The sequence below is a fragment of the Podarcis filfolensis genome (genome assembly GCF_964270895.1).
Source record: "Podarcis filfolensis genome assembly, chromosome: 11".
NCBI lineage: Eukaryota > Metazoa > Chordata > Lepidosauria > Squamata > Lacertidae > Podarcis > Podarcis filfolensis.
Window position 1 is genome coordinate 42,836,108 of NC_139613.1, and position 135,001 is coordinate 42,971,108.

General features: G+C 42.2%; 3 protein-coding genes and 2 long non-coding RNA genes across 15 annotated transcripts in view; 1 reads left to right on the forward strand and 4 right to left on the reverse strand.

Annotated features, from left to right (window-relative positions):
• Positions 1–2,405: 2,405 nt before the first annotated feature.
• Positions 2,406–53,108, reverse strand: TRIM36 (tripartite motif containing 36). Of its 8 annotated transcripts, none has more exons than XM_083576794.1 (11): positions 52,967–53,108; positions 36,467–36,704; positions 25,824–26,167; positions 18,263–18,409; positions 16,185–16,280; positions 13,627–13,880; positions 12,597–12,721; positions 11,705–11,998; positions 9,185–9,482; positions 7,993–8,085; positions 2,406–4,575 (listed from the first exon to the last, which is right to left on the reverse strand). In XM_083576794.1, exons 1-11 carry the CDS (start codon positions 53,027–53,029, stop codon positions 4,209–4,211), a joined length of 2,319 nt encoding a protein of 772 aa, XP_083432920.1. In that variant the 5' UTR covers positions 53,030–53,108; the 3' UTR covers positions 2,406–4,208. The 8 variants fall into 8 exon arrangements, with proteins under 8 accessions (XP_083432920.1, XP_083432921.1, XP_083432923.1 ...); XM_083576795.1 differs by having other exon boundaries at positions 25,824–26,149; positions 52,967–53,085; XM_083576797.1 differs by lacking the exon at positions 52,967–53,108 and adding an exon at positions 39,447–39,743 and having other exon boundaries at positions 25,824–26,149.
• Positions 53,109–53,633: 525 nt separating this feature from the next.
• Positions 53,634–77,238, forward strand: LOC310745060. The gene is made up of 6 exons (XR_014539878.1): positions 53,634–53,722; positions 55,251–55,420; positions 59,898–60,075; positions 60,667–60,817; positions 66,559–66,791; positions 76,918–77,238. It is a non-coding gene; the product is annotated as an uncharacterized lncRNA (long non-coding RNA).
• On the reverse strand, positions 72,965–102,014 carry PGGT1B (protein geranylgeranyltransferase type I subunit beta). 2 transcript variants are annotated; one of them, XM_083577077.1, is made up of 10 exons: positions 101,818–102,014; positions 96,110–96,228; positions 91,710–91,777; positions 88,678–88,829; positions 86,983–87,115; positions 80,771–80,816; positions 79,881–80,065; positions 79,540–79,648; positions 77,657–77,716; positions 72,965–73,637 (listed from the first exon to the last, which is right to left on the reverse strand). In XM_083577077.1, exons 1-9 carry the CDS (start codon positions 101,949–101,951, stop codon positions 77,691–77,693), a joined length of 972 nt encoding a protein of 323 aa, XP_083433203.1. In that variant the 5' UTR covers positions 101,952–102,014; the 3' UTR covers positions 72,965–73,637; positions 77,657–77,690. The 2 variants fall into 2 exon arrangements, with proteins under 2 accessions (XP_083433203.1, XP_083433202.1); XM_083577076.1 differs by lacking the exon at positions 77,657–77,716.
• Positions 102,015–105,932: 3,918 nt separating this feature from the next.
• CCDC112 (coiled-coil domain containing 112) lies at positions 105,933–121,128 on the reverse strand. Of its 3 annotated transcripts, XM_083576948.1 has the most exons (11): positions 120,475–121,128; positions 120,152–120,265; positions 118,681–118,751; positions 117,694–117,815; positions 115,450–115,539; positions 114,686–114,761; positions 113,387–113,771; positions 109,361–109,780; positions 107,132–107,230; positions 106,400–106,518; positions 105,933–106,325 (listed from the first exon to the last, which is right to left on the reverse strand). In XM_083576948.1, the coding sequence occupies exons 1-11, from the start codon at positions 120,523–120,525 to the stop codon at positions 106,295–106,297; spliced, it is 1,578 nt and encodes a 525-aa protein (XP_083433074.1). In that variant the 5' UTR covers positions 120,526–121,128; the 3' UTR covers positions 105,933–106,294. The 3 variants fall into 3 exon arrangements, with proteins under 3 accessions (XP_083433074.1, XP_083433075.1, XP_083433076.1); XM_083576949.1 differs by lacking the exon at positions 120,152–120,265 and having other exon boundaries at positions 120,475–121,126; XM_083576950.1 differs by lacking the exon at positions 120,475–121,128 and having other exon boundaries at positions 120,136–120,465.
• Positions 121,129–130,517: 9,389 nt separating this feature from the next.
• Positions 130,518–135,001, reverse strand: part of LOC310745138 — a 4,837-nt gene continuing 353 nt past the window's right edge. The window contains exons 2-3 of the long non-coding RNA XR_014539975.1: positions 132,577–132,681; positions 130,518–131,104 (exon numbers count right to left, since the gene is read on the reverse strand). This is a non-coding gene — a long non-coding RNA (uncharacterized lncRNA). The remainder of the gene's footprint in view (positions 131,105–132,576; positions 132,682–135,001) is intronic.

Consider the following 135,001-nt stretch of genomic DNA (forward strand, 5'->3'; position numbering starts at 1 on the left):
GTGCCTCGGTAGTCGAATGTTTCAGAAGTCGAACGGTCTTCCAGAACGGGTTACGTTCGACAACGGAGGTTCCACTGTACACACACAAAAAGTAAAGCCAAGAACACCTGGAACCAACCCCCACCCCACCCCCCACAAGGTGGAGGTCTGCCTACCTGGCTTTGGGAAGGTGCAAGGGCTCTGGCAATGTTCCAGAGCCCTCCCACCACCTTCCCAAATCCCATGAAGCACTTGCCCAGCTTTGGGAAATATGCAGGTTCTAGAACCCTGCCAGAGCCCTCAAGCATTATTCCCAATGTGCTGCCAGAGCTCTCATGCCTTCCCAAAGCCAAGTAAGTCCGCTTCCGCAGCTTTGCACAGGTTGGGAAAATAGATAAATGGGAGTGTCTGTTTCCTCTGCTATAATAAATAAGACATGTAGCTCTTCAGCATATAAGAAGCCAATTGACTGGAGACAAATTCTGCATTGCCCCAATATGGAAAAGGAAAAACCCTTCAATTGTAACAAGTTAGTTAAGAAAAAAATATGGGCGAAAGCTTTAATGACAAAACTAGCATATCTATGAAAACTAGCATATCTACAAAAAGCTATAATAATAATAATAATAATAATAATAATAATAATAATAATAATAATAATAAAATAAATAAATTTATTATTTATACCCCACCCATCTGGCTGGGTTTCAGGAAACAATCAGTTTGGATAATTTATTGAGATGGGCTTTCTTCATCCAATACTGTACTCAAATCACTTGACAGGACATCACTATTAGCTTTCCCCAACTCTATATGTTCCCACTGTTAATTGTTCATCTTTGTGGAATTTTTATGTTGATCAAATAAAAGGATTTTTTATATATATAAAAAACCCAGCTTCTCAAAATTTAGCCCTTTTAAGAACATTACCAGCACCAATTCAGAACATCCATTGTCTTGAAAACCAACTCTTAATAGGACAAGGGGAAATGTGTAATCATCTTTTGCAAATTATTTAAGATAGTGTCAGAACCGGGACTAGCAAACAAAAGCTTTTATGCACTGAGAGCAAAATAAAACTGCATATTAGAATCTTTAAGACAAGCCAGGGGGATTATCTGAGCAAATGGAGAAGGGAAGGGGGTTGAGAGTTCTGGGACAGGGCATGTCTAACCAAACGGGCTAGCTAAACAAACAAATCCTTTCATAAATAGTTGGACGGGTTTGATGTACTGTTTGGAGTTGGCAGTGTGCACAGAGAAGGCCTTATTGCAGGGCCATGGATCTAGAAATAGTCTCCAGCTCAAGTCAAGCCCAAACTTGTAAAGAACAACTCTTTTATGGGTCCAATCAGTAGGTTTGGGGCTGGCAGGCCAACAATGAGGAAGAAATAAGCTTTCCCCCTGCCCCACAAGACTGGGACGCTATGAATAGCAAATTCTCATGTCCAGGAATTGGAGTTCCTAATAATATTTTGGGGGAAGTTGCATTCCACCTGAATGAAAGGGGTGCAGTCTAGGAGTACCAGATTGCTACTGGCACTGAAATCTCTAGGAGTACTTATGCCCAGCTTAGGCTGGTTTGTCAGCTACAGCTGTGCGGTAGCCTGACCTTATTTGCCCATGCTCTCAGTACATCCCACCTGGACTACCGTAACAGATTCTGCATCAGACTGCCCTTGAAGATAGTCTAGAGGCCACAGCAAGTGCAGACTGCAACTGCTGGGTTGGTAAGTAGCAGGAACCTGTCGAGATCTTGCACCACTGACCCTGAAGGTGCTGCATTGGCTGCCAGTGAGCCCAGCTCAGAAGCCATAAACCACTTAGGACCCAAGGATCCAAAAGAGCAGTTCCCAAAATGTGAACTTGGGCCCTATAATCAGCAAGGGAGGTCATCTTGGTGGTGACACTACAGGCTGCTGCTCAGCTAGCACTGACTCATTACAGGGATTTATCAGTGGTAGTTCTCCATTTGTGGAATGTCCTCATTGGCTATATGCACCTCTCTCTCTCATTATTAATGTTCAGGAGGAACTTGCTAAATTGTCTTGTTTACTCAAGCATTTGAGAGCTACATTTGATACTGTTCCAGGTAACCCTGAAATTATGAGCTGTGAGAGTATGTGATTGTCCTTAATTGTTTTTTGTTGTTTTAAATATTTTACTTGTTTATTTCTACACATTTAAAAAACAAGTATGAATCACAATTAATGTTGCACAATCAGTGCAAAATAATAAGCAAGTTTGAAATGTGTTTTGGAAATTTGTCTTGAGCTAATTAAATCAGTTGCTTTGCTTCGTTTTCATACCATTCACATTTTGAAAATGCAGCCAGAAAGCAATATGATACCAGCTTTCCCCAGACCTAAAATCCAGTTGTCAACTGTTATTAGGGAGTTGCCATTATCATAGTAATAACAAAGAGTGTTTAATAAGGACATTTTTATTTGACATACTTTATTTTTAAAAAATCTTGAGAAAGTTACATTTCCACTTCACAATATTTTCAAACAAGGCCTTACGGTTTGCATTAAAGCTTCAAATATTATTATTTTCTGAAAATTGTCTACATGATGTACACTTGTATAGAGCTTTGCAGATCACACAGTAGTCCCTAACAGGTTTGTTAGTTATAGCAGCTATATATGAATGATCCACACAAGGTTTCACTTAGTCTGAATGTAAAGTGCTCTTTCTTTTCAGTAGAAACTGGATGGGTCCCCCCCCCCTTTTCTAAAAAAAGACCAAACAAACCATGACACAACATTCCTGGGTGGTTTAAAACTTTTCAATTTTAGTTTAAAGCAAGAAGCTCTGCATAGACAGGTAAGTATCTTTGCCCCTGGTCCCTTCAACTGAAGTGTAAGCATCACATTTATATTGAATAGGTCCCAAACGATCCACTAATTCTCAGTACTGATTGAAACAGTATGGTGCATAAAAGTAGCAGAAATGTCCAAATCCACTTGTTGATTAAATTATGATGGGGGGGGGGTTCTTTTTAAAAAGCAGAATATCACTTCACTGTACAATAAATAAGTTATGGCTTTGTCAGCATCTCATAAATAAACACAAGCTAAAAGTAACGCTTTGGGCTACAGTTTTATGATCCCGAATGATCAGCAGCTGCCAAACCTTGGGGAACCTGTTGCAGTATTTTTAAACAGTACTTAGCAAAACATATTACACAAATTTAATTCCACCAAAAGAAAACGATGATCCGAAGTGCAGTGCTTCACTAACCTCTGCTTAAGAGCGACATTTGCCACAAGCTAAGCAGACTATATGGAGCTTCAGTCAGTTTTGTATGGATTGCTTTCTAACTAACACATCTAATTGACAAGGGCACCCTAAGGCAAAAGTGTTCCAAACTTAATGGTCAGTACACTTTATTCTACAACACACTAAAAACCATTTTTAAAAATGAAGTTACAGTATAAACTACGCAAACAAAAAATGTTCACTTTTTCTTTTTTTTAAAAAAAATCTATAATATTACCATTTGGGCCTGCTTTTTAAATCTCTCTATATGCAGTTTTCAACAGCAAGGTCTGATGTTTCAAGAGAAATTATTTAAATATACTGAAGTACAGTATGTAGGAAATAACCAACAACACTGAAAACACACATAAGAACCTTGCTATTGATCACTGATAGACAGACAGGTTTGTAAAAGTCAATTGCGTGAGTCACAATAAATCCATCTTGGCTACAATCATTGTGATTCACATCTATCTCCCAATTTCTATTGCAGTGTGGATTCACAATGTACTCTGCTCCCATGCAAATATAGTAACCAGGACACCTAACCACTCGCAATGTAGTGAAATAAACTCCTTTTCAAGCAAGGAGCATACATAATGCATAACCATAAGAAATGCACTGTTACACAGGGCCCATTTCCATTTTAAAATGGAATGTGAATGCCAGCAAGCATCAGCTAAGTAAAAATTTAAAACCAGATAGCCACCAGACTTCCAGCTTATGAAAGGCAATGAGACTGCGAATCCATTTGATTTCTGAAGGCTCCAAAGGCATGCCAAAAGGCAGGTCAAGGGGTGACTCCAGAAAGCTCTTTCTGGACAAAAGAAATCTGGTAGAGATGGAAAAATTTCTGTGACACTTAAAAAACGAAACGAAAACAGAAAGACTCAAAAGCAGGGTTGCAGCAAAAGCACTTAGGAGATATGATGTAATTAAGACATAATGCTAAAGATGGATCCTTGGGCATCACATGTCCTCATCTTCGTATTTCAAATATTTTGCTGCAATCGTTTCTTCCAGATGAATTCCTGCACTCCCCATCAATGCAAAAGCTGGATACATTTTACCAGAGCAGTCTACCTGACGCTCATAAAGACATTTCATCCTGTCTGCGTCATAGAATCCAACTTTGCCTTTGTCATAGTCAAGGCAGATTCCAATGCATGATGGCATGGGAAGAATTCTGTTCATAGAATCTTTGGAAGCAGCTGGAGCAGGAGAAACCTTAGGAATAAAGAATTTCTTCATGCCTAAGGTTACCAGTGTGAAAGGCTGCAAGGACTCGACAAAGATGTCTTCACTCCCACTGTCATGACCACTGTCTTGTTCATATCTGGAAGAAGAACACAACATTGATTGATGTACACTAAACATACTGGAATATCTCCTAAAATCTTCAAAGTTTTCTCACAGTCCAGTACAGTAAATTTCACACAATAAAACACAGACCCTTAAAACATGGTGCATGAAGCCAGATTCTCTGCCATGCATTCCCATAATATGCTAGAGGGCAGGGAGAAGGTGTGCCGAGAATCTACATAGCATCAACACTAGGAAGATGTGTGCAGATTTAAATGAGAACTGCGTGCATGATCATGTGAGTTAACCACATTTTTTCACATTGGAAAAATGGCCCTCCTCCGTGATCCTGCCAGTATGGCTTGCAACCACAGCAAGGTCCTTGGAGCAGGATCCTGGCTTGTGTCCTTGGAGATACATTACATCCATCTCAAGTGATACCACATTCTTAAATTGATCTGTACTGCCGAAGGCCAAGACTCAAGGCAAGCAGCAATTACAATGCATATAGGAAATCCTGCCCCCCCATCTTGTTTGATGTGCCTTCCACAGGATGGAAGAAGTCAAAATGTGTTTGAAGAATGAAAATCTAGGTAAGTCGACTGTGAAGCAAGCTCAGGAAATTTGGACGAGAGTCACTTGTCTCTCAGTTTCAAAAGCTGTTGTAAGACTAAAATGCTGCTTTGATTTCCTCTGAGGAAGGCCAAGTACAAATGTAAACAGTTGAGAAAATAGTATACAAGGTCAAAGTTTGAGGCATTGCATAAAGTAGCAACTTTGGTACTTCTGAGATCAAGAGGACTATGCTGCTATGCTACAGGGTAACTTCCATCAGCAATGTTCAGCAAAAGAAACAAATCAAAGAGGATTCTAACCTTCTGAAACAGTTAAAGCACCGTATTTTTCGTCCCATAGGACGCTCCGTCCCATAGGACGCACCTAAGTTTTTTTTTGGGGGGGGGGAATAAAGGAAAAAAATTGTCCTTTATTTCCCCCCAAAAACCAGGTCGGGGAACAGCGGTATGGTGGCGCTCCGCCTCCCCGCTGTCCCCCGAGCTTGTGGGGCTGGCCGATGTCTGCCCAGCGCGAGGGGCGCTCTGCTTCAGGGCGCCCTGCGTGCCGGGTGGCAGGCTGCTATCCGCAGCCTAGGGAGCCCTGCGGGAACTCCCGCGGGCTCCCCAGGCTTGCTGATAGCTTCCTGAAGCCTGGAGAGCGAGAGGGGTCTGTGCGCACCAACCCCTCTCGCTCCCCAAGCTTCAGCGAAAGCCTGTATTCGCCCCATAGGACGCACACAGATTTCCCCTTCATTTTTGGAGGGGAAAAAGTGCATCCTATAGGGCGAAAAATACGGTAATTCCTCTTCTGAAAACAGTATTTCAGTGACAGTGTAAACCAGCACAATTCTCATGTTTGAGGAAGTGAAACCAAACAGGCTCTGGCAATGTGAATACATGGTACAGTTCATGACAACTACAGGTTGTTGTTTCTTTCTATTTTATAGACAGCATGTACCTGGTCACCATCGTCGCCTGAACTATTTCCTCTGTGCAAAGAAACTTTCTTGGATTAAAATTTGCAGTGTCATTTACCATTTTGTTCTATGCCAAACGTTATAAATATTAAACACCTTTCCTTTGTAATTCTGCTGGACTTACCATATGCAGGCCTCCAGTGATAAGTTCTCCTCTGCAAAAAAATCACTATGAACTAGGTCAGCCCTAACATGGCTTCCAGATAATTGAGCAAAAATGAGAGTAATTATCTGGATTCAAGAACCTTACAGCTAGAAGCTACTGCTGTCTGTGAACTGAGGTGGACCAAATAACAAAGGAATCCCCAGCAGGTAAAGTAGGATCCTATTCCTGGCAAGCAGGAAACCCTAATGCTAGAATCTACACTCTTAGAAGTGAGCCATTGGATATTGGCTACCAGAAAACATGTACTTTAACTGCCAAGAGCAGAAAGACCAGGTCTAAATTGGAAATTATAAGCGTCTGTGTGTCGTAACTAAACTTCTTCATATTTTTTCTCTCAAAATTTTCACTGATCCTCCCCTATCCAACGACTCCCAAAAGCTTTCCCCAAGGGTTATGGGCAGTGCTTTTTTTCTTTAAAAAAATGTTTAGGGGTACTCTCATTTTCCTACCCATACTGAAATACTGCCGTCAATGAGGCCAAACTTAAATTCACAAAATGTTTAGGGGTATGCGTCCCCCTGCGTCCCCCCCATAAAAAAGCACTGGCTATGGGACACTCTAGAATGGTATAGACTAGAGCAGGCTTCCTCAAACTCAGCCCTCCAGATGTTTAGAGGCTACAATTCCCATCATCCCTGACCACTGGTCCTGCTGGCTAGGGATCATGGGAGTTGTCGGCCAAAAACATCTGGAGGGCCGAGTTGGAGGAAGCCTGGACTAGAGGGCTGCAATTGGCAAGGGGGGTTAGCACAAAGGATTAGCCTTGGTTGGCCCCAGCAGAAGCCACCATTGGATACAACTCTTTGTTTCTTAAGGCAGATGATGATGATGATGATGATGATGATGATGATGATGATGATGGATTTATTCTGTGCAGGTTATTACCCACATACTGGTTACAGAGTTTCCATCTATATCCCTGCGGTCAAATTTTCCCAAGCTCACACTTGCTGATGTAACACCTCCCACACTCACGAAATCTCTTTGGCCTCCAGTTCTTTTCCCAAACAGGCTTCCATTTTTAAGTGTGCAACAGGAGAAAACACTGCAGTTGAGTGTAGCGGTAATGGTAGTAATTACTAGCAGCAGCATTTGAGAGCTAGAAAGTATTAATACTCCATTTCACCTTCCAATTCTCTCTTGCAAAATCCCATGCACCCATGTTCGCCTTACAGAATCATATAGAGAGAGAGTTGGAACCTTCTTCTAACATACACCCCCACCCTCAGTTGAGTCAGGATTTGGAGGAGGAAATCATTTTGAGACTCTCAAAAAGAAGAAGAAAGCACTCTGCAAATAATAGTAATTCCTTGTTTCAGGTTTAGGGCAGGAGGTTGAAGGAAAATTGTCTGAGGGATGGAAAGATGGCAGTATAATAGAGATCGGCAAACCCTTCAAATTCCTGCTTTGGGTAGTTCATTGTAAGTTTGTGTTTACTGTGATGTGTTCTAGTGTATGATTAAAAAAAAAATGGAAGAACCAAGGCTATGAAGGAAGATATTTAAAGTCAGCAAAAAATGCAGGTATACAGAGGTTGCGCCTAAGGCATGAATCAACCCTGGGAATCAAGCAACAGGTGGGAAGTCAAAATAGCCCCCATCTACACATGCTGAAGAGACCAGTCTTTGCATCTTTGCTTTACATAGGATGTAAAGTAGCTGGGCAGATGTATATATCTACTAGCAACAATCTGGACTGTACTTCTGAGAAATGTGCAATTTCAAACTGCATTAATTTTTAAAAAAATTATCCACCTTTTTTCCATTCTTCCCCCCTCCTCCTCTTTCTGGCCCTTTTCTTCATGTTGTAAGATTTTTCTCTCCCCGACAGTGTCACGCAACTGTAATCTTAAAAAAAAAATTAAAACGGCACTTGTCAGTACTATTGAAGAGGGAAAACAAGGATTATGAACAAAGCAACTGATTCAGGACAAATATGGGCAGCCAGCGTTAGCAAAATACCCATCACAGCAGCCGCATTGGAATCATCATCCAGTGAAGGATTAGTTTCCCCAGATGCTGAACATGAAAAGAAGCTAATAGAAGTTGAAAAGGCAGCTTAGATCCTGTCCTCCTCATTTCCACCCCTCCTGCTAGAAGCAGGAGGTCAAAGGAGACTGACCTGAAGGGTCTGAGCTGAGTTAGAAGAGTAGCCGTGAATGCATTGCTGTCTGCATGCATGAACATATTATTTCTGCTCAATTTAAGCAATGTATACAATGCCGTAAAAAGGAGGCTTTCTTGCCTGCTAGTGTGAGCTGCTGCAGTGCTGAGCAATGATCTGTAACAGTTTGCTTTTGAATCACTCTATCGCACTTCTGAGCTGAATGCTTTTTTATTGCTGCTGCTGCACTGAATAGAAATTTGGCTTGTACAAGCACGCAAGTCAAAACGAAACCAGCAATCTGTCCTTTTATGCCCATGTGCTTCTTGGAAATGCAGATATAGATATTTGATACACAAGTGCGAGCACCAACTCTGATACACAAGTACTAGCATCAAATCTGTGTTCATCTTCCCTACACAAGTTGTAGGAGATGTACCTTACAGTGACCAATATTCACAAGGGGGGAAAGGCAGGGAAAAAATGTCGACATATGCATGAGTAAGCAATCAAAAGCATGTCGCTTTTTTAGAGACCCATTCCAATTGAAATCACTTGAAACAAAATCTCTAAAAAGAAACGATCACTCTCTAATAGTGAAATCTTGGAAATGGAACCAGAAAGATGGCTGCCGAGAAGCAAGTGGGGTGTATCAACATGCTTGGGGGAATCCCAAGTTTTATTTAAAACTTGAGAATTTAAAACCAGGAGAAAGAGGCAGACCGCCTTCCCCGTGCGAAGGCAGCTGAGGCAGCAATCCAGCTGTTACTTCAACCAATATGGCTTTTATCTTATATAACCTTTGCATTAGCCGTTACGAAAGAGACGAAAAGTATTACTTACCTTGGGCTTGTTAGATCACGAGAATTTTGGAACCATTCTTGGATCTTAGCATCAGATGCAACTCCTACTTTCACCAAATATGAATAGGGCTCCACGCGGAGAGCCCAGAAATGCTTCCCTTTCACAATACCGGTGTCTCCAACAACATAGTCTAATGTAGTGTAGCAACCGGCTTGGATACGTTCAGCTCCCAGAAGCAAAGGAAATCCAGCCCTGCTTTCCACAGCATTTCTCCTGGCATTCAGCATGAGGTGTTCGCTATTGTAGCCACACTTGTCATCGAAAAGGAAACTAAAAACTGAAAAATATGCATCCTAGATCAGCATCTAATGATTGAGATATTCCTAGTTGTTGTTTTTTTAAATCGCTTTTTTACTCTATCAGCAGACTGGACTAGGAATCTCAGACGTAATTACTAGAACACATTAGTGGCACCATGACTCCTACTAAAGTGCAAGGAATTCACTTCACCTCCCAAGGTTTTGTTAAGTTTTAATAAGCATGATGCAAAGGATGCCCTTCTCTTTTAAGACACCATAATTATGCTCATTTCCTTTTGTGGGCCAAATGGTACTTAGCTTCTCCATATTGTAATTTTGAAATTGCCAACAACTGGGGCACTACATTGTCCCTTCTTCCCTTAAATATCTGATATTTTAAGAAACTGTGATTGCTACGAAGTTCCAATATTTTAAACAGTTTTGCTTGCTATGGTTTACAATCTCCTCCTTGGTTCTTCAGCAAGAAGGGAAAGGGCAGTATGAGCTCTCAGGTGCTGAAGACCATCAGCACTAACTTAATTTTATATTCACAATTAATGTAGCCTTCTACTAATAAATAATCTCTGTTTACAACGCTGCGGCTCTTCCTCTCATTCAGAGAACCATTCCCTTGATTCCATAACCCAGTCCTCGCATTATGGATCAACTTTCGGCAGAGTGAATTTTTCAGTCATCTGTTTCTTCATCCCTTGTGCATTCTATGCTCTTTAAATTAAATATAATTAGTTTTGTTTCTCCCTAAAAAATTATTCAGCTGGCATCAAAGGATGTTTTCTTTCTTCCAGATTCAAATGATTCAATCTGGTAATATTTCTTTACACTTGGCACTACATATCTCCTTCCAGGAAGTACCTATAGAGAAACATCTGTAGGCACCATTCAAATTCAACTATATGAAGACCAACTGAGACAAATTTTCAACACTCATGGTTTAGATCTTGTTCTACTACATACAGCAAAGGAATGCAGAATTGGTACACACACTGACCAAATAGAATGTGTTATTTTAGGCATAAACACATTATCTGAATATGTTTCCAATGTTTTCCGTTGTGTAGGGACAGCTGCATTTGTTATTAGTTACTCCCAACCCAAAACTGAATCCAAACAAGATTGGCTAGCAGACCACAAGACTTATGTGGGATGGGTAACCAGCATGGTAAGGTGGTGCTGCGAAGCCACCCTCCCCACAGCAGTATTGCTGTCACTTACCTGAAGGGACAGTGGCCATGTCAGGGCACACTGGTGATAGTGCTGGAATGGTTCTGCCAGTGCCAACCTCACCACCCACCTGCCCCCAGCCCCTCACATCCAGAAGCCTCGAGTGCTTCAGGACTAGCTGTTGCACCTGGAAGCTCAGATGTTACTAGCAGCCAAGGGCATCACTTCCACTGCAGCTACGCATATTAAGAAAACTGCAGCCTATTCTTTCTGATGAGGCCCTGGTGTTCATCAGTCATTACCCTGAGACATGGTGACTGGGCTGACCTTGGAAACTATTCAGAAGTCTTGGTGTAGGGGAATGAAACTGTCCACCTTTTAACAAAGCTGAGTCATCAGGGGCACATTGTACTAATGCTTTTGTGATCAAAAGAGACCTCGCTTTTATTAATAGAGCTCTAAATGGCTACCGTAACTTCTCCTTTGTATTTCATTTGTTCCACTATGAATACTTGTCTTTTGGTCCTTCCTCTGTCTCCTTCAATAGCCATTGCACCTGGTCATATTTACGTAGCTTTATTAAACAATTAAGTATCTGTATTTGCTTGTTTTCATGTCCCTTGCCCCTCTGGTATTGTTTATCAGGTTGTATCTCTGCAAAGAGGTACTGTATTTTTAGTGTTTGTAAATGTTAAGTGGTTTATAAAACGGAAACTAAGACTGCCCCCTCCTAAGATCCACCAAGTGTGTCATTCTAACAATACAAATCACTGCATCAAGTTTAAATAGGATATGGAAACACTTCTTGCAGTTGCCCCCATTTATGGAGTTCACCTTAAAAGCTTGCCAAACCTGTGCGCATTTCAGAAATATTGCTAGAGCTACATGTTTGGGCTAAATATTGGGGCTCATGGTTAAAGCAGGCAGAGTGGGGAACTTAAAATATTAATTTAATGGAATTTTATTATAACTTGCTGGTGGATATACTTCTGTGTGAGTGTTCATATATGTATGCACAGCAAGACCTCAACCTTCCACAGCCACCAGTTTGGGAGTTGCAAAAATACGTGAATTGTACCTGGAGCTGGAGGTGTGTGCAAGATAACCTCCCTGCTCCAAGGACTACAGATAGATCCTTTATATCCTCTGACTCTGAAGGCATAGCTGCTGTTAGTGTCAAGATCAGAGATGATCTCACTCTTGCCGAAGACTTCAGTCTCTTGCCAGGCTGGGTTAGCATCTTCTCTGTTCAGTTTACGGTATTCAAGAATGTAAGTATCAGCTGAACCTGCTTTCTGTGGATGATCCCAACAGATCAAAGCTTTGTTATACATTTTGCTTTGTTCCTCATTGATTTCTGGTATATCAACACCTGAATTAAACATACAAGAATAATTTTTTAGATTTGCAAACAAGCTTTTAACTTCACTAAATTAAAACAAAGACTTCTCCAAGTTGATAGCTGCTGGGGTGGGAGGGAATTCTACAGAATCCGTGCTGGATCTTATTCATCCTTGGTTGTCACTCACTCAACAGCAGTGCTGCTCATACCGTCTACCAATCCCCTGGTAACAATACATTAAACTCCAGGGAAATCACTGGCTGCTCCTGCTAACACCTTTCCTGGACTCATTCCCAATCTAAATATGCTCTGGGACCAACTAGGTTACAAGAAAAAGCAACTCCGGCATGTGCATAACAGACAGCACACACAGCTGTGTCAAATGCTGACTTGACTTTGCCACACTATGATTACTTCTTCAATACAAAGGATCTGTTCTGTCTCCCCCAAAATGCCCAATAGTAGCATGGCCTATTAGGGTATTTTCTAGTACTAAGAAATTCCCATAGTTGTTACAGGTATACAACTGACTTTTCAAGAACTTTGAAAACTCAACTGAGAGCAAATTGTGTTTGGAAAGACTATGTGGGGGGCGGGGGGATTAAGCAGAGCTTCCTTTCAAACTTACCACTCGAAAGGAAAGACATGTCCCCAAGAGCCTCCTGTGGCTTTGCTATGTCAAGAACAAAATCTTCAAAAGAAGCTTGAGCTGCAGGTCTGAAGCTCTTCAAAGATTCAGTTGCTTTTTGAATTCTGTATGTGGAAAAGTTTTACTAGCTAGATATATACATATGCATTCTTTCTTAACAAGTTAGCCAGTGGCCCTCAAACTTTTCTCTCTGGGCCACACTTTCAGAATAAAAATTTGCTTGCGCCACACCAATTTTTTTACTGATAAGAAATGCATTGGAAAACAAAAAGAAACAACTTCTAGCAGTGCTTGATTTGTAACATAGAATACAACTACTTTGTAAAATGCTTGTAAGACATTCAGAAAGCCTAAAACAATGCAGCTACATAAGAACATGAAATTCACAAAATATAATATTGATTTTCATTTATTGTCCTTAAATCTGCCCAACACACTTGCTATCTTCTACTGCCACACCAGTGTGGCTGGTGCACCACACTCTTTGAGTACGACTGCTTTAGCCTCTTATAAGTGAGAGAAAGAAAAGATCTTGCAAATGAACAATACCTTCCAGAGACCCATACTAAAATAAATATATGATCCTTTAGTTTTTGCTAATGTCTCAGAATGAATAAAACGAGTCACTTGCCAAAGTATTCTTCTTCTTTGACTTTCCTATGTAACAGTGGAATTGAAATCCCCAGTAGTTTATTATATATTGATTATTCAATTAATCAGAAACTTTATGATGCATAGTTGACATAAGGTAGTTTGAAAGAAAGTGGGGACACGATCTACTAGGATGTTCTCCTCTGCAAAGAAATTACAAGTGTATTGGAGCTACTTGAGACCCATGATCTCGAAACATATCACCTAGATCCAAAATACAGAAAGTGGGCAGAAAATAATTTTACTTCCACATGAGGGAAGTTGCCCCACATGCAGATCTCTATACTCAAATTATGGTGAAGAACAAGGCATGTTTTGAAGGACATCATCTACACATTTTAGAATATAAATGGCATACCTTTCATGAAGCTGTTTCGCTGTTTGAACAAAACAAGACTGGTCTGTTTCTTTAAGAACTTCTTGGGCATACCCTACAAGGCCATTATTTTCTAGAAGTCCCTGATACTCTTCTATCTGAGAATGCAATTTCTCCAGTCTTAGGTTTTTGGAAGCTTCAATAGCCCTGAGTGCAGTTGCTCGCCTCTCTTCCAAAACATCGAACAACTTATCGAAGCTGTGAGATGCTTCTTCCTTAGCTCTTTCGCCATTATGCTGAAAAACAGGAACATATTTTTCAATAACTACCAGAACAATTTCCAAAGGTAGCTAGGTCAGTCTGTTGCAGCAAAAACAAGAGTCCATACCTGCTAACATTTCAAGGATCTGAAGAGCCGTAATAAAATTTGTAGTCTGCCAGAAGACTTGTTCTTGCTTTTAGCAAAACAATGACATTGAAAATCTAAGCTTTTGGAGCAAAGTACACTTACATACTGTATTTTCAAAGTTAGAAAGAACCACTTCCAAGCTAGGTTAATTAACACTTCACTAAACACACAGCTGTCCTGGCCTGAATATAAGAGCTGTTATTGACAAGTCAGATGTTGCAAAATGTGTGAAGAGCTGCTCTCATTTTCAGGTGACAGTGAGGCTCACCTGAAGTTAGTTGAGTGAAAATACATCTAATTATAAATTTCTAACAAAAACTAAAAGAAAACTCCTAAATTTACTATTTTGTTTTATCAAGAGATAGGTGTGGGACTTTAAAAAATAGCAGTATTTATAATGCAAGCCTTTAAAATTACTTTCATTGTCCTTTTGGCTACAATAAAGTTAAAATAATAACTTGGATACAGTGGTACCTTGGTTCACCAACTTAATCCATTCCAGGAGTCCATTTGACTCCCGAAACCATTCAAAAGCCAAGGCGTGGCTCCAATTGGCTGCAAGAGCTTCCTGCACTCAATCGGAAGTTGCGGAAGCCGCGTCGGACGTTCAGCTTCCAAAAAACATTCGCAAACTGGAACACTTACTTTCGGGTTTGCGGCGTTCAGGAGCCAATTTGTTCAGGAGCCAAGCCATTTGAAAACCAAGTTACCACTGTACTTATTTCAAAACTATTTCAATAACAGTTGGTTTTTGGAGGGTTTTCAAATATGCAAGTATCTGACCTCATTGAAAGTATTGGTTCTGACCTAAATGGAAAATTACATTATAATTAAAGGTAAAGGGACCCCTGAACGTTAGGTCCAGTCGCGGACGACTCTGGGGTTACGGCGCTCATCTCGCTTTACTGGCCGAGGGAGCCGGCATACAGCTTCCGGGTCATGTGGCCAGCATGGTGAACCAGAGCAACGCACGGAAACGTTATTTACCTTCCCGCCAGAGCGGTACCTATTTATCTATTTGCACTTTGACGTGCTTTCGAACTGCTAGGTTGGCAGGAGCAGGGACCGAGCAACGGGAGCTCACCCTGTTGCGGGGATTTGAACCGCCGACCTTCTGATTGGCAAGTCCTAGACTCTGTAGTTTAACCCACAGCGCCACCCTGAGGTCCGTTCTTAACCTGAAGCACTACTTTAGCTAATGGGACTTCCTGCTGCCGCCGCGTCGTCGAAGCACAATTTCTGTTCTCATCCTGAAGCAAAGTTCTTAACTTGAAGCACTATTTCTGGGTTAGCGGAGTCTGTAACCTGAAGCGTATGTAACCTGAAGCGTATGTAACCTGAGGTAGCACTGTACTGGTTTCCTCTAACCCATGTTACGATTTTGTATTGCTTTCTGAACACTTTGCATGCAATACCACATTGTGGCATATCCTTCATCACAGTCAACGTTTTTTAAAAAAATCTGCATTATAAATACCAGCCTACTGTGGTACATCTTTTCACCCCAATTCCTAGAATGAAGATAAATACTCTCTACCCACCTACTAACCGAATATGCCAGATTCTTATTCAGCTTACATAATTTGTTTATTATGTTCTTTAGAAACACATTTATAGGCAACTCTGCCAAATAACTGGATGAATAACTGGATCTCTGTGACAAAACAGAACTGGGAAAGGGAAGTAAGTTTTGAAACAACCAACTAAAACCTGAGGAAGAAGGAGAGAGAATAGCTGATGGATTCATATTAGGTGCATTTACACCCCACTTGTCTTCCAAGGAGCTCAGGGTAGTGTAAATACATTGTAGTGTAAACTTAAGTTAGGCTGAAAGATAGCGACTGAGTTGCAGGTAATCCAGTGAGCTTTGTAGCTGAGTAGAGATCTGAACCCAAGTCTCATCACTCCTAGCACAACAGCTTAACAATTATACAATACCTATCTAGGAACCACTCCTCTTTTAAAGAAATTTGTATGCAAGTATTTTAAATATAAATGACTGATCTATGGCTAATATAGATGGGTTTTTGTTTTTTTTAAGGAAAGCTTATTTATTAAAAATCATTTATTTACTGCCCTGAAGAAAACACAACACCTAGCCAACATGCATAAATTAACATTAAAATGAGCACTGTTAAAAATGAACACACATCACAAGAGAGTTTAGCACATGCCAATAAATAATTCTTACCTCTGCCTCTTTCATTAAAAGACCAAGTTCTGTAATCTGGCTTTTCACCTGGCTCTCCTTACTAATGAGGTAGTTTATGTCTTTTGAAAGTTTCTCCTATTAAAAATATCAGCAATTCTGGTTAGGAAAAAAGTAAAAACATTGCATAGGAATTCTAAGGCTAAATGTTCTGCTGCTTTTTGAAGCAGAATCTCTGAAGCAAACGGGGAATTTGGGGGCTATTTTCAGGGGAATATCAGGACATTAAATCAATAAGTAAGCAAATCCCCTTCAACAGCCAACACTGTCGTGCAAAATACCATCCCATCCAAGCAAGTGTTTAGGTGCTACTACAGCTAATTGCCACTGTCTGTGAGATACAAACAATGTATAATTCAAGTAAGAGTATAGCTAAAGCATGATGGGAAAGGGTGTGTGGTAGAACTGATCATGATCCACATGTGCACTGCCCTGAAAGTCATTTCTGGAACTGCAATACAGGTGAAGAAAACCAGCTTTCATTAATGGAAACCAATGGCACTTCATTCTATCAGAACATCTGTATTAACTTCTAAACTGCTTCAGTGTGAAACAAGAGTAACTAAGAGGGTCTGAATAAAGGAGTATCAATCCACTCTTGTCATCAGAACATTGCTTTATTCAAAGTATGGTTCATACATAAAAACCCATCGTGACAAAAAGTCCCTACAGAATGAAGTGAACTCAATAATTAAAATGTCATTTGTTCCACAAACACAATCATAAAACATTTGTCTGTTTGAACAGCTGGTATGAGCCATGCTAGGAATGGTCAACAGGGTTAATCAAATTTAAACTTCCATGCTTCAAGAACATTAAACATTTTACGAGCAATAACCACTACCTCTGTTTTATGGGTTAAGGCTGGCAACATCCAATTAAAAATGTCTGATTGTAAAAAAAAAAAAATGTAATTTGGTTAGTTAAATAAAACCAAAAAATGTTTTACCTCTAAAGCTATCAAAATGGCATCACCATGGCTATTTTGAGAGCATGTGTTGGGCAGGCTGCAGCCAGGGCTGCCCCTAGGCCTTAAGGTTCCCCAGAGACCAGATCTGTTCTTCTGCAGCCCCATCTATCTATGCTATCACCCATTTCTACAAATCTCCTACAAGATACCAGGTGGCTAATGGCAGTGCTTCCTGCCATTGGAGGCAATGCCAGGTACTGGCTCTGGAAGGATATGCTGTGCAAGCGGACTGTGAAAGGGCCTTCTCAGCGAGACTCACCTGGCTCCACCTTTGCCATGTTTCATGCACCAGGCTAACACCTTTCTGTGTACCCAGGCCTTCAGATAATAATTAATGCTGCCTCCTATAGTGCTGCATGTATTTTAGTGGGGTGGATGGGACTTGGTTCTTATTAACATGTTGTGGATCACAGAATCACAGAACTCTAGAGTTGGAAGGGATCCTCAGGGTCATCTAAAGCATCCATGACAGATGGCCGCCCAACCTCTGCTTAAAAACATCTAAGGAAGGAGAGTCCGCCACCTCTCGTAAGAGACTGTTGCACTGTCAAACAGCTCTTAGTATCAGAAAGTTCTTTCTGGTGTTTAGTTGGAATCTCTTGTCTTGTAACCATGGGTTCGTGTCCTACCTTCCAGAGCAGGAGAAAACAAGCTTGCTCCATCTTCCATGTGAGAGCCCTTTAGATATCTGAAGATGGCTATCATATCTCCTCTCAAGTCTCCTCTTTTCCAGGCTAAATATACCCAACTCGCTCAACCGTTTCTCATAAGGTTTGGTTTCCAGACCCTTGATCATCCCGATGAGCATTTTATGTACTGTGTATTATCGGTGTTTAAAAATACTTCAGGTTTAAAATTGTTTTTGTGTGTTGCATTTTATTCTTGTCATGTTGCGTTAAGACTTTTTGTTATAAAAAGCAAGCTGATAAACAAAATAAACGAAAAGTGTGCCATTTCAACAGATGGCTCCTACATTTGCAAAAATGAGCCTGTATGCAAATAATCTGTGTATGTGTGTTAAAATACACCAGGAAAAAACTTCATGATGCTTTTGTTACCAAAGATGAAAAAATAGAGCATTCCCACTTACCTTGAGTGTTTTGTAGGCACTGCTCATGGTAGTCACTCTGTGGTTTGCATGTGAGCCACCCAATTTGCAAAGATGACAAACAGGTCTTCTGCATATTTCACAATACATGTTTACTCTTTCCATTTCATGTTCCGGACACATCAAAATCTGACAAGAATAAAATAATATAAAATGTCTTTCACGAACTGCCCAGCAACACGGGTTATTTATTATTCAGTATGTTATATATACTCTTCTGTGTATGACTGTGCTCAGATTTTAGACCATGCACACAGCATCAGGGAAATGTAACTTAAAAACAAGATTTTAAAATATAGTTAGTTTTTGATAAAAACTAATTAAAAAGCACAAAGTCAAGAATTTATATAGCTATCTTACCTCAGTTGATCCAACCGATTTCTTGCAAAAAGAACATTTCAGAAACATGATTTAAAAAGACTAAATCTAGTAGCCATCAAAAGTCGACAATATGGAGGGGAAGAGATACAAACATGTTTCAATCAAATGAAGCCAACCATATGTGATAAATATCTGAATGTCATAATTTCTGCCTAGAGAATGACCCACTGTAACAAACAGGAATTTTGAAGGATAGCAGCAAATTTAATTTTATTGAAATTCAACTATTTACTAGTTGAGAAAAAATAATAGGGGAATAAAACATACTTCCACTACTACTGTGTGTTCGTAACAGCCACATAGGTTTGGATTCTTTTATTTGTTCCTTGCAGAGAACATGGCTTTCCCACTTCATTTCTCCATCTGCAGCTCCCTGTGCCCACTGAAAATCCACTGGGCTTGGTTATGAATAGGATGCTATGTGCAGGAAGAGGGACTGACAAAATCAGACCCCACAGACCCACACATAAATGGACATTACTTACACTCAATGCATGAGAACTTTAGGATTAAAATCAATTTGCTGTTTCTACTTGTTTTTTTTTTCCTTAACCAGGAGCATTACAAAATGCATGAGAGAAATCTGGGTAAGAGATGGGCTTTGTGTTTACAAAAATGGGGAATCAGCTGCTCTTATCCCAGGATCCCAGGTATACCCGATACCTGCAAGAAGCTAGCTGAGATCAATCCAGACTGCAATCTCCACCTCCTGATCAAGTTTAAATGCATACATCAAGGCTTCAACATCCAGCATAATTTCTTATCCCTGCTTTGAGAAACGTCTGGCTGAATGAAAAGTTCTGTAGAACTCAAAAACCAAGCCTTAATTGCTCAAATAGATTTTGAAGTGTTTCCCTCTTGTGGACTCCAGAACTCTGTTTCAAAATCAGCTTCTTAAGGTATGTGTCAACAAGGCATGTTAGCTCTTTTCAGGAATAGGTGCAGATGACAAACTAGCATAAACTGGACAAAAGGACCCCTAGCCACAGCTGCAATCTGGACAACCAAATGCAAGGCCAGGTCTGTTAAGTCCCTGCCCACTACCTACAAACTGAAAACCCTTCCCCCCCCCCAAAGAAAGTGTTGCATCATTCAAGACAAACTGAATCCCTATTCCCTAATCAGTAGCACTTACGTCCTTATCTGGATTAAAGGTAAAGGTATAGGTCCAGTCGCGGACAACTCTGGGGTTGCAGTGCTCATCTTGCTTTAATAGCCGAGGGAGCCGGCGTACAGCCGCTTCTGGCAAACCAGAGCAGCGCATGGAAACGCCGTTGACCTTCCCACCAGAGCAGTACCTATTTATCTATTTACACTTTGACGTGCTTTCAAACTGCTAGGTTGGCAGGAGCAGGGACTGAGCAACAGGAGCTCACCCCGTCGCCGGGATTCGAACCGCCAACCTTCTGATCGGCAAGTCCTAGGCTCTGTGGTTTAACCCACAGCGCCACCAGTCTCCCTTTATCTGAATTAAGCCCCACTTTATTGGCCCTCATCTAGTAATGCCTCCAGGCATTGCTCTGAAGAAATGGTGTTGCTCACTTGTCAGGCTTCTGTCAACAGAGCAACAAAGAGAAGCAATCTTCAGAGATTTCCCCCCTGCTGAGGGAGATTCCCCAGCCCTTTGGAGCAGATTTGGGAGGTGGAGGGGCAAGGGAGAGGTGGAGATGCCAGAAGTTTCTCTGTTCTGTTGACCGAAGCCTTATCAGCTAACGCTGTCGAATACAATCCAAATAGTTTTTCCAGAATCTGATGTCAAGGGAAACAGAACTGCATTTTAATGGCAATGCACTCAAAATTCCAGTTGTTCACCATATATGCTAAGCAGCGTGGGGAACAAAACCAACCCCTGTAAGATACCATATGCCAGGTTTCCTCAAACTTGGCCCTCCAGATGTTTTTGGCCTACAACTCCCATGATCCCTAGCTAGCAGGACCTGTGGTCAGGGAAGATGGGAACTGTAGTCCCAAAACATCTGGAGGGCCGAGTTTGAGGAAGCCTGCCATATTGCCAACATTTTTCAAGCAGTGGGTTGGCCAACGAGTCTCAGTTCACTTTCAGGTGGGCCTCACTGCCACAGCCCACCAGCGCCTCCTCACTTGTCTGCCTCATCCCCTGGTCCTGTCATAGTCTTATGGATGAAGCCATGCCAGTGTTACAATTCCCTGCATGCTGAACAAATGTGGCAAGGAATCTGAAATTCAGAGCGAGGAAGGGAGGCATCCCCTGAGGGGAAAGGGCCAGAGGATGAGTGGAAGGAAAACAAGAGAAAGAGAAATAAAAGAGTGGATTTTAAATATATGTATAATGGAATAATAATAAAATAAAACTGGGTATAAGGCAGTTTCCATGTTCTTAACATTTGCCACACCCTGCCATAGGCCATAAGTCAAACAAGAGTCCTCAGCACCACTTTCTGAAATCAAGCCTTCAGAAAGAACTGGAATCACCCTAAAAAGCCATCCAAAAGGATTTGATGGCCAACTCTGCCAAACAATTTAAAAAGATATCACTGCTGATGGCATTGGTTGCTTATTAGTTAAAAGACTGTGAAGGAAAACTGGTGAACAAATGGAAGCATTAACTGCCCAAAAAAAAGTGTTTTAGAAGCAAGCCATCTGGCTGTGCAAAGGGATGGAAAATGTTGTTTCTTGCATTTGGTTTTCTTTAAAAAGTAAAGCAAAATTCAAGCTAGTTGTTTCACCTAATTACTTGTTTTGCACGTTACAAAGATTTGCTTTTTTCACCTTACTCAGTTACAGAGATTCATATGATTGTTTACAATTTTAAATAGCAGCTAATATAAGAGACGTTATAATTAGATTGGACTAAAAACCCACAGCAGCCTTGAATTTAACATTTTAAGGTTAATTCACTTGTGTGAATTACAAGATTACAAGCAATTACAGGATTCCATCTGCTTCTCTTTCTTCACAGAATAAAGGACAAATAACCATTTAAAACAGTTATCCTGCAGGTGCTGTGGATGGAAACTAGCTCAACAATACCACTATCTTGCCTGAAATACCTTAGGTAGCTTTCTTTTAAAAACAGTATTCCTATTAAAATTATAATTTTACAATGATGGGGCTGAATACAATGCTCTATTTGTGCAAATGAAAGGCACTCTCACTCGCACAAATGGATGTACCAATTTGCACACACACAAATGGATGTACCAATTTACACACACTCAAACACAAACTGTAACTCCTGCACTGCACCACATTCCATTCTGAAGAATTCCCCAACTCTCACAGAACTTTTCAGCTTTTCAGTGGATAGAAAAGCACCATTGCATTCACACCATGCCTTGCAATGGGTTTTTTGGGGACCCAAGCCTATATTTAGTCTAAAGAATATGTTTGGATTGGGAAAAGCAGAAAGCAAACACAAATAAATCAACTCTGAGTGATTTATAAGCTGGAAATTGGAAGGAAGTTGTTAACTATTCAGGGAATTAAAATCTGGAACACAGCCCCAATAAAGCTAAAAGCAAATAACCTCATTTGTTTTTCTAAGCTGAATAGGCTATACGTTTTGTACAGCCAATTTTAACCTCAGGCGTTACGGGACAGCCTCTTAGGGCAAGAATGATTCTCATTCTCATTCACAAAGCCATTTCCGACATTAAATTAGGTCCCAAGTAAAGATATCCATATACTGTGTGAAAGTAATACAGTGAAGGTGACAGGCAATGAAAACTTCAGAAGTGAAATAAATGATTAAGATCCAGCTATGCCCATGGGGTACAGCAATTATAGTGGAGGCACCAAATAGGATTGTAAATTCTCTTTTTTTCCTTGGCATTAAACGCTGTCACATTTAAAAATGTGAAAATGGGCGGACCTGTGTCAAATTAGTTTTAAACACTGCACATACACAGAGCATTCTCAACCACAGTGCTGGGAAAAAAAGTCAGCCAACCCAAACGAATGCTGAGCAGCAACTCAGAGGTACCGTATTTTTCGTCCCATAGGACGCACCTAGTTTTTTGGGGGGGAAATAAAGGGAAAAAATGTTTCCTTTATTTCCCCCCCAAAACCAGGTCGGGGAATCCAAAACAGGTCGGGGGACAGCGGTATGGCGGCGCTGCGCCTCCCCGCTGTCCCCCGAGCTTGTGGGGCTGCCCGATGTCTGCTCGAAGCGTGGGGCGCTCTGCTTCAGCGCTCCCCGCGCTCTGTGCAGCAGGCTGCGGATGTCTGCCCGAAGCGCGGGGTGCTCTGCTTCAGCGCGCCCCGCGCTCCGGGAAGCAGACTACTATCCGCAGCCTAGGGAGCCCTTCGGGAACTCCCGCGGGCTCCCCAGGCTTGCTGATAGCTTCCTGAAGCCTGGAGAGCGAGAGGGGTGGGTACGCACCGACCCCTCTCGCTCTCCAAGCTTCAGCGAAAGCCTGCATTCGCCCCATAGGACGCACACACATTTCCCCTTCATTTTTGGAGGGGAAAAGTGCATCCTATAGGGCGAAAAATACGGTAGTTTTGCTTTCCCTGTCATGTACCACTTAGCTTGATTACTTGAGCCTTGGGGCTAGTTACCAACTGACTTTGCAAATGAGGTGAGGAAGTCAGAGACCATAAGCCAGATACTAAAAACACCATGCAACAGAAGCAAATCCTGATAACTTTAAAGGTAAAGGTAAAGGGGGCCCTGACCATTAGGTCCAGTCGTGACCGACTCTGGGGTTGTGGCGCTCATCTCACTTTATTGGCCGAGAGAGCCGGCATACAGCTTTCGGGTCATGACTAAGCCACTTCTGGCGAACCAGAGCAGCACACGGAAACGCCGTTTACCTTCCCGCTGGAGCGGTACCTATTTATCTACTTGCACTTTGACATGCTTTCGAACTGCTAGGTTGGCAGAATCAGGGGCTGAGCAACAGGAGCTCACCTCGTCGCGGGGATTCAAACCGCCGACCTTCCGATCGGCAAGTCCTAGGCTCAGTGGTTTAACCCACAGCACCACCCGCGTCCCAAGCGCCACCCGCGATAACCTTAAACATCAGATAATGCTGATTATACCAAATTGTTGCTTAAAACAAAAAGAGATTATGAAGAGCTCCCACTGAATCTCTCTAAACCGAGTGAATGGACAGGAGAGGCGTAGCGTGAGAGGGCTGGGGGGGGGGGCATGGCCACGGGCACACATTTTTGAGGGGGCACAATCAGGCACCCCCACAACTGGCACGGAGCCCTGGGAGCTGAGACGTGGTGGCAGGCAGGTTTGTCTAGTGGGCAGATGGATGGAGGCAGCAGTCTCCATTCACCTTCCACATAGGCTCCATGTGTGCCCCCACCCCAGCTGCCCAGTCCACCGGAGGAGGCATAACACTTGCCCTGCCCCGGGCATCGGCAACCCATGCTATGTCGCTGATCGGCAGTAAAGTGGCAGTAAAGTGGCAAATACAATACAATGTAAAAAAATGTGACGAATCTAGGGGCAAAACCATCTTAAATTTGCATATACACCCTTGGGGTTTGATCTGGCAGTAACTGAACAGCGGTAGTAACCTTGGGGTTGTGGTGAATAGCTCTATGAAGCTGTTGACCAAGTGTGTGGCAGCTGTGAAAAAGGTGATTTCCATACTAGGGATCATTAATAAAAGAACTGTGAATATCATACGTAAAGTAAAGCTGTGAATATCATAGGTAAAGTAAAAGTAAAGGGACCCCTGACCATTAGGTCCAGTCGTGTCCGACTCTGGGGTTGCGGCGCTCATCTCGCTTTACTGGCCGAGGGAGCCGGCGTACAGCTTCCGGGTCATGTGGCCAGCATGACTAAGCTGCTTCTGGCGAACCAGAGCAGCACACGGAAACGCCGTTTACCTTCCTGCCGGGGTGGTACCTATTTATCTACTTGCACTTTGACGTGCTTTCGAACTGCTAGGTTGGCAGGAGCAGGGAGCGAGCAACGGGAGCTCACCCCATCACGGGGATTCGAACCGCCGACCTTCTGATTGGCAAGCCCTAGGCTCTGTGGCTTAGACGACAGCGCCACCTGCATCCCTGCGAATATCATGTCATTATACATATAATGCATTATATACTACATTATATAATACATTATAATGCGAATTTCATGTCATTGTACAAATCTATGGTGAGCTCACACTTGGTATATGGAGTACAGTGTTGGTTGCCTCACCTCAAGGAGGTTACTGCAGAGCTGGAAAATGTTCAGAAAATGCAAAGGAAGAGTTGCAACATTTGGGGACTTTCAATATAGAGAAAATATGAAGAGACACCATAGAGCATTATAAAATTACCTATGGTGTGGAGAAAGTAGAGAAACACTTTTCTCCCTCTCTTATAATGCTAGAGCTTGTGGATATCCAATGAAGAGGAATGTTGGAAGACTCAAGAAAGACAAAATAAAGCACTTCTTCACACAGTCCATAAACTATGGAATTTGCTCCCATAAGTAGTAGTGGTTGCCACCAACTTGGAAGACTTAAAGCAGAGGTGGGGAACGTGTCGCTCTTCAAACTTCCGTTCCCATCAGCCCCAATGAGCATGGTGAAAGGTCAGAGATGATTACAGGAGTTGCAACCCAACAACATCTGGTTGTGCCATAGGTTCCCCAACCTGTCTTAAAGAGTGTCAACGTGGCTCTGGCCCACTTGATTACCTCGGGGGGAATATGGCTCTTAATACAGAAAAAAAAGTTTGCCCGATCCTCATTTATAAGGTTAAAAAAACCTGTAAAATACTTAAAATTACAGAGTTACCATCACCACCCCAAAATATCCCACTCAGCATAAACTATGCTATGCTAGATGTGCAATAATAATAACAACAATAACAATACGTGGAACTCATTCTACCAACGTAAGTAATAACTACAACGAATTTAAACTTTTAGTAGATTCTTAATATCTGAAGACAGTTATGCGGAATAATTCAACAGTAACAATGGTGTACTATTTTCAAAATAAAATGTTCAGCACTATGCTCAACATCCAATTTCTGTTTGGAAATTATATTACACAGTTCTCTCTAAAATGCAGCTCATCAACAGTCATAGCAACAGAATCAGAAGACAAAATTCAGGAATTTAAAATCAAGAATACTTAAGTAATTGTTATGCAGCAACAGCTAGCATACAAATTGTATGTGCACAAAGGCAAGCCAGTTCTATTACACATTAAACAAACTCACTTACTTTAGGCCTGAAGTTCGTAGTTGGTCCCACATATTCATGTTGCGCTTTTACAGTTCCCCAGGGATGATGTATTTTGAAGCATTCGTTGCAATAACTTGCACTACAATCCATGCAGCTCTTTGTGGATTCTTGCGGTGGAGGTTTACAGAGATCACACATAATGGCTGTAGCTGCCCTTGCTGCCTGCCTATATCGTTCTACAATAGTTTCCAAAGTGAAGTTGCGAAATAGGCCATTGATGCCACGCTCTCCCAGGTCTATGTCATGCCGGCATCCAGGACAAGGGAAGGTAGTTGTCTTAGGAGTCAAGGAATTGCGTTTCCAACCTGTGCAGATGGCAGGACCTGATTTAGTTGCAATGTTGATAAGGAAAATGATTTGGCAGGTGAATAAACGATAAGCTACTAGATCTTTATTTAGAAATTTCCTTTAATGCATATGCCATGTGGCTGCCATACTTAGTAATGTTTGTAAATAAATTGCACAACTTTGCAAAAGAAAGATAATATGGAAGCTAGAGCAAAATGTTTGATATTTCATCTTTTGACAATCCATGGACCAACTTGAAAAATGCTGGAGTTGTTTTTTTGTTCAGTAAGAACCTTACTGGAAGAGACATTATAATTCAAGGGAGAGAGGTCTGGGAATGGCAAGTCTCTGTTCAATTTTTGCTCAGCCTGAATTTCACTTAACATCCTCTGTAACTCACTGTCTCCCACCATAATCCATTACTGTTTTGATGAGTTGATGAATATATTGCTATAGCACATGCTGAGTGCAAGACAGGGCAGGATGCAAATCTAAATTTAAAAAAAACCCAACTGTAAGAATATCCTGAATAGCAATATGAGGCTAGCTCCTCCAACATGCTCAGCAGGCTTAAGTTTAAATTCATTCCCAACTGCAAATCTTGGCTGAAGCATAATAAAAACAATTGCAACTACAAAAGAGAAAAGGAACACTGGACACTTACCTTGAAGGTTCTTTCTAGTTATGTTGAACAGGCATCCAATATGCTGGCAGGGTTTAATTCCTCCTATCCTATTCTCCTATTCCTATCACCCTGGAAGGCAGGGAATACGTGACAAACATTTGGGCCAGCCATGTCACCCTAAGCTTCTCCACCAGTTCCATCTCATAGCAAAGTTTGAGACAGAAGTGCCGAGAAGAGTCCAGAACAAAAAAGAAACAAAACCACAATGTGAACCTAGAAAAAACAGGTGATGCAGAATCCTCGTTCACAGGAGAATACCCAATACAAGCTGGGGATTGAGGGACAATGACCACTGAGATTTGTAATGTTTAGTAAAGGCAGTAGGGACTTCCATGGGGCTGCCCAGCAGATTTCTAGGTAGGGGTCATTAGTGTAAAATGTCGCCAAAGAGTATGCTGTCCTGCTGAAGTGGACCATGATATGTTGAGGTTTTGGGAGGTGCTATGAATTTAATTAATTTTATAATGAATGATTTTAGAGTGTTGTCTGTGCTGTACTTTTGTACTGTTTTATTGTTGTTAGCCGCCCTGAGCCCGGCTTCGGCTGGGGAGGGCGGGATATAAACAAAATTTATTATTATTATTATTATTAAGGCAAAAAGATGCATGTTTTGCACCATCTGGTCAACCGCAGTACTAGATATTCTTTTCCCCAATGACCTTTAGTGGAAAGAGACAAAGAGCAGGTTTGATTGGCTGTTTTTGTTCAATAGAAGTTTGTAGGCCCCTCCTAATGCCTAGCTAGTGCCAGATTCTCTCCCTTAGGTGAGAGGGTTGCAGGCAAGTTCAGCTCTTGTTTCCTAAGGAAGGCAGAGTTAACCATCCGAAATAGTGGATCCATTCGAAAGATCTGAAAAATGTGCTTAATGCTGCTGCTTGCTTGCAGCAGCAAGAATACTCATCGCAAAGTATTGGAAGACGCAAGATCTACCCACTCTGGAAGAATGGCAAACGAAGTTGATAGACTTTATGGGATTGGCAGAAATGACTGGCAGAATCCGTGACCAGGGAGAAGAGTCAGCAGAAGAAGAATGGAAGAAATTTAAGGACTATTTACAAAAATATTGCAATATTAATGAATGTTGAATGATGCAGGATTGAAATTGGTTTCTAGCTGTAATGGTAATAAGATTATGAAAAAATGGTCCCTTTTTTCTTGGTATATAATCAAGAGTTTAAGATATAATAATATAAGAGGATGGATAGAAAATAAGGGGTTTAATTGTAATGCTGGGAGATAAGGATTTGCTGGATAAACAATTCGAACTGGAATACAAGAAGGGGAGGTATGAGGAGGTCAGTGAAAGATGTTATTGAAAAATAAGCTTTGAACTTTATTATTTTTTCTTTTTAATTTTGTCTTTTTGTTGTTTGTATAAAATGGAAAATGCTAATAAATATCTTATAAAAAGAAAAAAAAGAAAAATGTGCTTAATGTTCTTTGATCAAAAGAACTTCCAGATCTAAGAACTTGCAAGTGGTGGTAAACTGCCATTAGAAAAGGAGACCTTTGGGACAGCAGTCTTAATGGATCATCCTTCAAAGCTGCAAAGGGAGGTGCTGTGAGAGCCTTGACAATCATATGCAGGTACAAGTTGGAAATCTGTGCACCACCAGAGGGCAGGGGAGAGATGCCTCCTTCATGAAGCGTCATAGGTGTGGATGGGATCCTAAAGCTTTGGAACAGCTGGTATCTACTGGGGGGAGGCAGAAGGTTTAGAACCAACAGGACAGTTTTTTCACCTCTAATGACATCCCATTTTCTTTACTTGTCTGACAAACTAATACGCAAGGTCGTCAATCGCTGCCTATTTCATGCACTGAACAAAACATTTATCTATAAGGAAGATGAAGAAGGCTAAAGCCTGTAGTCCATAAATGGCCCTCAGAAGTTTCTGTGGCCCACTGAGGATCTGCTGGGAAAAGGCACGTTTGATACCTACTGTATCTATGAAAGAAAATCTCAGCTGGTGGCTCCACTGTGGCTGAAGTAGGCATCTTATCTTTCCTCCATCACTACTCTTAATTTACTTAATATATTTTTTGTAGCCCACGTTAATTGCTTGGCTGAGGGAGCTGTGGAAGAGGAAGGAAAGAGGAGGAGGAGGAGGAACAGAGCAAAAAGGAAAAAAACTATTCCTTTTGAAGAGAGGAACATGGAAGTAGGCTAGGCAAATGAGCAAGCCATGAGACGGTAATCAGAAAAGAGTAAAGATAATAGTTAAGTGCTGAAAGAGAAAGGAGCAGCAAGGAAAATGGGTCCTGGGTCAAGGCAGGGAACCAACTGAGGGATGAGCTTAGGGTTACATGGCTGGCCCAAATGCTTGTCATGTGTTCCCTGCCTTCCTAGCATTAATCCAGATTATTGGATGTCTCAGTCACCTCAACTGAAAATAGACTTTTATACATGAGTGAGAAATATTCATATGTCGCTTTCATGACTACGTTCTGGCTCGGCAATAATAATAGTGACTTGGAACAAACTGCAACAGAGCCCTCTTCAGTATTAAGCTCTTTACACATGTTCTCTATGCAAAGATAAAACCCTGACTTTTTCCAACACACATAACAAACATCTAAATTCTATAAGCAGATTTATATAAGTGTCACCAACTTTCACACATTTCAAACAATTTGTTTCCAAGATCAAGGCTTTCAAAGAATTTTGATGGGGAGGGGGAGGGACTAGGAGAATAGAAGAATATAAATTAATATTAAAATGAATGATGTATACTATGAAAATAAATCAGGAAGTTGTCAGACACCAAAAGCCCTGTGGAGTCCTATTTTTCATTCTCTATGCTTTCCCCATAGCACTTAAGTTCTATTTTTCTTTTTCCAAATATTTATAAAAATCTCAAGATATAAAAAAATAAATATAACACTATTTCACATTTAAAATAAATATCAACTCAGCATATATACAAATCCACTATCACAGTCAATAATCAATACAGTTTTGACAATGTATTCTTACCATATAGAGATGCTATTATATTTTTCAATATCCATATTATATCTATTTTTCATATATTCAATCAACAGGATCCATTCATTTTTAAAATAATTCCTCTTTTGTCTTCCATCATGCAGTCGAACCAACTCTGAGTTTATACATTTCTACCAGTTTCCAAAAATTAACTAGCCATTCTTTAATCATAAGGGCTCTATTTTCTTAAACCATGAAATTTGGGGTCTCGGAATGTCAAAACTTGGCAGGAAATATTTTTCAGATATAGAGCATTTCTGTATAAGAATCTTTCTCCAAAGCAAGCTGAGGTACTGAGAAGAGTGCAGATGCTTTGCAATTCTGCTTCTTCTGCATAGGAGCCATCTCTCAAAAATGAGGAGCCATTTCTCAAAAACAAGATACAACTTTATACAAAAATCATGTGATTCAACCAACTGAAAATGAAGGTGATATTACACTGGATTCAGGAGACACATCGTTGTCATCATAGGACTAAAGGTTGACTGCTGCTACCGTTTCTGGGATGCAAGAGTGAATTACGTTAGTCGTTGCTGTGTGCAGTGCAAACTGAGGATGTGCTAGAATTGTGAATTCGAGTGTTTATGTGTTTGATGCAAGTGCATTGATCCTGCAAGGAAGCTGCATTTAGATTCCATGGGGCTGGGAATTTGATGGGGTTGGTTTGTTTAATCGTTTAACTGATTTGGCGTATGGTGGTTGGGAAGTATGAGTTGATTTTTCTTTTGCCTAAATATCATTATTGGTCATTATATTCATTTTCAGATGCAATCTATCTGCTGATGTTTAGAAAATACTTTATTTAGCATTTACTATGTTTTACAATATGCACTTTTCTTTGTATTTTGCGGCTGATTTCTATGCTAAAGAAGACACTCCGTTTAGTTAATTGTGTCTTACATAATGTGTAAATTCTCTGGTATTTTTTGTGTTAAGTTTTTTATTTAAAATGTCTTAAATCTAGGTTCCAACCCGCTTGAACATTACTTTAAATAAAAGTGGTATATAAATTGTAAAAAATAAATAGTAAAAGTAAATAAAATTCAGGATTGGCTTCTGTGACTCTGCAGCAACCCTATATACAGGAAACATACTGTCACCCCTACGCATAGTAGTATCACAGCCACAAAGTGGCTACCTCCAAATTAGTTGGTTAAAGTATGCAGAGTAGAAGCCAATATAACTTTTTCCTAGTTCTAAAGCTATATTTTAAGAACATTAGGCTTTATCTTGAGGACTCCTTCATCCCTGACACAAAAAAGAGAAATCTGGATCCAACCCTATAACAGAGAATTGGCCGTATGAAATATTTTTTAGTAGAAAGTTACTCCTCAAAACAATATTTTCTATTAGCTGTAGGTACACTTCAGAACTCAAAACCCCCTTTATGTGAATTATCAAGGGTAAAGAGGTGAATGCAGCTCATCCAAGACCGCACTCCAAGGAAAGATGTCTACCCTTAGATTCATAGAAAAATATGCAATTATAGTGATGAGTGCATTATAATTTGATCAAGGAACCCTAAAGCATGCCTGTACATTAAACAAGTTTAATCTCAAAAGCCACATGCCCTGCAACAAGGCATACATGCAGTATGTTAATTGCAGACACTGAATAACTCAAGACCTTTAAAGTAAAAAAATAATAACAACATGCAACATGGAACTAAAAGCAGATGCCACAGCAGCAGTCATATGTTGGCTAGTACGGCAGGCAACTAATATCACTTATATTCAAACTATTGACTATTTAAAATGGCAATTAAGCAGGCAAAAAAACAGAATCCAATTTTAAAAAATAAATAACTGCGATGCAGTGGTCAAGTTTAAACAATGCAATCTGAAATGCTTAGCCAGTAGCATGCTTCTGAAGTGTTGACAGGTGTGAACCCTATAGTTCAGGCTAAAATATAGAGTTAGATAACACAGTTATGCGGTCTTTATATCAATTAATTAAAAATAAGGAGAAGCATGATAATGAAGGCATGCTTTTACATACATACTGGTGACCCCATGCTGATGATTCGTAAATATAAAAGATCTAAGATGTTCCATCCCTTTTCATGTAGTCTATTTATCTTTGCTTAGAGAAAACTTTTACATAGCATTTTACTCTGGTTCACACAGCTGCAAAAGAGCCTATTAAAAAAAAAATTGGGGAAAAGCACCAAAATTGGCAATCCTCCACTTTTAGTAGGGAAGCCACTGGCTACTTCCTTTGCTTCGTTATTTGCTTTTGAGAATATGATATGATTAATGTGGTAGAATTTAGTGTTAATATGCAGTGCTCATGTTATATCAGCCTTATGTGCCTTCAATCATATTTCATATCCAAAAACAGAAGCGTTTGTGACACCTTAAAGGCAAAGTGGGCTTTTATCCTCAAATCCTTATGCCATAACAAACGGGTACATTTTTCTTTAAGTATCACATGACTTTTGTTGCAGACCAGGACTAGTTGCAGACATGCCCTCCAGGTGCTTTGGACTACAACTCCCATCAGCCCCAGGCAGCATGGTCAATTGCGAGGACTATGCAAGTTGTAGTCCAAAACAAGGCTAAACATTTTTCATATCTGGTTGATGAGAGTTCAGAAACTTCAACTGGTTCAGAACACAGCAGCCCTATTTTTAACTTAGGCAAGCAGTGTCATATTGGGATCTTGGTACTTGAAAGACTGTTTTCATACGTATGGACCTGTCTAAAATTTATGAGTACTGCTACTGTGTTAGATATCCTCAGGTGCACCAACCTTCAAGGGGTTAAAGTAAGTAGCAACCAGGGAGGAAATTTCCAAATGTCATCCCTTCTTGTAGGCAGATTTGGCTGGCAACAAATATTTTATCATTAGGCAACAAGCTAAGACCTTTTTATTTTCCAAAGTTTCAGTGACTACTACTTTTATTGCCTTGCTCTGCTTTATATGATTTTAAATCACTTTTTACAGGGTTTTGTTTCGCCAATTTTATTATTGTTTTATAATTAATTTTGCTGTAAATTGCTTTGGAAATTTGATTAGAAAAGTACTATGTGCATATTTTAAACACAGGGAAGAAATATTGCAATAACTGTACTCTGCCCACTTTTTTCCTCCATGCAAATATAAATGCAGAATTTGACCAAAAAAAATTTTTTTTGCTGCAGATAGGTCCTTAATACCACCTACTGTAATCTTCTTCCCACATGCATGGCAAGGGTAGTATTAATAGCTGCAATTCATGCTCTTTTGCACATATGCAATGAGTTTCACGTAACAGAGCCTTTCTGTCCCCACAATAGGTTTGTGGGTGGGTGGGTGTTTTTCTCAAGAAAAAACATTCTCGCTGTTTAAAAGTATGATTTCCTACAGCAAAAGCCAGAAGAACTAGAAAAGGGATAACACATCTTTTAATTCAACTTACATTTTTTAATAAGCAATATCACCAGCATAATGAAGAATAGAGAGTAAATTTCCAGGGTGTGTTTTGAAACAAAACTATGTTTTAAGGTCAGCTGGATTCAAGTTCAAAAATGAATGCTTGCTCTCCTCAGATAAAATATTTCCCTTAAGGATACGCAGGTATTCAGTGACAGTTTAGGAATCAAACTTTGAGAAACCTTTATTTACATTATGGCAATGTTGTTTTCCTTGAAGGTTAATAAATTTTACTAATCGATCTAGCATTGGAACCCTTTTGCAGTTCCATTCATGTCACTCTGGAATGCATTCATCCTCACAAGATGCACTTTAAAAGGAGAAAATATACGTATCGGTAAGTCAAATATTTTGTAATCTGTATTTTCAAGCACAACATGGGATATCAGTGAAGTAGAAAGTACCGTATTTTTCTGTGTATAAGATGCCCCCATGTATAAGATGACGCCTGGGTTTTTTAACCCGAAATTAAGAAATTAAGTTGTTTAGCTGGGGGGGGGGCTCACTTCTGCCAATCGCTTGCCCGCCTGCCCGCCACTGCCAATCGCTTGCCACAGCCACTGCCGATCGCACACCTCGCTGCAGCCGCCAACTGTCTGCCCGCTCACCGCCACCAACAGCCCACTTGCCACAGCCAATCACCTGCCTGCCTCACCACAGCCCCCAATCGCCACAGCCACATCCAATCGCCAGCAGGCCTTTCCGCAGCCACCAATCACCCGCCCAATCGCCACTGCCTATCTCCTGCTTGCTGCTGCCATTCATCGCCCGTCCTCCCTCTGCATTCACTATCCGTGTATAAGACGACACCCAATTTTTGCCTAATTTTTTTTTTAGCAAAAAGCATCATCTTATACACGGAAAAATACGGTACTTCTGACAGTCTTTAATGGGAAGGGGAGACTGAAGAACAAGCAATTCTCTTGTTTGGAGAAAAAGTGTTTGCCTACAGATATGTAACAAAGGTGTCAGACGAGCCTCCCAGGGGGGAGAATTCCACAAACAAAAGAGCCACAGCAGAAAATGCCTGTTCTCCTGTTGCCACCCTCCAGACCTCTTGTGGAAAAGGTGGAGTTAGTGCAACAAACTCCCCCTGCACCCTCCCCAGATCTGCTTAGGAGGGCTGGGAGAAGCCCCAGTATAGCATGCTGGCGGAGGACATTGCACTGGGCAAGCAGAAATGCTTCCATGCTGATGGAATGATTTTCTTAGTGCTATGCTGAATTCCACCCTTTAAGTTGGCTTGTGTACACTAAAAATAGTTAAGATTAAGCAGAGTTTGTCCAACAAACAATAATACTATTTCCAGTTTAGCCAGCAATCTAAGTGTGACCTTGCCAATGGGGCTGCAATACTATACCATTTATCCAGCAGTAAACTCCATTAAATTCAATGGGACTTACTCCTCAGTAGAAAATACAGAGAATTGCATTGTGGTTATAGTTATTCCTAAAGGATATTCTTTTATTTGTATTGATTTTTTTAGATCATGCAATAAGAGCTACCAAGTTGCCCTCTTGAATCCAGTTGACCTTCATATCTGTTCCGCAAAGATGAGAGTAAATAGGTCCTCAACAATATTACCTTTATCCACCCACTAAGCTTGGACTTGACCACTGATGTCTAAGAGAAGTATAGGCAAACATATTTATTATAAGAGCCAAATACTAACTACTGCCATACAAAAGTGAAGCATTTCTACCTCTGCACCCAAGAGACCTCCTCTGTGAGGCTGTAAACAATGAACAGAAAATTGTTTTTAGAAGCTGGTTTACTATGGTATACTTAAAATAATGGGTCAGGTGCCCTTCTTCCCACTGCAGAACAGAAAAATGGATTAGGTTGTAACTGCATGCACACTTACTTGCGTGTAAGTTCCACTGTGTTTGAGGGGACTTACTTCTGAGTAAACAAGGACCAGATCAGGCTGCACAATTATTATGAGGCATTGGGGGGAAGAGAGCTTGATTTCATCTTATCATGTCTATTAATATCAAGTTGTCAATATCTTTAATTAAAAGATGAGGGTTTATTTTAATACAGTTCTTGTTTCTTTTAAATTACAGAAGGTAACTGTTGCATTTTGAAGCATTCAATATTGGTTAATTATAATTGTCTTGGACAATCAATGTAACCTCAGACTTACTTACCATAACTCTATATCCAAACACAAACCCAGAACCAGTTAATTAGCCAATAATTCATAGCCCTACTTAGGTACTTTATAACAGCAGCAGCACATATAGATTTATTAAGTAAAAGTTTAACATATGCAAACAGTCATATAAGGCCTTTTGAAAACACAAGGTATTCCAGTTATGGCATCTACCCCCATAACAATACTAGTAAAATTTAGTTTCCAGTGTGTCAGGACTACAACTACCAAAAGTACAAGGAAGAACACTACTGCAAGATCCCTGGGAAATCTCCAGTTAAAAGGATCAGATAGCAGGTGATGGGAAAGACCTCTCCCTCAGATCCTGAAGAACTGTTGCAAATCAAAGTAGGCAATACTGTTGTCTAGATAAATGGTAGTTGGACAAATTGTCTTACCCGGTACATGTCTAAAACCTATCTGGCAATTTTAGTTGGCTTTGTGAACAATTCCAACATCACACGGCAAACCAGTTATAGCGGAGCGTAGAACTGAGTGGGGCATTAAAGCCATGATCCTAAACACTCCTTTTTCGAATAACTGATGATCAGGGCTTATTTCCAGGAAGATGGATTTAGAGGTGCTATAAAGGGTCTAGAAATTAAATCAGCACAAACACAAAATATATGCTTAGCAAAGTCAATTAAAGGGAATGTAAACCCAATTGCAATACTACTAGAAATATACAATGGGCTCTGGTTTATTAGGGCAAATGGGGAACTGCCAAAATGGACTGCCCCCAGTCAGTCTCTACCTGCCTATCTTCTTACCTACAACCAGTCCTCCTCCTTAGTCGCAGCAATGCTCTTGTAAATTTCAGCAGGGAGGAGGATGGGGACAAAATTGGCCTGTCATTGGCCTTGACTTCATTACTTTTGGTCTCCCTGCCTTCTGTTCCTTTGGGGACCAGCCACCACTACATATGTGATCCAGCCCACTTCACTGCAAATCTAATAATAATATTAATACATCTTGACTATAATAAGAACTACCTATAGAACACTAAGGAATGTTACAATTAAAAAAAAAAAAGATTTGGCTTGTTCCAAATAATTTTTGCAATCCACTAATCACAGCGTTACTTTTACATACCTGATCTATTAACCCTGTCAATTCTATCCAAGCTAGGGGAATGCATTCGGTTGCGAGGGCTACTTTGATTGGAGGTCTCTGAGGCAGCATCATTGAACGAATCTTCAAGCGTAAAGTAGAGGATTTCTTTTACGCATTTGTGGCAGATACTATGTTGACAAGGGAGTATAAGTGGATGGGTAAATAACTCCTTGCATGCTGGGCAGATGAGCTCTCGTTCAATATTCTTAATGGTAACCTGGACAAGGAATGAAAGGAATGAAAAAAATTATAAGCAGCAGTGAGGCAACTACATAAACAAACAAAGTACATATACCCATTTCATTTGCTATTTCAACCACAGAGCTTTTTAAAAAAAAAAAAAATGGAAGAGCAAATATATTAAACTATATTTATTAGAGATTCGGTGTTCAGAAAGACCACACAGGGTCCTATTGAACTTATGGATAAAAGGTAAAGGCAAGGTAAAGGGACCCCTGACCATTAGGTCCAGTCGTGGCCAACTCTGGGGTTGCGACGCTCATCTCACTTTATTGGCCGAGGGAGCCGGCGTACAGCTTCCGGGTCATGTGGCCAGCATGACTAAGCTGCTTCTGGCGAACCAGAGCAGTGCACGGAAACACCGTTTACCTTCCCGCCAGAGCGATACCTATTTATCTACTTGCACTTTGATGTGCTTTCGAACTGCTAGGTTGGCAGGAGCAGGGACTGAGCAACGGGAGCTCACCTCGTCACGGGGATTCAAACCGCCGACCTTCTGATCGGCAAGTCCTAGGCTCTGTAGTTTAACCCACAGTGCCACCCGCGTCCCTTGAACTTATGGATATGAGTGCACTAAAATAAATCTTAATGCCACAGACAGGACAAATATCCAAAGGAAAATCTCAGCAATCCCTATGTATTCTGAAGGTTTCACTTTCAGTGATGCCATGGTATGTCAGTAAATACCATAAGAAGTTACTACCAAAATGTTTTTACATATAGGAACAACTTTATATATTAAAGCAGTTGTATAATCAATTACTCTTCAAATATTCCATTTATGCAATTATAGTAAATTATCTCATTAAATTTTATTTCCTTGCAAGGCAAGTTGTATTTGGTAACCAAAGCACTTGAAATAAAACTGCCCCTTAAACAGACACTACTGTGCATGCCGCAGTTTGCTTTGCCTCTCTTCCAAAAGGACTCTGAAGAACAAAAAAGCACATTGTTAGGTAAGAGAGAAGAGATGTTTGTCCCAGTTACAGCTCAGTCAGAATAAGTTATAGCCTGGTTGAATAAATTAGGAGACAGACTCCCCAATGCCCGGCTCTTCGCCTTTGGGGAATAGGGCTTTGCGAACTGTGCTGCCAAAGCACAGTGAGTGATGATCAACCCTCCATTCATTCTCCAGAAACAAAAGCTGCACCTTCCTCTCATCCAAAGAAGAGGGAGAAGAGAGATGGCGCTGAACATTAGTCGTAAAACACTGACTGCAGAGAGAGTAGTTTTTAAGCCAGCTGAAAGTGGTCTGATTGCATTGCTTCTGCTGTACAGACTCATTTCGTTCGTGCTACTATTGTTCTAGCTAAAAAGATTTTTGAAGTATTCCAGAGTCATAGTTCAACACTGATCATTCTAGATCCAACTGTGACTACTAAGCTACCATCCATCTATCAAGGTACACAAGATAATTTAATATGGATTCATTAGCCAAAATACTTTCCCGCTCTTTAAAGTGTTCTCTCCCCTCTACATTTTCAGTGCATCCCAGAAAACGGGGGGGGGGGGGGAGGGCAATGCAGCCTGTACAGGACATCCCAAATTAACGTGGATGACAGACATCAGCCCATGGATACCAGATCAGGCTGCATTATCACTGCTATGTTTTCCCCATGCCTGCCACTCTCAATTACGAAGCTTCCACAGGTGACCCCAACACAAATGCATCTAATTTATTCCGCACACAGAGAAAAGCAGGGATTGTTCACAGCTTCTCAGCATGTGCAGCGAGCACCTTAGGCACGCCCCTCGTCCTCTCCAATGCGCACCATTGTCTGATCCCACCCACGCCCAGAAATCCCTTAAGAGATCTGAAGAGACCCCTGGTCAGACTGCAGCAGCTGACAGCTCCTCCTTGGGCCAGAGTCCACCCAGCCGTCAACTGCAGCAAGCATGAGTTTGCACAACGCTCTGGGCGCACGGTACATATAGCGAAAGGTTACACACCCAAGTACTGCTTATTGTACGTGTCAAATCGAAGAAGAGATGGAGGGGGAGAAGTCACATCCCACGTAGGAGAGAATGAATATATATATATATATATGACAAAACCAGCAGCTGTAAAGCAAATGCTGAAAGAGGACAGAGGAGGAGGCTGGGATATCTTTTTGCAGGCAGACCAGGAAGGCTAAAGCACTAAAAGGAGACAAGGAAGAGATTCGCTTGACAAAATACGACTCCACCTGAGGAGTGGGCTTCTCCTCCTGCATCAAGAGCAGAGGACCCAACACAACTCCGAGGGGCCTAGATCCCTCCAGCCCCACCTCAAATAAAATATTTGATGGGAGCACTTCCCCCCCCCCAGGTTAATGGTCATTATTCCCTTTTAAATAGTATGCGCTGTGTCTTGTGATGGATTATGCAGGTCATACCTACCCCCCATGTTTTATTCAAGTTGGCACCCCTGATCAAGAAGCAAGGCACGTGGCCGTAGCTGGGGTTTATGTCGTGGGGTGGGGGGCAGGATTCATATTAGGGCGGGGGCAGAACCTAAGTATTTTTTATTTATTCACTTGATTTGGGGGTAGAAGGGCAGCTGTCCCTTTGGGGGCCCCCCCTTGCCCATGGCTTTGGGGGAGGCACCTAGGTAGGTAGCTCAACTACTCTAAAACTGGGGAAGAGCATTTCCTCCTCAGTCCCTGCAAATCTCCCTCACACACACGCGCGCGCACATACATACGTGCCCCCCCTCCCTCCCTCTCTCAGGGCTACTCACGGCGGGTTCCAGCCGGTCCCCTTCCATCCTGGACACGCCACCGCCCCCCGCCGCCTCCGCTGCTCCCGAAGGGTGCCCGGCGCGCGCGTGTGCCTGCTTCTCTCTCTGCTCGCTTCGCTGCCTCTCTCGGGACCGGCGAGGTCCGCCCTCCCCGCTTTGGGGAGCGCGCGGCGCGAGGGAGGAAGACAGAGGAGGAGAGAGGGGCGCGCGCGCGAAGCAGCTACGAGGCGCCCAGCAGCTGCCACCCGACTGCTGCCTACCCCCCAGAGGAAACTCCGGCGCTGGCCTGGAGGGCGGGGCGCGAGGGGAGAGGGCGGGGCCTGGCGCGGGAGGGGGCGGGGGCAGGGCGGCGGCGGGGGCCGCCTGGCAACCACGCCCACGACACAATGTGGGAGGGGCGGCACCTGGCACCTTTGTTGGCCACCTCAGCCGTGAGGCGGCTTGGCGGCGGAGAGACTTTACTCCTTGAGAGGGGAAATGAAGCAGGCTGGGCGGGGACGACACGTGTACACGCGTACACACACACACAAGCGCCAAATGTGTGGCGGGAAAGGGGAAGCGAGCTACGGCCCGCCCCGTCTGTCCCCTTTCGCAAAAACAAGTGCCAGAATCACGTTCACTCCGGAGAAAAGTTGCTTGTTCGCTCTTTCTTGCTCTCAAATCACCAAACGCACGCGCACACGCGACTCGTAGCCCAAGCAAGATGCCGGCCAGTCTTGCTTCTCCCCGGCCTTGAGTTGCAGCAGGGAGGGCTGCTTCTTCACCTGTTGAGTTGACGCCACGTGCAGCTGGGTTGACTGCAAGGGAGCTGAGCTGGGACACAGAGGGGGCTGGAGCTTTTCAAGCCACATAAACTGCTTTCAGGTTGCTTTGCGATATATAAACGTGATATACATATAAAAGCGATATATAAACGTGAACTGAGCTGCAATCGTTACTACTACAGTAAAGGGAAGCCCGGAATGGTTTAGGGGCCCAGGAGAGTCCCGCCTCTAGGCTTGGAACTTGCAAGGGGGAGGGTGTTGTAGTGTTTGGGCTTTGGGAAAATCGGCGCAGCCCTGAAAGCCCCATGCAAAATGGGTGCTTCTGGGCATGGTGAGCCATCGACTTTGCTTGGCTGGAAAGCACCACAAGGGCTCGGTTGCCTTAGGGGCAATGGGGATTCTTCCCCTTCATTCAAGACAATACATCCCAGGTGGCGGGTTATCTTTGCTGTAGTTCCTCTGCAAATGAAGTCAAATTATTTTGGCAAGCCCGTTTTCCAGGCACAAAAGAATGATCATGGAACCATGGAGGCAAAGGTGAAGCTTTTTAAATCACCTTATTAACAGTTTGTGCTGTGTCTGCACAAGAGTAATGAGTTGGTTCAAGTGAGTCACACAAACCTAAGATTGATAAGACTGTATTCTCAACAATGCTTCCCGGGGAATGATCCCTACTGTATCTAGTGAACTGCCTCTAAGTAAACATACATAGTTTTGCAGTGCTACCAACATCAGAGAGCCCAAAAAGAGGAGGATGAAGAGCAAATGGGCTGTATTTGTCTGTTTCTATCACTGTCAGTTCAATTAGATTAATTCTTAAGCTATCATTAACCATTCAGAACAGAGGGAAACAAACTCAGGGAACTCTATCTGAAACTAGGCAGCAGACCTCTTTTATCTACATCCAGCAAACGGAATCTCTCCATCAGGAGGAGGAGAAGGAAATACCATCTGTGCTTCCATAGGGTCCAGCTTCTAAAATCACATTGGCTAGATTTTCTTTTTAGACTGAGAGCCATTGTATTTGACTCACATTTTTCGGAAAGGCTTAATTAAAGCATGTTGAATTAGAGTCTGAACACAAAGCGGACTTGACTACTCATCTTGACTTAGACATTTCTTTATGGAATTCATTGTTTTGATAGCGTTGCATTTTCCTTTGCCAGTTTTCTCTTTTCCTTCTACAACTATTCAGATTGTTCACGCTCCTTGGCCGCACTGGATCTACAAATTTTGCCTTAAGGAGCAAAGCTCTGCATAGCTGCCCTCCACCGTCTGCCCCTGAAAGAAGCATAGAAGGGGAGGGCTGGAGATGCAGGCTTTCATAAAAGAGGAACAGGAAGGCAAGAAGCTGCAGCAGCAGTGGCCAGGGCTGCCAGCAGCAGCAGCAAAGTGGGGTGGGCAAAGGCAGAAACTCTTTCTCCCCTTCATCGTTTTTGCATTTTTCACAGATCAGAAAAGGGCAAGACAGTTGAGCTTGTGGGAATCCTGACAGGACAGATGCTGGGAGGGACAAGTGTCAGGCTGTGGGACGTTTTTGTGACCCAGGTGGTAGAAGGGGCGGCTACCTCCTGCATGGCAGACATTAAAGGCTGCATGCCTGGCATCCTCATCGTGGCAGGGGGCAGCCCACCGCTTTTAAGCACCAGCCACCCTCTCACTTCCCCTTTACGTTCCTGCTCTGCTTCAGCAAGAAAGTGAAAGAGGACTACAGCGTGTGAGAGTGTCACTCCATTGGCCTGCAATACATGCTCAGCGACATTCCAGCTGGGTTCTGCCTATTAGAACAGGATGCTGTTTTTGCTGCCGCCCACAAACTGCCGCCTGAGGCAAATGCCCCTCCTTGCCCCACTCAATCAGGGCCTGCTCCGTTAAGTATTTAAGTTTGTAGGGGCACTTGATTCCACCATTGCTTTGCAATTCCTACCCAGACCACAGGACGATGATTTTTAAAAATACATTGTTTAGGGTCACAAGAGATAGCGCAGTTTTTGATATTTTCCACACTGCAACAAAGCACTTCAACTTTCTTATTAACATTTTGTCTGTTTGGCAAAGCTCCCTGTCCAGCACTGTGTTTGTTTTTGAAAGTTTACATACATATAAAGAGATGAACTAAAAATATTACTGGCTCCAGAGACATGTTCTGTCTCAGAAGAATGAAATTAGTCACCACTGCTTCAAAAAAATGGGGGAGGAGGCTGAAGAGGCTGGGGGGGGGGGGAAGACTTTCCACATTAAGCCACAAAGTTTTAATCTTTCATATGCAAAAATGAATTAGTTTATGGCTAATTTCAAGAAAAACAAGCAGCCCATTCCCCAAAAATCTGGTGCATATATAGTCTTACTTGTAAACTTGCAAGAAGTTTGAGAATGCTAGAGTATTCCAATAGCCAGAGTATTCCAGTGGGATTATTTCATAGAAGAGAAGAAGAGTTTGGATTTGATATCCCACTTTATCACTACCCGAAGGAGTCTCAAAGCGGCTAACATTCTCCTTTCCCTTCCTCCCCCACAACAAACACTCTGTGAGGTGAGTGGGGCTGAGAGACTTCAAAGAAGTGTGATTGGCCCAAGGTCACCCAGCAGCTGCATGTGGAGGAGCGGGGAAGCGAATCCGGTTCACCAGATTACAAGTCCACCGCTCTTAACCACTACAGCACGCTGGCTCTCATAGTACATAAGTAGTACCCATAGATACCATATGCCACTTATTAGTCTTTGCTGTGCTACCAATAATATTCAAGGTTAACAGCAACAATTAATAGATATAGAATCATTGCTCAGTTGTTAGGGACCATTAAAAACAAGTCTTTCTTAGACTGCAGGGTGGGTGGGTGCACAAACGCTGCTTGAGACTAACACAACCAGTATCTATCCATTCACTGACCACAAGGCAACAATAGCTGCTTTTGCACGCACACAGGCACAAAGTAGATTCATTATAAAACTGGCAGATTTCTTTGCGGTCCCTCCCAACTTTTGTTATTGTCAAAACTCCTTTGTGAAAAACTGCTTGCTCAGTCCTGTCACTAACAGATCAAAGGGATTAACCTGTTGATATGTTTGTTTGTTTGTTTTGGATTTAAGGAGCTCAATTATCTTGCTCTACTAAGCAGGTTAAAACTGCAATGAATTAAAGGTCATTTTACTTTCATAGGTAACAGAAGCATATTTTAAACCACCTAGGACCAGGGCTATTGTGTAAGTATCTGCTCTTCTTAACTGTTTCAGCAGTAATATAATTTAAATTTCAAAGCTACTTGTAATATAATACCTTGAAAAGTTTGGCAATCCATTATTATCTCAGCAGAAAGACTAAGCACAAGCCAAGTAGTTACAAATTCTTTTCTTGTTCTCATATGCTCCAGATAGTCAATTATCCTGTTTTGCTCCAGGAGAACAAAGCATCCACAAATCTTCCCTAAGAAGAACAAAGGCACCATCCTTGGGTTGCATTTTGACGGAATATTTCTATTGTCTATTGTTTAGTGTCATATTTGAAACCAATTCAGGGTTTTAATCAGCAGGTTGATCTTCCAGTCCACAGCAAATTGTTATGAAGGGATAAATAACACCACCTTTCAGCACAAGACTCCCAGGAAGATGTATACAGTAATTTAGAATAGCAGAACAAGTACAGTGGTACCTTGGTACTCAAACGGCTTGGCTCCCAAACAAATCAGCTCCCGAATGCAGCAAACCTGGAAGTGAGTGTTCCGGTTTGCGAACATTTTTTGGAAGCCGAACGTCCAGTGCAGCTTTCCATGGCTTCCAATTGAGTGCAAGAAGCTCCTGCAGCCAATCGGAAGCTGCACCTTGTCTTTCGAACCGTTTTGGGAATCGAACGGTCTCCCGGAACAGATTAAGTTCAAGAACCAAGGTACCACTGTACAATAACCCCTCCCCCCAAAATAATACAAAATATCAGAGCAGCAGCTGTAAAACCAGTGAGGTCAATACAATCTCGCAAAAGCTTTAAGAATACAATGAATAGTGCAATCCTACAAATAGAAAGAAGCCCCTCCGAGGTCAATGGGGCTTACTCAGAGGTGAAAATAGATATACAGAACTGCAGGCTAAAGTTCAGCTCCCACCCCCACCCTGGACGCACACATCTAATTTCCATTGGGATTCGACAAAGCAATTCTGATTCAGCAAAGGTCCTGGAGACATACACTGATTGTTCTGTTGTAATGATTACATTAAGAGCAGCATTTATATCTCTTGGGGGAAGGGAAGGCTGGCGTAAGAAGACACAGGAAACCACAGAATACACACTCCATCCAGGGCAGAAGACACACAGACAGCACAATCTGCCCATCTTTACTCAAAAGTCTCAGGACACTAGCCATTTGAGGGGAAAAGGGATTCTTGCGAAGTTCTTGAAGAGAGCTGTATCTATAACTTAATTATTTACAGGAACAATAAGCAAAGGTAGCTGTGTTGGTTCATGAGGAAAAAAATGCAAGATCTACTGTCAGGCAATATATTTATTTTGATATATTATTTTATTTTATTATATTTTTGGATATATTATTTTGTCACAAAGAGTAAGCAAGAAATTATTTAAAATGCCTTTGATAAATAAACTTTCCATTTTGACATAAGTCTGAAGGGGGGAAATCTCTATCTTGCGTCTCTGACTTTCACTCAGGAAGAGATTCTGCATTCATATATTCAGCTGGATTTTGAAATATTAATCTAAATGTCATCAGAGAATTGGGAGTAAACATCATTTCTATTTGTAGCCAGTTTACTATGCTCCTTTGTTTATTACCCTTGTTTGTTCAAGAACCTCACAAGTACACAAGTATTTTAGAATACATCCTATTTCTCTAATATGAAGTTGCTAAAATAATTTGGAATCAACATTTCGCAATACGTCCGCTAAAAATATTTAAATTGATTGCATAATACTGGGGAAGCTGTTATAGCCCAGAAGCCTTAACCAAGCTTCCTGTATTTGAAACAACTTTTTTTCAGCTTCTCTGCTACTGTTGTTTCTGGTTCCTACTGGATAGAGTTAGGCTTGTGCTTAACACATGCCCTAAATAAAATATTTTGTCAAGAGTTTTACTTCCGGAATCATAACCCCATAAACTCATGCCCAATCTTGATATGGAAAACTTGGAAGCAGCTTCTCTCTCCTGCAGAAGTGGACAGAATTTTCTTGTGGGTGTAAAATCTTAGTTACCAAATAATAATAATAATAATAATAATAATAATAATAATAATAAATGAAATATGCTGCATTTTTGCTGGTAACATTATGCAAAACTTTTCTTTTGCTCTCTATGCTGCAAAGTTAAGCACTCTATCCTGAAGTGCACCGGAATATGAGCTGTCATTCCACAAGACAGTGCATATCATATGGTGTGCATTTTAAACTCCTGCTGCAACACAAAGAGCAGCATTAATTTTAAATAACATTCCAGACAAGCAAACTTTTTTTTCCTGCAAGTTTACTTTATGAATAAGCTGAGGAAGTGGTTTCTCCCTTAGCCCTCTTAGCCACAATTCATATTGAAGACTAACATCAAAAAACTAAGGCTTCAAAGCAGCTGCCGATCAGAGACATGTTCTCTCCAACATGAAGCAAGACCTTGCTTGTCTTTTATTTTGGGTCTTAGTTTCTCTACAGCAGGGTTCCCCAAACTTGGGTATCCAGCTGTTTTTGGACTCCAACTCCCATCATCCCTAGCTAGCAGGACCAGTGGTCTGGGACAATGGGCTTGCAGTCCAAAAACAGCTGAAGACCCAAGTTTGGGGACCCCTGCTCTACAGAGTACCACCATCTACTACAATCCCTTGATCCGAAAGCCTAGACTTTTAGACAATGGACAGACAACTCAGAGCGGGACACAGAGACGACAAGATATATAGAGCCAGATTGTAACAGTGCACACAAATATCAAAGAAATTAATGTCAGCAGTATCATTATGCTACCTTGAAATGAAATCACTTTGGTTATTTTAGCTGAGAGCTTCATTCCCATTTAGTTACAGTCTCTCCTGCTGCCTTGCTGCCTCTTTTACATGAATTTGTGCAGTTGAGGCATGTTTAAGAGGATGTTCAAAGGGCTCCCCCCACAAAAAACTTCATTTTTAAAAATGTAATTACTAAAGGAGCAATTACCAAACAATTACCAATGGACTTTGTTCATTAAACTGGGCAGGGGGAAATGCTTCAACCGCTTTTTAGACTGGGATGCGGTGCTGCCATTTTTCACATTCTCACCAGCAGTGGCGTAGGGGTCAGTTAGGGCCAGAGGAACCAGCTTATGGGGGCAATGGGGGGGAAGCTGACCTCACGATGTCCTTATTCTATGTGCATAAGCATCGCGCCCCCCTCCCTAAGCTGGGCACAGGTTTCCCAGACTTTGGGAAGGAGGCACCAAGCTTTAATACTTTAATTTACCAGGAACATTTAGAGGACTTGCCTAGTCCCCTTAGTCTACTGACCACACACCACTGCACCAAGGCGAGTCCATTCGCTAGGACACCTACGCTTCACTAGAGTCAGCAGAACTAGTGTAGAAGAGGGCACAGAATGCCCTCATAGGACAAACACACCCTTTGGGAATGATGGAGAGCCTCAGTGGATGTGGTTGAGCCTCAACAATAAATGTTTGGTTCAGGGGTGGGCCCTGGAGATGTTGCCGGACTCTCAAGTTCCATCAGCCCCACCAGTATAGCCAATGGTCAGGGTTAAAAGGAGTTAATAGGGCCACAGGTTGAGTCCCTTCGCTGGCCAAGCAATAGGAGCAAGAACAGATTCAGGGGCATTGATGCGGCAGCAAAGTATTGAAAGCAACTTCAATTCCCCCAGGTTTTATAGGCTGCTGGTTGCACACTTTGTGAAGCAGCGAAGAGAGAAAACCCAAGTTACTATAACAGGTGATATCACACTAGGAGGAGTTTGGTTTTCAGAGTGTGAAGAAGATGCAAACACCCTCAGTTTCCCCCCTGGAGCTCCATTTACAAATCATTTCCTGAAAGATGACAACTTTTCCCTAACATATTCCCTATCTGTTGCCACAGAATGAGAAATTATTTTTAGGAGTGTCACTTAGCAACATGGGACTATTGCTTATGCATACACTAATCCTCATGATAGCCATAATTAACTTCCATTGGGAGTGGTAAGCGCTAACAAAACTTATACACAACTCCTCCGCAGGCTAAGACGAATTTGTAGGCATGAAAATAGCAGAAAATTTAGCCAGCCAGAAAAGTTTTAAATCAACAGCGTTTCTGCTGTGTCCAACACACCCTTTTTACCTCATATTCTGTGGAAATCAAGCTGTGTTCAGGGAAGCGTTAGGACTGATAGGTTTTTGAGCAGAATCATCTTTATCAACAGAAACTTTGTAAACGTAATCTTGCTCAATAAATGGTATTGTCTCAAGGGCGCTTCACAAATTGTGCTATGGGTCATCAACATGCTGCTTGTGAGCATGTATGTGTCCCTTCCAAGCACCCAGAGGGTCACATCCTGCCCTCCTGCTGAAATTACACTTGAAAGAAGCCTTCCGTAGCATACAGAAGACTTTTCTTCAAGCCTCATTGCAGCACAGAAGGTAATTTGGGGTGGGTGGGTGGGTGTTACAGCTGGGATGCGAGAGAGCTGTATCATGCTTGTTGTGCCCATGACAACCCCTCTGGTTTACAAATGTCGGAGCAACTGAGAAATTTCTGAAACAACAATGGGATTATTAGCTCTGTCCAAGGCATGATGGAGAACAGCAACAACGAGGAAAAGATAGACATAACATTTTACAAGGACAGGAAGAAATATCACGGACAGAATAACTGCCACACACAGGAAGAACAATGATATTGTTTGAGTTCCTCACTAGTAAAGGTAAAGGGACCCCTGACTGTTAGGTCTAGTTGTGGCAGACTCTGGGGTTGCGGCGCTCCTCTCGCTTTATTGGCCGAGGGAGCCGGCGTACAGCTTCTGGGTCATGTGGCCAGCATGACTAAGCCGCTTCTGGTGAACCAGAGCAGCGCATGGAAACGTCGTTTACCTTCCCGCTGGAGTGGTACCTATTTATCTACTTGCACTTTGACGTGCTTTCGAACTGCTAGGTTGGCAGGAGCAGGGACCGAGCAATGGGAGCTCACCCCGTCACGGGGATTCGAACCGCCAACCTTCTGATCAGCAAGTCCTAGGCTCTGTGGTTTAACCCACAGCGCCACCCGCGTAGCTTTATACAAATGTGCCCTAAAAGGGTGGCAACCCCTGTGTTATGCAATACAGTGGTACCTTGATTTACAACCATAATCCGTTCCGGAGGTCCATTTGTAAACCAAAACAGGTTGTAACCCAAGGCGCGCTTTCGCCAATGGGGTCTCCAAAAAAACATTGTTCGTAATTCAAAAAAAAAAAAGGGGTTGTAATTAAAAAAAAGTTGCAAACCAGGACACGTGCTTCCAGGTTTGATGTGTTTGTAATCCAAAACATATGCAAACCAAGACGTATGCAAACCAAGGTACCACTGTACTTTGACTTGTTTTTGGTTTTTGTTTTGCCTTTGACTGCACTTAACCAGCCAGTCAGATTTGAAAGGGGGCACACACAATACAGCTGGATAGCTCAAATAGTGCTGATAATGCCAAGGTTGCAGGTTCGACCCCCGAGAGGAACAGCTGCATATTCCTGCATTGCAGGGGGTGGACTAGATGACCCTCAGAGTTCCTTCCAACTCTGATTATGTGATCAAATATAGACTCCTCCTTGCTTAGAAGCTTTGCCCCTTTGCCAAAAGCTCTTAGCTAGCGTGGGTCTTGAGTTTGCAGTAATCAAATTACTGAGCAGAAGGGTTCCAATTTCTCTTCCTAACCTAATCAGAATTCAGCCAGCTAAGATTTATTTAAATAATGTTTGCTTCGGGCTAAGGAATATTCTCTGTCAACCTCCACCCCAGACATGTTCAAATTAACTTATTCTCAACATAAACTACATCTATTGCTGCTTAATTCTAATTTAATCCCAGAAGTCACCATCAACACTTTAGAACAGAGGAATCAAGTATGGGCCCAGGAGAAAGCAGCTAGTGGGTTAGCGCAAGTTACCTCATGCTGATTTGTCACTTTTAACAGTCCAGTCCCTCCAAACAGAGAAGTTCCCCTTGAATGCATGAAAAGCACAGAACAGGCTCTGACTAGCAGGGAACGTGAAGAAACCATGCAGTAGCTACAGCGGCGTAGCGTGGGTTGTCAGCACCCGGGGCAAGGCAAGTAATTTGTGTCCCCTAACCCGGGGCAAGGCAAGTAATTTGCGCCCCCTAACCCCTAACCTGCCGCCGCTGCCGCCAGCTTCTTCTTGCTGCTGCCAGGGCTGGGGTATTTACGGTAAGGTAGCCACGGCAGCAGCGGGTCCGTGTCAGGTGATCTGAGGCGAGTTGCCGCTGGCGCTGCCGCCCAAACGACGCCGCTTGCCCGGAGGAGGAGGAGGGCAGAGAGGCGAGGAAAATGCAACATGGCCCAGCAGCTGCAGCAGCGGCAGCGGCAGCGGGACTGTGAGGAGGGGCTGCCTGGCGCGCCCTCCGCGGCCCTGACGCGCGGGGACCGCGGCAAGCGCTGAGAGCCGCTGCCTGCTGGACGCCTTCAGCCCGGACGCGCGCACAGCTCATCGGTTCCGCGGGACATGGGGCTCTGCTACAGCCTGCGCCCGAGGCTCTTCGGCGACTCCGGAGGCGGCGAGCACGCCCCCCCAGATGTTGCGACCGGTGCGACCGGCCCCCCCTGCACCCCCCACGCTACGCCACTGAGTAGCTAACACCCCAATAGCCCCAGTAATGGAAGAGAGAGGCTAGGAGAAGCTGCTTGCAACCTTCCTCGCACAACAACCATATTGAAAGGTAGGCCGCTCCCACCCCAAAACTATCCAGTAATCGCTGCTGTTTCCTCCACCACCCCCTCAGATGAGATAATTCTGGGGTGCTGGAGAAAATACAGCGGTACCTTGGTTCTTGAATTTAATCCGTTCTGGGAGTCCGTTCGACTCCCAAAACAATTCGAAAACCAAGGCACAGCTTCCGATTGGCTGCAGGAGCTTCCTGACTCAATCAGAAGCCGCATCGCCCGTGAAAAACGTTCGCAAACCGGAACACTCACTTCCGGGTTTGTGGCAATTGGGAGTCAATTTGTGCAGGAGCCAAGCTGTTTGACTACCAAGGTACCATTGTACTAGAAACCAAGACTCTAGAGACAGCAGCCACCTTCCTTGACACTTTTCTCTGACCAAAGCCTTCCCAGTACAAGAGAGCAGACCTGGCACCCAGATTTCTCTCTCAAATAGATCCAAGTGGTCTGCTTTTCTCTGAACCCCAGTCTATACCTCTGCAGCATAAACTAAGTGGCTTATTCTCAGGGATGCGGGGTTCATACTAACCCTGTGAGTTGGCAACAACTGAATTGTTCAATTATATTAATAATAATAATTTATTATTTATACCCCACCCATCTGGGTGCCACTACCAAGAAGGCCCTCTGCCTGGTTCCCTGTAACCTCACTTCTCGCAGCGAGGGAACCGCCAGAAGGTTCTCGGCGCTGGACCTCAGTGTCCGGGCTGAATGATGGGGGTGGAGACGCTCCTTCAGGTATACAGGACCAGGGCCATTTAGGGCTTTAAAGGTCAGCACCAACACTTTGAATTGTGCTCAGAAACGTACTGGGAGCCAATGAAGATCTTATTATGAAGATATGTTCTTATCCGCTTTTCAGGTTGTCTCCACCTCCAAATCTGACCCATGCATGAGGCGAGTTGAAGCCTTCCGCCTCAGGCGGCGGATCCAACCCTTGCCATCGGACCACTGCCAGCCCCACCAGGGCTTCACTCTCATCACTGCATCCACAGGTGAGGGTACAGTTGCAGTGACCGGGCTGGTGGTAGTGTGGCTGCTACAGTGGAGAGAGGGGGCCCATGTCTGCATGGTGTGCATCGTGGGGGCAGGGGCAGCACTGGTCGTTTTGACAACAGCAAAATGTCTTGGGCTGGCTCTGGATATAACAGAGAGTTTGGTACACTTTAAAGCAGCCTTCCCCAACCAGTGCCCTCCATATATTTTGCACCACAAATCCCATCAACTTGTTGGCATGGCCAAAGGGCCAAGCATGTTGAGAATTATAGCCTATGGACTATTCGGAATTGGCAAAGTTAACAGCCAAAATAAGAGACCCTAACGATGGTTGTTTGGCAGACGAATGGAAGCCTTTCCCCCCGGACTACTTAAATACAGTGGCAAAGGTAAAGGGACCCCTGACCATTAGGTCCAGTTGTGACTGACTCTGGGGTTGCAGCGCTCATCTCACTTTATTGGCCGAGGGAGCCAGCATACAGCTTCCGGGTCATGTGGCCAGCATGACTAAGCCGCACGGAAACACAATTTACCTTCCCACCGGAGTGGTACCTATTTATCTACTTGCACTTTGACGTGCTTTCGAACTGCTAGGTTGGCAGGAGCAGGGACCAAGCAACGGGAGCTCACCCCGTTGCGGGGATTCGAACCGCTGACCTTCTGATCGGCAAGTCCTAGCCTCAGTGGTTTAACCAACAGCGCCACCCCGAGGTCCGTTCTTAACATGAAACTGTTCTTAACCTGAAGCACCACTTTAGCTGATGGGGCCTCCTGCTGCTGCTGTGCCACGGGAGCACGATTTCTGTTCTCATCCTGAGGCAAAGTTCTTACCCTGAAGCACCATTTCTTGGTTAGCGGAGTCTGTAACCTGAAGCGTATGTAACCCGAAGTACCACTGTACTCTAATATGATGAACTCGGGAACAGGATTTGAACTATAAGCAACAGATGGGATTCGAGATTATAGTATTGTTATGGTATAAGAGATAGAAGGGTGCAGAAATGGGGGGTAAATATTTTTTTAAAAAATGGAAAACGGGGTGGCAAGTCGACAAATGTGTAAATGCCTCTAGAGGGCGCCACGTGGGGAAAGGCTGCCTTAAAGACAGAACACATTTTCTTATGGAATAAACTCCGTGAGCGAAAAGGCTTCAGCCAGTGCCACAAGACCTCTACTCCAACAGATTAGCAAAGCTCCACACACACAAATACACACACACACACTTTGGAAATTGCTCCTGGTGCATATATCCGCCAGGTTATTTTATGCAAATATCTCCATATCTATAAAGGAACTCGACTGGCCGGATCCTTTCCCTTGGCTTTCAAGGCGCCACCGCGCGTCTAGTCCCCGGCTGGGCCGAGCGGGGCGCAGGAGGGAGACGAGCCGGGGCTTGGCTGCAGTCTGGCGGCTTATCGATTCCTTGGCAGCGCCCAACCTGTTGCCCCAGGGAGCAGCGCGGCCTCGCTTGATCCCCTCGCTTTGCACGGGACCCGCGGTCGCTCCCCTTTCGCCTGCCACGCCCGCCCGGTTCCACCGCCCACTGCCAGCCCCCTTGCAAATGCAAATCGCCCGCTTGCAGCCCGGCAAAAAAAAGAAGACAAAAGCGACAACGAGGAACAAGTCGGTCTTTTGCACCCAGACAAACCGCCCGTCCTCCTCTCGGGTTGTATTCCCAGCCTCGGGGGGGGGGGGGATACAGAGGGAACAACTCGGCAAGTCCTGCCGCTGCCGCCGCACATTGCAAACTGGAAGGAAATAAACAATTGCGCCCGATCCCGGCCGGAGCAGCAAGAAAGGCGCGCGCCCAGTCCCGCCTTTGCAAGGGGGAGTGACTGCAAGGTTCCCGACTCGGAAAGAAGAGGAATCGGGGTTTCGTCGCCTTACCTTGCCTTTTTCCAGCAGATCCACTATGTAGCCAAACTCACTCCCTTCCTCTGGCTCGGACATCGTCAGCGAAAGAAACGAGGAGGCGGCTAGGAAACAACCCCGACGTCCTTCCCCAACACAAAAATAAATATATTGTAGTCAGGCTCCTTCGTCCCTTTCGCTTGGCGGGGCTTTCTTTCTTTCTTCTTTTCTTTTTCTCTCTCTTTTCTTCTCTCTCCTTCCCACCCACCCCCGCCGTCGGAAGAGAGCGCGCGCGCGCCTTGGGCGCTCGGAGGGAAACCAGACGCCGTTGCCTTAATTGATTCTATTTGCGAGCCGGTCAAGGCTGAGCTAACGGAAAGAAGGAACACACGAGAGGCTGGAGGGATGTGAAATTTTCATAAGCTGAACTCCCATCTCGGGATATTTAAGCTCCGCCTCGAGGCGACGAGATGATGGATCCTCTTCGCTGCCCCGCCAGCCTGGCAGGGGGCTCGCCAAGCGGGGATCAAGCGGAGGGGGGCGGCGAGGAGGGTCGAGGCATCCCATCTATAGGCGCCCATTTATATAGAACCCAAATCGGCCCGATCCGATTCATGTTTACTCCTAAGCAACTTTCACTCTTAAGTCTGGGGGGATCTTCCTTCCAGGTAGGGGTAGCCCAAAGGCGGAACAGGCGCCTTAAGAAAGCGGGGAATTTCGGCAGGTGAGGCTTCTATGGCTCAGCTGTTAAAGGTGCAGAAACCCCATTGGATCTGGCCACTCTCCTCCCAGGTAAGGGATGTGCATAGGTCTACAGCCCCATACCTTCCAACATTTTCCCGATGAAAATAGGGATGTCCTATTGCATTCTTGTTTATTGAATGTATATACCGCCCTATTCCCCAGGGGTCTCAGGGCAGTTCACAGAATAAAATCAAGATATAAAAGCACAAAATACATAATAAAAATAAAAACAACAACCCAATAGCCCCCCCCAAAAAAAACACATTTAAAAAGGGCATATTATTATTATTATTATTATTATTATTATTATTTATCCTCCCTCCCGATCTGGGCAGCTTCCAACATATATATAAAAAATTAAAACATTTATTTATTTTTTAAAAAAACTTCCCTATACAGGGCTACCTTCAGATGTCTTATATGGTTACTTATAACCTTGGCTGGGGGGTGGGTGCATTTTGCATAACTCCATACACTCCAATGAAAATAGGGACCTCTTAAGGAAAAGTGGGACATTTCAGGATCAAAACAGAAACCAGGGTTTGGTGGCTTCCATGACTCAGCTGTTAAAGATGCAGAAGCCCCTTTGCGTATGGTCACCCTAGGTAAAAGGTAAAGGGACCCCTGACCATTAGTTCCAGTCGCGGACAACTCTGGGGTTGCATGGTCATCTCACTCTATAGGCCAAGGGAGCCGGCATTTGTCCACAGACAGCTTCCGGGTCATGTGGCCAGCATGACTAAGCTGCTTCTGGCGAACCAGAGCAGTGCACGGAAACGCTGTTTACCTTCCCACCGGAGCGGTACCTATTTATCTACTTGCACTTTGATGTGCTTTCGAACTGCTAGGTTGGCAGGAGCAGGAACCAAGCAACGGGAGCTCACCCCGTCACGGGGATTCGAACTGCTGACCTTCTGATGGGCAAGTCCTAGGCTCTGTGGTTTAACCCACAGCACCACCCTACTCCCAGGTTATTATTATTATTATTATTATTATTATTATTATTATTATTAATTTGTATCCCACCCTCCCCAGCCGAGGCCAGTCTCAGAGCGGCTAACATCATAAGGTAAGGGATGTGCATAGGATTCCCGCCTGGGACATCGACAAGGCCTTCCCCTGCCCCTCTGGATTAGTTCAGAATTTGTAGATTACCTCAGGAGTCCTAGTTTAAGGATGACAAGCGGGGCAGTTGCCAGGGCCCACCCCTAATGTCTAATGCGCCCCACTCCTCTTACTGGCGGCCTAGTGATCTGAGCAGACTGCTGAAGCTAGCTGGTATTTTAATTCCCCACTGTTCAGTTCTCCTGGTGTAGCATCAGCCTGGGGCACTGTAGGAAATGAAAATGCAGCCCTCAGCTGCTGCCCACCACAGACACAGAAGCGGGGGTACCATGCCACAAGTTGTCCAACCACCCCCCAAAAGCTGGCTCTGTGACAAGATTCAGTAAATAACAACAAGGTCACAATGAATGACGAGGCACTTAACCGCAGTCAAACTAGCATTGTATTGATTGAATAGATCTTTTAATGGTTGGGAGCTGAAAGTGGTTTGTCCTTTTTCTTTTTTTTTAAGGCACACATACTGTAGCAAATGGCTTTTATAGAATTATCTGCTGCTGGGTGTAATGATTTTGTCTCTGCACTACAGCAAAATGGAGACAGCGCTCGAAAATAGTGTTGCAGCCCAACCCTACCCATGTTTACTCAGAGGCAAATCCCACTGATGATGGGACCTGTTCCCAGGTAAATTTGCAGCCCCAGATTTATATATGCAACATTGCTGGACTTACCTAGATAATAGAATAACTGTAACTCAATGCCATAAAGCAGGTTGAGGAACCCACGAGCTTCCACATGTTGCTCCTATATTCCGCAACCAGCATACCCAGAGGTCAGAGATGAGGGGATCTGGAGTCCAGAAACTTCTGGAGAACTGCAGGTTCCTATCCCTGCCCTAATTTATATTCTTAATCTGTTCAGTTACAGCTTCAGTCCTAGGAACAGGATTATAGTAGAAGAGGAGGACATCCTTAGTTTTCACTGCACATAATGGGTGTGTGAGGATTGATTCCCATAATAACCAGTAAGGCTCATGGCGGCTGCTTGAAACGGATGCATAGATTACCTCCCTGCCTGCAACCTGCAGGTTGCACACAGATGTTGCCACATGCAGAACTGGTTTTGTTGCTTGTATACGACTGTTAACATTCTAGAATGCAGGTTTGCAGAAGTATGCAAATAGCATGCAAATGACATCAGTTGTACATGACCCGCAGGAAAAGTAGCCAGTGTACCGAGCAATATCAAGCAGATGGTTATATGAACCGTGCATTCCAATAAATGAGTGTTTTCATCCTCCCAAAATGCATGCAACTTATAAGCAATTGCAAGGTTGTTGGTATTTTGGATTAAAGTCCCAGAGTGGGTAGTTCGCTTTTAAAAACGAACTCCCTAGATATCAAGACTGTGACTAGAAAATGGCCACGTTCAGCCTTTTGTTGTTGTTGTTTAGTCGTTTAGTCGTGTCCGACTCTTCGTGACCCCATGGACCAGAGCACGCCAGGCACTCCTGTCTTCCACTGCCTCCCGCAGTTTGGTCAAACTCATGCTGGTAGCTTCGAGAACACTGTCCAACCATCTCGTCGTCTGTCGTCCCCTTCTCCTTGTGCCCTCCATCTTTCCCAACATCAGGGTCTTTTCCAGGGAGTCTTCTCTTCTCATGAGGTGGCCAAAGTATTGGAGCCTCAGCTTTTCCAATGAAAATAGGGACGTCCAAAGGAAAAGTGGGATCAAATCAGAAACCGGGATGGCTTCTGTAAATCCAGGACAGTCCCTGGAAAATAGGGACACTTGGAGGGTCTGTTATATCACTTTAAAATAACAACTTCCTCCAAAGCATCCTGGTAACTGTAGTTTGTTAAGGCTGCTGTGACCCTCATAGAGAAGAAAGCATGGAGCTGTGGAGCAGCCGCTGAAAATGTTCTTCTTTGTGCACTTGCCATTCAGTTATCATGGATGGCTAGCATTGATTCAGTGGGCATTCCTTACTAACAAGGAGGAATCTGTAGAACTAAGCCAAGGCCATCTCAAAGAGGCTGGTCACTTACCTTATGAGAAGGCCCCATTGTATACAATGGTGCTTACTTCCAGATACATATGTTTGAACTGCACAGTAGGGATGACTCCTCATAATATTATCCTTTGAGAACACAAATCCATTGTGTTGTGGGGTTTACATCAATACTTCAGCTGTATTTGAATGTTATGTTGAAAGGTGCCCTGTCCCTGAGGAAATTTCCTCTTCCCTTTTTCAGATTTGCAAATCAAACTCTATTTGTTTTATTTGAAAGATATTTGCATCCAAAGGAGTACCATGCAAATTTGCAGAACTAGAATTCAAGCTGTTTGTGTAAATAATAAGGCCCGAAACAGCCTCAGCCCAGTATACCTGAAGGAGCGTCTCCACCCCCATCATTCAGCCCGGACACTGGGGTCCAGTGCCGAGAGCCTTCTGGCGGTTCCCTCACTGCGAGAAGCGAGGTTACAGGGAACCAAACAGAGGGCCTTCTCAGTAGTGGCGCCCGCCCTGTGGAACACCCTCCCATCAGATGTCAAGGAAATAAACAACTACAGTGGTACTTAGGGTTAAGGACTTCATTCGTTCCAGAGATCCGTTCTTAACCTGAAACGGTTCTTAACATGAGACACCACATTAGCTAATGGGGCCTCCCATGGCCGCTGCGCCACCGCAGCACAATTTCTGTTCTCATCCTGAAGCAAAGTTCTTAACCTGAGGTACTATTTCTGGGTTAGCAGTGTCTGTAACCTGAAACATCTGTAACCTGAAGCATCTGTAACCCGAGGTACCACTGTACTCTAATATGATGAACTCGGGAGCAGGATTTGAACTATAAGCGACAGATGGGATTCTGACTTTTAGAAGACATCTGAAGGCAACCCTGTTTAGGGAAGTTTTTAATGTTTGATGTTTTATCATGTTTTTAATATTCTGTTGGGAGCTGCCCAGAGTGGCTGGGGAGGCCTGGCCATATGGGCGGGGTACAAGTATTACATTATTATTATTATTATTATTATTATTATTATTATTATTATTTGCACTTTAGCAACACTCAGAAGTTTCCAGACGTCAAGAGCAAAGCTGAACCAAATACGCATATGTAAACAAAATATAACTAGGTTGGTAAAAGACGCTGGTATTGATAACAAGAGTCCCACGGCACCTTCAAGACAAACACATTTATTGTGGCCTAAGCTTTTGTTGTCTTAAGCCCACCTCTTCAGATGTAGCACCTGAAAATGTATTGGGACATACGTAAGCTTTCATGGACTCAGGCCTACCTGATCACATGCATCTGACAAAGTGAGTACTAGTCCATAAAAGCTTATCCTATAATACAGTTACTTGTCATCATTGGTTTGGCTGCAAGTAATCTGCTTTTTTAAAAAAAGCCTTGGAGATAGGAACCATCACCAAGGCTGAGCTTAGAGGTGATGGACTCCTAGAACAAACGAAGGGGTGTACCATGTCAGACTGCAGGTAAGATATACAATTTTAAAGTTGTCTTCCAAATGTTCTGCAGACAACAAACAAAATTCCCTACAAACGCACTTCTGTTCTCAACAAACAGCTGGGCAGGCTCATATAAAATAAATAAATCCTTCAAGTAACCCATCTTGTCTGAATTAAGCTTTAATTTGTTCTCATCTAGTCTGTTACTGTTAACTGAAGTTGATTCAGAACATTGACAGTTTCCTTGATTGTGATGGAAAGGAGCGATAGAGTTGGGTCGGCTCCAAACTCTGGATAACATCTACATTCAACTGCTGCAGGAAGTTAGTAAGTCTTGAAGAAGATAGAGTAGAAACTCTGTGGGAGTCCACAGGTCCATAGCCAAGGTGTTAACCAGAAGCTCCCTAGCACAACCATCTGAAACCAACCCTCCAGAAAGGCCTGAAACCATCAGAAAACAGTGCCACCTGGTTTCCATCCCAGCTATGCAGTCCAGAAGGATACCATGGTTAATGGTATCAAAAGCCACCAAGAGGTCCAAGAAAACCCAACAAGGATGCACTCCCCATATCTAGTTCCTGGTGCAGTGCCCATCACTGTGGGAAGAGCTGTCTCTGTCCCATAACTGGACCTGAAACTGGATTGAAAGCAAGGAATCTAGATAATTTGTGTCATCCGGGGAAGTAGGAAATAAGAGTTGGGATGCCACCAAAGCACTGAGCACCTTGCCCAAGAATGGAGCACTGGAGAAATTGCCTGATACAAAGGAGTTCAAAAAGGACTTTGTTAACTCAGTCTTTACCTGGACCAGCTCTTTAAGGCTGAATGGAACAGTTCCCTCTCAAAGGAACATTGACCCTTACCACCTTGGCGAGTCTCCCTTTGGCAGTACCATGGTATCTTGGTTTTAGAACAGCTTAGTTTATGAACAACTTGGAAATAGAACGCTGCAAACCCAGAAGTGTTTTAGTTTGTGAACTTTGCCTTGGAAGTGGAACATGTTCCACTTCCTGTTGAGTGCGTTCCGTTTGTAAATTGAGTCCCCCGTTGCTAATCAGGCTTTCTGTTGACTGTTGAGTCCTGAGCACCCACAACACAGAAGTGATATTTTGAGCTTCTTTGTTGTTGTTGTTGTTTTTCTGCATTTTTGTGTGGCTTTTCGTTTTTTGACTGTGACTTGTTCTTCGTTTTATGGGACTGACATGTGAGTGTCGCTTGTGACTTCGTTTTGTGACTGTGGCTTGTGGCTTCGTTTTTTTGTGTCTTATTTTTGTGACTGTGTGGAACCCAGTTCAGCTACAGATTGACTGCAGAAATGGATAAAAGCCCCCCATCCAAACAAGGATTATCATCAGTGCACGTAAGGAAAAAAAATATTTTAATTTTTATCATCTACAATACTGTCTTATTTATTTTATAGTACAGTACGCTGATTATTGCTTTCATTTTATGGATCAATGGTCTCGTTAGATAGTAAAATTCATGTTAAATTGCTGTTTTAGGAGTTGTTTTTAAAAGTCTGGAACGGATTAATCCATTTTGCATTACTTTCTGTGGGAAGGCACGCCTTGATTTTAGAATGGACTTCCGGAACGGATTAAGTTTGGGAACCAAGGTACCACTGTATCTATAAGCCAGGAAGGACAAACTTAATGTATACATTAATGGCGTGTATTTTATGCATTTTAGACACACAGAATTGTAGAGCTGGAAGGGACCCCATGGATCATCTAGTCCAACCCCCTGCAATGAAAAAGGAAATGGAAGACTCCCATGCTTTGGCCCTCAGCCTCCTGAATCTGGTATTAGAGGGGATATTTCTTCGTTGTTCACAGGGAGAAAAGATAGAAGAAATATACAAGGAACAGTAAGCCCCTGTTCATTCCTCACCTACCTCATTCCAATTATGTTGTTTCTTTTAAAAAGTAGATCTCTAAAGAACAATAACAGCTCTGATTCTTCCATGCTCAGAATCTAGGTGTCTTCTGCCTTCTGAAGTGCCATTATTCTCTGTCCTTTCTGAATCTGAACATGCAGTACCATAACTTTCCCAACAGGTTTGAATGCCTGCATAGCCTCAGATTTTCTGTAGAAAAATAGCTTATTCAGAGACTGGGAGTTGAAAACCTGACCCGAACATATTATGTAACCTCTCTAAATCTATCCAAGGAGTGTGTCCACAGGTTACTTTAGAATGGCCCTTTTCAGAGGCTCTCGTGGTTAAGGTTACTGTAGTAACATTACTCCAGATCTTTTCTACAGGTTATCCCTGACACAATATACCCTTTATTTCTCTGGAAACTGAGTGCATGAATAGCTATCAAGCTCATTTGTTACGAGATACTGTGCACTTCCATTAGATAATTCATTAGCTAAATAGCTTGCTGTTTGAATCTCTCGGCACATCTCCAGTACTTTTTTTCAACACTGTCTTCTGTGTTTTCTTTTGGTGACAAAGGATCCAGATTAACAACATGAGCACAGAGAGAAAGAAGAACTGTCCTCAACCAACACAGAGGAAAAGACGTTCGTAAAGGCGGTAACTTTATACCGCTCGTTGTGTTTGGACCTAGACGGCAAAGCAGATCGATGCAGCTCTCTCTCACAAGGTAGGTGGGAGCCTTTCCTCTGCTAAAGTCCTGTCACCTCATTCTAACCTATGACAGTGGTCAGAGCGGCTGGACCTGTGACAAATTGCTTTCTTTTCCCTACAACAGTTCCTGCTGGGCCCGAGGCAAAGTTGCCACAAGAGGAATATTGGGCAACAGCTTTTTGTTTGCTTGTTAAATTTCTAGCCCACTCCCTCATTGATTAACGACCCCAGCATGAAAAGATGCCATCGCAGTCAAACAGCCAACAAAAGTAAACAGAAGATTCAAGATTAAAATAATCATATTCTAGGCTGCATCAACAGAAGTACAGTGGTACCTCTAGTTGCGAACGGGATCCATTCCGGAGGCCCATTTGCAACATGAAAAGAGCAGAACCTGAAGTGCCATATCTGCACAGGTGCACGGCACAATTTGGCGCTTGTGCACATGCGCGAAGCACGTTTTAGTGCTTCTGTGCATGCGTGAGTGGCGAAACCCAGAAGTAACCCTTTCCGGTACTTCCGGGTCACCGCAAGACGTAACCTGAAAGAACGTAATATGAAGCAAACTTAACATGAGGTATGACTGTACAGTGGTACCTCGGTTTACATATGCTTCAGGTTACAGACTCCGCTAACCCAGAAATAGTACCTCAGGTTAAGTACTTTGCTTCAGAATGAGAACAGAAATCGTGCTCCGGCGGCGCAGCAGCAGCAGGAGGCCCCATTAGCTAAAGTGGTGCTTCAGGTTAAGAACAGTTTCAGGTTAAGAACAGACCTCTGGAACGAATTAAGTACTTAACCCGAGGTACCACTGTATAGTGTCCAAACAAGGGAAGTAATAGTACCACTCTATTCTGCCTCGGTGGGACCACACCGGGAATACTCTGTCCAGTTCTGGGCACCACAGTTTAGGAAGGTGCTTGACAAGCTGGAACATGTGCAGAGGATGGCAACCAAGATAATCAAGGGTCTAGCAGCCAAGCCTTATGAGGAACGGTTGAAGGAGCTGAGTATGTTTAGCCTGGAAAAGAGGAGACTGAGAGGAGATACACTAGCCATCTTCAAATATCTCTAATGCTCAACTGCATCAGAATGGGTGCAGCAGCTGCAGGTGGTGCAAGCCTTGGCCCCAAGGCAAAGATCTTCAGGGCAGTTTGCCCATCCTGGCTGTAGCTCCTCTTCAATTGCCCTCTTTTGGCACTCCGGCGCTGCCTCTTTTTGCTTTTGTTTCCTCCCCTGCCCAAACATGCTTTGCCAACAGCCCAATCAGGATGTGAGGCCCTGCCCAATTCACCCCTTTATTCAGGATACACTCAAAGGCAATACACCCCCTAAAATTTACCAGTCAATTATGGGCCTAGTATGAAATCTGAGCTGAATGAATGCATGTATAATAGGAGGGGATATTCCTGCAGCTAAGGAGCCCTTTTATGTTGCTTTAATTTCAAATATACCAAACCGAGGACATGGAATCCTTCATATTGTTGCACTGGACCCCAATCTCAGAGTGGTGTGAGATCCCAGGGGTCCCAGGCGCTTAGCCAAGGGTTCGTGTTTCTTCAGAATGAGGCACAGTGGAATCTCTGGTGTCCTTATGATATATGGTTTATTTGCACATATATACAACTGAATGGAAGTGAGAGCTGGACCATAAAGAAGGCCGATCACCGAAGAATTGATGCTTTTGAGTTATGGTGCTGGAGGAGACTCTTGAGAGTCTCATGGACTGCAGGAAGATCAAACCTCTCCATTCTTAAGGAAATCAGCCCTGAGTGCTCACTGGAAGGACAGATCCTGAAGCTGAGGCTCCAGTACTTGGCCACCTCATGAGAAGAGAAGACTCCCTGGAAAAGACCCTGATGTTGGGAAAGATGGAGGCCACAAGGAGAAGGGGACGACAGAGGACAAGATGGTTGGACAGTGTTCTCGAAGCTACCAGCATGAGTTTGACCAAACTGCGGGAGGCAGTGGAAGACAGGAGTGCCTGGAGTGCTCTGGTCCATGGGGTCACGAAGAGTAGGACACGACTAAACGACAACAACAAAATATACAACTGAGTCTACAAAGGATGGGCTCACAGCATCAAGACCCCAAGTGGGTCATTCTTCTCCCATAGCCACCACCTTGGAGTCAAGAAGAAACAGGCATGGCTTTTTCTCCCAGCTGCCCAGCCTGCAGTCTTCCAGCTTCTAGCTCACATCACTCAAAACTCCCAACTCTAGCCTTTGTCTTTATAACTTTGCTTTCTGGCATAGAGGCACTTCCTTTGTTACCTTAATGGTCCATGCTTAGAGGGCCATTACCTCACCAGGAAGCTAGCCTGGCTGTTCCAGGAACTGAATTCGTGCTGTATCTAGGAATTAGAAGTGGGCTCAAGGCATGCAGCCTACCCCCACCAACTCATAACAATATATTCAAAGCTCATTTGAGCATCTTCAGAAAAACAGTAAACAAAAAACATACCGGATCTTTTGGCCAGAAATATCCTGAGATGACACAGGGGAAAGTTAAGGACTGTACGTCAAACGACAGTATCGGTCAGTGTTCTGGAGGAAAGGCTCATGAACAGTCCAGTTCCTTGGAGGAAGGGTGGGATACAAAATATGGCAAACACTACGAGCAAGAGCAGAAGATTCATAATGGTGTAGCAAATGTTTTTATTGTCCTCTTATGTGTAGGATTAGGTTATTGCCAGGCAACAGAAGGATCCCATAGCGGATCAAAGAAAGCAGTAAAGTATCTCAGTGCAACCAGCCTTCTTGCACTTAGGAATTTTCTTCTGTTAAAACAACAAACGGTGTGAAGCATTTTAAAGCTAAATCTAATCACAGCTACATTTCACTCTCAAGTGCAGAAATGGGTTTGCTTTTTATCCTGCCAGCTGCATTAAGAGAAACGTTCTGTGCTGCTGCGCCCAAGCCATTCGGAGCATAAGAGCATTCGCATTAGTAGCTTATCAATTTTGCATAAACTATTGTGGCTTTGTAGAGGGCCTTTGATGGAGACTGGCAGCAGCCACAAGAAAACAAGACTCTTCCTTCCCAGTGTGCTCAGGAAAACACGAATAAAGACAGCAATGCAGATTCCTCTGGTTGGTAGGGCTAAATCTGTCCTTGTGGCCTTCCTCATTGGCCATTACATCCTTCAATGTTCCCACTGTTAGACTGGGTATTTCAGCCTTTGGTAGGAGATGGAGGTATATTGGTTAGTTTGCTGTTATAGGAACAGTGGCATCTGAGGCCATATTGCAATGATCACATAGGCTATATTCAGACAGCACTTTATTCAATTTTCCTGATGTTTCCTTACCTGACAATTCCCACTTCTGAAAATCTAGGGGAAGTTTAACGCTCATTTCTGTGTTGTTTCCAGAAATAAATCTGTTTCCAAACCTGTTAACTCCAAAAATGAGGAGTAAGGTAAAGGGACCCTGACCATTAGGTCCAGTTGTGGCCGACTCTGGGGTTGCGGTGCTCATCTCACTTTATTGCCGAGGGAGCCGGCGTACAGCTTCCAGGTCATGTGGCCAGCATGACTAAGCCACTTCTGGTGAACCAGAGCAGCGCACGGAAATGCCGTTTACCTTCCCGCCAGAGCGGTACCTATTTATCTACTTGCACTTTGATGTGCTTTCGAACAGGTTGGCAGGAGCAGGGACTGAGCAACGGGAGCTCACCCCATCACAGGGACTCGAACCGCCGACCTGATCAGCAAGCCCTAGGCTCTGTGGTTTAACCCACAGTGCCACCCGCATCCCTATGACAGTATTGCATTGTAATTTCATGTGGCAAAATTTGGGGTGGTATCCCAGCACCCAGTTCTTTTAAATTCCGCGTGACATGGCGGTATAGCAATCAAAAAGCCATAGTTCCATAATGCAGCACATACTGCAGTGTAAAAGGAGCATTAGAAACTAGGAGAGAAACACTAGCATTATAACCAGCCGAACTAACACAAGAAACCCCACATCTGAATGCAGCCGTAGTTGTTTGGTGTTTTTGCCCATGTGTTTGGGATCTTCCCACAGTATCTCAACCAGATGCCATATAGTTCAAGGCATTGGTGCAGTTACTTAAACCATACAGTATATAACCCATCTAGAAGGAGGAAAACTGATCCTAAATCTTTGCTGCCTTGTGGGTTATCCCCTACACAAATCCAGAGTGGAGTCCCTAAGATGGTTTGGTTCAACTTCACCCCGAGAGGGGCAACTTCATTGTCTCTTAAGACAGATGGACGCCAACAATAACCATCCACTAAAATTAATCAGAACTGAAAGGGGTGTTTCAGTTTGTTGTTGTTGTTGTTGATGATAATAAATCACTCACCCTTCAGCAGTCACCACAGGGTGGGATACAACATTTTAAAAGTCAGTATTAAAAACACTTTAAAGAAATTACAATCAAAGGAACAAGAGAACAAGAGGACTCCTGAAAACACTTATCTCAGATGTCAAAGACCAGGATAAAGAGGTGCAGCTTGAAACATACAATGTCAAAACTACATAATGAAGGTGCCAGACACACCTCTGTGGGAAGGGAATTCCTGGAAAGGAAATGTGTAGAGAAGTAATTACTGAGAATTACCTTAGACATGCTTGGAGTTTGAAAAGTGTTTTGTTTGTCATTCACCACAATGTTTGCAGTGGAAGAACTAAATATGCGTGGCCAGAATGTTGGGAAATGCTTAGTGACATAGTGCATCAAAGGTTATTTTTAAGGCACATTTTATGGTTATTCTGGCATTTTTATGGAAACTGAGATACCAATGGGGAAAAAGCACATTGACATCCTAGTGATTTCTAATGCAGCTCCTGTAGCTATGTGTATATGATGTGGCACCAAAATACTAACTGGGAAGATCTTTTGTGCATCTATATATACAGTAATGCAAGTTCTATATACAGTAATGAAAAAGCCGTCAAGCCTCTGGCATTTAAAACCTATTTCTCACATGGCTAACCTTCTCAGCAGCTTGGCATTCATCCATGGAAAAACCCTTTCCCCCATTATCACGTGCCCATGTGAGAAGAGTTCATGTCAGAAATGTGGGTTAAATATGTAGACCAATATGAATATTTCATGCATAATTTCCAGTGCGCTGTTACATATTTATAAGCAGCAACCCCCATCTCTATAGCTAGGCATACCATACATACGCAGCAGCATTAAAAAAAAGGGGGGGGGGAACCATTTCTTGGCAGATGAAGTTAACTGAAGCTGCAACCCTGTGCATGCTTATTGAGTTTTTAATGTTTTGTTGGGCGCCACCCAGAGTGGCTGGGGAAACCCAGTCAGGTGGGCAGCATATAAATAATTGTAATAAAAAATAATAAGTGGGAGTTTCTCCTGAGTACATATGCGTAGGATCAGGCTGCTGTCAGAAAAATGCATGTGCACTGAGGGTTAAAAACAGGAGTTGGCTTTAGCTGAGTGTTGGCTGAGTATATTAATTGTGCAAAAGAAAGCGACATGGTATCAAAGATTTATGGAAATAGGAAGGGAAAGTGGCCTGCTGGGCAATTAGCTGTGCCCCAGGGCCAAGGAAGGGTCTCTCAGCTGCTTTTCTAAGATAATCAGTTTCCCTTTGAAATGCATCAAACCCTGGGACTTCTCTGCTGAAACACAATTCCAGTGAGCAAACAGTTATGTTATTGGGCCTTCTTTGATTTACACCCCCACCCCAATGCTTTTATTCACCCCTTCTCTGTTTTTATGACCTGTTCTTAACACACTCTTTATATTTCCTTGCATGAAGCAACACAGGTTATTTACTTCGTTTTGAAGAGGAACTCGACAGCTACATAATCTCCTGCTTCTCAAAGGACACCATGGCATTATTCAAGACGCAGAAAAGGATGAGAAGAATTATTCAGGAAACTGAATACCTTCTATAAATAGAAAAGGCCAGCGATCATTGACTCTTCAGGCGAAACGAAACAGCAAGGACACTTTTATCAAGGAAAAATGCTTGACAAGAGAGGCCAGCAGGTATGCCCCCCCCCCCCGCTCTACCTACCATAAATATCTCCTCTCCTACTTCTTGGGGCATCACAGTGTCTACATTGCCCTGGGAACAAAGGGCATCTTGAGCAAATGTTTCTGAGCACATCAAGCACTGAAATTCCCCTACAGCTATAGCTTTGATGTCTTTCGCAAGCAATTTAAGACATTTGCATATTGGTGGGTGCTTGAAGGCGAATAACCACACAGGATTATTTTATTTAATGAATGTGGGTTGCATTGTGAGCTGGGCAGATGGGGCAACCACAGTTCTCTCAAGCATATACTTAATCCAGTAGCAATGGGTGCACCAAACACCCACACCCACACCCACAACATGCAAGGATTGGCTAGATGAAGTAGCCAAGTCTCTTAAAAAATAGTGCAATTTCTCGGTTGCGAAACATGGATCAGAGTCAAGCGCACCTGGATTACAGCAGTGGTTCCCACACCTTTATCCAGACTTGCAAATTCCTCCCTGTTTTATCCAGAATATGATGGCCATCACATGGAATATGGGGCAAGCTTGTTTTCTGCTGCTGTGCAAGTTGGGACATGAACCAATGGATTCAATTTAGAAGAAAACAGCTGGACTCTACAATTCTATGATTCCAAATGTGAAGAGCCTCATTTTCAGAAGAGCCTCATTTTCAGAAGACACTTTTGAGAGAGAATTCCATGCACAGGACTTCTTCCAGCAGCTGCATTAGGCATCTGAAGGAACCTCTTAACTTACATTATTTGCAGCTCACTTTTCCTCTCAGCGGGACGCGGGTGGCACTGTGGGTTAAACCACAGAGCCTAGGACTTGCCAATCAGAAGGTCAGCGGTTCGAATCCCTGCAACAGGGTGAGCTCCCATTGCTCAGTCCCTGCTCCTGCCAACCTAGCAGTTCGAAAGCACATCAAAGTGCAAATAGATAAATAGGTACCACTCCGGCGGAAAGGTAAACGGCGTTTCCGTGCGCTGCTCTGGTTTGCCAGAAGTGGCTTAGTCATACTGGCCACATGACCCAGAAGCTGTACGCCAGCTCCCTCGGCCAATAAAGCGAGATGAGCGCCGCAACCCGAGAGTCGGTCACGACTGGACCTAATGGTTAGGTCCCTTTACCTTTCCTCCCAGCAATTCAATAGTAAGGTAGTCAAAGCAGCACCTTGCAGCCTGTTACTTAGCAAGTTTCACAGCTACACAGACTTTTGAACCCAGGTTGTTTTTATCCCAAATCAAACGCTAGGCCCTGCACTGGTTCTTCTGTTGAGAAATGGTGGCGATGTTTGCAGATGCGGACAAAACTACTTACAAGGCACACCACTGTTAAAACACTTTAAAAAATTAACTATGCTACACACTTTTAAATGTTTTAGATGTGCTGGTATTTAAAAGCAAACTTAGACAGGCACCGAAGAGGTCGGCGGTTTACGCATGTTGGTGAAGCATTCATAGCCTCTCTGAAGCTGTTCACTCATCATGCCACGCAGTCCCCCATTCCTCTGCTGTGTGTGAGCAAGAAGAGAGAATTAATATGGGGGGTGGGGAGCTTCCTCACTGCCTGTGTGCTTCAGAAACCGTTGCAGCTGCTGAGAGGGCAAGGAGGAAAGAAAGGGGAAAGCAAATAAAAAGAACCCCATGCAGACTTGGTATCAGATCAACAGCTGCAGCAGAACTCGGTTGCCTTTTTTAGAAGGAAAACTGTGGGAACTCTTGATCTCCCAACGGCATTCCAGCGTCTGCATGTGCTGTTTGAGATCAACATGCAACATACCAAGATTCCAAAGCGCCACCAAACGTCAGAGGCGATACAGCAAAAGTGAAGTTTATGTGCAATTGTAAAACCTACTATTTTTAGACTGCAGAAATATGACCATTGAAAACGAAATTGCTGGTACGTGGAGGAGGGGCATGCAATATACACACGCAAGAGCTGTGGAGGAATAGGCAATGGGACGTCCTAATCCCAGGCACTTATATTTAGAAGTAGCCAGACTAGAGTTCCACCCATCTTGTACAAACAGCTCCAAGACTACTTGAAACATCTGAATCCACAGTGTAGCTCAAAAGCCTGGGCATACCACCATGGATTTCACAAAAGATTTTCGGAGATTATGTTTAGAGTCTAAGGATAGCAGGCACACTTGGCAGTGTAATCCTAACCATGTCTACTCAACTTAATTCATTGGGGTTACTCCCAGGTAAGTGGGGTTAGGATTACAGCCTAAAAGTTGGTTATACCATATTTTTCGCTCTATAAGACGCAATTTTCCCCTCCCAAACAGTAAGGGGAAATGTGTGTGCTTCTTATGGAGCGAATGCAGGCGGGAGGCTCTGCTCAGCGCTCCCTTTAAAGAGTGCGTGGTCACTGATGGGCTGCCCTTCTCCCTCCTCGGGGAAAAGCCCCCAAGAGGCTTTTCACATGCTCCATGCGGTTTATGAAAGGGAGCGCTGAGCAGAGCCTGGGATGCATACAGGCTCTGCTCAGCGCTCCCTTTAAAGAATATTTTTTTCCTTGCATTCCCCCTCTAAAAATTAGGTGTGTTATGGTCAGGTGCGTCTTATGGAGTGAAAAATACGGTACAGTGGTACCTCGGGTTAAGTACTTAATTCGTTCCGGAGGTCTGTTCTTAACCTGAAACTGTTCTTAACCTGAAGCACCACTTTAGCTAATGGGGCCTCCTGCTGCTGCTGCCGCGCCGCTGCTGCGTGATTTCTGTTCTCATCCTGAAGCAAAGTTCTTAACCTGAAGCACTATTTCTGGGTTAGTGGAGTCTGTAACCTGAAGCATATGTAACCTGAAGCATATGTAACTCGAGGTACCACTGTACTTGGGTCCCATTGAGATCAATTTGAAACGTTAGTTAAGTCCCTTTCCTTTTGACGGGAAGCTCTAACTTAGGCTGGATCCAATTCCAAAGCTTTGCAAGAGTCCCCCAACCCCAACCTGGTACTCTCTTGATGTTTTGAACTACAGCTCCCATCAGCCCTAGCTAACGTGGTCAATGGTCAGGGGTTAGACCTGTGGTCTACAACATAGGGCACCGTGTTCTATTTTACAGCACGTCTGAATTTGGTCCGAACTGCTGGTGTAATTCTTGCTTGCTTTGCAAAGCAGAAAAGGAAGGACTCCCCAGAGCCCTGAGAGAAAAATAGGAAGACCAAGCTACATTTTAGTTTCATGTTACATACACAGTGCTATTTTTCTGGAAAAAGAGGTGCCGGAACTCACCATGAACGCCTCCCTTGTTCTCTTATAATGGCAATTGCACCCACTTGAGAGATGCTGGAACTGGGTTCTGGTGAGTTCCAGCTGGGGGAAAAAAAACCCTGCATACACACAAATAAGATAACAATAATTAACTGGTAACTGGGATGGAACGGAAGTTCCAATTTTATTAAGCTGCTCATGTATTTAAAATTAGAAAGAATCCCTGTGTTGTATTTTAGGGTACTGTGAGCCACACAGCGATACTAATCTCACAGATACAACAACAAATACTCCAGGCCATATCTAAAATCTGTCTCCTACTAAATCCTTTCTTCTTAGTAGCTGTGTTTATTTTAAGGATTATTAAGATGGGCTGCACCAAAGGTAATATACTTTGGATGTTTGTAGCTAAACTGCAGGAGGATCATATAGAGATCAGGAATCAAGTTAACATTCGTTAAACTTTCAGTGCTTAGCTGCATTCTGCTAAATTTAATAATTGCATCCCCACCTTTCAAGTTTGAACAGCAGAAGTAGTGCTAGCAGAGCCTTACAAATTATTAGTTGCTTTAAATGAGCTCTGACACTTTAGAACAGCAATATTTTTTAAAAAGTACAATATCAAATTTGATTTTTAAATAAAAAGAAAAATGTTGACGTTAGGTAAAGAGGAATTCAATTTTAGTGAAACTACCACTACATTATTTCTTGTTTAAATATGCTTATTTAGTTAAGAGTCATCTGTTAGAATCATAAAATTGTACAGTAGGGACCCCAAAGGTGTTGTAAACAAAATCTGCCCTTATTCCCTTATGGGGTACCCAAGAGCCCTTATAGAGTCCTTTGTAGGTTCTCTATCGGTAGGAGAAAATAACAGATGCCAACCAGAGAATATTGAGAAGCAAAGCAGCTAGTAAGCCTGATCTTTATTAAAGCTGTTGCAACAGGTTGCTCCCCTCACACGCAGGAGGACTGCCCAGAACAAAGGTGTGCCTGCTCTTTTATAGACATTTTAAATTGCCCACCCTGGAGTCTAAGACCACCCCCAGAAACATCATACCTACATCACAGAAAAGGCGGTCTACAACAGAAATCTGAGTGCATTGTTTATCTCCTGTCTGGCAAGTTACCTGATTGCCTTACCTGATTGCCTTTTCTGGTAGTCTGGCCATTCCTTTGAGATGGTAATCACTTAATTCCTGAAACAATGGGAAGGTTCCCTCACCCCCTCCCTCCTTGCAGAGAAACATTTGGTCAGGTCAGTTTGGGAGTCAAAATGGTTTCAGGACTGTCTTCCTGTGCTGCTTCAGAATGTGGTTTATATATTTATGTACGTGTTTGCTTGGTACATTTATGAACATTTATTATATATATGAGACCTTAAAATTTTTATTACAAGGGTCATCTAGTCCAACCCCTTGCAATGCAGGAATTTCAGCTAAAGAATCCCTGACAGGTGGCCATCCAAACTCTGCTTTAAAAAACCTGCCAATTTAAAAACAAAAGGATTTAAAATAAAATTACCTTATTGGTTTAATGTTTCTGATTTCCATGTTTCTTAGATACCTAAGAAATAACAAATCCCAGAATCTGCATTTTGCAGATCCATCAGCTTGAGAATATAATGAACTGGGTGCAAAAAGAGACACAAGCAAATAAAAGGTTAAGTATATCCCTGGTGCCCCTTTGGAAGGCTTAAGGTAGGTTGTTGTCTAAATTGCAACTTATCAGAACTCAGACTTGCATAGTATTATATTAACAGAATCTGAACCACCTTTGTACCCAACAATTGTACTTCTTCTACTGAAGACACTTTCAAAAAAGCACTTGAGTTTTAGTTTAGCATCGGCATACCAAGCCTTTTTGTTTGTCTGCTTTTTAAAAAGCCCTTCTGAACATCACAACAGCATACTTCACCCATTCCTGTTCCACCATGGCTTGAGCACAAAGATTTGAGTTTGTATTAAGCCACAATTCCCAGTTAGTTCAAATCAGGGAATGCTGGCTTAATGCCAGTTAAGAAACTCCAAAAATAACGGAGAAATGAAGGGGTGGAAAAAGTGTGCTTGCCCCCAACCCTCATTCCTGACTCTGCATACCATGGTTTATGAAGGCAGGAATTAGCTCCAAGAAGGCTTAAAGGTAAAGGGACCCCTGACCGTTAGGTCCAGTTGCGGACGACTCTGGGGTTGCGGCACTCATCTCACTTTATTGGCCGAGGGAGCCGGTGTACAGCTTCCAGGTCATGTGGCCAGCATGACTAAGCCGCTTCTGGCGAACCAGAGCAGCGCACGGAAATGCCGTTTACCTTCCTGCTGGAGCGGTACCTATTCATCTACTTGCACTTTGACGTGCTTTCGAACTGCTAGGTTGGCAGGAGTAGGGACCGAGCAACAGGAGCTCACCCTGTCGCGGGGATTCGAACCGCTGACCTTCTGATTGGCAAGCCCTAGGCTCAGTGGTTTAGACCACAGCGCCACCCGCGTCCATCCAAGAAGGCTTAGAGATCCCCAAATAAATGTGATGCAAAAAGAGGAAATGAAATATGGCTCCTTTGCTTTAAAAAAGGGCAAATAAAATAAGGTATTGAATGTGCACACAGTAACAGTGGGACAACTCTCCTAATAATACAGGAAGAGGCAGAAAAAAGCCCCAAAATGAAGTGACAGAAACAAAGGGCAGCTAAGACGGCTGTCTACACTTATTTCAGTGAAGTATTAGATTGTGTGGGATAAATAAGATCACAGAATACAAGAAAGACTGGACTACTTTTGTCCAATTTTTTGTAGCAAGTCACATCAACTGCAATACTTTTTTCTTTTAGTTATTTCTTTTCAGTTAGCATGATACATCTTAAAATAGCATTAAAGTTCAGTTAAAACTGTGGTACTCCAAGTGATATCTCAAAATATTCCAACTAGCAGCAGCCAAGGTGTCTAAAAAATAATGCAAACATATTGGGTCCATTATAATGAATAAAATAATTTTTATTTTTTTATTTTTATTTTTTTTACAAAGGTTATAGAATTGCCATCTACCTTAAAAGGACACCTTTTTTTAGTAATCAACACTTAATTTATAAGATTTTATATGAAGAATGTATCAAATAAATTTCAGTAAATTCAAGGAATTAAGTATGAAAATACTTAAATACATTTTAATATCCTTTTTATTATCATTACACTTTGCCATTGCACTGTTTAAAGTAATATAATAGAACAACATTGCTTTGAAGGGATTCATTAAAACCAAGACAGCATCTGTAGGGGCAAGCAATTTTTTAAAATTCCAATCCAGAATAAACTGGCTGAAGGCCATTTGCTGTCTGAATGATGCCAGTGACATGAACTTGATTGTATGATTCCAGCACTTAAAAAGAGCACATTGGTTATACATGGCTTTTCACCTTGGGCTACAATTATGCTACCAAGCTCAACTGGAGTCTGAAATCAGTCATGTGGCATCGTGCACAGTATCTGAACACTGTTTAGAGTCCTTGGTTGCCCAGATCTGATGAAGGTGCAGAAGGCGCTCCGAGGTTCGTGTGCTTACATTCAGGGCGGGGTGAACCTTGCGAATGCCCGACTCCTCCATTAGCGACAGGCCACAGATCCCAAAGTAGGCATGCAGAGCATCTGGGAGGAGACATCAGAGGACATGCATTATTCTGCAGTAGACAATTGCCATTTTCTCAAGAAAAAAGTATCTCACTGAATGCCAAAAGTAAACATAGCATCAACACACAATATTCCTTCTTGCTGCCTGAAAATTGTAGTAACTAAAGCTTATGGGAGACAGCAAATTGGGGTGGAGGGGGAGAGATAGGGACCACGTATGCCAAGCATAGGTGCCAACTCAGCCAAGGTCCCTTCGCGTGCCCCCCAATAAAACATTTGAGGGGGCCAGGCCCCCCTAAAGTTGATGGGTATTGCCATTCAAATGGTGTGCGTGCGCTACGTCGTGTGACTGATTATGTGGGGCAGGGCTAACCTCCCCACCCCAATATTTTCTGCAAGTTGGCACCCCTGATGCCAAGTACCAAGGAATTCCAAGCTACACAAGCGCATGTGATTCCACTAAAGTAGCACTGATCCACCCCCTGGAAGCAGTACATACTTGTCATTATTAAAAGTTTGCATTACTTAACAGAAATATTCCACAGCACTGGTTCCCAATTAGCTAAGTGCTATTGACCCCCCGTTTTTCAAAAGCCAACCCATGGACCCCTTACTTTTGAAAAAATGTTATTTCTATGGTATTTTTTGTTACGTGAATGGTGCCATGAACCCCCTGGGTGGGATACCCAGGGGGGGTCCACGGCCCACCAGTCGGGAACCACTGTTCAACAGGGATGCCACTGAAGGTCGTGACCTTACTCTGCCTCCTGGGACAAAATACAGTCATGTAGTCATGCACATCACATTACACCTGCTTTTATATTAATCTTTGTCAGAATCCATACAATATTCCAGAAATGAGGAAAAGCCTGGTGAAGAGTTCAATCTTGCTCAACAATTTTGGGGTCTTCCTTTAAAAAGCTCAACTACTTTTGGGGTATTCTGGTTTTTACCTTTGGAAATATGACAACCCTACATATCTTCCAAAACCAATTTGAAGTCCATATCGTGATATCAGATTCATTATTTTTGACCTGGCACTATACTGCTAATTATGATGTGTGCATCCTGAAAAAATCACAATGTAGAAAAAACCGTGAAGCCAGCCAATGCCTCTACATAGCTCCATCCTTGTTCCAGACTTTGTAATGTATCAGTTTATCACAATGTTTAGCTGGTGATATATTGTGATGTTGAAAACCATGTGTAGCCCAGCCCTATAGAACACCTAGAGGGTCCTAAACTACAGGACAGGTGCCTAATAATTTGCTTTAAAGTTCCCAACAACATCCCACATACCAGGTCATACAGTCAAAAGACTAAAGTCATCACAAGTCTTCAAAGAGATATATGGCAATTCCAAAAGGCACATAACGGGTGTGCAGCAGCTCAGTCTGTTTTGGAGCCGCTGTGTTGTTCCAGTTCTATTCATTATTACAGCCTAAACTTGATCTGTTAAATCTGAAGCTCTACACGCATACCCTGACTATATTGCAGAATCTTAAAAAATAAAAAAGTGGTCCACAGCACGTCTATAAAAATTCAACCAAAAACCTAGCACAGTGCATGTCAGTTGCTACAACAGGTGGAAAAACAAGTGATTTGCCAAGACCCTCAGCAATTTCAAGCGATCCATGAGGAGAAAGGTTTGGGAACCACTGTCCTACAGTATTGTGCCTTGCTTAACCCACCCAGAAAAGTCTGCATTTTTTCACCATCTGCCTTCATTCCTGGAAGTACCATCCATGAAAAAGAAGGGAGGGAGATTGTATTATGTTGTTTGATTCTTTGTTAGGAAAAAATCAGAAAATAAGGAAGCCACTCAAATAGTCTAACTTCATCATTAACGCCCTGACCTGAGAGCCAAAATTCAGAGAATGACCACCAGTGTGAAGAAACCTCTCTCTTCCAAATCATTGTGAATTGAAGCTCCAAGGAAATAATTCACTGTGATTAACAACTAGATCTGTCCATCAAAGTGAAAATCCCTTCCCCCGCTCCTTCCACAACACAGGTAACAAAGGTGGTTGCTGCTTTTTTAATTGTTGCATATTTGGTGAATGGAAAGGATCATTTAAATAGTGGTATCCAATGCACTCATTCCATTAGCACATGGATTTATGCTTGCCCCACCACACACCCTCCCCCCAAAGGACTGAGGGAACCTACAAAACAGAATTAGGGAGTACACAGTGGTGGGATAAACATGTTGCAAATGTAAAGACTTCCTTAGCGTTACACAGCATTCCACCCAAACCTTTACGAAATTGAATTTGTATGCGTGCTCAGAACTACACCTGAAGAGCTGGTGCCAACAACCAAAATAATACTAAAAATGTGCAGCTGGTCAACCAAGTGTTGGATCTGGAGATACAGAATCTACTCCTGCAACTGGGCATTCCTGGTTCCTCCACTACATTGTAGTATGATGAGGCATGGGAGGATGGCTTCTACAAGCAGAAGTTCCTTCCTGCTCATGAAAGACCACCTTTGAATCTGGATAACTTCTAGATGTCAGACATTTTCCTAAGAATGCTGGGTCATATGCCATGTCTGGAAACACTTCCAGAGAAGTATTACCGTATTTTTCACTCTATTAGATGCATCGGACGATTGGACGCACCTAGTTTTTAGGGGAGGAAAACAAGAAATAAGAAAGGAATGCAAAGCATCCTGAGCTAAGAGGGAGCGCTCCTTCATCTTCGCTCAGGAGGCTTTGCGGGGCTACCCCTGAAGCCAGGAGAGCAAGCGGGATCGGTGCACACCAATCCCTCTTTGCCCTCCTGGCTTCAGTGAAAGCAAGCCTACTGGCTTTCCTCCCACAAGAGCCGCACACTCTTTAAAGGGCGCACGGCTCTTGGGGGCGTTTCTGGGAGGGCAGCCCTTCTCCCTCCTCGGGGAAAAGCCCCCAAGACATGCTCCACGTGGCTCTTTAAAGGGAGCACTGACAGAGCCTCCCGCCTGCATTCGCTCCATAAGACACACACACATTTCCCCTTACTTTTTAGGAGGGGGAAAGTGCGTCTTATAGAACGAAAAATACGGTAATAAGACAGAAAAAGCTATCCTGGTTTTTTTCTTTTCTAAAAGTGCTCAAGCATTTTCTTTATATCAAGGCTGTGTTTCTGTGTGTATGTGTGTAATTTGCAGCCCAAAGGCCACATCCCATCATGAACAACCTCACAAGGACCACACGGGCAAAAGCTGGTTGTTGCAACAGACTTTTACTCTTTGATAGTAGACTACATTCCAGCCACATGAAAATCAAATGTTTCTACCTGTATCTCTCTCCATTCAGGTAAGCAAGAGACACCATCACAATTCAAGGAAACATTCCAGCCGGTCAAAAACACTCGAGGACATGGGACAGCGAAGGGTGTGGCTTAGGAAGCGGCAGAGCCTGGACAGAGAGGCCTGGAAGGCTGAACTTGTTCTCAAGGCCTGAGGTTCCCTACCCTACCTTACAGAAAGGAACAAGGGTGTCAACCGAGAGGCAAGAGAATAGAAATGGAAGCAGGAGAATTTGTGCTTTGATCTGTATCTTTCTAGACCAAAACCCTCATTTTTTTACTGCTTATGCTGTTTAGACCTTACAAAGTTTCAATACCTGGTTATTCCTTAATCGTGGTGGTTCCTTCCTTCTCTCCCACAAGTCTCAAGCTGTTAGATGATGATGCTTAGTTAAACCAGCATTCTGAGCACAATTTCCAACTACTTCTATGGATAAAAGCAGTTTTAATGCCCCTCATTCAACTCAGCAAGACAATTTTAGAAGCTATCAGAACCTTCAGCTGTTTAAGGAATGGCAGAGGCTTGAAACTGCTGAAAATTAGGCCCTCTGATCCAGAAGCCCAACCTCGTCAGCCATTCTCTGTAAGTGCATGGCACATAGTACAGCAGACTCTGGTTCAAATCATGACAGCAGAAAGCCCTAGCTCAAACAGAGAACTTCAGCAAGCTATTCCATTGCTCTAGGTCTAAAAACAAACTAGTTAAATCAGCTTATTGCTAGCTACAAGTGATAGATTCTATCCTACCTTCCTGTAGAATAGCAGACGTCTGGAAAAGATGCTAGCTGGGACTGTCAGAATGTCCTTCTAAAGCAGGAGATACCAATACAGAGGCATTAATACCACACTTCACAGGTTCCACGGCTGAGTTCTAGCATTTGAAAATACATTCCAGAGCTAAGCCCCAGCTCAAAATAAGCCCTAAAAGAAGTTTTCTTGCAAGGTTGCCAAAGCTCTGGGCAGACTATCATGAACTGCCTACAGTTGCATGTGGAAGAAAGGGCATAACCTACTGGCCCCATCCCCATACCAAACAGCACATGCTACAAGTTCCAACTATATAGGGCCCTCCATTTGTAGTCTAGCACACAAAAGCTTCAATTGGTGATGTGCACCCTCCATATTTCAACAGCACACGGAAGATGGGTTGAGAGTGGAGTTCCAAAGTGCTCTACATGCTGCGTTCTGCATCTACACACGAATGCCTGCCTGTCAATTCTATCTCTCTCTCTCCAACGGTAGAAAGATCTAGAGGGCTTTGGGGGATGCAGCCCATGGCCTGCCCAGCTCTGGTGTAAATGAAGAGCTCACAGACAGGAAAGCTGTCATCCCAGGAGAATGGCCTCTAGCAATGTCTTCTGGCCCCTGGCAATATTTTTAAATTTACAACTGTACACATCATTCCAAATTCAGCCATACTGTAAAAGCCATGTTGTGGTCACAGTTATAACAATACTGAGAATGATTTAATCTTTTCTCTGCTGCCACCAGTTTGACATTTCAGTGACCCCAAGGTTTTCCTCATTAGCCACAGCAGTTCAGACCCCCATGCATATCTGAGTAGGATTTTTTGCCGCAATTTGCATCATTTTACATTTTCTGAAGCTGAACCTCGCTTGCTATTTTACTGGCTTTTCACGCAATTTGGAGACACCTTATGGGGCTCTTCAGTATCAGCTTAGATTTTTATCATCCTGAATAATGTGAAGCCATCTTCAGACTTGGTCATCCAGGAGTAAGTTGTACAGCACCATTCTCCATACAGAGCCTTGTGTGGCTGCACGACTTACATCCCTTTATTGTAACAAATGTCCATTTACCTCTACCTTGTTCCTGTTTTACAATCCATTACCAACCTGTAACAGGAAGAGTATTATCTTATGTATTTATTTACAATACTTACATGCCACCCAACAACACAACTTCTCTGGTTAGTTCCTATGACTGGTAAGTTTACTTAGGAGACTTTGGCAAGGTATTTTCTCAAAGGTTTTTTGGAAGTGCAGGTATACAATATATAGAGGATCAAAATTTGGTACACATTTGTTAACACTTTCAAAGACGAGATAAGCAGTATATATTCCCTCTGTGGAAAGTGATTTCCCCTCATCAATATCTATCTTCAATAATGGTTCCAAAACAGATGTTATGCTAATGGGTCGTGTAACTAAATGGGAACATTGTCACAACAACAAAAATGGATAGGAAAGAGATTCATTCCTTAGGACAATTACGCAAATGCGGACACCATACTCCTTTTCTTAATGTGCTACTTCAGCGCCACTATACAAACACTAATATCTACTTCCAATTTCCTTCACCTTTTGTTCTCATCTACTTTTTCGCTATGGATGTAGCGCACAATATTGTTTTCAACCAATCTACTGCTGGTTATGTAACCAAAACACCAGCTAGCACAATCTGTAAAGCCAAAATCATGGCTTAAGAAGTTCTTATAAATGATTTGCGTTAGTAAGAGCCTGTTAGTGTTCAATGTCACTACTCTCTTATACCATACCAAAAGTATTGTTTCATTTTCATGTTATAAGTATTTGGCTATGGTTTCTCTTCCTGCCCCCTTTCCTTCCCCCTCGCCCTCTCATGTAGGTGGGCAAAAAAAGTTCATTTACCTGGATGACTATCTGGCCATTTAGCAAATCCACCAACAAGGCGATCTTGGGTTGATAAAATGTAATTCCTGTTCTTTTCATAGTTTGTATACTGAAATATTTTCAGAAGCTGAAAGAAAGGTTTGCCGTGTTAACACACATTATCAGTTTTAACATGCACCAGAAGTACAAACAGAGAATTGTAAAGTTTGTATACTCTTACTTTTTAAGAAAAAAAAAATGAATTTCTAGAATTAACCTTTGATATTAAAGGTCAACCTAAATTAACTTATTAATGCAGAAGTTAAATAGTCAGAAGGCAGATTATGAATGACAGTGTCTTCCTTCAACTTTCAAGTTACCTTAAGAGTTGCTCCAACCCAAAATGAGTAACAGGTATCCACAGGCTTGTTAGGTCGGCCATGATAACCATTCTGTTGCCGCATAATGCACCATCTCCTTATCCTGTCCAGCTGTTTCTCAGAGAATACTTCTTCAAGTTTACCCATTAGGCATAGGGATGCAATACCACAAAAAGTAGAGCCACCTGAAAAACCAGACAGAAGTTTCCTAAACATAGTTTTCAGTCTTTCATGGAGCTACTGAGGAAGCTCAGTTTACATAAACTACTGTATCTAAAAGACAATTTTAAGTGATGCACTGTCATTCACACTAGCAGAGAGAGGAGGCACTGAGTTAAGCACATGTAGAGCTGGACAAACAATTTTCAAACAAAACGACTGGTAAACCACTCAGCCATGTTACTGTTTTGTTAACCAGTTGTCATCCCACTTATACCATGGTATGCATGTTTGTTACTTTACCTGTAGTTTTAGGCCAGGCGCAGATGTAACACAAGAATTAAGGGATTAGACTATGCTATCATAGGCTCCCACATACGCACATTTCCCCCCAAGTCTGGGCTCACTTAAAAACTTCTGCAAAGAGAAATGCACATGCCAAGAAGCTTCCTTTTTGCGCTTGGTTTCATTGAGAGATACTGACAAAAACTGGATATCGTGAATCTTGTGTTGAGACCTCCTTGTTGAAGTAATGACCTTATTGCTTATTTATCACTTTCACAAGGAGGACTCTCAGCACAAGATTCATGATATCCAAATTTCGTCAATAACCTGCAATGAAGCCAAGCTCAAAAATAAAGTTTCTCAGTGCATGCAGTTCTTCCTTACAGAAGTGTTCTATCCCATTACCACTGTATTAAAGTGATCCTTAAGAAAACAAAGACTCTTACCGTGAGATTCAAGTCCAGCTCCTTGGGCAAGCCCATTGTCATAAGACTGAAAAGGCAAAAGGCAGGCAAATGTAAGCATTCATGCAAACTTCATTTTAGTAAAACTACATGGCCTTGGCCAAAAGTTGTTTCTAGTCTCCAACAGCCTAGGAGATGACTTTTCAAAGACACTGGACTAACTTCAAAGTTATAACCAAATGTATACAGCTAGACAGTGCTTAAATTCATTAATAATAATAATAATAATAATAATAATAATAATAATAATAGGTGGTGGTGGTGTTTTTCCACTCTATACAGGAGCCCAGATAATGCCATTATGAAAAGACAATAAATTAATTGACAAGCAGCTGTGTCTGCTATCTGTGGGTAAGGCTTGGGGGAAGAATGAAGGCAGCAAACAATGTCCACCCTTTCCTAAAAACTAATCAGCTGACTCAAAATAATCTGCTACTTGTAGACACCGGATGCCCAGATAATCAGGTGTATCATAAACAATGAGAATGAAAGATCGCACCAAGTATAAAATAATTAGCTTGAAGGTAGGTAGAGGACTTAGTTTACTCCAGCACCAAACTCGTGATACTTAAAAAAACACAGAACACTGACCTAAGGTTTATCTGGATGCTGAGACTGACTGTTGTCATGTTGCTTGTAAGATAACTGGGAACTTTGCCCTTTTAAAGGAGGAACTGCAATCCTCCGCCCTTCCAATAATTATTGCACTCATATGTTTGACTGACACAAGACAGGAAATGTGAAAAGCCAAACAAACAGCAGCCTTTGCTGTTTGGATAGAATATATATATTTTAGCCAAATTACAGATTCCTAATTGTATTACTGAATGTGTAGAGAAGTTTACTCTATGCTCAAACTACAGCTATGCAAAACTAAAGCACAGCCCTTTAGGACACTGGGCAATTCTAGAGCAGACTAGAGTGTTGTTTTCAAAACAGTTCCTGGTCATTGGATTTTTCTGTAATGTTTCTTGCTGCACATTAACTTTGGTACAGAAGTATTCACTGAGCCAACTTTGACAGTGCTAAAGCTTGTGTATCCCAATACTAAACAAACCAGTAAATCCAAGGAAAAAAACAGAATACATGAGGGTCAAGGGGCCCTTAGAATGGCATGGGCTGTGGTACAGAAATACAAAAAGAATCTAAGTCTATGAAAATACTGACTTGAAATAATATTTGACTTGCCAAAGGTGTTGCTACCTAACCAAATTATATTCAGCAGCATTCAAATTTGCACTGCAATGATAAAAACATATAAGCTTGAACGAGCCTTATTTTCTTGCAAATGACAACATAGGAGATGTTGAAACAAAAACTACATCTTTGAATAATAGCACCCTTCTAACAATGGCATCTGTTTTGCCTGTGATAAAGGGGACATTATCAGTACAAGCCAGAACTGTACATAAACCAACAGTTCACTACAATGAAATACATGGGCACCTCAGAAACGTAGATACGGTGTTGAAAAGAAATACAGGTGAAACCCGGAAAATTAGAATATCATGGAAAAGTTCATTTATTTCAGTAATTCAACTTAAAAGGTGAAACTAATATATGAGATAGACTCATGACATGCAAAGCAAGATATGTCAAGCCTTTATTTGTTATAACTGTGATGATCACGGCGTACAGCTGATGAAAACCCCAAATTAACAATCTCAGAAAATTAGAATATTAAATGAAATCAGCAAAACAAGGATTGCAAATAGACCAGCATTGGACCTCTGAGAAGTAGAAGCATGCATATGTACTCCGTGCTTGGTTTGGGCCCCTTTTGCATCAATTACTGCCTCAGTGCGGTGTGGCATGGATGCTATCAGCCTGTGGCACTGCTGAGGTGTTATGGAAGACCAGGATGCTTCAATAGCAGCCTTTAGCTCTTCTGCATTGCTCAGTTTCATGTCTCTCATCTGTCTCTTGGCAATGCCCCATAGATTCTCTATGGGGTTCAGGTCAGGCGAGTTTGCTGGCCAATCAAGCACAGTAATCCCATGGGCCCTGAACTAGGTTTTGGTACTTTTGGCAGTGTGGCATGTGCCAAAGTCCTGCTGGAAAATGAAGTCAGCATCCCCATAAAGCTCGTCTGCAGAAGGAAGCATGAAGTGCTCCAGAATCTCCTGGTAGACGGCTGTATTGACCCTGGACTTAATGAAGCACAGTGGACCAACACCAGCTGACGACATGGCTCCCCAAATCTCTTTTCTGATGAGAGCAGTTTTTGCATCTTATTTGGAAACCAAGGACCCAGAGTCTGGAGGAAGAATGGGGAGGCACACAATGCCAGATGCTTGAAGTCCACAGTCTGTGTTGATTTGGGGAGCCTATCTCATATATTCACCTTTTATATATGAGTTTCACCTTTTAAGCTGAATTACTGAAATAAATGAACTTTTCCACGATATTCTAATTTTCCGAGTTTCACCTGTATTTCCATTTTCCATTCTCCATATTACCCTTTCTGAGAAAAATTCAGGTTGCAAGGTAAGTTGCTATTTTGAATATAAGTGCTGCAAAAATATTCTAGACCAGTTGGGTACTCAAGAGTACGCAGTACCAGCAACTCTTTTGTTGTTGTGAAAAAGTGCGACACACATACTGTTACAGCTTCATGGTGAGTACCAGCACCTATTTTTCTAGAAGAAGAAAAAGCACTGTTCTAGATTAATCTAGCTTAAGAATAATTGTGCTTGTTAATTCCTAAATATAATACTTTTGCTTCTAGGAGACTCATGTCTGCTATGAAGAAACTCCACTAATGTATTCTGGTGCTGGGAATTTTGAGAGATCTCAAGCACAAAGATAACAAATACCATATTTTTCTATGTATATGACACCTATTTTTTTAAATGCAAACTTAAGAAATCAATATTTTAAATTAGGGTTGCCAAAACCACGAATGACACTGTAACTTACAAGCAGATGGAAAGGTAAAGGTAAAGGACCCCTGGACGGTTAAGTCCAGTCAAAGGTGACTATGGGGTTGCGGCGCTCATCTTGCTTTCAGGCTGTGAGAGCTGGTGTTTCTCCACAGACAGATTTCTGCGTCACGTAGCCAGCATGACTAAACTGCTACTGGCGCAACAGAACACCGTGACAGAAACCAGAGCGCATGGAAACACCATTTACCTTCCCACCACAGCGGTACCTACTTATCTACTTGCACTGGTGTGCTTTCAAACTGCTAGGTTGACAGGAGCTGGGACAGAGCTGGGACAGGAGTGTGGGACACCCTGTCGTGGGAATCCGAACTGCCGATATTCCGACTGGCAAGCCCAAGATGCCCAGTGGTTTAGACTACCATCCATGTATAAGACGGCCCCCAATTTTTTACTAAAAAATAATAATAGCAAAAAACATTGTCTTATACACGGGAAAATGTGGTATATTCACACTGCTCTTAACTGACCACAAAGCAAAAGTCATCACTGTCTTCAGAGAATGCTAGTATAACAGAAATCTAAAAAGGGGCAGACTTTGATAATCAGAGCATTCACCTCTATCCTCCAACCTATTAAGCTGGAAAAGAAATGGAACACTACAGGGTAGGGTAGGACAAAGTGTTTGCATGCAAAGTAGGGATGAGGCATTTTCTGGAGTGCTTAACCTTTCTTAATTACTTTTATAAAACTCTCCAAATGATCCCCCCCCCATTTCCTAGGAACTACATGTGGGAGCCCCATGCCCTTTTCTTGGTGGTGAACAGAAGGAGTGAATTTTTGTCCCAGGTGAGAAACAGGGATGGAGTAAGTCTGATATTGCTGTGCAGTAAATGCCTCCCAGTTTGATGTTTCTTGGCATCAACTGGTAGAATACAGCAGCAGCAACAACAACAACTGGGGACTGCAGAGAGCAGGTTGCAGAGGAAAAGCAGCAGGCTCTCTGCAAAAGCCTCACTGCCTTTGCTTTATATGTCACAAGCAAAGGTAGGGCCCCAAATTCCTACGTTTGCTGCCAAATGCCTAGTTCTGTTTGTACACAAAAAAATCTGCTATGCTCTATGAAAAGATTCACATAGCCACTGGTGGAGGAACAGGGGGAGGGGGGAGCGCACTGCCCTTGGGAAGGGGGGGGCCATCGCGGCCACCCCCCAGACACGAGCCGCACACACCCCACCACGCTGGGCAGCGTGCCACACCCCTGAGACACATGCCACGCCCCTGCCGCTCTCCGTCCCGTGCTGGAGCATGCAGCTTCGCCACTGCACATAACACATTTGTAATCACCCTCCCCTTTATATGTCTCTCTCAGAAATATAGCATTCACTGTTTTCCTTATTCTACCAATAGTATTTTTGACCTTTCAAGCAGCTCAGGATGCATTCTTCAAGTTTCAGCTTTTAAAAGTCAACTTTACCACAATCGCCTCCCAGGACACAGCTTACCTAATGGCAATCTACACATTCATTCCTGTACAGCAGTTGAGAGCTGACTGCTTACGGCTTTGGCAGAATTTGAACTAAAGAGGGAAAACATAAAAGGACTATCTGTTTGACGTGCTTTTCAAGAGCAGTATTTTGGAGCACACTTGAGCATTCAAGTGTATAATCAAGTGTACTTGAAGTCTAGTGTCTCACTACAAGTGTTAACTATGCAAGAGCTACTGGCTTTCTGCACATCAGATCAAGACTAAAAATACAGCATGCCAGATTCTTGGCATTGTGCAGGATTGATGGTGCAGTGCGGGATTCTCTTTTTATGAAATAACTGGTGGCAAAACTGCAGCCTACTGGTTACTGTGCATCTCTAGGAGAAGCCCATAGAGACAGTGCCTAGGAAGTGGCAGTCTGGCATGCTAATGATGGTCTGCTGGTGTAGATTCCAAACCTGCAGTGCAAGTTTAACTCATTTATAGTATCAGCTAAAAGAGAACAGGAAACTCAGGGCCTGGGTTGTTAATCTGTAACCCATGTACTCTGACAGATAATAGGCAATAGCTCATGCTGTTCACAACACAATCATGTATTTCTATACTTACAAAAGGCATCATTTAAATTATTTGAACTTAAACTAGATTTATACCTTAAGTAAAGCTGTGCCCAACTAGCCACAGCAATTATATTTTCACCATGCTACAGGGCAGGATTCCAGCGTTGCAATCACACTAGTATGGAAAACGTTAATGTAAAATATGAACTGGTAGCTTTTCAGTTTTTGAAAGGTCTATATGCCAATAACATCATAAAGGTAAAGGGTAAAGAGACCCCTGACCATTAGGTCCAGTCGTGGCCGACTCTGGGGTTGCAGCGCTCATCTCGCTTTATTGGCCGAGGGAGCTGGCGTACAGCTTCCGGGTCATGTGGCCAGCATGACTAAGCTGCTTCTAGCGAACCAGAGCAGCGCACGGAAAGGGCGTTTACCTTCCCGCCGGAGCGGTACCTATTTATCTACTTGCACTTTGACGTGCTTTCGAACTGCTAGGTTGGCAGGAGCAGGGTCTGAACAACGGGAGCTCACCTTGTCGCGGAGATTCGAACCGCCGACCTTCCAATTGGCAAGTCCTAGGCTCTGTGGTTTAACCCACAGCACCACCCGTGTCCCAATAACATCATAAAAAGCAGCAATATAAGAATTTTGAATGTTGAAATCCTATGGCTATGTACCATATTTCTAAGTAAACGTACACAAGATTGTAATGTTGGAGCCTTACAGTGCAACCGTATGCAAGCATATTTAGGAATAAGTCCCACCAAGTTCAGACTTACTCACAGCTAAGTTCACAAAGGATTGCAGTCTGAATTGCCCAGAAGGGCTAATACTATCCATGAATGAATGCACAGAATACTTAATATTTCTTGTACACAATCAGAATAGGCAACAATTTATATCAAAGTGGAGGCTATTTAGCAGTCATGAAATCCATCATTATTTCTAGTAAGAAGAAAAACTAAGTAGCGTATATCACTGTAGCATCATAAAAATTCATGTTTTAGAAGTCCTTTGTGTCCTAAATCATTAAGCATTAATCCTAATGTTGTCTCTCTCATGCTGCTCATTACAAAGGCAAATCTATGCATTAATGCTATAATATTCTGCATTAAATATGTTTGGATGCAGGAAAACTGGCAAAGAAGCTGCTTTATTGCTTTAGTTCCTCAATCAACACAGGAATACAAAATGTATGCATATGAAATGTTAAGAAAAAATTCTCTGAATAGAGGAAGTTGAAAAAATTTGATTTGCAAAACTCACCATGCTCCTCCTGATATAGTCAATGGCTTTCTTCGTATCCATCCCTGACCAGTTGTTAAGCATGTAGCATATACAAGCAGCACAGTACACAAATCTCATGTCATTTTCACTTCCTTCCAGGACTGCACAAAAACTAAAACATATAGAAGTTATGCAACAGTTACTGCTCTGTTCAACTGAATCTCAATCTGGGTTTGTTTGGGGGGTTTTAGAACAAAACATAATTTACTTCAAACTGTCAGTTTCTATGGGAAAATGATCTAATTACCTGCTGAAAGCACAACCCTGTCAGGTGATTACAAGACCTCTTTCAGTCATTTACTACAAAGCCAGCACACACACACTAGCTAGTGAAAGTACCATTTTGACCAGCCAGCATACCCACCCTCACCTGAGTAGCAGGGACTAAACTGAATTATTCTGTGCCATGTCCCATTAGCAAGGCCTTCTGCTTCCTAGAGCAAGGGTTATAAAACTTTCTTCCCCCAAGGTTGTTGAAAATTATGGAGGTCCGCCAGTCACAAAATGGTGACAGATAGAGGCAGGGTTTGGCATAATCAGCAGGAATTCTGCATTTGTAATTCCAGCTTTTCATGAAAGCTCATGATTTCTACACCCCCTCCCCACAAATATTAAGACAACCAGGTGGCATCTGCTTTCTAGAACTTATGGAAACTAGCATATTGCTGAGCTACTAAATGGAGAAGAATTAAAACAAGCAAGATCAAATTATGGTTGTTGCTGCTTTGGTTGCAGCCATACCCAAGATTCAGGAGTCACTTTTTCCATCTATATAAAGTCTGCAGTCTATGAAAGGAGCCAGTCTCAGCAATGGAGGGAGGAATGCTCAGTTTGAAAGGCAAGCCAAAGAGATCAAAGTCATGTCTGTGGGTACACTGGAACAAGGAAAAGGGCTCTAGACCAGACTGGAACAGCAGTAAAAGCATTTGAGCGTCCATGAGGGTGTATTAAGAGGTTCTGGAGATCAGCAGGAATTACCATATATACTCGAGTATAAGCCATTTTTCCCAGCACATTTTTTATGCTGAAAAAGCCCCTCTCGGCTTATACTAGAGTGAGGGTCCTTTCAGGCTGCTCCTTCCTCCTCCTCTGCCTTTGCCATTCTGTGGTAAAATTAGGTGCCTCGGCTTATATTCGGGTCGGCTTATACTCAAGTATATACAGTACACCTTTAATGAGTTGCTGTGATATGAGAACCGAAGACATTCAGCAAACTATATAGCACAGTACTCTTCCCTACCTAAATCTGCAAAAGTCTCTTGACCTCCTGACTTCTCTAAATGTTGTTTTTGGTAGCCTAGAGCCCTTTGACCACTTGCCACCAATATAGGGAACAGACAACAAGTCACTGGCATTTAAAGACTAGGCTCTGAAACCCCCAGTGAAAGAACACCATTAAATGTAAGAATGCAGGCTTCCTATCTGTGCTATGTGAAATGAAGAAGGGGACATCTCTGCTTGCTAGAATACCCTAGTCTGAGTTTGCTTTCCCTGGCAAGAAGAGACCTCAAAGTATGTAAGCTTCCTCTTGCTTACTGTGCTCAAGTCCTCACTTTCCTCACGCTGGATTCAGTCTCGCCAGTTCCCCCTTTACTGTACTGTGCATTATGTATTTGGATCCAGTTTTCCCTTTCTAAAAATATTTAACACCTGGCAACACAGAATTCACTGTACCTCCCGTCATCCAGCTGGAGAGCTCTTAGTCCTGCCAAGCAGGCTTCTTTATTTACTCGGCTCAAGTCATCGCCAAGAATAACTAAGCAGGAAAGGCCAGTGTAAGTCATTGCTATGTGCCCGCTATCATAGGGATGAGCGATACCGGGACCCTGAAACACAAGAAAATGCAATTATAATTATTATTAGAGTTTATATAGTTATCAACGAATAACAAAATAAGCATTTGTTTTAGCAGAAAACAGAGATTCTTTTCCTGAAGTGTCTTTGGGCAGGAGCATTGTTCTAGGAACATTTTGCGACAGGGAACTTTCATTAGCACAGTTTCTGAGCTCTGGGTGCAGTACTGAGCCTAAAATTTCAGATTTAAACTGCAGAGTAGAAGGAAAGGAGGACCTTTTTTGCCTCCCCACTTCTAGCTACTCTTTGAAGACCGGAGAAGAGACCCTCTTAAGAATATTAGAGGGGAGGGCAGGGGAAGGACTAGACCATGTGAAAAATCATTTCCAGCTTTGTATTCCTGTTATTTAAAAAAAGGGCTCCTGGACATTCTGTTGTTGCGCCCACAACCTAGGTTTAAGGTGCCATTTAACTCCTCGCTTTCATATCTCAGTTTCTAACACTGGGCAGGAGAAACATGCAGGAGAATTGCCTGAATGGATATATATAAATGCCCACCTCTGCATGACCCACACATAGCAGCAGCTATGCAAATAGCAGGAAGTGTGACAGTTATTTTAAGACCAGGGTACATTTCCAGCACCAGAAGAATTTTGCACAGATTTCTACGAACTGATGGCGGCTTCCAGTGTGCCAGTTTAGTCCTGTATTGCAGATCTCAACTACTGTACTAGGATAGATGACCAAACTAGACTTTCCTTTGCAAATATTCATGAAACGTTCAGTCTAGAAAGACAAACAGCTTGAGAAATAAATAAAATATTTTAACAAGCTGGTCCTGCAGAAAGGACTTCACAATACCTTTCAGTATTTTCTGGGATTTACATTAGAGATTCCAGGTTACAAAATTCTGGCACCATGTAAAAGGATACAATGAGTTATCACCACACATCTAATATCACTTTCAATAAATTTAGAAATATGATCACACCATATAAATATTGACAACCTAAAAAATAATCACACTCTGTTTATGGGAATTTCAGGATTGCCATGTGCCCTCTTTTTCCAGGACATGTTCTCTTTTTCAGGAGGTAAATTTTGAGACAAATTGCATTTATTGGCTTGTAAGGCCATCATAGTATCCTCTTTTTTGCTCTTCAAAATATGGCAACCCTGTTTTAAAAAGAGGCCACTCAAGCCCGGGTGGCTTACATTCTAGGGATGTGCATTCTCCCTCATTTCCATGAAAACTTATGGAAATATGGATATGATGTAAGTCTGATGTGTTATGCAGCATATAGAACGTCTTGTAATTTTTAAAGAAAGACTTCACACCTCTCACAACTGTAAAGAAAAGCCCACACGTGTTGGTTTGCCTGCCCATCATGCTAAGTCTATCTTAAGGGCATCTATTTTTGTGTCTTCCTCACAAGAACCACACTGATGCTGTCCTGATAACAGCAAGACAGAAATGTTAGGAATGGAATTTCTGTCCATGCAGCCAGCCTGCTAGCACACTGACACTGCAGACTTATTTGACTCCTCTGAACTTGCATTCCGTGTATTTGATTTGTGTTCCCTTTCTAACACACTTTCAATCCTCAGGCTGTTCATACTTCAAGGACCCCACTTCTCGCGCCTGCCACAAACTACATGAGACAACCATGTTATAAAGGTGAAGGTTTCTTATGAAGAATATCCTCATTTAGAATACAACATTGAAATGTGTGTTCAGGCAATGCTGCAGTAATCTGAGGATTTGCTGCATTTTCCCATGTATAACACACCCCCATGTATAAGACATCCCCTCTTTTTTGGGACTCAAAATTGAGAAAATGGGGGGAGATTGCCCACAGTTATTAAGCTTGGGGGGGTTGCACAGTCTTGGAGGGGGGAGTTTTGCCGGAAATCACTCACCCGCAACAGCCAATCGCACGCACATCGACAAAGCCATTAATTGTCTCCACACTCACCAAAAGCAAGCACCAAAACAGCCAATAGCTGACACCCCCCAATTTTTAGCATCATTTTTTAAAAAAATAACCTCGTCTTATACATGGAAAACTACGGTAAGTCATGCATTAACACCTTTTTTATGTACGTGTCCAGGCTATGGAATGACGGAAAGAGAGTGAGCAAGATTCGCATCTGATAAAGACCCGAAGGAGTTGCAAATGGCCATGATTTGTGCAAAGTTAAAAGCAACATAAACCTGAATAAAATCAGAACTACTTTTAAAAGTAGTGTTCTGTGGGCACATCTTGAAAGACCTGTGGTTCCAAAATAAAGAACTGAACCGAACACATACTCCAGCAAGCACTGCTGCTGAGCAGATGCTGTTCGTTTTAACAGACCTCAAGTAGGATATGAGCAGAGGTTCCACAGCTTCACTGCTTAGTCAATTCTATGAAAAGTGAACAGAGTACCCTATGTTCACATCAACTTGAAATTCTTGGGTCACAAAGGTTCACAGAACAAAACCATTACATTATCAAGTCGCAGGCTTCCACACATCCTACCTGCCCACATACATTCAATGTAGTTACTTGAGTAACTTACGGTGCAATCCTAACTTTACTTATCTGGGAGCAAGCCTCATTCAATTCAAGATGACTTGCTTCTGAGTAGACAATTCCCCAATTTCTATTCTTATTGGTTTTAAAAGCTTAAAGCACATTAAAAAGCTGTGCATCCATTTCTAGCTTTCATTAAAATATGGCTTCGATAATAAGAGCACTGTTCTGCCTCGCGGAAATGTTTTCAATTTACGAGTAGAATTTACAAAAATAGAGTGCTATTTTTACTCTAAAAAATGCTCACCTCAGAGCCTTATTTCATGATCATGTAAATATTTGTTAAAAGGCTGCAAAGGAAAGCACTGTAATTTTTTTCATGTAGTATTCACTAACCTTGGACGGATTGAATGGCATTCCCAGATACGAAGAACCACGGAATCCACAGCGATGCATGTTTGACCCTTTGTAGGAAACAAAACAACCCTAGTTTAACTTTGTGCATTCATTTTCAAATTACTAGCTATTTGTTTTAAACAATTCTACTGAAATTTAAAGTCTTTCTCTGGCTCATGATTAATGCCAAATCATATTCCCTAGCTCAGACTGCTATCCTACAAACATAACTTGGAGTAACTCCTATTGAACTCTGTGAACCCACTTACTTTTGAGTAAAGGGGCTGGCAATGCAGCTCTGCCACATGCAGCTCTGCATTTACAACCATTTTTCACAGAAGGCCAATGGGAGTGGTTAGATTTTCCACCCTGCTACATACTCATCATTTTCTGAGTTCTACAAACACTCCATCCTACGTAGTTGATGTAGAAATGGTCAGCCAGCCATTTTCAGTCTATCCCCTCCTCAGACTGACCTTCCAGGAAAATATAGCTCCTGTTCTGGGATCCAGCCTAACACGTTTGCAGAGATAAGAGCTGTAAGAAGCAGCAGCTAAATAAAAACAAACTGTGTTTTACAAATTGTTAGGAGTCATTCTGCAAAGAAACAGAAAAGATGATTGTAACTTTAAGAACTGTTTCTGTGAGTTCTGGGTGTGAGTTCTGGGCTGATAAGATACAACTGGTGATGAGTACAAAAGGAGAAGTTATTTTACACCTGTCTCATGGTTCTGTCGTCTGCTGCCAGGAAGATACAGCTCCAACACAAATGTCATACAACTATATAAACTTTGAGCCAAAGTAAGGCATATAGAACCATACAAGAACAAATTTATTACAGCAATTATATTAAAGAGTTCATTTACCAATTGGTTGTCTTTTATGTATATTCTCTGTCTAAAAACTGAAAGAAAAACTCTATTATTCATGCAACAGTACCAGTCAGATCCCCCAAGAGGGTTCTCCAAGGATCACAAGCATACAAAGCATTCATCCTGCACAAAGAAGTCTTGTTTAAAGAGGGTTTTTTTCCCCCATCTGAGATATACTAAATAATGAAGGTCCTCCTACATATTATTAATTTTTAATGTCACTCCAGTATTTACGGTGGGTTGTATCCAATGCATCCTTCCACTGATTTAGGGGAGGCTAACAAAAGTGGGAAGGGGGCAAAGCAGTGCCTGCAGACAGTCAGGTTGTGTATCCATAGCAGTGACCAGAGGAGGAATGAGCTCTGGGAAGAGCACAGAGAGAAGAAAACACCATGGTGCATCTGCAGCAGCAGAACTGGATGCCTTCATCTGCCCCAACTGCAACAAAACATCTCTCTCCCATATTGGCCCCAAAGCCACAGTAAATGTATAATGGCATAAGTTAAACCCATGAATTGTCCTCCACAAAGGCAAATATTTATAGAGAATTTACAGATGATTTTCCTCTTCTTTTTAACCTGACATACCAAAATACCATGAAATACAGCAAAGCTAAACCTATATGTGAAAAGAATGCAGCTGTGAATTGATAACCTGGGACTGTAAGTGACTCAATTTTATTTTGAGTACTGAAATTAATGGGCCCAACTTAGTCATTACAGTGGATCTCCTCTGAGTAAAACTTGGTCGATTGCCACCCTTGGTTTTGCTCTTGTATTTCAATTCAGAAAATACACTAAATTAGTGTACAGAAGAAGCTTCAGAACATGGTTCTAGCTATTAACAGGCAGGTTTTCATTTCAGTGCCTGTCTTCATTGTGTTTTGCAGAAAGCTGCTGTGAAAGAAGAGCCAAATCTATTTTCAGCTCAAAGAGCTTTTCTTGAATCTTTCACTAACATCTCATTACCCATCCCAAGAGAATACTGATCATAGTCAAGAGTTTGTTTTGGTTTTTTAAATACCTTCATTAGCTTTGTTACTTTTAAGTTTCCTTTTGCAAGATGACCTTAAAGGTCCCATAAGCCTTCAATTCTTAAGTCAAGCATGGAGAACGCCACACAGAATTGGAGATTAACAGACAAACCATGATCACTATTCATTGAGTAGGAGTTAATCCAACAGTTTCAAAACAACAAGAGCAGCTGTTCTGAATCAATTATTATAGATGGGTCTTATGGTAATTAGTCAAGAAGACTGTCTAAGGCTAATATTGAAGCTCCAAAATTTAAAAACAGGTTTTGGGAGATGTTAAGAAAATAAGAAGTATTTTAGCTTCAGTGGGGATGTTTCATGTGAGTGCATATCTATTAATATGTCAATACTATTGATATGTGCCACATAAAACTACATCTTCGAAAATCATGTTACTGAATTTTTAAGTATGGGGGGAGGACAGTTTCATAATCATTTAATATTTTTAATCAGCTACAGTTAAATGTTAAGAGAAGTCAGAGGCATCACAACTGGCTGTATCCTTTACTTACTATGGCAAAAAATCAACAAGCTGTTGTCAGCAAGTAAGAGTCTCTTGCAGCATCTTAAAGTCTAGGAAACCTATTAAAGTATAAACTTCTGCTGTAATAAATTTGATAGTCTTAAAGGTGTCACAAAACTTTAACTGTACCTTGCCCCTTGTTTTTACTGCAACAGACTAGCACAGCAACCCCTCTGGAAGATGTCACAGGAAGGATTTAGTACTTCAATTATGGAATGGCACCATCTAGTGGTTGTTCTGCATATAAATGGTACTACTACTGAAAACAATTGAAGCTTAAACAACAAAAAAGATGTAATACACTCCAATGAGTTATACTAATCATTACTCTAAGGAAACAAAACCAGAGCCTTGTGGCGCCTTAAAGAGAAAAAATATGTTTGTTAAGCTGCTGCAAGCCTCATTTTTGTGTGTGCTATTAACAGATGCACAATCCCTCTGGAATTATTCAGCTGAAATCAGGGGTAAAGGGAGGAAGTCTTATTTTGTAGAGAATATATCCCCACCACCACACAACTAACAAACATGAATGCAGTAAGTTCAAAAACAAAACAAGATTATGATGGACCTCATAACTCTTACGCTTTTGTGGTATAATGCTGCTCCATTTGCAACACGTGTCAATATTGATCCCATTTTAGCCATAAATCTGATCGGTGAAACTGCCAATAATCTGAAGAGAGTCTTTTTAGACTTCTGCTTTTTTCAGTATTGGCTCATAAAAAGTACAAAGAAGTCAGAACTATATCAAAACTAATTTGAAACACTTGTGGAACAGTCTTCTTCCACCATACTCTCCAAAACCCAAGTCACAGCATCAAATGAAAGCAGTACAAGACTTTTAAATATTTCACTTGGCTTAAGAACGTTAAGAGCAGCATTCCTGGATCAGACCAAAGACTCATTCAGTCCAACATTCTGTTCCCACAGTGGCCAAACAGATGCCTAAGGGAAACCTGCAAGCAGGACAAGAGCACAATAGCCTCCTTCAACTCGTGATCCCCAGAAACTTGCCTTCAGAGATATGCTGAAAACAGTAAACTGCCATCATGATTAGTAACTAGATAGCCTTATCTTGCATGTGTTGACTTTTGGTGATCAGGGAGAGAGTGGCACGAGGATCCTGATTTTATATATATATTTCTTTTTTAAATGTTTCTAATATCTTACCACACACCAGCAGCCTTAGTGATTTCAAGATGTGGAACTAAGGAGGAAGGGGTATATACTACCAGTACTGCTCTCTTTTTCAGAAAGCCTGCCTCCTAGATGGAGCAGAAAGCACAAGAGTTCAAGACCACTGACTTCCAACAAGTAGGGCAACAGTGCATTACTGTATTGACATCTGACTCAGTTCTATCAATTAGCTTGAGTTTCCCTGTTATTCTTCCATTGTTCTCTTATAGTAGTGGTGGGTTTGGCTTAACATTCATTAATGTAATAATAGTTCTGGCAAGTTATATTAGTTGCATATTTCTTGTACAGCTAAGCTAATAAGTCTTACAAGGAAATTCAGTAAAATTAAGAAGGAACAAAACCATTGACCCATCTAAGCAGCTTTATAAAAAACTATTATGAACATGCTTTGTCATGATTAGACAAAATACCTTCTGAATATTTCTAATTTAACAATATATTAAGAATTTCAACATATCCTTCTAGAACCCATCAAAGCAACATTTTTTTTAAAAAAAGCAGAGGGTCCCCTACTTGAAAGTTTAACATACTTTGCTTAATACAACTGCATCTATAACTCTCTATAGCTCTTTGACAGGCTTCACTGCACAGTTCTGTGACCTGGCTAACAGCATCTACATTTTAGTACTGCTAATCACTTTCAATTGTTACAAGTAAGATGCTCACTGCTCAGCATCTCTATGAACAAGGGTTTGCTCTCTATTATCAAAAGCTAAAAGCAGCACAAATGAGTGTAATGAAATGTCAGTAAGAGAAAAGCTAAAAACTCACTCACTGTCTTCTGTGGGAAGGACCTGCAGGGAATAAATCCATTCTATTATATCTTCTTTGTTCACCACATCTAAGGAATCCAACATATCCAGACCGGAGAGTGCAAAAAAAGCAATTGTCAACCTGCGAGGGAAGAAAAGCAGGATATTACTACCCGCCATCGATATAAAATGGTTTGTAAGCATGAGAAGTCATACTTCTAAGCCACAAAGAAGTACCTGTGTTATGTGTCAGCTCCAGCACGAACTGAAAACAGACATGAGTGCTGCAACCTGACAATATGCTGCAGGGAGCTGGCTTACATGTAACTCTGCAGGCAGAAAGCCACGCTGCTGTCAAGCTTCACTAACCAACTCCACCTGGAGTGAAGGAGTGAAAAACCGATACCAACCAGTCTCTCCGACTGATGAAGCAGACCACACATAAATGTAGAATAACAACATGTTCAAGAAGCTGTAAAATGACTGGCTCATTAGCATCAAAATCAGGAAAGAAAAATGTCTTCAGCACCAAGAGCCATGGAAGAAAAATGCAATCTGACAGGTAACAAACACAAATCAGACACATTTTGGTGCTAGAAATTACGCAGATAAAAAGGTGGTGCAGGTGTCCCTACAATGTGGCTCCATACAGTTGCGTGTGAACAATGCAAACTGTAGACCATCTTAACTGTGAGCCCTGCAAGGCCTGCCTTGCGGGCCTATTCCCACCTGGCCTGGGACGGTAATGCAACGACTGATTCCAGCTACAAAAACTGTTACTATTGAAAGCGATGCAGACCATCTTGTTTTGAGTCCAGAAAAACATGATGATCATGAAGCCTAAAACTATCAGGATGCAGTGCTGTTTAAGGACTTGGGTTGGGATGAAGATTTAATTTTGGAGCCCTGTTATTATTGTTGTTACCAGGATAATATTTTTGCACTTTATTGTTAGACCTTATTCTGAATCGTAAGGAGACTGATTTTGTTGCATACAATCAACTTGCAACTTGAATGATCACAGCTTTATGTTTGGCTGGCCAGCTGCAACTGCACAAATTAAACACACACAAGGTGGAGAGGTTAGATGCAGAAAGAGCTATTAAGCTCTCATATTTGGTTACCAGGTTCTGGGAAGCTCCAGCAAGAGAGCCTGGTAAGCAAGGAGGAGAGCTTAAAAGCGATTTCCGCAGCAAAAAAACTTGGCATGGAAAGAGTTTTAAAGCTCGCAGAAAGCACCTCCAGAGCCTTTGGAAAGGTAGAGGTGGACACAGGGACAGTTCTGGGGTTGTTCTTACTATATGTGATTTTGGCTTTACACACAATCCCTAAAACCACAGCACAAGTTGCGAGTCAACTGTATTTCTTAATGAGTTGTAAATTCAACATTTAGACCACTTAGAACAAGGGTGGGAACCTTTTGAACCCAAGGGCCACTATCCAGGGGACACATAAAAGTGACAGGCAGGTCCAGAGGCAAAAGTGGACAAAGAAAGGACGTAGCTTATGTTTGTACAGTAGGTTACATTCCAGCAACACAAATGTCAGAGGCGTTTATGCACACACTCATGAAACATTGGTGGGTAGGAGTATGGCATAGAGTGTGCCAAGAGCCAGCCGAAGAGGCCTGAATGGTTGCATTGGAACCTTGGTCTCAGGTTCTTGACATGACATAGAATTTTTTTATTGTTTTAAAAAACCCATTGATTTTTATCCAACCTGAGATAAAACAATAAATAGTAATCTTAAAGCACAGAGCTGCTCCCTACTGGTACAATAAAAAAATCACAAATACCTGAGAAAACAACTAGGTTTCAACCTTGCAATAGAACAAGGGGAAAGTTGGTGCTTGGTGCGCCTCCAAAAGGAGGACATTCCATAATTGACTTTATCTTTAATTCTCAAACGTCTTTTGTTTTAATAGTATACCTGTCTGACACAGCGTCTTTCCAACGCTGTGCATAGCAGTGAATGGGAAGGTAGGGAAGAGAAGAGAAGGGAAGGGGAAGGGGAAGGAGAAAGGCAGTAGGAGTTTGGCACATGTGCAGCAGCTGAGCCAGTGTGATGCTCCCACTACTGCACACCATGCTGCGTCCAATGTGTGGTGTTGAAAAAGCAATGCAGCTTCACCCGCACCACCTGCTACTGAGTTTGACAATACCCCTACAGAGGTGTTGCAGTACATCAGAGCTTTCCAAAATGTGTGTTGCAACACACTAGTGCGTCAGCTGCAGTGTGTAGGTGTGTCGCACAAATGCTCCCCGTGCTCCTCCCAGGGCTGAAAAGGGGATAGTTCAGCCAAGCAAAGATTTGCTAGTAAAACTGAATTACTGTGTCGCAAATGATGCACGTCTAAAAAGTGTCACCAACTTGAAAAGTTTGGACAGCTCTGCAATACACTCTTGGATTCACGTGACATCAGTTTTCTCTACAAACAGAGATGTCATCTAATTACATTTTGGTGGCACATAATAGTTACCAGACACCGACCAGTAGCAATTCAAGTTATTAATGATTTGGTCAGACAAGAGTCCTTATAATTAAGCATAATGTACACTTTGCTTTGCAGTCTTAGTTACAATGCTTTTATTCACCTCTATCTGGGTTCTGCAACAACCTCCAGGTCTGCTACATCCATTGTTACTTGTAACCTGTTTTGCTTTTCACAGATCACAGACTACTAACTAATCACACTGCTTGCAGCATTATTGAGAGCCATGGTATAATTAAATGCACAGATTACCTGCATAGCTATTAGAACAGGTTCTTTAATAGGTGGCCCCATATACTGGAGAACATATTAAAGGAAAAAATGCTGCTGCCCTGAGGAGGATTCTCCTAAATCTAATATTCAGTGGGTCAGCATTCCCCAATCATTGGTAGAAAAGCTGCAACATAGAAAGTAAACATTTTTTTCTCCTTGCTCTTTCATAGTACAGTCATACCTCGGAAGTCGAACAGAATCCATTCCGGAAGTCCATTCGACTTCAAAATGTTCAGGAACCAAGGTGTGGCTTCCGACTGGCTGCAGGAAGCTCCTGCGGCCAATCAGAAGCCATGACAAACATTCAGGTTCCAAAGAGCATTCGCAAACCGGAATAACAACTTCCGCGTTTGCAACGTTCGGGAGCCAAAACATTTGTCTCGCAAGGCGTTTGACTTCTGAGGTACGACTGTACCGTTTACAAAAATATTAAGTGAGGGGTCTCATTCCCATTAGCTAACTAAACAAATTCCTCCTGTTAGAAAATAATTTCTACTTAAGTAATTGATTTCTTTTAAACTGACCAGTAGGGGGAAAATGAACTATTTCCTAAATGGTGATTTCATTCCTAAAGAGAAATCAGGTTTCAAACTGAATTTGCTTCTTGCTGACCAAATTCAACATCCTCTTTTTTTTCTAAAGGGTTTTATTTCTCCTCCAACTCTTTGAGCTTTTTCATACATCATAAAGATGACTTTAATATTCAAGTTCTAAACTCTTAGCAGCTCTCCGCAATGTTTGCATTGCTCTCCAGCAAACTACCCAACTGGGGATTTCTACAGATTGCAGACCAGAATGAGAACCACTCATAAAGGATTCTTCTAAATAAATTTTAAAATATTTTTCTCACCACAGCTCTTGTCACTTCTAGAAATTTTTCTAGCAAATTGTTTCCCCTCCTTCCAAATTTCCAGACCTTCATGTTCCAAGAGCAATTCTGAAGCTGTTTCCAATCCTATGGATGTTTACTCAAAAGCAGAAGCTTTCAATAGGGCTTGATCCCAAGTGTGCATAAGACTACACTTATATAAGTTCAACAGTCTTACAGTAGGATAATAGCCCTTCTATTTAAATAGGGTTGAGGTTTTTTTTTTGTTCCTAACACTTCAAAAAAACTGTCCCAGTTTGACTGAGTTTCTTAGACATAAACATGATGTTTAATATGTTCGGCATATAATCTAAGTCACATTCTGAGGGTACAAGGAGTGGGGCTGTGGTGTGCAGTATGTGTAGGCCCTGTTGGAATTTATAGGCCTGCCTACCTGATTGCTTTACCAAAGCAACACTTAAGGTAGGGCATAAAGTAAAAATCTGGTTGGTCATCGTTGCCGTAAGAAAATGAGTTGAGTTCAAGAGAATAACTGAAGAAAAGAACCATTGCTCATATTTAAAAGCAACCAAGCTAAAGTGCTCTTTTTACTTGCCGTAACCTTATTGGTGAATAGATTCTGGCAGGTAGCCGTGTTGGTCTGACGCAGTCGAAATAAAAAAAAAAATTGTCCAGTGGCACCTTAGAGACCAACTAAGTTTGTTCTGGGTATAAGCTTTCGTGTACATGCACATGAAAGCTTATACCCAGAACAAACTTAGTTGGTCTCTAAGGTGCTACTGGACAATTGTTTTACTTATTGGTTAAGTAGATGTAGTTGTAGCTGCCAGGATCTCCTCCAGCACCAACTAGACCACTGGTTCCCAAAGCGGGTGGTCCACCCCCTGAGCGGGGAACAAGAGACTATCAGACTTTTAAAAGCTTTGATGAACTGGATCAAGTTCATCAGTTTTGTTCAGTTAAAACTATTTAGCCTAATTCGATTTTGAATACTGTAATTGTTACTATTTTGAATTTTACTGTGTTATTACTTTCCTTAGTAGGTTGAGCAAACCACTATTCTGAATAATGCTTTTTATAGAGTAGGGGGCACTGGGGAACCAAGTTTGTGGAACCAAGAGGGCAATGGCCCAAAACAGTTTGGAAACAACTGAACTAAACTGAAAGTTGGGTCAGGAAGCGGTAATAGAGAAGATAGAAGAGGAAGAAACTGAAAAGATCCTGGTGAAGCCAATAAAGTAAAATATTTGCATTTGTGCTGTACTCAAATTATTTCTCTTTGCATAAAGGAGGTGTTGCTCCCAACTGAGACCAAGGCTCTGAAAGAGCGTTCAACTTGTATTCCAAAACAAGTTGTATTGTATGAAGCAGCGCTCCACTTGTATTCCAAAACAAGCTCAACTTGTACTCCAAAACAAGTTGAGCTGCGATAATCATCTTAGCTGGCACATCTGGGAACAAGATTCTACTTTTCACATTCTTTCTGTACCTCCTTCCTGTTTTTGTTCATCTTACAAGAAAGGAGAACAGAAACAGACCTCACCATGTCATGTTTAGCCAAGGCTTAACGCTGGTTAAGACTCAGCACCAAAGACGGGTGTTCGGTCACTAGGTTTAAGCACATGAATTTAGTGGACTTTTAAGAGAAAGCGTTCCTCACCTCTTCACCGGTGCTCTGATCTGAAAAGCTAGGGTAGAGTCAGTTTATATTTTTATGCTGTGAACCACCCTGAGATCTTTGGATGAAGGGCAGTATAGAAAATGAATGAATGAATACATGCATACATACATAACAAACTCTACCTTTTACCAATTGGGTTGAAGCTTAACATGAGCAAGAGTACCCAAAGAGCATACACAGAGTTCCCCTCAGTTTTGAGCTATACCACAACCAACATGGATTGGGGGGGGGGTCGAGAGTTGGACGGGGTAGGAAAGCAGAAAATCAGATTTCGAAATTAAACCTTGGGCAAGTCCAGAGGTCCGGGGGCTGCCGCCACCGTTGCGCTCCCTGACACTGTGGGGAAAACCTCCGAGGGCTATTCTACGCGAGAATGAACGTGAGGAAGAGACCCGCCACGGGATGCCCAGCCGCCGGAGGCAGGCGCTTCTCCTTCTCCCACCCCCGCGAGGGCTACCTGCTAGTCTCCAGGGACGAATAGCGCTCGGGCAGGATCTGCAGGCAGCGCTGGAAGAACCGCACGTGCCGCTCCTTCAGGAAATCCAGCCGCTCTCCGTCCCCGAAGCCCCCGTCCTCCTCCGACGCCGCCATGTTGGCCAACCGCTCCCTAACCCCGCGCGCGCGCAGCGTCGGTCACCGCCGGCAGCGGCACGCGGGTCACGTGGGGCGGCGGAGGCGCGGCGCTAATTGGGGGCGGCGGAAGCAGCTCCGGAGGGAGGAGGGAGCGCGAGCGCGCCCCGCGTGCGGCTCCGAGGGGCGGGGCCAGCCGGCATGGGCACCAATCAGAGGCGAGCTCAGAAAACTTGCCGTCGTTTAAATAGGAAGCGCGTCGATGGGTTGGGGAGCATTGACGTGAGAATTCTACGTTTTCTTGTATAGGCGCTTGAACGTTACTAGTCTTCAAAAAGAAACGCCTTTTAAAAAGAAGAAAATGTTGGTGCTGGAGGGGTAAAAAACAAACAAACAAAACCCCCTGACCTGCATACAGAGCTGCTCCACACAATGGCAACAGCCATAGCTGTCAACTGACAGATTTGAAAATAAGGAATCAGTAGCCAAAATAAGGGATTTTGGCTTAGCTTATACAGAAATCCGGCACTCATGGAGCCATGCTGCTTTGGCTGCCACTGACTGTGTTTTGCAGGGGGTTGGACTAGATGATCCTAAGGGTCTAGAACTCCCACCAAAAAAGAGTGGCAGACAAAACTGATGAACGACGTCAAGATGGCAAAGCTTACAGGCAGAATCAGAAACCAGGAAGAGGACCTCTTTAATAAAGAATGGGGAAATTTTGTAATTTATTTGAAAAGCTATTGTAAAGAGTTACATGTTGTTGTTTAGTTGTTTAGTCGTGTCCGACTCTCCGTGACCCCATGGACCAGAGCACGCCAGGCACTTCTGTCTTCCACTGCCTCCCACAGTTTGGTCAAACTCATGCTGGTAGCTTCTATCTCGTCCTCTGTCATCCCCTTCTCCTTGGGCCCTCCATCTTTCCCAACATCAGGGTCTTTTCCAGGGAGTCTTCTCTTCTCATGAGGTGACCAAAGTATTGGAGCCTCAGCTTCAGGATCTGTCCTTCAGAATGGATAGGTTTGATCTTCTTGCAGTCCATGGGACTCTCAAGAGTCTCCTCCAGCACCATAATTCAAAAGCATCAATTCTTCAGCGATCAGAATTGACAGAAAACTTGTAGTAAAAATTTGAACTATGGATGGACAAATGATTTATAAAAAGAGAGTTATGAAAGGGATGCAGAGGGGGAAATAACTACATTAAGATGTTGCACTGGTTGGAGGGCATGCTAAGCAGCACGTCGGGGCTGGTGTCGTCCTGGCGCAAGGAGTTCCATCGGCCCTTCCCCGCCTGAGAGGGTAGAGGGAGGGAGAGAGACTCTCGCCCATGCCGCCCGTGAGCCCGACATGAGGTGGTTGCAGCACCTCCGCGGCCACTGAAGCGCCGCCCTTCTGCATCCCTCCCCACCCCCACTCTTCCTCCTCCCTCAGGCCGTCTCCTCATCCGCCTCTGGCTTCCCCTGGCAGCGTGGCGGAAGTCTTGCAAGAGAGGGGCTGCCTGCCCGCCCGCCGCCACCCGTCTCCTCACAATGCACCCAAGGGGGGGAAAGGAGAGACGGAGATGCGGCAGCTCATGCGCTCACTCTTTCGCGCAGCGGAGGACCCCGAGCTGCTGCTTCCCTCCCGAGCTGGGCGAGCATTAAACCCGGGAAATTTAAGGGACATCATCAATCCGGGACAGCAGCGGGACATGGCGCTGGGATAAGGGAGTTTCCCACCAAATAAGGGACGGTTGACGGCTATGGCAACAGCTGTAATGCCATGCTTTTTAATACTCATTTTATTCCATCGCTGCAGTGACAATCATGGCTCGAACCCAACATCCAGATTAGCTTTCTGAGCAGAAATGATCTTCTTTGAAGGATTCCCTCAATCTTATTATTTTTTTAATCCAACTGCAAGATTTACTGCACAATGTGAGGGCGTCCACGGCTAAAAAGACTGCAAAGTAGTCACAACAGCAGCATTTTACAGTTTGTAAGTTGATGAGAAAGGCAGTCCTTCCCGTCAGGCTTACAATATAAAAAGACGACACAAAAGGAAAGTGGATGCGGTGGGAGAAGGAAACAAGCAAGCCCAGTTTCAAGTTCTTAGTTACAAGTTGTTTTAATAACCACCTAAAATGGAAAAGTGCTGACAGGAGGCACCAAAAGTTGTCGGTATCTCAGCTGCACTGATACAGTGGCCATGCATTCCTTCTGTTCTCTCCTTTGCTGCAGCCAGATAAGAGTAGCAGCTGCCATGTGACAGTTGATGGAAGGAGGAGTCTGGTGCCTTAAGGACATAAGGGTGCTGTTGAATCAGTCAAAGGCCCATCTAGTCCGGCATCTTTTCAGTGTCCAGCCAGTTGCCTCTGATGCCACAAGCAGGACCTGAATGCAACAGTGCTTTTCCCACTCATGATTCCCAGCAACTGGTATTCAGAGGTACTAAGCTTATATCCTGCCCTTCTTCCCAAAGGAGCCCAAGGGCCCACCCTCCATTAATTTCTCTATAAACTTATTTTAAAGCCATCCAAGTAGGTAGCCATCACTATTTCTTGGGGGAGTAAATTCCATAGTCCTAACTGTATGTTGTGTCCCCATCCTGAGCCTTCCAACATTTAACTTCATTAAATAACTCCCAAGTTTTATGAGAAAGGGAGAAAAACTTTCTATTTATTTTCTCAACATCAGGCATATTTTATATACCTCCACCATACACTTACCCACCTTTTCGCTAAATTAAAAAGGCCCAGATATTGTTTCCTTATTGCAGAGTTGCTCAAGGCCCTTTTCTCATTTTGGCTGTCCTTTTCAGAACCTTTTCCAGTTCTAAAATATTCTTTCAATAAAATATAATAAGAATAAGAATAAGAATAAGGACCAGGGAGAAAAGTCAGCAGAAGAAGATTGGAAGAAATTTAAGGATTATCTACAGAAATATTATAAAATTAATGAACTTTGAAAAGATGTTGGTTTGAACTTTGGTGGGGACTAGCTGTTATGATAAAGATAATGGGGATTATAATGGTTTTTGTTATTAAATTTTTTTAAAAAAAGCTGAATGGAAAATAAGGTTTTATTTTAAAAGGAATGTTAAGAGATTAGGATTTGCTGAATTAATAAGGTGAACTAGAGAACAAGAAGGGGAGGTATGAGGAAGTCAAAGAAATATGTGATTGAAAAACTGTTATTGAAACTGAATTGTTTTTAATATTGTTCTTTTTCTTTTTTTGTGTGTTTATATAAAATTGGAAAATCTAATAAATATTCATATAAAAAAAAGAATAAGAATAAGAATAAGAATAAGAAAGAAAGAAAGAAAGAAAGAAAGAAAGAAAGAAAGAAAGAAAGAAAGTTTGCTGGCTTGCCATCTGACTGGGTCGCCCCAGCCACTCTGGGTGGCTCCCAACAAAAAGTAGTAAAAGCACAACACAACATCACATACTAAAAACTTCCCTGAACAGGGCTGCCTTCAGATGTCTTTTAAAAGGTGTGGTGACCAGAACTGAGTTGTTGCACCATAGATTTATATAGCAGCATGATGATATTGGCAGTTTTATTTTAAATTCCTTTCCTAATAATTCCAAGCATGAAATCTGCCTTCTTCATAGCTGCCACATACTGGGTTGACGTGTTAATCGAGCTTTCCACTTTGACCCAACCATCTCATTCCAGGTCAGTCACTGCTGGTTCAGACCGCATGAGTGTATATGTGAATCTAATTATTATTCTTTGCTCCAATGTGCATCAATTTATACTTACTTCCAATGAACTGCATTTGCAATTTTACAGCCCATTCACTCAATTTGGAGATATCCTTTTAGAGCTGCCCTTTCTTTTAATTTCCTTGAACAATCTGATTATTAGCAGCAAACCTGGATAGGTGTTTGCCTGACAACCATGTACAACATCTGGGGTTCCATGTTGAAAGGAAGTCAATACATAAGTGTAAGATAATAAGTAAAATAGTATGGGAGAAATTTGACTTATCAACTCAGTAACCCAGCAAAAAAGAATTTATAATGTAATTAAATTTATTATAAAACAATGCATTCATTTATAGTCACATACCTAGAACTAAATTGCTAAATACAGATTCAAGGGGGAAAATAAGAAAATTCAAACAAAGTAAGAAACAGTGCATTTTTACACATTTTACTAGTAATTTTTGGTGTAATCTACATAGGGATGTTAAATAAAAGATAAAATATACATGACATAGAATGCAAATTTACATAAATTCATACCCTATATAAAACATACATCATTTATTACATAATAAAGTCTTACAAAAACAATAACAGGAATAGTAAAACAATTATTCAGGAAATTTGTACATGCTTTGCTTATCTTCTAATAAAACTGTGCAGCCAACCAACTATTGTCCTTGTCGCCAGCTTGGGACAGCCCTGTAAAAATAAAGAGGGGTAAACATTCTGGGATGAATTACATTAAAACATACAAATAGCTTTTGTTTCCTTACCTGTGTGGAATATGCAGAAGTGGCCCATAACCTTCTGGTCCAATCTCTTTTGTTCGTTCTTCCCAAACTTTTGTAGGCTTCAACAGCCTACGTGGGTCTCGAGGAACATTCATTCCAACCTGTTGACAGTGAAAACTTTAAAAATCATCCTAAAAGGCAACTGCAAACAGTAGCTATTATGTAGAAGCCAAAATGCAAGCCCTCCGTTGATGTTGTTTTGCCTTGGACTCACTTTGTGATTAAAACAAATATTCAATGTGAGTTCTAACAAAAATGGAACTGGAGAAGAATCAGCATTTTCAAGGGGGAACCCCTAAGGTTTTCAGTTAAAAATAAAAAATTCTAAGGGGAGAATCCTCCCTGAGTCAGATCCGGGCCATCAAGGTAGGCAAAACCTTAAAGTTCTCCACTCTCTACAGCAGATCAGACCACCAATGCCTCCTGATTATACTACCAAAAATGTTCCATTCATTCCTTTTTCAGCAATGCAAACTACAGGTATGAAGGGTTTAATATGGTTTAGGATCATTGCTGGAAGAGGCGTGTCAAGGTCCCCAATACCTCGTCCTGATCCAAGTTCAGCTCTCAGCTGCTGCAATTTGCATGTGGTGGTGGTATGGATGGGAAATTGCGAATGGAGTCAATGGGAGGAGGGAATGGGTGGTGTGTGAAATGGGGTGTTGGTGTGAACAAATGGATTATGATGAGCTGCATGACAAATTCACGTATTACCTTCTCTCTCAACTTTTCTCTCAATCTTCTTTCTTTTTCTATTTTTTCGTCTTCCTTTGCCTGTTTTTCTTGAATCTTAAACACAACTTTAGATAAATCCTAAATAAAATACAGCGAAAGAATAAAATACAGTGGGGAAAAAATCTCTTTAGAATTAATAGTACTAATTTTCAAGCAAAACAAAGCATCTTCTTATGCAACAGTGCTTAAATAACCAAGATCAACCAACTCTTTTTGAGAGTAACGTTCAGTGAAAGTTAGTACACAAAGCCCTCTGGTAAGTTAAGCTTACAAATAATCAGGGTGGGAGTTCACGCCCCCCCTTCCTTCATACCCTTGCCTGACCACTTTTGCACTATTTATTCCCCAGAGGACACAGGGAGGGAGTTATTTTCATTTATACAAACTTCCCTTCCCAAGTCCTAGAAGATCATGAATGTCAAGCTGCCATTAAGCACTGTGCTTCCTCCACAACCTCAATGGGTCACTGTTCCCTTCCAGGCTTAACTCTACGCGCTGGTGCACATCTTTTGGGATCTGCATGGTTGTATCTGCTCAATCAAATTCTCTTTATCACTCTGCCTACATTATGATATCTACTCTAGAGACTCTTTTCCAGATGTCACAGGCTTTGCAAGTAAGGCAGGCAGAGACAGGGGATCCTTTTTGGGGGTGGAATCTGAGCTGCAGAATGTTTTCCCCGCAGGAAGTCTTGCCTGGCACCCACTTTGTCCTCATTTCAGCACTAGTCAAACAAGCTTTTATTTTTCCACTCTTTTAAACATACCCAACTTTTATAGGTTTTAGTTATTTTATGCAGTGACCTTTATCTTTAAATATCTTGGTTTTTGTACTGTTTATTGACTTAAAACTATTTCTATTCCCTCTTCAACCAACAAGGCTCCCGGGGCGGCTTACATTAATTAGATCAGTAAGAACAAGAACATACTATTAAGAGAGTAAAACATGCTATTAGAAGAGGTGGCTGTTATGACAGCTCACCATTTTTTCCTCCCCTGCTGCAGGGCAGTTGGTTCTAGTGCAAATACCAACTGACGTCAGGCAGGCATCTTCACTGACTCTTTTTAGCAGCCGCTTAAAACATTTTTGTTTCAGTGAGCCTATCCAGACATGTAGAAGTTACATGTATTTTATTTATTTTAGGTACTGTTGATTTTAATAATCTTTTAAGTATTTTAAACAACTGTTTTTAATGATAATTTTATTTATTTTATACTTCTGTAAACCACTTAGAGGCTTACTTACAAGCAAATGGTATGTAAACTTTCTGACACAAACCAACCAACCAACCAGCAGTCTCTTTGAGGGATGAAGGGGCAAGACTCAGCCAGTGAAACAACAGCAGGAGTAGGATACACATTTGCCTTGCCTGAATCCAATTCTTAGCTTCCCCAAGAAAAATACTCACTTTTCTTTTACTGTTTGGTAACTGCCCAATAAGTGTCAATTATCTGAAGGGTGGTGAATACATTTCAGAGATAAAATACAGAAATATTCTCTTTCTCCAACCCACATCAAGGGGAGAGGGAACTATCAGCCAGCACTGTCATCTGGGGAAACCCAGCCAGATGGGCAAGGTATAAATAATATCTATCTATCTATCTATCTATCTATCTATCTATCTATTTCTACTACTACTACTAACACCTCTCTAACAGAGAAAGTACAGATAACAAACTGGCCACAGTATATTTGCATTTCTTTCTCTCCATTTCCCACTCCTGCAGAGAGAGAGGGCCAATTGGGGCACATATTTCCAATGCAAAGCTTTGGAATTATTTGTCTCACCCATTGCTTTTCTGTCTGCCCACTTGAAGAATGTTGCCCGGGGAGGAGGAAGGAGCCCAGCATGCAGCCTTGAAGGTGGAGGGTGTATGCTTTGGAAACCGCACATGTAGCTAGTCCGTCTCCCTTTTCCGGGAGGAGGAGACATGCAGCTCCAAGTATTGGTTCCAGTGTTATACAGCAATTGAATGCTCACAAGTTTGTCTCAATTCTTATTCACCCTGGGCAAAGAGATCAACCTGTAATAGTAAGCAAGGGGACTTGTTGCTGCACCACAGACAGCACCAATTAAATGCAGGTGTAAAGATCAACATGTATTGCTAAGAAACTTGTGCATTTTGATACCATGTATTTTGGTATCTTTGTTCTGTTTTGCTACACAAGGAGGAATGTGAAGTAAATATGCAGGAGATCAATACTCACTCGCTCTTGGAACTTAAGAATTTCTTCTGCAGCAATTCTTCTCTTCTGTTCCCTTTCAGCTTCCTCTCTCCTTTTCTTCTCAAATCTCAAAAGCTCTTCCTCCTCCTTTTTCTGCCTACTATAGTCTTCCAACAGCAACTTTATATGACATTGCCGCTGACGTTCCTTCTGCTTTTTCTTCTCCTTCTCTTCCTCTTCTTGTAGCTGAGCAACCTGTTTCATGGAATATTCTATTGCTTTTTGCCTTTTCCACAATTCAAGCTCTTTCAGTCGTTTTTTCCTTTCCTCTTCAACTTTTTGCTTCTGGGCTGCTGCATGCTGTAGCATAGCTGTAGTGAGCCCTTCCTCTGGCTTCTTCTTCTTCTGGGCTAAGATTTTCTCTCTCTCTTGTAGCTTTTTTATCTTCCATTCTTGAATGGACTAGAACAGACCAATTAAAGCAGATTGTATTGTCACATTAGTTCCAGCTTTCTGAGGGCTATAAAAAATGAACAATATATTTCAAAATCCTTACTATTAGAAACTCATGTCAATTAGGAACTTGGCTATTTTTCATGTAGAGTAAAAAAGTAGGTGTGGTTTCTTAACAGAATCTTATGAGATTTTCCTCAACAAACCATTTAACAATGCTTTGAACCCTCCGCATCAAATGCCAATATAGGAAGCTTGCAACTTATGTGCATTTAACCTGTGCATATTCAGCTTTATGTGGCAAATATTTTTGAAAAAAATTAAAGAGGGTGAAAAGGAGGCAGGGTTCCAATAAAATGACTTCGACAATCCCATCCGCCACTGAACTCAATGTGTTCTGACTATATGTAATTTTGGCTTTAGATGCAATCCCCGGAACATAACTCCTGAGTAAGTTGTGGGCTTACTGTAGTATTTACTTAACCAGTCTGTATAAAGCCTTGCTATATAAGAGGCAGTTCTGTAACCCACTTCACTGTTGTTGTCTTCTTGATTTAAACAGCGCTGCAATAATGTAGCTGGCATTGACTCATTCATGCCTTTGGCATTTAACTTAAGGCAAATTACAGGTTTTGCCCCAACTTCTTTAATGCCTAGTCCAGAGGTTTTCAACCTTTTTGAGTCCACAGCTCCCTTAACCGACTACATTATTTCTGCAGCGCAGCCCCCCGTGTGGGGCTCAGGAGCCCTGTGATGTTACCCCTTGCCTGCAGAGCTGGCAGCCTCTCATCCTCCCTTGTGGAGGGCTCCCTCAGTCTCCTCTCCTCTCCCTTCTCCTTGTGAGTCCTCCGAGCAGTTGCAGCTGCCACCCCGGTCTCTGAGCTGCCCCTCCTGCCCCAAAGAGAGGTGCCTCCTCACACTGCCCCACAAGGACCTGGGACTTGTCTGTCTATTCCCAACAGCAAGGGCTGGCAGGCTGGCTGCCTGGGCTCCCTTAACTGCTTGCTTGCTTCCTTGCTTACTCTGTGGTCACCTCAGCTCCTGGCAACCAGCACCCCCTGGCCAGCCCCAGAGGCACCATTTGCCTGCGGAGCACATTGTGGCCTTGGCTGCTGCAACAAACAGCTGTGCAAGCCTTTGGGAGGCAGAGACAGAGAGGGACAGAGGCCAGTGTTGCCTGTGGCACCCCTGATCATCATTCAAGGCACCCCTGGGTGCCATGGTACACTGGTTGAAAACCACTGGCCTAGTCATCAATTTTCCTATGGAAATCTGGGCCAGGCAGGGACAATTTGCAGGGGAGAACTTTGAGTGGGAGGAGGCATTTAATCCTTTTAGTTGCCAGTTCTCAAATCAACATCACAATTCCACACACACACACACACACACACACACACACAAAAACCCAACTATTTTCTTGCCAGCTATGGGGAAGCCCCATATTGTGTGAAAAATAAGTTTCATCTACCTGCCTAAAGCTTCTCTATGGCAAACTACTCCCTTCTCATTCAAATCTGCAAAGAAGCAGCAACAGTTGGGCTTTAACACAAGGTTCAGGCAGAATGAGTAACTCCATACTGTGACGTTAACATATATGAGAGAGTGCTGGAGGGGAAATAGTTAAATAGGTTGCATAGACAGGACCCAGGGGGGTGGAGTCAGTGGGTCAAGACCATAAAACTAGTTCTGGGAGGAGTTCTGGGGGGAGTTCGTTGGGAGTTGTTGGTGGGCAGTTGGTTGGTTTTAGTGGGTTGGGAAAGGCAGTTGGAAAAGGCAGTTGGGAATAGAGAGACAGTTAGGGCAGTGGGTTCTTGAGTGTGGCGAGGTAAAAGAGATGAGAGAGGAAAATAAGACTAAGAAAGTAAAGAGCAACAATGTTTGGAATGCTGTAAAATACACTCTTCTTTATTAATTGAAAAGCTGACTGAGACTGAAGTGATTTTACCAGGGAGGACCTGGTTGGTGGCAGCGGATTAGTGGTGTACGGGTCAATAGTCCCTGAGACGACCAGGGGCTCCGTACGAACGCCACACATACTTATTCCCAAGTTACCTGCTTAGACTTATTGCCTAAATTCCACTGCAATTTAAGAGATTTCAGATTATGTTTGCCAGCACAAAATTCCAGAAAGAAAAGGTATGTGCTAGTAAGGCAAAAACTGCCACACCTGTACCCTGAGCTGTTCCCCACAAATTAAAAACTACCATGTAATGAAGCCTCTGTGCAGTGAAAGTAATGTACAGAATGACCCTTACTTTGTAAACTGTTCAGGAAATGATCAGGATTACAATTTTGTTACCCAAAAACCTGGGCATGTAATCCTTGGACGAAAAAATATTTTTAGCAATCTTTAATTTTTTTAATTGACAGAGTAGCTGGGTTCTTAAAAAAAAAATCTGTTTTTATAAATAATTAAGACTAGGGTCAGTGGCCACTAGGATGAAGTGGCACATCCCTGATCTGACTGGCTCAGACAGATGTTGGGGATATGTTAGTGGAGGGCAATAGTAACTTTCATATTCCATTCAATTTCTAGAGAAGGGGCTGAGGACAAGGGGTGCTAAGGAGAGAACAGAAAAATAGAGTAGTGGTAGCTATGGAGTGGGCACCCACAACCAGAAGGTGGGGTAAGTCAAAAGAAGCTAGGAAGTGGCTTAGTGGTGGCCACAGTGACAGCAGCTATCTCAACAGCCCCTACAATAGGCAAGAGGGCAAAGGAAACAAAGAATGCTGCGGAAAAGGCAGCTCCTAGGATAACAGCAGAAACAGCAGCTGCAACCAAGGTGAGGTTCAATAGCTCCACAGGATACAGAAGGATATGGAGTCTCCTCACAGCAAACACTCCTATAAACTGAAGCCACAACTGTGTAAGGGAGCAGAGAACGATTCCTATCTGTGGCTAAACATCTCAACAAGGAATAAACTCCAGGTCAATACCAATACAGCTGGTGATTAGAGAAACAACTAAGTGTGTGTCTAAGGCTGCAAAGTTTTGCCCTCTGATAGTACAAAGCCGAGGCATTGAACTATAAAGTTTGCAAGATGGGAGGAGTGGCCCTGTACAAAACCCTATGAAGGACATGTTTTTCTCTCAAAGGCACAATACTGTTTTCTCCTGGATAAAATGACAGACTACTACCACCTACTGAATATCAACCACAGAGCCTAGGACTTGCCGATCAGAAGGTTGGTGGTTCGAATCCCCGCAACAGGGTGAGCTCCCATTGCTCGGTCCCTCCTCCTGCCAACCTAGCAGTTCGAAAGCACGTCAAAGTGCAAGTAGATAAATAGGTACCGCTCCGGCGGGAAGGTAAACGACGTTTCCGTGCGCTGCTCTGGTTCGCCAGAAGCAGCTTAGTCACACTGGCCATGTGACCCGGAAGCTGTACGCCGGCTCCCTCGGCCAATAAAGCGAGATGAGCGCCGCAACCCCAGAGTCAGCCACGACTAGACCTAATGGTCAGGGGTCCCTTTACCTTTAGCATGTCCTGCTTACCAGCAAAGGAAAAGAAAGCCATAGCAGCAGAGCTAGAGATGAAAAGAGGGTGAACTGTCCCATTGTTTTTGACACAAAGTTGTTAAAATGGCAAATGCTAATTAGCAACATTATCTCACCTCCTTTTTTTGTGCTTCTAAAATCAGAAATTCTTGATACCATTTCTCATGCTGCAGAATATCCTCCCTTGTTCTGTCAGGAAGATGATCAAGGACTTCATCAATGTACGATGGTTTTCCTTTATGCTTTGTCCACAATTTCAAAAATTCTTCGTGATCATATACATCCCAACCTCCTTGCTTGCCCCCTGTCTGTTGAAGGAATTTATCAAGCTCAACTACTCCAGGAGGCAGGTGATTTTGTGTCTTTTTATCCACTACAAGCATGCCTTGTTTAGGTGTATTTCCTGTTGCTGAAGTACCTAATGCCCAGAGCTCAAATTTTTTCTCCAATGCATTAATCTCATTAGTAGCTGTCTTCTGCTCTCTCAGAAGCTCCTCATATCTTAAATAAAAGCATAATTAATAAACCATTAACAATTAGCAAAATAACTATCCAACAATCCTAAAGACAGTAAGATCTGGATAACTATGTGACTAGTACCAACCATGCTTGCCTGGAAAAATATGTTTGAAACTGAGTAGATTTGTAAAAGTAGTTTTGGAAGGCAAGCTGATCAAAGTCAAAAATCCCACTAAGGATGCCTACATTATTGGATGTGTTCAACAATTGGAGCCTGAGAGTGGCAGCAAAATGTTGGAATAGTAAGTTTTCAGACAGTATTTATGCCAAAAGGTCATATAAACACTCTCTTGTCTATGTAGATGTAGGGCGGCATGCATTCCTGAAAATTGGGAAATACTGTCATCCCTGACCACTAGTCCTGTTAGCTAGGGATGATGGGAATTGTAGTCCCAAATGTCTGGAGGGCTGGAGTTTGCATATGCCTCTTCTTGAGTAAAGTTCTCATAATACTTCATCATTGGCCATGCTGGCTGAGGCTGATGAGAAATGTAGTCAAAAGCATCTAAAGGGCACCAGGTTGGGAAAGGCTCTTCTAGTATAACAACTATCAGATTTAAAACCAGAGCATATGATGTACAAGATAAGAGGGCTTTCATGGTAGCTGTGCCCAGACTCTGGAACTCTCTCCAAAAGGACTTACACCATGCCCCTTTTTAAGTGGCTTGCTAAAACCATTTTAAAAAGGCTTAAATTGCTAAAACCTTCCTTTTAAGGACTGGATTTCAACCCATAAATGTTAAACTGAACAACTTTTAACTGCTAGAAACTTAGTAGTTACTTTTTATTCTCTTTTCTGCTTCTAGTGTTGTTATGTTGATTTAACTTTGCTATTAACCACCTTAGCTCTATCATAAACAGTCAGGATATTAATGCTTTAAATAAAAATAAAATACTTTTGTCGCTGTTCTTCTTTAAAAGCATTTATTGACATTTCGGCGTCTTCCATCATTTCTCTGAGTCTGTCAACAACTACAAAATAAGGAGAAAGTTATGTTTATATATTAAGATAGAGAGGTTTGCTCACAGCAGATGCTTTAAAAATACTAACACATTGTAAAATAACCAAATTTAAAGAAAAGGGAAATGAGATAAAACCAGGACATTTCTGCTAATCCAAACATCATATACAGTTCCAAATATCCTTCAACAGCTACCTAGTGAATTTATGTCAGGAATAGATCTTTAATAATCCAGTTCTAGTAAGATGGGTGGGGTACAATATATTATTATTATTATTATTATTATTATTATTACCACACAAACAAGTGAGCTTGATCACATAACGAAATGACACTTCCACCTATCACAGCTAAACCAGAATTAACATTCATTGAATAACAGCAGTTTGGCAGATCCCTGCTCTTATACGTTGCAGGCCAACACAGAAGAGACCTTCAGCATGATATAATGAAGGTTTCCTCAGAAATAAGTCTCACTGACTTCCATTAGATTAAGTCCCTAGTATGTGAGCAGAGGACTGCAGACTTTGTAAACTGGGCTGCAACTGTGTTCAGTTTAATCCAATATCAGCCAAGTGCACAATGAAAACCCTTTCAGAGCTAAAACACAGGGAAAGTGTCAATCTGCAACACAATTATTCAGGCAAATTATAAGGATTTTGCTTTTTCCTAGCAAAAACATTAGTAGTAAAACTTACATTCTGGGGTTGGCTTCACATGTTTTAATTGTCGCTGGAGTCCTTTAACATTGTTATAAATTCTGCCCAGTTTTTGTTGGATATTAGCTTCTGTGAAAGTAAGCAAAATAATAAATAAATCACCTTACATCTTCATTTTAAAACATCTTCAGTCCATTCTATGGAAATTCTACAGAAATCAGTATAATGTTTGCTGCCCCAATTCAACAATTCCTTAAGGGCGCAGGTATTCCAGTTCACAAATAAGAAGGACATGCTGGCAGAGGTGCCCTTCCAGTTAAGTGAAAATAGAAAACCCTTCATCCAGGAGCAATATGAGCACATCTGAAAGCTCAAGGAGATCTGGATAATGAACAGTGTATTTAGGATCCGGGTGTTAATGATAGTTTCATATAACCAAAATACACAGAGAACGGAACATCTTCTGCAGAATGTTATTATGTTATCCGTCATATAGGCTATCCTATGCGTGCCTCCTCAAATGTGCCTCCATGTTCAACAGGATTACTTTCAAGAAAGTATGCAAGCATCTGTTAGCATGCCTCTTTATACATACACTTATTAGTAAAGTCTCAATTTGTAGCAACAATTTTTACACAACCAGAGTGTTAAATTATAAGTGAGATCCAACCAGCACCTCCTCTGCAAGTGTGTGAGCAGAAAATATTTCTTCTAACTCACTGGTCTTTGATTAGTAGGGCAGGACCCACTACTGGGTTGTAGACTCATCTACGATGGGTGACAACAGAAGCACTACACCATACTAATATATGGCAATAATAAATAGCTTGCAAAATGCATGTTTGGGTTAAAGGCAGGGTGGAGAAAAATCAATGATTTTTTTAAATATCAGGTTTTTTTTATTTAAATTTGATTTTTTTAAAATTTAAACTGGATTTTAAAAATAAAATGCTTTTGCAGGAAAAATCTTTCTAAAGATGGTTTTCTATCTAAGTTACATTATAGTCCAAAGGCTATTCATCAGAAAATAAGGATTTGTTTTATGTTTTTAATGTGTGCTAAAACTCAGCCTAAGTTTTTTTAAAAAAACAACATTTAACCACATCAGTTAACAAACATGGATACAGATGCTGTAATTTTATTGTTTTAGTTAAATAAATTGTTTAAATTGTTATTAAGGAAATTATTATTTTCTCCTTCCAATAAAGTACAGAAGAAAAGTTGTCCAAATGTAAACAGTTAACTTATTAAACTTCACAATAATTTCATAATTATCTATGTATTTCTAATAGTATAACCAAATCAGTAATTTTTGATATGAGTGTAAAAACTACTCTGAAATTTATTATTCCAAAAATGAAACCTTCATTTGGTTGTAAATATTAAGATTATACCAGCAAGAATGAGTCTTTCTGTAAAAAAATACGATTTAAATCAAGTCTTACTGACTAGTGATTTAAATCAAATCCACCCTGGTTAAAGGTGGGTTCTAAGTCTGAAAATGTTGAAGACTACTGCTCTAACTCCTGGCAGAGAGGAGCAAAAAACTCATTCTGATGGTAGTTCTCATGCCTCTTAAGATGCCACTTTGGAGGCCCTCCAGTCTTGGCAGGCAGCTTTTCAGGGGGATGACATTTGAAGGGGAAGCTTAAGAGCCCAATCTGTGAGTGGAGCAACTGCTGATTCTAGTAAATCTCCCATGGCACTTAATAGGAAGTACGGCACTTCCAAAAATGATCTTAAGAAGGTGCTGCATTTGGGAATTTTGATGCTGTAACATGTGCACATACCTGTTTTTAAAGCGGGGGGTGGGGAGAGATATTTTATTCTTTAAAGAAAAAGTCGGGCAAAAATACTTTATACACACTGTGAAAATGCAAGTTTAAAAAATCATTTTCATTTTTGTTCATTGTAACTGACATTATCATTTAAATAAAATGAGCAGCTACAATACTACAGAGCCTTATTCACACACACGTGCTACCCTCTCCCAAGTTTCATCTTAAGGTTCCTACAAGATTCAAACTCGTGACTTTACCACCCAGCATTTTCCTCTCTCCGCTCATTATTTTGTTTACCATTCTGGCAAACTTGAAGCTTGCACACTATTTTGTGAGACTTTAGCCTAATAAAGGCATTGCCCTAATACAGATTTTAGAAATGGGTCAACACAGCTACCTTTACCTTTTGTGGTGTTTGTGGGACATAAAATGTAGCAGGAAATGCTTTTTTTTAATCAAACTGGTAAATGAATAAATATATATAAAGAAAACAATATTTTACTTTCTGCTTTCCGGTTCTTAGTCAGTTGATGTTCCAGTTCTTCCAATATGTTATATTCCCTCCTGAAGTCACTCTTCTTGTTGAAGAGAAGCATATTTTTATCCCTTTCAATGCTCAGAAGTCTAGGGACAAAGTTTGGTTTAAAATGCATATTTGACAAATAACAGAATATACATTGGTACCAATTGAATAAAAAATAAAACGTTTTGACCCATTAGGTCTCCATGCAATACAAAAAAATACAAGAAATAGTCTTAAACCACATCACTTTCAGAAAAATATAAAATTATAATTTCCATAAAAACACACCTTATTTAAGGGCAAACTAGGCATGACCAGGAGATCTGCATGGTATACATATATCCTGCCACTTTTTCCTGATTAAAATGCCACTCAAGCCAAATGCCCTGCTGCATAAAACATGTAAGTACCACAAAGGCAATACTCTCCAGTGTAGTCCTCATATGTCTTTAGAAATGCTAATTAATAATAAATTGGATGTTGATCAAAGCCTTACTACAAATCAAATTTCATAATGGTTATCTTAGGGACAAGTCTATTGTAACATAAAATTCAGCAGTAACATAATAAAGGAAAAATATTGCTCCTTTTAAACTAATCATACTGAGTGGAAATGTTATGATTTAAGAATTTTTTCTTATTTGATTGGGCTTTGCTAATAGCTACAATCCTATGCACATTTACTAGTGTGTTATACAGTAGGGCTTATTTCTGGGTAAACATGCTGCACATGTTTGTAATATATTAACTCTATGGGTGGGGTCATCAAAATGATCCAAAAGTCTCCTTTTTAAAGCTGAACAAAGATTATACTTCCTTAAAGGTTATTATAACCATCTGTTATAACCAAGAATATTGAACTATATGAGTTCCAAGTCACTATCCTGTTATAATTTCTGACAAAAATAACTGTTTCTTTGTAATTTTAAACTATGTTTCCTGCAACAATAGAAGATATACACTTACTCTTTATTTAGTTTGTCCCCTTCTCTTAGAAATTCAGCTTTCTTAGGGTGATCAGCTTTCATCTTGCAGTTCTGAAATTTTGTTGAAAAGCAAATGAATTACTGAAAGAACCGTGATTTTACCCAAAACATGAGGAGAAGAATAAGAAGAAGAGTTTGGATGTGATATCCCGCTTTATCACTACCCAAAGGAGTCTCAAAGCAGCTAACATTCTCCTTTCCCTTCCTCCCCCACAACAAACACTCTGTGAGGTGAGTGGGGCGGAGAGACATCAGAGAAGTGTGACTGGCCCAAGGTCCCCCAGCAGATGCATGTGGAGCAGGGAATCGAACCCGGTTCACCAGATTATGAGACTACCGCTCTTAACCACTACAGAAAAACTGTGGGATTTTTTTTTATTTAAAGGGTACTGAAAAAATAAAAGATGAATGCCTGATTGAGTCATCTTTCACCTGAATCTTAAGGTACAGGTAAAAGGACCCCTGACCATTAGGTCCAGTTGTGGCCGACTCTGGGGTTGCGGCACTCATCTCACTTTATTGGCCGAGGGAGCCGGCGTACAGCTTCCGGGTCACGTGGCCAGCATGACTAAACCGCTTCTGGCGAACCAGAGCAGCACACGGAAACGCCGTTTACCTTCCCGCCAGAGTGGTACCTATTTATCTACTTGCACTTTGATGTGCTTTCAAACTTCTAGGTTGGCAGGAGAAGGGACTGAACAACAGGAGCTCACCCCGTGACGGGGATTCAAACCGCCGACCTTCTGATCGGCAAGCCCTAGGCTCAGTGGTTTAACCCACAGTGCCAAGGGTGCTTAAAAAATAAAAGATGAATGCTTGATTCAGTCATTTTTCACCTGAATCTTAGTCAGTTGAATTAAACCACTACAGTGGTACCTCAGGTTACGTACTTAATTAGTTCTGGAGGTCCGTACTTAACCTGAAACTGTTCTTAACCTAGGACACCACTTTAGCTAATGGGGCCTCCCACTGCCGCCACAAGATTTCTGTTCTCATCCTGAAGCAAAGTTCTTAACCTGAAGCACTATTTCTGCGTTAGCAGAGTCTGTACCCTGAAGCATATGTAACCCGAGGTACTACTGTAATGGCAAATCAAATAAAGGAATTTAAATGTCACATTAAAACATTCTAACGCAATATCTCATTGCAATACAGTTGTACCTCGGGTTACATACGCTTCAGGTTACATACTCTGCTAACCCTGAAATAGTACCTCGGGTTAAGAACTTTGCTTCAGGATAAGAACAGAAATTGTGCTGCGGCGGCAGCGGGAGGCCCCATTAGCTAAAGTGATGCTTCAGCTTAAAAACAGTTTCAGGTTAAGTACGGACCTCCGGAACGAATTAAGTACTTAACCTGAGGTACCACTGTATGGATCTCCAAGATCCCTACAGATTCCTTTACTGTGGCATTTGGGGGCAAACTCAGAGCACACCAGAACTTTCACGCACAGAATAGTTCCTGCGAACAAGGCCCATAAGCTGGGCGGTTGCGGATCCGCCGCCTTCCCAGGGTCCCGATCCCCGCTGCGCCATGGCGGAGCCGGTCCTGGCGGTACCGGATCCCTTTATTTGCGGGAAGAATAGACGCGTTAATGGAGGCTCTGACGGCATAGGGAGCAACGGTGGTAGTTTTCAGACACGTGTATGAAACCAGCGAAGTCCCGTGTAACCCTCGGTCTCCGCCTTTCCTCCCGCGGCCACAAGCAGAACCTCACTCAGAAGCCCACAAAGACGAAGCACGATATAGCTTGAGGGTGATGGGGAGCATTTACCTGGTTGCTCCTGGTTACCGTCGCTAGCGCTGCCGTTGCTAGGGCGGCCATTGTTACAAGCCCTCAAACAGCGCGGGACTGCATTGGCGACGTATCGCCGTTGCCTATGGGTGACGTGAGGCCCGTGACTCGACGACGTCACAATGGGGCGGGGCTAAGCAGCGCTCTTCCCGCATCGAAGAAGCTAGAGCGCCAGTTTCTCCCTCAGTGGCAGTTTCCTTTCGTTGCTGCCGCCGTGGTTGCCTCCGCATAGGAATCGATAGAGAAAACTCCGCATTTTATTTATTCCCTTCTTACGTTTATGTCCCGCCCTCAAAGAAGCCCAAGGCGGCAAACAGCCAAACAAGGCAGTTAAAAAAGCATATTTAACAACATTAGGGACGTCTAAAAACCATTTTGAAAAACAGGAACGTGCTCTCATGGGTGGTAATTTCAAGGTTGCCAGGATTTTGACACATCTGTATCGGACAACAGCGTTTCATGGCACTGTGAGGGCCACAGCAGCGCACAGTACAAAATCAAAATCGCACAGCTGAAAGGGTCATCTTTCCAAAGCAGACTTCAGAGAAGACATATTTAGGATTGCACTTATTATTTAAGGCAATTCTAGACACGGGTCCAAGCGGTTTCCCCCTTGCTCCGCACCTTTCCTGGGAAAAACCCCTCTATTTAGTGTTAAATGGGAGCAAATGTCAATCTGGAGAAAATCTGAATTGCCATTTTGCTCCAATTAAGCACTAAAGAGCGGGTTTGGGGGGGGGGCGGACAGTGGGAAGAGAGAAAGTGTGGGTCAGTCCTATGCAGAATACGCATTGAGCATCCATGTGGTAAAGACATCCCTCCCACCCCCAACACCCAGCATACCATCCAACTTTTTCAGGCCCAATACTGGGATGCGCTCCCTGGTGAGTCGCATGATCCGCACCTCACTCTCGCTCCAAATAAAGCACTTTTTTCGAGGCGAGAGTGCAGCACCCAAAATGACCACCGCAATCTCACACGGAAAAAAACCCTGGATGTCCTGTTTTTTTCTGGGGCACCTGGCAGGTATGCCCTGGCGTGAACACAAACAGAAATGAATCTGGCACTAATGAAGCTACGATGATGCGAAGAGCTGGGAGGAAATCACTGTGGAATCCACGGATTAAAAACTTCACTGATCTCTAAACTGGTACTGTAATCTGAACATTCCCTTAGAAGCAAAGTCATAAATGCAGGCATTACCCCTAAAGGAGTGGATGTGACACATACTTCTTCTGGCTACTCAGTACTTTTTCAAAGCTGCGTCCCTTGACCTGGAAATTCTACTGCTAAAACTCAGACTGGCTGTCATTGCTTGGCAGCATAAATTTTCCCTTCCCCCTTTGCTGCATTTGTATGTTTGTCTTGAGACAGCAGGTGGCTGCAGATGAATTTACGGTACAGAACTGGGTATTCTGCATCAAGCTTCTTAAATCTTTTTCAAGAACCATGAACCATAACAGAAATAATTTACAGTCAAACTCTGTAAACAGATAGATCAGTGACTGAACCTGCACCTTTCAATTACCTTCACTTTTAAATGTCAAAAGACTTTTATTTATTTTATAAAATTTATACACCACTTGATTGTAAAAAAAAAGCACCTCAAAGCGGTTTACAAAAAGATAAATCAATAATACTGAGAAGAATTCACAGCTCTACTTTAAACATTAAAATTTACCTGTACTTTCTAAGCATCCAGCTTGTCTAAACAAGAATGTTTTTTGTAGACACCAAAAAGATTACAGTGAAGGCATCTGTGCAACTTTTTCTGAATGCTGTATGGAAAAGGACATGAATCTGACCTTGGAGAGTTTGTAAGTAAACTCTGTCTACAGTAAGGGAAGCGGAAATTTTGGAACTCACAAGGGTATATTTTAAATGTCTCACAGCCTATGTTTCCATGTTTACTTTGTTGCATATTACGTAATTTTGAATCTCACCTTCTCTCATGAAAGAGTACTTGCCCACCCCCCAAACCTGGATCTTGGCATCTAGGGAATTCACCTTTATACCAATATTTTTCGCCTGCCACCAACACTTTCTGCATTCACTTGTTCATGAGTTATTTCGTGTTCACATTTAATCAGCTACAATGATTCAAAGAGAAGAGAGTGAGAAGAGGAAGAAAACAAACCTTTACTTCCTCCCTCATAGGACTCTACCAATTACGGTACTTTTCCATGGTCTGTCAGCCTTTTAGCAAATACAGGTCCATGGACCCCTTTCATACAGTACATTAACTAATGCTGGGCTTGCTAGTTATGTTTTGGCTGCAAAATCTTCCACACTAACATGGGCCTGAACACAAACAAACTCCAGATTCTCTGCACTTCTTTGTATTATTGGAATCTGTGGCTGATACTCAACTATTTGAAAAGGAAAGTGAGTGGAAATGTCTTTGCACATCAACTGGCTGCATCTTGGTCACACAATGTTGTCAGAAGGTCAATGGAATGACTAGCCAAATGTACTTTTGTTTATGAAAAAGAACAGCCTGTAATTAACGTGTTGTGTTTCACCTAATTTTGCTGTACTGAGTCACCAGCATCATTAATATGAAGGTGCACAGGGCACAGAGGCCAGAGAACAGTGATAAAAGAGGAGGAGCAGGAGGGAACAAATCTTCCTGCTGTGTTTTGTTCATATACATGGATTAAAATCAAATTCGTAGAGCATCATCAACCAAACTTTCTGCAGCAGATATCAAAGAGAGACACTACATGATGAAAATCACTTTACAGACTGGTGTTTTTTCCAGCTGCAGGACACAAAAAATATTCATAGGTGCAAAACAAAATGGTCTATTCTGATGACATTTTATTGTCTAATAAAGTGTTTTCAGAGCGCCTTCCTGCTGTATTTTTCCTTTTTTGTTTGTGTGGCTGCAATTATGTTGGATTCTTTTGTGTTGATGGGTTTTTAAAAATGTATTTTACTTTGAATAGGGATTAGCAAGTAGTGGGAAGAATTCTAAAGCCTGAAAATAGTCATCAAAGCACATTAAAGAGAATTGGTCTTATTGATTACTTCATGGAGTAGATTGAAAATATCTCTTTGTTCTGCCACTGCAGGGTTGTTTAATTCTTTGTCTCAAGTTGCAATGCTGTAATGCCAGGGGAACATGTTGTGCCCTCTGATGCAGATTTTGCTTTGCTTTTTTATTGAGTCATCACCAACCATTCTGTTCTCAGGTTACTGTTGTTGCAGGGATTTGCAAACTTTTTTATACTCAATCTCACCATGTTAAAAAAGTAAATAAATCTCCAATTGTACCAAAAACAATTACATGAAAGCAAAACATACACAATTACTAAGGTTTACAGTGAAATCTATACAGTACATGTCTACTCAAAAGTAAAATTCGGTGAGTTCAATGGGACTTACTCACAGGTAAATGTGTACAGGATGGCAGCTGAAGTTGTCTAGATAACTAGACAAAATCCTTTTATGGACATCTTATGAGGACACTTATAAACCACTTTATAGTAGTATTGGTCTGATAAGGATGTAGGTGTAAATTGTCACATTGGTGATAATTTTAAGTGATGCTTCAAACAATTATCTTGCCAGTTATGCTTCTTTCCTCCTCCCCAACATCCTTTACTTTCTTTTCTGCTATTTCTTTTCTGCTTTTGTTCACCCCTTCATTAAATAAAGTAAAGGTAAAGGGACCCCTGACCATTAGGTCCAGTCGTGACCGACTCTGGGGTTGCGGCGCTCATCTCGCTTTATTGGCCGAGGGAGCCGGCGTACAGCTTCCGGGTCATGTGGCCAGCATGACTAAGCCACTTCTGGCGAACCAGAGCAGCGCATGGAAATGCCGTTTACCTTCCCGCCGGAGCGGTACCTATTTATCTACTTGCACTTTGATGTGCTTTCGAACTGCTAGGTTGGCAGGAGCTGGGACCGAGCAACGGGAGCTCACCCCGTCGCGGGGATTCGAACCGCCGACCTTCTGATCGGCAAGTCCTAGGCTCTGTGGTTTAACCCACAGCGCCACCCGCGTCCTCCTTCATTAAATACTCATGGGCAAATTTAGCCACCAGACAAATAATCATTTTGTACATGTGAGTTGCAGGGGAACCAATTGCTCCCCCTTCTCAAGGAAAGGACCTTAAGAGTCATCTAGTCCAACCCCCTGAGATGTAGGAATTCCAGCTACTACATCCATGACAGATGGCCACCCAACCTCTGCTTAAAAACATTGAAGGAAGGAGAGCCCACCGCCTTCCGAGGGTGTCCATTCCATGGTCAAACAGCTCTATCTATCAGAAAGTTCTTCCTGATGTTTAGTGAGAATCTTCTTTCTTATAACTTGTAGTCATTGGTTCAGGTCCTCCCCTCCAGAGCAGGAGAAAACAAGCTTGCTCCATCTTCCATGTGACAGCCCTTTAGATATTTGAAGGTGGTTATCCTACCTCTCTCAGTCTCCTCTTTTCCTGGCTAAACATACCCAACTCCCTCAACTGTTCCTCATAAGGCTTGGTTTCCAGACCCTTGATCATCTTGGTTGCCCTCCTCTGCACATGTTCCAGCTTGTCTATTATCCTTAAATTGTGGTGCCCAGAATTGGACACAATACTCCAGGTATGGTCTGACCAAGGAGGAATAGAACAGAACTATTACTTTTCTTGACCAGGACACTAAACTTAATGTCCTCTCTGAGGAAAGCATCACATTTCCTTACATACTGAATAATTTGCTCTGGGTGCAGGGTTTTGTGAGCCTATAAATTCAGTGTATACGACATCCATAAACCACATAGGTACAGTGATGCTTTCTGCCAGTCCAGATCAGTCATCAGAAGGGAGAGGATGGACGGTGAACACAGAGTCAATCTCTTTATAGGTAGATATACTTTCTCCATGAGTGACAATAGTATGCATGGAAGATGGCGGAAAGATGTCTGGATTCAATGCCATGTAGATAACATAACGACACATTTATAAGCCTAAGCTAACCAGAAAGTCATTGGCAGAACTGTGATGGAGGCTTTCAGTGGAGAGATATTTCCTTACCAGGATAGTTATTTAAACAGATGTGCATGAAAGAGCTTTCTTAGTTACACAGTGGGCCTTACAAGATGTGCAATTAATTATATCTATTCATTCACCAGCAAATGTCTTTAACAGAAACATAGTCGATTCTATCTTACCATCTTGAGTCTAATACAATTTTATTCCTTCAACCCTTTGATTCCTCTATCGATATTCCTTTCACTTACATCATTAGGTATCTAAACAGATTACCGTCTAGGTATTGTGTATGATGTCCAAGGAAAAGAAAGAAGGACATCTATGTTTACAAACACACATGGGGTGTATTATTACATTTCTTTAACATTCCTTTTTAAATTGGTGGCTTTTAGCTCTCTCTGTCTTTTATCTAATCTGTGTCTCACTCCTTGGAACAGAATCATCTGGAAAATATTTTTATTTTATTCTTAAAAACCCTCTTTGAAAGTTGTTGTTTTGCGTAACAATTTTTTATTACACTCTTTGCAATGGGAATGCATCCAGCTTAGCCTCCCCCAACCTGGTGCCTTCCTGCTGTTTTGGACTGCAATTCCCATCAACCCTGATCAGATTGCCCAGTGGCTAGGGTTTATGGGAATTGTAGTCCATAAGAGCTGTAGGGCAATAGTCACGGATGACTGATCCAAATGCTCAATTTGCCATTTAGTCCTAGCACTCTTTCAAAAGGATGCAATCTAACTTTTAGAAGACATCTGAAAGCAGCCCTGTTTAGGGAAGCTTTTAATATTTGATGAACTATTGTATTTTAATATTTTGCTGGAAGCCGCCCAGAGTGGCTGGGGAAACCCATCCAGATGATCGGGGTATATATAATTATTATTATTATTATTATTATTATTATTATTATTATTATTATTCCACTTGAAGCTCATAACCTGTGCCTATGATTTATTAATCTGACCTGTTCCCACATCCGATCCAACTCATATGATAATTGCTGCAGTGATTTGCCAGTGCAGGGTGAACTTGCTAGAATCTGGACTGGAATGGAAGTCAAAGCATCCAGCGGAACTTTCCCCAACATGGGAGCTTGCTCTTTTGGAGGAATATAGGAAGCTAGGCTCTGTATACACTATAACTTTAAAGCACGTTCAGATCACATTATTCCCCTCAAAGGATTCTGGGCACTGGAGTTCATTAAGGGTTGCTAGGAATTCTAATTCTCTGAGGGATGAACTACAGTTCCCAGAATTCTTTGAGGGAAAGAATGTGCCTCGAAAGTGCCTTTAAGGTATAGTGTGTACACAACCTTACAACTGAATCAGACAGTTGATCCACTTAGCTCTGTGTTTTCCACACTGGCTGGAAGTGGCTCTCCAGGGTTTCAGACAGCCATCACCCCCACCCCCACCCCACCCAGAGATGCTAGGGATTTTGACATGCAAAGCATGTGGTTTACCACTGAGTTATGGCTGTTTCGCTGGATCCAGCCCATTTTCTTATGAGTGAACCTACTGGGTGGTTTTTGCTTCACACTCAGGACTAAATTAGAAGTATCATGGGAGATGGTTTTTTAGGTAGGCTTGTGTTTAAAATGGCTTATGTATTACTTCTCGCTTTCCCTAGTTATTTATTTAAAAAAAAAAACAAGAACAAAAAAGGGAAATGTATCTTTGCTTCAAAAATTATGCTACCTACAGTTCAACCTACCGAGCTCAACTACCTACCGAGCTCAACTACAGCAAGCTCAGATTTATATATCATAAGAATACAGGCCCTCTATCCTATGGATAAAAGTAGCCAATTTCCCAAGGTTAGGGCTTAAATATCTGAAGCTCGGAACACAGAAAATCCTCGTGGAAATCCTCCCATACATTTTGAAGGCAGCGGGGCGAGAAGCACCAAGTGCATCTCTGTGGAAAGGATGAAATGCTTTTTGTTCTGTGATTGTTTTGAACCTCTGAGGATTCCTCATCTTATTTTTGCACAGCATCAAATATCTTGGCAAAGAAAAACATTTCTTTACTCTGGTGGCAAAAGGAAGTGTGCCTTTTCAAAGAATCACAACAGCAGCACTAACAGCCCCTGTTCCTCTTGCCTCTGCACAATTTCCAGTGTTTTCCAAAAGGAGCTGTAAGAAATTTAACTGTAAGTGGCTCTGAGCTTTTAAAATTGATGACAGTGAGAAAGAAAGAAAGAAAGAAGAAAGGAAGGAAGGAAGGAAGGGAAAAGAGGAAGGGAAGAAGGAAGGAAGATGGAGGTGACTGGTTTCCTGCATAGCTTTTCAGAAAGAAAAAAAGACATTCAGTCAGGAAAATAATTCTACTTACAAAAGAAAGGGGGCAGGCTAAGGTTGTCTTCAGCATCAAAAATAGCCTTGCCACAAACAGTTCCAGCTATCTTCGAAAGGCGATTCTTCATGTTGTCCTGATGGCACCAAATGTCTAAATTCCAACAAAAATTACAAAAAAAACCCCAAACCTATGTGTAGCAATACTTTCCCAACTAACTAACTAACTATATTTATAAAACAGAATTAGAGGGACTGTCTAGTCCAGTCTCCTTCTCAGTGCAGAGAACCCAAAGCTAGAGCATCCTTTAGAGCAGTGTTTCCCAAACTTGGGTCTCCAGCTGTTTGTTGTTGTTTTTTTGTACTACAACTCCCATCATCCCTAACTACCAGGACCAGTGGTCAGGAATGATGGGAGTTGTAGTCCAAAACCAGTTGGAGACCCAGGTTTGGGAAACACTGGTTTAGAGCATGGATATCCAAACTCTAGCAATGGCGAGAACCAACTTCCTTGGGTTCCATTGCCAGACTGTTCTTACTGTGTAGAAGTTTCTCCTTCTGTTTGACCAAATTCTACCTTTGTTTTTACCTGAATAGACAGATTTCTTATAAGCACATTAGGCTGCAGTTATTTACCTGGCAGTAAGCCTCATACATATTAGGACTTACTTATGAGTGCTGCATGAGACTGAGCTGCGTGATCAGTGGAGAGGATAGTGAAGGAAATGAGGCAGCGGCAGGTAATGCAGGGACAGGGAGGTTTATTCACTGTCAAACCATGAAGAAGAAGAAGAAGAAGAAGAAGAAGAAGAAGAAGAAGAAGAAGAAGAAGAAGAAGAAGAAGGATTTATTCCCCACCTTTTCCCTGACAGGACCCAAAGCAGCTTACAGATAAAAACACAAATCACTAAAAACATAGAAAAAATAATAATTAAAAACAATTAAACATAAATAGAATTAAAACTAAGTCCATATAAAAAAATCTGTTTAAAACATACAAATAGTTACAAGAAGAACAGCATTGAACCAGCCCTTTCATGAAAAGCAGCTGATTCCAAAAAGCCTGTTGGAAAGAAAAGGACAACAAGGGGGGAGCCAGTCTAACGTCTTCAGGGAGTGGTTCCAGAGTCTGGGGACAACCATTCCAGTACGTTTCTAAGCACAATTCAAAGTGTTGGTGCTGACCTTTAAAGCCCTAAATGGCCTTGGCCCTGTATACCTGAAGGAGCGTCTCCACCCCCATCGTTCAGCCCGGACACTGAGGTCCAGCTCCGAGGGCCTTCTGGCGGTTCCCTCACTGTGAGAAGTGAGGTTACAGGGAACCAGGCAGAGGGCCTTCTTGGTAGTGGCGCCTGCCCTGTGGAACGCCCTCCCTTCAGATGTCAAGGAAATAAACAACTATCTGTCTTTTAGAAGAAATCTGAAGGCAGCCCTGTTTACGGAAGTTTTTAATGTTTCATGTTTTATTGTGCTTTTAATATTCTGTTGGGAGCCGCCCAGAGTGCCTGGGGAAAACCCAGCCAGATGGGCAGGGTATAAATAATAAATTAATTATTATTATTATTATTATTATGAAGAGCATCACGTTGGGATCACATTTAAGTCTAGTTATAAAGTTTTGTGGCTATGCATCAAGGTATGCAAATGTGGATCTGCCCTTCCCCACATGGGATATAACACTTGATGGGACATAACGACAAGCATAACTTGTGAACAGTGATGAACTGCTGTGGGAAAATATTCTGAAGTGATAATTAAAGCACCCAAAAATGCACTCTTGTTTGGGCCTTGAACTTCAGAGGGTTCAGCACCAGGAATTGTGTACTACAAAACATTGCCATTGTTAATCAAACTCGGAAGTGTTTCCTTGATCTACCCAACCATCTTCTGTTACATAGTGAGAAAACACAAATTTGAATCATAGCCAATGAATATAGAACCCCATTTCTCATTTCAAATGCCAGTGTTCCCAAATGTTCTCATTCATTCATTCAAAGTTCAAATGTTCTGAAACCAGATTATCCTCTGAATTTGGACTGTTGAAGAAGAAGGCAAGTTTCTCCAAAGGGATACCGAACTGAAACCTGACAGAATTGGAGATTAAATTTACCAAACGTATAAAACATTGCAAATTATTGGTACATTGATTTGATTGTCGACAAATATAACATGATGTGAGGTGTTATCGTGGGGAAACTGTGTGCCTGTTGAATTAATTAGACAGTGCACAGAAGTAGAATTTAAAGAGTCAGGAGAGCATTTCTCATCCTCTTTTCAATTGCTCACACTACAATGGAAAAAGAATAATTGCTCAGACAAAAACAATAAGAATTGCTGATGCACAGGAGAGAGGCATGGTGAACACCATCCCCTCCATCCCCCTCTTAAGTCCTGCATTCACCCAGGAGATAATTCCACTGAATTCAACATGGCTTACTTCTGAATGAAAACACATAGGATTGACTGTTAATAGTAAAACACTCCCCCCACCACAAGTCTAAATTACATTATTTTTTCAGGAGCTGACAATGGCTCTCTCCAAGGTCTCAAGCAGAAAGGCATTTTTTGTTTCATCTGGTATGTGATCTTCGTAACCAGAGATGGCAGGGACAGAACAATGACTGTACAAATTGACAGAATTTGCAAATATGACAGCCAAAATAAGGAATCAAGATTTAAAAAAGACAAAGCGCGAATGGGACAGTTTTGGGGAATATTTTTTTTTAATGATACTAAAAATCAATTTACAAGTAGAGGTACAGTGGTACCTCAGGTTAAGTACTTAATTCGTTCCGGAGATCCGTTCTTAACCTAAAACTGTTCTTAACCTGAAGCACCACTTTAGCTAATGGGGCCTCCCGCTGCTGCCGCACTGCCGGAGCACGATTTCTGTTCTCATCCGGAAGCAAAGTTCTTAACCTGAAGCACTATTTCTGGGTTAGCGGAGTCTGTAACCTGAAGCGTATGTAACCTGAAGTGTATGTAACCCAAGGTACCACTGTATTCCAATGAACAACAGTTAAATACAATGAAGGATTAGAAGAGGAAAAGTAAAGTGGACTAATAAACTGATAAGCAGCAATGTTAGGTTTATCAATAATGCCATGGAAGGTCAGGTTGGGAAGTCTGCACAAAAATTATGTATGATGGTAAAGTATGATGTGTACATAGAAAAATGGAAAATGCATAAACAATTAAAAAAAACAAACCTGGCACCTTCATGCAAACCATGTTCTCTACCACTATGTTATTACAATCTGAATAACATAACTCGCCGCCTATCCATTTACTTCAGCTCCAATCCGTTCTCTTCAATCTTATGGACCAATCCATAACTGAGCTGTGTGGGAGAACACAGAAGAAAATAAAAAGTATTACAACGTGTGAACATCCTTCTGTTCAAAACATCAGTTTCCTGATTTCCGCTAGTGAATCTTCACTACAGGAAGCCAGCGTTTGTTTATTACTGCAACCCTGGTACAAACAGGAGAGGTCGCTCAATATTTTTAGAGCAGCACTTATTGATTACACTCATGAAAAAATATAGCTGAAGGTGCATTTTGCCGTATTACGTATCATTCCAGTGCTTGCTAAAACTGGATAAAATTGAGAGCTGAGGCATATACTGTTGTTGTGTGTTTCTGTAACTGAAGCTATTAGGGTTGGTTGCACTAAAGCAAAAAAGTATCAATAGACTGCCAGTGTGTTTTCGTGGGAACTAATTGTTAGATTACTTCCCTTAAGTGTTCTTAATGGCTACAAAATACCCCCCTCCCTACTAGCAAAGGAATCTGCAATCTAGGTGTCTGTGTGTGGAGACAGATGGCAGTTTCAGGCCCACAGACCGCAATTTCAGAGTGACCCAGAGATCTGAGTGTGAGCTGTTAAGCTATCGGCTATCTCCCTGGAGATCTAATGTGAGAGCAGTAGACTTTGGCTATCCCTTGATGTGTTTAAGCTGTGCCTCCACCTATGTTCAACTTCATATTTGCAAATAAACACAATAAATCTCCAGAGATCTCCTTGCAAAGGAAACCAAACAATGGTAAGTGTTGCAGTTTTGGAGCTTTTCACTGTTAGGAGAAGTCGGGTGAGCGTAAGAAAATAATTACCCTTCAAGGTCTAGGCAGGTCAATGGTTCTTTTAAAAAATAAAATTAATTCCCCAATCCCCCACTCACAAATTTTTGCTGTAGATTGATTTTTTTCTAAGTCACAAATGGCAAAAAGTTTTAGTTCAGGATACAAATTAATATTGCCGTTTTCTCTCAGTGGCAAAGTACGCATTGCGATCCTTTTTGCAAGTGAGTGAATCATGGAATCGGAGCTCACAGTATATTAGGATTAGTCACACAAGACCACTTTCAGAACATACTTCACTGAAAAATGACAGACAAAATCACAGATGAGGTGTTAGAGAGGCTATTGGGAAAACAGTTGAGTGACCTAGCCAACCCCCTAACCCTATTCCTGGGGTCTCTTTCTGGTAGATTAACAGAAGCCAGAGGTAGTAGGAAAGACATTACCAGAAAAATTAGCTTTGAAACCAAGAATAAATGGTTTCACAAGGCACCACTTGGATAGTCCTCTGTGCTGTTAGAGAAGCCAGATCAAAAAGAGCAACAGCTGCTGGTTCAATTACTTTTGGCCACATCTGACATTTATTGACTTTCAGCCAAGACTAGGCCACTGAGGAACATAACTTATATTGTTCTATTCAGGAAATGTTACAGGTAAATGAAAAGTGGCAGACTGACTTTTATTTTGAGAGTCTCAGAGCCTTCTGTACAATTATTAATGGGCTCAGGCTTACCGCTTCAAACCATTAAGGAGAGCCAAAGGAAAGGACAATTGCAGGGTGCATTCATTCTGCAGCTTCCTCTGCGACATCGGGAGTGAAGGTGTGTGTCCTTTTTTCCTATAGCAAAAATAAAACATTGACCTGAAAATCAATATGGCCCAATCAGAGAGGTAAGGAAACTCTGATTGCAGAAATTCAGAGTTGAGCTTGCGAGGAAGGTGGGATATGTGAGGAAATACTAATCTCCACAGTTGACATGACAGAGCTTTATAAAGCGGTCCTTGACTAAATGGCAGAGGGATACTTCATATGTCATAGCAGGAACAACTAATGCGGACCCCCAACTTCCATCAGTCCCAAACAAGCATGGCTAATGGTCAGGGATTATGGGAATTGTAGTCCAACAACTCCTGGAAGGCATTGCATTGGGTACCACTGTGTTAGAGATGATGGGTAATATTCAACTAAGTCATACTCAGAGTTAGGCCCATTAAAATACATTGACTTAAGTTAGTCATGACTTACCTGAGTCCATTAATTTCAATGGGGTGTATCCAGCTAAGTTCCACTGAGTAAACCCATTGATATTAGTTGACCTATGTTGTTGTTGTTGTTTAGTCGTTTAGTCGTGTCCGACTCTTCGTGACCCCATGGACCAGAGCACGCCAGGCACTCCTGTCTTCCACTGCCTCCCGCAGTTTGGTCAAACTCATGCTGGTAACTTCAAGAACACTGTCCAACCATCTCGTCCTCTGTCGCCCCCTTCTCCTTGTGCCCTCAATCTTTCCCAACATCAGGGTCTTTTATAGAGAGTCTTCTCTTCTCATGAGGTGGCCAAAGTATTGGAGCCTCAGCTTCAGGATCTGTCCTTCCAGTGAACACTCAGGGCTGATTTCCTTAAGTATGGATAGGTTTGATCTTCTTGCAGTCCATGGGACTTTCAAGAGTCTCCTCCAGGACCATAATTCAAAAGCGCTGATTCTTTGGCGATCAGCCTTCTTTATGGTCCAGCTCTCACTTCCATACATCACTACTGGGAAAACCATAGCTTTAACTATAAGGACCTTTGTTGGCAAGGTGATGTCTCTGCATGGGCATTTATTTCAAGGGGTCTACTGTAAATATGATGAGCACTGGATACAACCCAATTGGTCTGCTCTGAGTAGGACTCTTGTCAGTTAGTTACCACCCTACAAATGCATATGTCCATGTGACAGACACCATCATGTTTCATGTGCTATGGAGTAGAGCTGGTAAAAGGCACCACATAGATGAACAATGAGGAGATGGAGGGAATGCTCAAGGTGTGTACAACTGGGAAGGTTCAAAAAGCTGGGCAGGGTTTGTGTGAATTAATACCATGGACAGGGAATGCAGAGATGCTGTTTACAATTACAAGATAAAAAATAAAACATGAAGAAAATATCCAGCAGGCTCCAAGACTTTTCACACAGGGAGAGTTCAGGCCAGCATAAGCAAACAAAAGTTATATTCCCCACTAAACATAGATGGATCAGCCTATTTCTGTCCCATTACATTTTTGCACGTACTCAATCACAGGTCCATTCTACCCCATTTTTAACATTTTTTAAAAAGCATGAAAAGTTAGCATTTAAATTGTGCACATTTTTAATGCATTTGACACATTAAAAATACATTTTTGCAGTTATTTTTTTCCTGTGGGGGATGCGGGGGTATGCATACCTCTAAACATTTTGTGAATCTAAGTTTGGCCTCATTGAGGGGCAGTATTTAAAAATGAGTAGGAAAATGAGAGTACCCCTAAACATTTTTTTTAGAAAAAAAGCACTGCATTTTTGTACTTTCCAATGCATTTCCCACCTACAAAACTAAAACAAAAAAAACCCATGCAGCTTTCCGATAAGTGTGCGTTTTTGTACACATTTTTCAAACTGAAACTGCACCACAAAATTCCAGGAAGTGCACACTCCAGTAACTGTGTTCTGATCTACATATAGGTCTAGCCCTGGCAAATTAAGCTGCTTCACTTAAAATGTGTGTGGACTGAACAAATTTCTCTACCCCTCACCCTCTGTTTTAAAAACCATTTCTGCCAAAAAGAGGCCTAATTGATGTTGCACTATACTGCAGAAGATACATTGCTTCTGTGTGCAAACTAGCTGACTCATTCCATTCATCAGAAGAGCCTTCTCATACGTGCAGTAGACAGGGACTGAAATCAATACCCCTAACTTAGCCATAGTGCTGAGTGGGCCCAAGTCATTAATAGCACGCGAGGGAGAAAGCAGCCTTTCTGTAGCATACATCCAGTCAGTCATCTTTGCAGCCTTTCCTCTTTCATTAGGACAATGCAAAGACTGACTAACATATGAGCCTGGATAAAAATCTGAAGAGATTTAAAAATACTTCAACACTGCCTGGAGGTTGAACAAGCAGCCCAAAGCTATCCTTGCTC

What these genes read in the sequence shown, in the direction of transcription:
- PGGT1B (XM_083577076.1), bottom strand. Translation starts at nt 101,951, where the DNA reads ATGGCGGCGTCGGAGGAGGACGGGGGCTTCGGGGACGGAGAGCGGCTG. An exon ending in AGCTGGACTTGAATCTCACG is followed by an intron (nt 80,066 to 80,770) that starts GTAAGAGTCTTT and finishes CTGGTTTTTCAG; the next exon opens with GTGGCTCTACTTTTTGTGGT. An exon ending in GGGTTGGAGCAACTCTTAAG is followed by an intron (nt 79,649 to 79,880) that starts GTAACTTGAAAG and finishes CCTTTCTTTCAG; the next exon opens with CTTCTGAAAATATTTCAGTA.
- TRIM36 (XM_083576794.1), bottom strand. Translation starts at nt 53,029, where the DNA reads ATGTCCGAGCCAGAGGAAGGGAGTGAGTTTGGCTACATAGTGGATCTG. An exon ending in ATCTGCTGGAAAAAGGCAAG is followed by an intron (nt 36,705 to 52,966) that starts GTAAGGCGACGA and finishes TTCCTTGTCCAG; the next exon opens with GTTACCATTAAGAATATTGA. An exon ending in TTTTAATGAAAGAGGCAGAG is followed by an intron (nt 13,881 to 16,184) that starts GTAAGAATTATT and finishes CCTGTTTTTCAG; the next exon opens with CATAATGGCGAAAGAGCTAA.
- CCDC112 (XM_083576948.1), bottom strand. Translation starts at nt 120,525, where the DNA reads ATGGCCGCCCTAGCAACGGCAGCGCTAGCGACGGTAACCAGGAGCAAC. An exon ending in TGTGAAGCCAACCCCAGAAT is followed by an intron (nt 114,762 to 115,449) that starts GTAAGTTTTACT and finishes CTTATTTTGTAG; the next exon opens with TTGTTGACAGACTCAGAGAA. An exon ending in TTCTTAAGTTCCAAGAGCGA is followed by an intron (nt 107,231 to 109,360) that starts GTGAGTATTGAT and finishes TATTTTATTTAG; the next exon opens with GATTTATCTAAAGTTGTGTT.